The sequence below is a fragment of the Diabrotica virgifera genome, chromosome 6 (genome assembly GCF_917563875.1).
Source record: "Diabrotica virgifera virgifera chromosome 6, PGI_DIABVI_V3a".
NCBI classification, from domain to species: Eukaryota; Metazoa; Arthropoda; class Insecta; order Coleoptera; family Chrysomelidae; genus Diabrotica; species Diabrotica virgifera.
Window position 1 is genome coordinate 14588595 of NC_065448.1, and position 144179 is coordinate 14732773.

The 144179-nt window shown below is 33.0% G+C and overlaps 5 protein-coding genes across 9 annotated transcripts in view; 1 reads left to right on the forward strand and 4 right to left on the reverse strand.

The window, feature by feature from the left end:
* Nucleotides 1-2589, reverse strand: part of LOC114325398 (uncharacterized) — a 19151-nt gene extending 16562 nt beyond the window's left edge. Inside the window, exon 1 of the mRNA XM_028273464.2 lies at nt 2186-2589. Coding sequence (XP_028129265.1) covers nt 2186-2353 — 168 coding nt within the window. The 5' untranslated portion in view covers nt 2354-2589. The remainder of the gene's footprint in view (nt 1-2185) is intronic.
* Nucleotides 2590-10424: 7835 nt separating this feature from the next.
* On the reverse strand, nt 10425-31569 carry LOC114325396 (cysteine protease ATG4A). Of its 2 annotated transcripts, XM_028273462.2 has the most exons (8): nt 31300-31551; nt 30853-30927; nt 27880-28225; nt 26053-26132; nt 25352-25485; nt 24296-24529; nt 17321-17489; nt 10425-10696 (listed from the first exon to the last, which is right to left on the reverse strand). In XM_028273462.2, the coding sequence occupies exons 1-8, from the start codon at nt 31430-31432 to the stop codon at nt 10638-10640; spliced, it is 1230 nt and encodes a 409-aa protein (XP_028129263.1). In that variant the 5' UTR covers nt 31433-31551; the 3' UTR covers nt 10425-10637. The 2 variants fall into 2 exon arrangements, with proteins under 2 accessions (XP_028129263.1, XP_028129264.1); XM_028273463.2 differs by lacking the exon at nt 30853-30927 and having other exon boundaries at nt 31300-31569.
* A 3240-nt stretch (nt 31570-34809) lies between these two features.
* LOC114325395 (protein phosphatase 1L) lies at nt 34810-47711 on the reverse strand. 4 transcript variants are annotated; one of them, XM_028273461.2, is made up of 2 exons: nt 47576-47711; nt 34810-38734 (listed from the first exon to the last, which is right to left on the reverse strand). In XM_028273461.2, the coding sequence occupies exon 2, from the start codon at nt 38664-38666 to the stop codon at nt 37227-37229; it is 1440 nt and encodes a 479-aa protein (XP_028129262.1). In that variant the 5' UTR covers nt 38667-38734; nt 47576-47711; the 3' UTR covers nt 34810-37226. The 4 variants fall into 4 exon arrangements, with proteins under 4 accessions (XP_028129262.1, XP_028129261.1, XP_028129259.1 ...); XM_028273460.2 differs by lacking the exon at nt 47576-47711 and adding an exon at nt 45109-45291; XM_028273458.2 differs by lacking the exon at nt 47576-47711 and adding an exon at nt 44507-44670.
* LOC114325394 (dedicator of cytokinesis protein 9) lies at nt 44693-102596 on the forward strand. Its single transcript, XM_028273457.2, has 21 exons — nt 44693-45058; nt 49187-49303; nt 50495-50965; nt 53745-53916; nt 53976-54243; nt 63198-63653; nt 66755-66945; nt 67008-67261; nt 72222-72551; nt 76996-77355; nt 81035-81241; nt 82308-82454; nt 83030-83675; nt 85721-86221; nt 88886-89149; nt 89417-89698; nt 90013-90221; nt 90354-90905; nt 92290-92500; nt 96914-97205; nt 102155-102596. The coding sequence occupies exons 1-21, from the start codon at nt 44960-44962 to the stop codon at nt 102387-102389; spliced, it is 6264 nt and encodes a 2087-aa protein (XP_028129258.2). The 5' UTR covers nt 44693-44959; the 3' UTR covers nt 102390-102596.
* Nucleotides 102597-141967: 39371 nt separating this feature from the next.
* Nucleotides 141968-144179, reverse strand: part of LOC114325393 (H/ACA ribonucleoprotein complex subunit 4) — a 15184-nt gene continuing 12972 nt past the window's right edge. The window contains exon 3 of the mRNA XM_028273456.2: nt 141968-143004. Within this exon, the coding sequence (XP_028129257.1) occupies nt 142240-143004 (765 nt within the window). The 3' untranslated portion in view covers nt 141968-142239. The remainder of the gene's footprint in view (nt 143005-144179) is intronic.

A 144179-nucleotide genomic window follows, 5' to 3' on the forward strand; every position in this document is an offset into this window, starting at 1 on the left:
CTTCTATGTATATACTTAGAATGTACTATCGCACATATTTTTAGTATATGGGAAGAATATTCCAAGGATGTGCTGTATTTCTCAGAAGTATGTTTTCAACATCACCCAATCTCATCCTATAGGTTCTACCAAAGAATACTAACACACCCACAGGGTGTGTTAGTATTCTTTGGTTCTACTAATATATTATATTTACATATTCTAATTGCATATGAGAATGTAGATATTACATTCTACAATATTACGTAAAAAGTAAGTATAAAATATATAAACTTTAGTTAGTTATATAGGTACCTATGTATAATAAATATTATATGGGTAAGTAGCCTATATATAAAATATAAGTAATATATTTAGTTATTATGTGCACATCAAAATAAAAATGCTGCTGATATAAATATAATAGCCAAATATATTATAACATGTATGTAAATTACTAAAATTTATAGGTATCTATATACATTATACATACTTTTACTTACTAGGTATTTAGGAAATATTGAAGTACAGTGGAACCCCGATAAGTCGGCCCCCGATAACCCGGAAGTCCGGCTAACCCGGACCGATTTTCATCAGATAAACATTTTGATTTTCAATATTTTGTATTTTTCAATTTAATTGTGGCTTATTTCCAATCAAAATAGTTAATTATCAGACAAACCTTTCAACAATAAAAATGTATGTAATATAATATTTGAGAGATAATGTGTACCTATGTGTGTAATTTGAACTACAATATGTATACGATATTAAAAATGACTCAAAGCACACGCCGCAGAAACAACAGCCACCTGTCTGTAGTATCTATTCCTTTTTATTTCAAACTGTCAGCATTGTTTAGGAAAGACTATTTAAAAAATTCTTTTATAAACAATGGTCTTTAGTATTGTGTGTCTTGTATTGTTCGCTTCCATTTGCTTACGTTTGGGTTTGGTGTTTTTTTAGCAATTTTAATGAGTAGGTACTGTGCATATTTATAAATATATTTCATGTTATTTCAATTCCAACGGAGTTTATCTGTAAGTATACCGTATTTTATTAATTTTTACCATATTCTCCGGCTATCTCGGATTTTCGATAACCCGGATCGGTCGCGGTCCCGATTAATCCGAGTTATCGAGGTTCCACTGTACCAATATGAATTTATTATTTTCAAACTGCTTTTTATGTTCTTAAAAATGTTTTAGTCCTTGTAGCTAGAAATACTTGGTCCTACCTAACAGCCTAGACATAAATGCATAACTGCACTGGAAACTATTTTCATATTTTGCTCTTTTGTTACCTACCCCCTTCCCTTGTGCAGGTATAAAATGCAATGCAAGGGTCAGAATGACAATGAATGGCCGTTTCCGGATTCCCGAAAATTATTTTACTTATGGTATAAACTACTTAAATCAAAATGGTATATTCATTTCAACTGAAAACGAAACGAGAATTTCTCATTTTTCTTCACAATAGAATTAAGTTTTAAACTTTTTACCATACAATTAAAACGGTTTAAAAAAAATGAATTAGATAGTTCAGTAGTACCTACTAAAATACATAAATTTTATTAATTATTCGAAGTTGATAATCTATAGGCTCACATTATTCTTCTTCCTATAGGTAGGTACATACAGTATATTATTTTTTAGATATTTTAAAAGTATATACAAGTAGGTATGTGTTAAGTATATACTTTTGCATATACTTACGCATATACTAAGAATATTCGATTAAGGTATATTCTAAGAATAAACTTTTACGAACATTCCGAGATACTACGTACCCGAATGTGCTCAGTATATTCGGTGCAAGAATATTCTTTGAGGCACATGCAAAGAACATGAAATTTAGAATGTTTTTTATGGTACATGCTATGCTTGTACTACGCATATACTAAAAAGGATATACTTCGACGAATGTTGGTAGGATATGCTTAGAACATGATGCGAACATCATTGTTATGTGGGTAGCGCAAGACCCCTATTCTCATTTAAAAAAATAATCGATTACGTCATCACGCACAGATAGACGACATCACTAGTATGATATATATGTGAAACAATCCTAATTTAAAAATCGAATAACTTTTGTATTTTACATTTTTTTCTAATTGTATAAATAATGCAGTTTACAGGGAGGTCAAAATATAGTGAATAACCCTGTACATTTGTGCATAAGTAAGCGAGAAGATCGCACTTACCATCAATTTATTCTGCATTTGAACTGTGTTCAATTTATCCGTTTTGTCCAGAAGCTCATCTTCGGCGTTTCGAAACTTCTTACTAATAACGTTGAGATTAAAGCTTTTTTCGTCCAAAGTTTTGGATGCATTATCAAAACTTTTTTTCAGCTCTGCAATTTCCGCCATTGCAAGATCCAAATCGCTTCTTAATTGTTTCACTTGATCCTAAAAACAATGTGTACGTGTACTTCCCATAGTATGCACAAACCATACATACTCATAGACGATTCACGTAAATTGTCAAGGTCAAGACAGCAAATTAGTTACCATTCCAATCCAGAGATGTCGCTGTCAGTCAATTCTCTTGTCATATTTAACAACTGACAGTTGACAATTAAATTAATTTGTTATTTACTTTTTATTTTACAGTTTGTGGCTTAATTATTTTATGGTGTTACGTTTTTAATTAGATTTAATCACAATTTTAATCAATTGTATTAACCTTCTCTCCGTTTTTATGAGTAGAATTTTTAGTTTACATTGATCATCCCGTGTTGTGTTTCTCCACATTAAAAAACAATATAATAGATCCTGAAACAGTTTATTCCAATATACAAGTGGGTCATCAACATTTCGGACCTAATTATTTTTGGAAGTTTGTAAAAGTTTATAAGGTAATATTTATCTAAACAATCATCCTACAAGATTCTTTCAAAAATTTTCATTCAACTCAATATTTACACAGCAGTGATTTCACGTGACACATGGCAGTAGTGTTTAGCATTTTGAAAACAAATTGGAATATTTGAAGTGTTCAGTAAAATATGGAATAAAACATTGAATTGTCTTTCTGTTGTTTTAATTTCCTGCGAAATTTTCATCAAAAATCCTGCAAAATTTATAATTTGAAATTCTCACGTAACTAAAATTTGTCAATTTAGTTCCCATTCCAATCAAGAGATGGCGTTAATTCGATCCGAAAGATTAACATGGTCGTGAAACGTCTATAAGTATGTATGGTTTGTGATAGTATGTATTTTTACTACAAAAGCGATATTACGTAGGTCAAAATTTTTGACGTAAGAGAACTGTCAAAACATTAGAATGTGACTTTTCATTATTGCCATGTTTATAATAAACCATAGAGGTATATATTAACATAGAGTGAGCCTACTTTCCGCGCTTCCTGACGACAAGATCTCATGGACTGGTTTGCGGCATCTCTTTTTAACACATTGTATCGGGAATCTGTGATGACATTGAGTGTGAGTATTGGCTCCGTGCGTCTCCCCTCTACGTACAGTCACGTGATACGCTGTCAGATTTTGTAAGGACGTTTTAACATTGAGTCTTATGGGATTATTTTGTTAAACTGGAATATTTTATTTTGTAGTGATAATAACCGAATACAATTGATAGAATTCATTAGTTATTAATTTATACTGTAATTTATAGTGCAACAAAATATTTTCTTTTTCGTTAATAAATATTTATTGACATAAACTGCGATAGTGAGGTTATGCATACAAAATCAAACTGATAATCAATATTGGAAAGTGAAGAATTTATAGTGCGTTTTTATTTTCTGTTTATATTAATACATAATATCACTAACGTGACACGACATTTTTTTAAATGTCTCATTTAAACATACACAAAGCGTCCTTATAAAATTTCAAAAAACCGCCACCATGAGCAGGTCGGTCGATTTTGCTTTGACACTTTGTTAACGCTCAGAGCGAATTGGCTCCGAGCGTTAACAAAGTGTCAAGGCAAAATCGACCGACCTGCTCATGGTGGCGGTTTTTTGAAATTTTGTAAGGACGCTTTCTGTATGATTAAATGGAACATTTAAAAAAATACCGTGTCACGCCAGTGATATGATGTATTAATATAAACAGAAAATAAAAACGCTCTTAATCTGATATAAATTCTTCACTTTCCAACAGTTTGATTATGTATACATAACCTCACTATCGCAGTTTATGTCAATAAATCTTTATTAACGAAAAAGAAAATATTTTGTTGCACTATAAATTACACTATAAATTAATAACTAATGAATTCTAACAATTTTATTCGGTTATGATCACTACAAAATAAAATATTCAAGTTTAACAACATAATCCCATAAGACTCAATGTTAAAACGTCCTTACAAAATCTGACAGCGTGTCACGTGACTTTAGATAGAGGGGAGACGCACAGGGCGAATAGGCACAGAAGGGGAGAACAACTGTAGCAGCTTTACTATGCGTAAGAGTGAAACAGCACTAATCCAAATAAAAAAGATGGTGTCGTCACTTCGCTCTGAATGACACTCTCTCTATGCTAATATATAACTCTATGTAATAAACATGGCAATAATGAAAAGTCACATTCTAATGTTTGACAGTTCTCTTACGTCAAAAATTTTGACCTACGTAATATCTCTTTTGTAGTAAAAATACTATAGCATTGACAATAGTTATGTTTATATTATTGATACTTACCCTTTTAACAAACAGCTCAGTTTTAAATTCCCGTAAACATTTTTCCATATCTACTGAATCAAACGCTGAGTCTTCGTTTCTGAATTTTTCCTTCAGTTTTTTTAAATCATCTTCCAAGTTCATCTCCATTTTTATATTAATATAGTTGAGAAGTGTGCTAATGAAGACAAGATAATAATGTAATCGAATGTAATAACAATTCAAAAATGTCTCATTTATTTTTCATAGCTTCCTTGATACCGCTTTAAAACGTTTGTATGGTGTGTTGCATATCTATTAGACCTCAATATTTTTAAATAATTATTTTAGTCCATGTGGTGAGACCGCTCCCGTACGAAAAAAATTCTGATTCGGTTTCTTTGTGGATTCCTATTCAAAAATGTCCCCTTTAAACAAATCTGAAGGGTGCCGGGCGGAATTTTTGGGCAGAAATTGTTTAAACAAATACAAAAGATTACGTTTTTTGCGCTGGAACATATATTTTTAGGTTTTCTGGGTCTTCTAAACAAGAAAGGTATCGTGCAATATTTCTTAAAAATTGATAGTTTTCGAGTTATAGGCGATTTAAAATCTGAAAAATGCGAAAATAGGTATTTTCGAGCCTTAAAAACTCATATTTAAATTAGTATTTTTGAGGTTGCCAGATACTTAAATTGAAGACTAAACATTCATCTTCAAGATTCTGAAGAGTGATCGCGTCTAACCTTAATTTATACCGTTGTTTTTTAATTGTTAAATCATAGAGGTATATATTGCTAATATACAGGGTGTCCCGAAAAGAATGGTCATAAATTATACCACAGATTCTGGGGTCAAAAATATGTTGATTGAACCTCACTTACCTATATACAATAGTGCACACAAAAAAAGTTACAGCCCTTTGAAGTTACAAAATGAAAATCGATTTTTTTTCATATATCGAAAACCCTTCGAGATTTTTCATTGAAAATGGACGTGTGGCATTCTTATGGCAGCAACATATTAAAAAAAAATTAAAGTGAAATTTGTGCACCCCTTAAAAATTTTAAGGGGGTTTTGTTCCTTTAAACCCCCCCAAACTTTTGTGTACCTTCCAATTATATTATTATTGTGACACCATTAGTTAAACAAAATGTTTTTGAAACTTTTTTGCCTCTTAGTACTTTTTTGATAAGCCAGTGTTTATCGAGCTATTTTGAATATTTGTCGAATCCACCACATATTTGTATATGGATGGTTAAGTACGATTATAGAGACCTGTTAATCTGAAAATGTATTTATAATTTACATATTTAGGTATATTTTGAAAAAGAAGTCATATCTCGATAAAAGGTGATTTGTCAAAAAAAGAGTAAGAGGCAAAAAAGTTTTAAAAACACTGTTTTTAACTAATGGTATCACAATAATAGTGTAATTGGAACGTACACAAATATTTGGGGGGTTTAAAGGGACAAAACCCCCATAAAATTTTTATGTAAATATATTAAAAAAGAAGCCGAATCTCGATAAAAACTTGCTTATTGAAAAAATACTAAGAGGCAAAAAAGTTTTAAAAACGTTGTGTTTAACTAATGATACCACAATAATGAATTAATTGGAACGTATACAAAAGTATGGGGGGGTTTAAGGGAACAAAACCCCCATAAAATTTTTATGGGGTGGACAAACTTCACTATAATTTTGTTTTAAGATGTTACTGCCATAAGAATGATACATGTCAATTTTCAATAAAAAATCTCTAATAGTTTTCGATATATTGAAAAAATTCGATTTTCATTTTGTAACTTCAAAGGGCTGTAACTTTTTTTATGAGCACATTTGTACTAAGGTAAGTTAGGTTCAATCGAACTATTTTTGACCGTAGAATGTGTGGTATAATTTATGACCATTCTTTTCGGGACACCCTGTATAACTCTATGTTAAATATGCGTGTTTATCCGATTTTTTTGCCTTTGCGGCGAGCTCTATTTCAAAAATCTCCTATTTTCCTCCGAAAAATATTTTTTTTGTATTATTTAAGATATTCTAAATAAAATAAGTTTCTTGACATTTTTCTCAAAAGTTAATAGTTTTAAAGTTATAAGCGATTTAAAATCCGAAAAATGCCAAAATAACGCATTTTTGGATTTTAAATCGCTTATAACTTTAAAACCGTTAACTTTTGAGAAAAATGTCAAGAAACTTATTTTATTTAGAATGTCAAAAAGAATCTAGAAAAAATATTTTTTGGAGAAAAATTGGAGATTTTTGAAATAGAGCGCACCGCACCGGCAAAAAAATCGGATGGACATGCATATTTAACAATTAAAAAACAAAGGTTTAAATTAGGGTTAGACGCAATCACTCTTCAGAATCTTGAAGCTGAATATTTAAACTTCAATTTAAGTATCTAGCAACCTCAAAAATACTAATGTAAATATGAGTTTTTAAGCCTCGAAAATGCGTATTTTCGCATTTTTCAGATTTTAAATCGCCTATAACTCGAAAACTATCAATTTTTGAGAAAATTTTCAAGATACCTTTCTTGTTTAGAATCACCCACAAACCTAAAAATATATGCTCCGGAGCAAAAAAGCGTGATCTTTTGTATTTGTTTAAACAATTTCTGCCCAAAAATTCCGCCCGGCACCCTTCAGATTTGTTTAAAGGAGACATTTTTTAATAGGAATCCACAAAGAAACCGAATCAGAAATTTTTCCAGGCGGGAGTAGCCTCACCAGATGGACTATTTATGAATTGAATACTTTTACATTATATTCATTATTTTGATTACGTTTACATTAAGTCTCCCATTATTATTAAGATATCATTCCTGAGGATATTTTCGTAGGTTTCTTCAAGAATATCATTAAATGCTACTTTATCTTCTTGTCTCGTTTCTTCTGAAGGGGCGTAGCAGTCGAGATGAGAATCGAGGTTTGTTTGTTTGTCCTGTATTCTGATATCCTTCCATTAACTGCTTTAGATTATATTACTTTTTCTCTCATTCTTCCATTCGCCATAAAGGCTGTCCCAATTTCCCGTTTGTTTTCTCCCGAATAAAGTTTTTTTCCTCAATGTATACTTGATTCTGCCATCGTATTTTCTGCAGAGCTAAAATTTCTATTTCATATTTTTCCATTTCTAGGGCTATTTCTTGCATCTCACCTATTGCTCTTCTTCTAAGCCTTCTATCGTCCACGTTAATTGGACCAGGGGCGTCATTTGATATTTTGATTGGGGAGGGGGGCAAGCATTATATTATCTCAACGACTACTATCAAGTAGTGTTTGCAGATCTTCTTGACTAGAAGCCATGATACAATAAATTTAGGAGATATGACACCAAAGTGTTTCAAATTCGTTCGGTTCTGAGCATGACGTCAATACGTGACTAGTTAGCGGCGCCAATTTGAAATAACCTATGGATAATATGAAGAGTGAAAGCATTCTGGTAACAAAATTACGGATTATTTCTGTTAAATTTCTTTTTACGAAACGTAGTGATAAAGTAATGGATATAAACTTTTGTGAATTATGGATTTATTGAAGATAAAATAGGCAAATGTGCACTTAAAATAGTGATGTTTTCATTAAAATTATTATCACACTAACGTAATTACGACATTCACTGAATACATTGAGAAAAACCTTATTAATACCTACTAAATTTCAATCATTTCCGTTATTAAAAAGGTTTTTCGCATCTACATCAGTCCCGTCTTTGAGAGGATGTGGAATCTTGCTTTTCGTTAGAGGTTTGGTCATCACATCTGTAACTTGTTCTGCAGTATGTGGAAATTTGTGTGAAGGCTTTTTAGTTTGATCACAATTTCTTAGGTTATATCTTCCTGTTTCCATATCTACCGATTCTTTTATGGTCATCTTCACCATTCTGTGAGATTATTTCAGTATCGATCTCATTTTGTTCTAATTGAGAAATAGTTATATAACCATGGTCATTTTTAGAATTATTTTCTATAAGGAGGTAGTTAAAGGCAATTAAACTCGTTTCTGACAACCAGCTTTTCCAAATGTTTATCCCTTGTTTAACCTGTATATAAATAGCAGAAACAAACAATGACAAAAATGTCGGGATCGTCACGTATTGACGTCACTTGACATGAGCTGCGTGGTGTCATATCTTCGGTTTCATTATATCATGGGTTATATCTTCCTGTTTCCATATCTACCGATTCTTTTATGGTCATCTTCACCATTCTGTGAGATTATTTCAGTATCGATCTATTTTGTTCTAATTGAGAAATAGTTATATAACCATGGTCATTTTTAGAATTATTTTCTATAAGGAGGTAGTTAAAGGCAATTAAACTCGTTTCTGACAACCAGCTTTTCCAAATGTTTATCCCTTGTTTAACCTGTATATAAATAGCAGAAACAAACAATGACAAAAATGTCGGGATCGTCACGTATTGACGTCACTTGACATGAGCTGCGTGGTGTCATATCTTCGGTTTCATTATATCATGGGTTATATCTTCCTGTTTCCATATCTACCGATTCTTTTATGGTCATCTTCACCATTCTGTGAGATTATTTCAGTATCGATCTATTTTGTTCTAATTGAGAAATAGTTATATAACCATGGTCATTTTTAGAATTATTTTCTATACGGAGGTAGTTAAAGGCAATTAAACTCGTTTCTGACAACCAGCTTTTCCAAATGTTTATCCCTTGTTTAACCTGTATATAAATAGCAGAAACAAACAATGACAAAAATGTCGGGATCGTCACGTATTGACGTCACTTGACATGAGCTGCGTGGTGTCATATCTTCGGTTTCATTATATCATGGGTTATATCTTCCTGTTTCCATATCTACCGATTCTTTTATGGTCATCTTCACCATTCTGTGAGATTATTTCAGTATCGATCTATTTTGTTCTAATTGAGAAATAGTTATATAACCATGGTCATTTTTAGAATTATTTTCTATACGGAGGTAGTTAAAGGCAATTAAACTCGTTTCTGACAACCAGCTTTTCCAAATGTTTATCCCTTGTTTAACCTGTATATAAATAGCAGAAACAAACAATGACAAAAATGTCGGGATCGTCACGTATTCACGTCACTTGACATTTGACAGGAGCTGCGTGGTGTCATATCTTCGGTTTCATTATATCATGCTAGAAGCTAGGAGTACTGTATCGTCCGCATATCACAAATTATTGATGACTTCACCGTTCACAAGTATTCCTTCTTGTTTTTCAGAAAGTGCTTTTCTGAAAATTCTTTCGGAGTAAACGTTGAGAAGCAGGGGTGACAAGAGGCATACCTGCCGTACTCCTCTTTTAATATTAAGAGCCTGTGATTCCACACCATCTACTAAAACTTATGTTTGATTCTAATATAAATTTGCAATTATTCGAACATCTCTGCCGTCAATGTCTTTTAGAGCTTCGATCAATATAGAGTGCTTAACACGATCAAATGCCTTTTGGAAGTCAATAAAACAACAGTATATATCTACAGATATATCTCGACATCGTTGAGCAAGTACGTTCATTCCAAACAGTGCCTCTCTCGTTCCAAACCCCTTACGGAAACCAAACTGTGTGTCATACAGTGTCACAACTCAAAAAATAAATAAATATTTTTAGTAGATTTAATACCCTATTTTGTAGAGCTTCAAGAAAATACTTATTGTTCTATAGTTTTTGAATTAAACCCGGAAAAGTTCTAGCACTAATGTTAAACATGGATTTCTCGATACTTTATTTTTTGACTTATGACACTGTTTGAGAGGAGGTGCGATTTCATTCATCACGTACCAAATCAAACCCGTGTGTAATATAAATAAAAAACTCATGAACATGTTTAATATACATACAAAAATTATTAACAAGTGATCTTCATGTATGTACAATAAAGTAAATGCATAGCAATATCTCTTAATAAGCACTTTTTGTTTTCAAGTTCGTCAAAGTCGTTATGAATTACAATATAATAGTTCACATTGGCCATCGGACACAAAATACAACATTTGCGACGATTCAAAACATTAGAGAATCTCGAATTCGTGGTCTGAGTCAAAGTATTTACTACTAGATTCTTGGTAATCTAAAACAAAAACAAACATTTTGTTGGCATAGTTCACTAAAAGGACAATTCAAACAATTAAAGGTGCACATCATAGATTTAATAACATTATAAGTAACCCACTGGTAAAACATGACGGTAAACAAATTCAACAATTTTTTCCTCATATATAAGTTTTCTTGGCTACTGTCTTTACCACAGCAGCTACCGGCTAAACTGTTTCTCTTTGTCTTTAGGAGTGTGAAACAAAGATCTACTATCTGTACTATAAGTATCAAATCCATGTTTTCCTATAGGGCTTTTCATTCACAGTCATTTGTTTCGAGCTTCTGTCATGTGTCACTAAATATTACTATATCTACGTCATACGTTATTGGTATATCCAATGATACAAACGATACAAACCAAAGACGTATGGCGTAGATATATTAATATTATGTGACACATGACAGAAGCTCAAAACAAATGACAATCGATGAAAAGCTCTATTCGCGGTGTGCAAGTACTTGGAGGCGATACGAGAAACGATCGTGCGAGAATAGCGGAGAAATATTGTAACTTTGTGAAATAATTCATTGTCAATTGAAAGTGTCAAATTGACGTATATTTCATATCTACTGTCAATGAAGAAGAAAAATTATATATTGCTCCACAATATTGATAAGATATGCAATTATTGTATAAAGGTAAATGTAATTAATTGTATTTTGCTTGCATTACTGCATTTTAATAACTAATTTTATTTACTACATACAATTGTTTACGTTTTAATAACATAACCTGAATCTTATTTTTTCTTCTTATTATTTTTTTGGACTATGGGCTTGACAATTATCCAGCAACCAGGACCATATGATTGGCCAATATAATTAAAAGTGCGAATAAAAGTGCAGAGCGAAGAAACCAGGTGTCGCTTTTCCGAACTTGCACGGTCCCAATAGCAGGTTATGTAAGATTTGTGTTTATTTTGGTGAAGTTGGTTAAAATATAAACTGTCTACACACTAAATAGGGAAGTTGCATAAAATTTTAAATTCGAACAAAATGTTATAAATCACAACAGAACATAATTTAAAACATGTATCAAAGATAAAAAAGTTTTGTTTGTCTTTCGTTTGGCCTCTAAAGACAATTAAAAATTCAAATTATACCAGCCAGCCCAAAAACGTCGTGACGTCATCGGGTTATATGTTTACATTTTGCCTCAACAAAGTAAACAAAATTGTATATAATTTTAAATTAGACATTATAAACGTCAGTAGAAAATACAGTTATGTAACGTTACAAGTGTTTTTGATCGTTTGAACTATTCATAGAAAATTTGTAATTTTACAAAATTGTTTTATTTTCCATAGTAAACCTTCTTTCCTTTCCTTCAATAACTATATCAAACTCCAACCTCAACAAACTGGTATATATTATTACAATGCAGTGGCGTGCGGTGACTTTTTCTAAAGGGGAAGCGATTCAATAAGGATATAAAAATATTTTCTTAAGGGTCGAGGGTCGAGCCACTTCCCACCTGATAACACTCTGATGCGCTATAGGGGCTCTCTATCAAAAAAGTGCTTATGTGAGACGTCCTGGGTACAAGGAGTCACACACTAAATCCTACCCCGATCAATGCGTGAGGCACTCTATTGCCGCTATTTCTAGTGACTATAGTGACCTATCATTGATCTGTATTGCTTGCTCGGGCCTTAAGTCCTCGCTCCGGGCTTCGTTTCCTAAAGAAGAGATCTATTTAAATGTTTTTTTTTAATTCCGAGGCATTTTCCACAACACACAACTTTCAACAATATGACACTTATTTATACTTGAGCTCTATTCTCCTATCAACTTCTGATAATTGTTGAATTCGGTATTTTTCAATGGACTTGTAAAGTCTGTCTTCGCTTGTTGAATTTCTTGTAAAACTTTTAATGCATTTTAATACTGAAAAACTTTCAACTGATGCACTTGTGACTGGGATAGTTTGTAGTAATTCACACAACTTGGACACTTCACACAGGGACTTTTTTAAACCAGTAGTTATAAGAAATACCCAGATTTCTGAGTATATCTTTCTAATGTGAGTTGTTTCATAAACAACACTTAACTTATAATGCAAAGCTGGCATATCAAAATATTTTCATTATTTAATCGTAGTGAAATAAATTCCTCTGTGGGAAATTTTGATGAATTATAATAAGAAATATTAAATAAGAATATATTATATAATTCTACAAATTTTAATTCGTTAAAATTTTGAAAATTCATTTTTTGTAGAATGTTATCAAAAGGTCTCTCTGTTGTCGACATTATCAATCTTCATCTTTTTCTTTCATGTTCAAACCCCATATTTTCAGTTTTATCCCAAATATTTTTAAACTGCTCTCGTTTTTTAATTATCGTATTAATAAAGTCATCAATTTGTCTTATACAAAATGCAATGTCAATTGACTTCATCTGTAAAATGTCAAATAAAAGATCAGTAAAAGGAAAAATCTCTGCAAAAAATTTAAATCGAAATATTCTTTAAGCGAATGTATGTACCTAAGCAGACTAAGCACCCCTTAGAAGCAGTAACAGTCAGAGCATCCCACTCTTGGAAGGCGATCGAACGATCGCTTCTGCAGGGTACCAAAATTCGCGCGACTAGTGGGTGCGGTCATTGAACTCTGACCAATTTTTATACGGGACAACTGCATGACAAGCGGCGATTTTGAGATACGCTTCTGTCAGGGGTGGACCGAATATGTAGTTGAATTGTGTGCATAGTGCATATTGAGTTCCTTCCTATGCGATTCATTTTTAATATTTTTCAATGCCTATTGCCTAGGTAATAATATGTAGATTACTGGGATTGGGGAAAACTTTTGATAATTAAATATTAGTTAATAATACATTTTGTTATATCGAAGTATATAATAGGGAAGCGGTGCTTCCCCCGCTTCCATGGACCGCACGCCTCTGTTACAATGATATACGATAAATATCATTAGAATATAAATATTTTTCCTTTATTCCGCGACGACGAGCTGGCCAAATACCCAAGTAGGTGGAGGCCAATAAACTAAAGAAGAAGAAGAAGAATATACCTAAATATAACCATAAACGGAACCATATAGTTAAACTATGTAACGTCACGGGTCGTTTGAACTATTTTAAAATACAGAACTTTAAATTTGTACTTCAAAGTTATTACGAGTTTTTGAAGCGTGCAATTTTGGAAATCTCATTTTTGTACAAGACTGAACATTATTATGTAATAAAAAAAATGTGCAAGTTCCCTATTCTGTTAATTTAGTTTCTCGATTTGATTTTGATTCAAATTGTTGGATATTTAAATTGAATTATATTAAAAAAATAATAACATCAGCTGTATTTCGTCTTTCCAGATTATAATTTAAAAATAATATTTTTACATTATATTTAAGCTCGATGATACAAAGATTAGATCCATAGAAATATAAGTGTATTATGTTTAACCTAGGAAGTTTATAGAGAAGTTAGGCAAGATACAAAGGCTTGCCTGTCTCAGCACAAGAGGTTTAATGAGAGGCACACAACTGTAGGAATGGAAGCCTTACTAGACCTTCCTGCCTTACACATCATAGTGAAGAGTGAGGCAAAGATGGGGTTACATAGACTGCAGAGAAATCAAACTAAAATTGCAGTGGGCAAAGGACACTGCAGTCTCAAGGATGCTGTTGTCATCTCCCGATATGGGAGATGACAACAGGACAACAGACCAATCAGTCCCCAAATATAAAATGGAAATACCTTTCCAGGTGGAAATACACACCAGGGACGTATGGGGAGATCCTGACAGACATCCGTAGTATGAGGGCCACACCAGGTCTACACATGGGTCCAAGACAAAAGATGGATCGAGATCAGGAGTACATAGTCAAGATAGGGACTATAACGGTTCCATCGCACTAGGAGAATGTATCTCTGTATTTTAGGCAGAAGTCTGTGCAATCCTGCACTGTGCAAGAATAAACAGATTGAGGACTTATACTAATAAGAGAAACAATATCTGTTTAGACAGCCAAACGGCCTTGAGGGCTTTAAAGAACCCAAGGATAACCTCCAGGTTTGTATGGGAATGCAGCGAAGAACCCTGGCGGAACATAACGAGGTAAAACTCATATGGGTGACTAGACATCAAGGAATCGCTGGCAATGAAAAAGCTGACGAACTTGCTAGACGAGGATCCGCAACAAGATACTTCGGTCCAGAACAGGGACTGGGAGTGCCCTAAAGCACAATTAGAGATTAAGAGGCTGGATACGAAGACAACACAAAGAAAACTGGGAAAAAATTCTCACACAAAAGCATGAGAAGAGATTTATACCCGAGACATGCGCGAAAAGAGCTGAAGAACTGCGCAAAATGAACAGGAATCAGCTCAAAATCACTACAAGTTCCCTAACTGGACATTTTCCAGTAAAAGGACACCTACACACGATAGGACTATACAATGGAGACCCAGTTGCAGACTATGCAATGGAGAGACCGAGACAGTCAGACATATATTGTGCGACTGCTAGTCACTGGATCGTAAGAGACAAGCAATATAATAATAATAATAATAAATAATAAAATTTATTACACTTAAATACATAAAGTTTTAACAAAAAAGAAATGTATAAAGCCAGTCAAAGATACAAGTTTAAAATTATGACATTTACATAAAAGTAAAAAAAAACAATAATTAGCAAGTGCACTACTTACATAAGTTTATATAGGTACATTTAGATATGTTAGTTCCATGTACTATTCATAAAATCGTTTGTTATATACGGTTCTAATTTACACAAAAAGCTTACAATCTCCCTTTTTATCATGGGGATATCATCAGATATCTTCAAGTGTAGAGGATGGTGGTTGTAGAATTGTATACCTGCATATAAAGCTCCCTTTTCCATTAATGTGAGCCTATGATAAGGGATATTGTAGTTGAACTTGTTTCTGGTGTCAAAGTTGTGGGATATGTTAAATGGTTGAAAGTTGAAAGTACTGCTTGTTGGTAAATACGAGTTTGAGACATTCATATATGTATAGGACTGGTATAGTGAGTAACTTTAGCGATTTAAAATGACTCCTGCATGATTCAGAGTATTTTAATTGCTTCATGACACGTACTGATTTTTTTTTGTATTTTAAAAACTTCGTTAAAAGAACTACTACCTCCCCATACTATGATGTTATATCGAGCTCTCGAATAAAAATTAGAAAAATAAAAAGACTTTACGACATTGATGTTAACATTTTTTACAAGAATTCTCAAACCATAGCAAGCTCTGCATAGTTCTTTGCAAAGATTCTCGATATGATATGTGAAATCTAAGTTTTGGTCAATCCAAACCCCTAAGCATTTGACATACTCAGAAAAGGGTATCAGATGTTCATTTCGGTTAATATTGTCAGGTGTGTCTGGACCTCGGTTTGTTTTAAAAAATACAGCTTTAGTTTTTTCAGGATTTAAAACTAGTCTTGAATTCAAGAACCAGTTTTCTACTTCTGACATTAAAGAGTTACCTGCCAGAATTAGTTCAGGTAAATTTCGGGCAGAAGCCAACAGTGTACTGTCATCTGCATAATTAATTCCTTAGTTTTAGCAACTGATGCCAAATCATTTAAGTAGATAATAAATATTAGCGGTCCCAGAACACTTCCCTGTGGAACACCCCTGGACAGTGCAAGAGGTTCTGACCGCACATATTGCATTGTTTTGTCCTTAATTTTTAGTGCATGAACACGTCCAGTAATGTAGCTCTTTAACCAATTTAATTCCACACCTCTAACCCCGTAGTGTTCGAGCTTCACAAATAAAACATCAAAATCAACGCAGTCAAAGGCCCTGCTTAAATCCAGAAAAATCCCACAGGAGACATTCCCAGCATCCAAAAAATTATATATCTCATTAGTTAATTCAAATAGAGCAGTCTCGGTGCACCTACCTTTAAAAAAACCGTGCTGGCTATGGCTGAATAATTCTTCATTAAGGAAAAATTGAAACAGCTGATCATGAACAACCAACTCATAAAATTTTGAAAATGAGCTAAGTAGACTAATTGGTCTATAATTATCAAAAGAATCGATATCACCCTTTTTTAGGCAGGGTTTAATAATCGCAAATTTCAGATTAGTGGGAAAGCTCCCAGTTTGAAGCGAAAAATTTATTATATGTCTAAGAGGTTTACAAATATGAGGAAAACATTTTTTTAGCAAGTACATGGATACTATATGGAGACTGCAGACCAAGTCCGAAAGAATATGGCACTAACCAAATAGACCTTTAAAGGCTAGTGAAGGGCACTACTATATTGGATTGGGTGTCATGAGAACAAATAGAAGAAAGCGCAATAAGCCTAAAGGCTGCAGTGCGACCTGGGTGCAAGCACGGACGGCTTCCAGAAGAGAAAAAAGACCTAGGAAGTGATTCCAATATTATGACAGACGTCATTATGACAATAATGACGTCATATAAACTCGTCACTAGTTCTAGCCAATGAAATGCCCGCTGTAATAGGAATGTCCTATTATTCCCTAAATTCCCTAAATATTTTTTCAAATTTAAAATATGGCAACAAGGGGAAAATAAGTGCAACCTTTATTGTTTGAATTTTCCTATAACAATTTTTCCTAGCCTTACCTGTGAATGATGCAGCTCCAGCTTCTACAGCGTTTTCTAAAATTGGTGACCACTCTTTTGGTTTGTTAAAACTAATTTCGAACATTGGCTCTTTTTCTGGATCGATCAGATCAGTTTTTACTCTCTGACAAAAATCGTCAAAATCTTGTTCCGTTTTACAAAAGAAACACTACAAATAAAGCACTATTACTATCATATACAAATGTAGGATTCGTTAAAGACAATTGTAATAAAAGTCCGTGTGATGTTTAACAGTTTTAATTAATAAAATAGACAACTAAATTATAGATACTATTAAATTGACGAAATGTAAAATGATTGTGTAATTGCGACTAAAATTTTACGAGTTCTCACAAAAGAAAATGTCTTTGAAATAATCGCGTAATAATAATATTTGACCGGCTTGTCAATATAATATAAGTACGTCTTAAACTTCGCCCTTCGATTATTGCCAAATACAATGTCTTTCCTCAGAATCTCAAAATCGACTGATTCTCGCACCCCTAGGCTAAATAAAAATATCTTGCATCTAATCCCCCTTTTCCGTTTCCCCTGAGAACCAAACTATTAAAATTGGTTCAAAGTGCGAATGTTATTCTTACTTAATTAGGTCTTAAAGATTCAAAGTTTTCGCACCGGCTACCGTAGTAATCCCAATTCGTTCCACCCATCTGGGCCGACGCAACGCAGGTCCATATGTGTGAGACTCTTATTCCGTGCTCGTAATAATAATTAAGAAAAAAATATATACAGGGGAATTTAAAAATATAAGGTAAAATATTTACAATTCTACACAAATATATTTTTGGATTTTTTGTTGTTGTGATAATGAGTTTTGACTTTTTCTCTTATAGGAAAAATATAGGTTGGTCAGGGGCGACTGACCAGGTGTACTCAGTTTTGCTGTATGCCTTTTAAGTTGCCTGAATGCTTTTTTGGAGATCTCATCTGTTACCGATGAATTTTGAATTTGGGAGATAATGGTGGTTCTTCTGATGAATATTTTGATGGTTTGAACAGTTTGTTGTAGAGTATTGAGAATGTCTCATATGGTGTGGGTGATATGTGACTTTGTACTATGACATTATGTATGTTATTACCACAACAATTACTCGTAAAGATTTTTGCCATAACAAAGCAAAAAAGAATAATTTGGTAGTGTAGTGCTTCCTCTATCTTTGCAAATGCATGAAGTTATTCACGAATTACTTTTTATACTAGGTCTCTTTTTTGCTCACAGAAACTAAAACTTGTTTTTAAACCAGGAGGAGTAAACTAAAAAGACAGATTCACACCCAAGAAAGTCACTAGAAAAATCACCAAATACTTTTTTGGTTGATCATATCGTCCTTCGACGGCAATCCATCAACATTATATTATACTAATATGTCGCTAAAGAGTTCTATAAACAACTAACAACGTGGAATGAAGTAGACACTTCTGTTGTATGTAGGCATATGAATTTATTGAAATTCTTAAAATTTATCCACAAGGGAGTGGAAGTACAAAACGGTTTCGGTCAAACTGAATATCATCAGTGTAAACCTGGAAATAAGTGAACCACTAAGATTAAAAAGCAAAAGAGTGAAATTTTGACGGTTGAAAAAATAAGAAAGTGTGGTTACTTACGTCCAGTGTACACGTAATTGTAACTAGCCACTTCAATAGGTGTAAAAACCTCTAAATTACATTATTGTTACATTCTATATTAAAAAGTAGTCGACATAAAGTCGATGTCTTAAGATTTTAAAGATCACATGTGAATGTATTTCATCCTTGCTCGAAAATTGCACAAGGTACTTGTGTTCTAGTGAGAGGTTACCGACCAACTGAATATTAGACAGTTTGGTGCCAGAAATGTATGACAAGATGTCAAAGGAAGTTAGGTGGATTTTTCATCTGTCATCCGAAAAATTTTTAACAAAGAGAATTAGAATTTAATTTTAAATTGGTATATTGAAATAGGCAGGTATTAAAAAAGTTTATTGTGAGTTCTAATTTGTAAATAAAGGTTAATGAGTTGTAAAGTTATAAACAACTGTCTTATATATAAAAACAGACTAAAAATCTAAAAATTAAAGGAATAACGCAGAAAACACAAAAAAATCGATGATATAACTTAAATAACCTATGAAATGTCAATAGTGTAAACATTGTATAAATGTCATTAGTGTCAAAATTTCATAACAGTGGAGTAAACTTGTCTGAGGTTGACTCAATTGCAAACAAGCATTATGGCGAGGTAAATTTGAATTACTCCTCTTGGTTTAAAAACAGAGTATTGTATTGCAAAATTAAACTGCTTGTCCATAGAAACCACAATAAGTTAAACAAGGGTAAACAAGTTCTTGATACCTTGTTTACTATGAATTTTGACGTTTATAATTTACAGTGACAGTGACTTCAGCACATTTGTTGGGTTTATTGAAATTTATAGTTTTTATAAAGTTATATTATGTTAAATATATTACAACATAGTTAAATATAAATATACAATATAACTTTATAAAATACGTCCACTTATAACAGCCATTTCCGAATTATTACATTGACAGTACTGTAACAAAAGATTACTTTTGACCGACCCTCGTATAACAGGTCCCATCTCCACACACGCAGATCCACATCGATCTTTCTAGATAAAACGCGATGCAGAGGAAAATTGCTCATCTGAGCAATGTTCCGAATGTCGCGACAATAACTAGAGATGGGCAGAATCTTCAAGAAATAACGGCTGGTGTTTATATAGTAGCAAATTTTGTAAATAGAGTTTAGTTTTAAGCCAGAGTTTGTAAAGAAAACTTGTATAAATAAATTAATAAAGTCGTATATAAATACGAATCGCTCGTTTGATTGTTACAATACGTTTCACCTAATGTTTTGATTTAAGGGCACACTAGATGTATTGATTAGTCCCCAGTGGCGGCTCGTGACCTCAGTATGCGGGTAGGCTACACATATACTTCGGGTAGGCGACAAAAAATATCCTACAGTTTGTAATACATTTTGAGCCGTCTTGCAATACTAAATGTAATCTATGAGCGCAACAATGTGTAAAAATTGCTTTTGGAGCATCTACTTTAATTTTTGATTGTAATCCGTTTAAAGAGCCAGCCATTACACTTGCACCATCGTAAAATTGAGCAATTAATTTATTTTTGTAATCATATGGCTCAAGCACGTTTGAAAATAAACTATATAGAGCGTCTGCAGATCTATTATCGCTAACATCAAAAAACCCTAAAAATCTTTCTGTTACCTGACCAACTTTGTTAACAAAACGGATTGTTAAAGTACACTGTGATTTTTCGGTTATATCAGTAGAATCGTCAGCTAGTATAGAAAAAAATTGACTCATTAATTTCTGTTGAAATTTCATTTTTTTCGTAATCGGCAAGACAATCTATTAAATCATTTTGTATTGTTTTTGACAAACCCGTGAACACCCCTTCTATTTTTTAACATGATCCTGGATTTCCTGATCGCGTTTAACTACTAAATTAAACATTTCTTTAAAATTACCCATGTTTGAAGAATTATGGCTCTCATCACGACCGCCAAATGTAAGTTCTTGTTTTGCTAAAAGAATTGTAACATCAATTTCTTCAACTTCTTCAATCTTTTTCAACTTCTTCATTATATATCTTATTAGATAGAGAAATATGTCCAGCGAAAGCACTGTCAGTAGTTTGTTTATTTTTTTCTAACCGTTTTAAATCTAAGCAATTGTTTAAATGTTCTTTCGAAGATTCATGTTTTTTTACACTAGCTGATAAATTTTTCAAATCTGAATATCCCTGACTCACCCAAACATTTTGCTTCAAATTTGAGAGCAACAGACAAGGCCAACAGAAAAGTGAATTTTTAAAATAACTTCCGCTTAGCCATTTATGATTTTCATACCATATTGTTTTAAACCATCTCGAAAATGGTTGATTGTCTTTTGTCTTATCTGTGGATAAAATTGTTAAATTTTGTAAAGGCCGGCCCATTGAAATAATTACTAATCTTTCTTGATTTTGGCGCCTTGAAAAATGCGTCTCGATCAAACTGCATATTACATCGTTTAAAATATTCATATTCGATGACTAAAGTTCTTCCACCAATAAAACTAACACACTTACGTTTCAACAAGGTCAAATATTACTTATTTTATTTATGTATCAAATAATAATTTACTATTCGAATAAATTGATAAGTTAACAATTAACCTCGCTTTAAATTTTTAATTATCTATATAATCTAATAACACATTATTCAGTTTTCATAAACAAATTTAAATTGTCCTACCTAGTTTTATTCAATACTTAACCTACTAATAACAGCCAAAATCAAAAAACAATTATTTTAAAACAGTTTCACAAGACACAAGAGAAGCAACTGATAAAATTTTGTAGGTCCGGCTATAAGACTCTGTGCCTATCCGCCCGTTCAAAATCGTAGAATACGGTCGCTACGAGCAGACCTGCAGCCTGCAGCAGGCCTGCTCGCGTAAACAGAGAGAGATCTCACGTCAATTCGGTGTTGGCGTCGTTCTATTTCAGGCTACGTTCCCGAGTGCCTGACCAAGGAGAATATAGAATCTATACAGTACTACTGATACTACAAGGAGCGTATTGTCGAAGCGAAGATCGGTGGAATATGCGCATTTTATCAATGAAATTCGATATTTTTAAGATATTCCAGAAGCCGCTATAGATAAAATGTTTTAACGACCTAATAATCATTCATAATTACTCAACGGATATTAGTACAGTTAAAATAATTAAGACGATAACCGGACAACATTGATTTAATGAGTAAAATTTAGTTTTTTTTTATTTTAATGACAAAAAAAGCAAGCCCATTAGCAGAACCCAATTAAAAATTATTTTGCACATCATATTTGAAACATTATTTGGTTGAAAAATCTCATTTTTGTTGGCAAAAAAAATATATTAATTTGTTTGGACTAAATTAACGTTGTGCTTATCTTAAAAAGGATATGTTAGTAATTATCAACATTCGCACAGTGTTGCCAAACTGAATTTTGTTATTTTGGGTGTAAATTTTTTCCACGGATCTCCGAGGGTACTTTACAATAATTAACGGAGAAAACGGCGTAACTACGGAGAAAATTTTTTGGATATTTTTAAAAATAATTTGGATAATTTTTGCTATTTTATTGTAGATATTGTGTCAAAATTTATAAATTACAATTTTGAAATAAGTAATTTATATTAATAATTTATATTATTGTACTACATTTGAAGAGGGTAGGCGGCGCCTACCTTGCCTACCCCGACGGGCCGCCCCTGGGCATAGATTTCTGTAAAGTTAGAGTGAAAGAACCATTTATTTTAAATTTTTTAAAATACGCTTACAAAAAACCCAAAAATGTTTAGATTTTATTTTTTATTTTACTTGTTTTTGTACATTTTTCAATAAAACTTTACGCGGGACTTGATATTATCTATACTGTATAAATTTGGACCTTCTATCATCTAAGGATCCAGAGATATTTGACATCAAAAGTTAAAATCCTAGTATTCGGGAAATCGCAAAAACATAAAACACTCTAGTAGGCTATAAAGCTACCGATGCACGGTAAGTTGAGAGCAGACGTTCAAAAAACAAATAATTTTGTAACAATGGATATTTTCTACTATAATATGTTATACAGTATGTCCCTGTAAGTTGTATCCATATGGAAAACTTTTTTATTACTAATTTTACGAAAAAAAGTTATTCTTTATAAAAAGTTCTGTATGGTCCAAAACCCAAGATTCAACCATCAGATATCAAATTTTATGAATTTTATACGAGGTATGTCAAAAAGTTTGAATTTCACTCAACAGTAAAGTAGCTTTATTTTTCACAATATTGAAAATTGCTATTATGAAAAGTTGTTTGGAATTAAAAACTATATTCTAATATGCAATTACATCCTTCTAATTGAAAAAAAAAAAATGTTTTTGAAAAATTATGGATAATTAACATTATTTTCAGTTATTTCAATTCTGATAACTCTTTTATTATTAATTTTACGAAAAAAAGTGATTCTTAATAAAAAGTTCTGGATGGTCTAAAACCTAAAATACAACCATCTTATATCAAATTTCATCAATTTTATATGAGGTATGTCAAAAAAGATAAATTTAGATCAAAAGTAAAGTACCTTTATAGTTCATATTTCAATTAGAAGGATGTAATTACATACTGAAACATCGTTTTTAATTCTAAATAACTTTTCATAATAACAATTTTCGATATTGTGAAAAATAAACGTATTTTACTCTTGAGCGAAATTCATATTTTTTGACATACCTCGTATAAAATTGATAAAATTTGACATAAGATGGTTGTATTTTAGGTTTTAGATTATGCAGAACTTTTTATTAAGAATCACTTTTTTTCGTAAAATTAATAATAAAAGAGTTATCAGAATTGAAATAACTGAAAATAATGTTAGTTATCCATAATTTTTCAAAAAAAAATTTTCAATTAGAAGGATGTAATTGCATATTAGAATATAGTTTTAAATTCCAAACAACTTTTCTTCATAGCAATTTTCAATATTGTGAAAAATAAAGCTACTTTACTCTTGAGTGAAATTCAAACTTTTTGACATACCTCATACAATATTCCAAAAATTTGATATTTGATTGTTAAATCTTAGGTTTTGGACCATGCAGAGCTTTTTATGAAGAATAACTTTTTTTCGTAAGATTAATAATAAAAAAGTTTTCCATATGGATACAACTTAGAGGGACATACTGTATATCGTTGAAAAGAGATTTCAGAGAATAATTTTTAATCATAACCCAAAAAAACTTAAAAAATTCAATTTTCGGACTTTAGCTGCCCTTAACTTGTTTGCAAATGAATCATGAAGTCTGTGCAAAGATATAATGGAACAACTAAAATGACAAATATGTTTTTTTTTTCTAATAAAACCCACAGAATGACTTGAATAATGAAAAATCAAGGACCTACCATAGCTATCGATGGATCCATTTTGAGTATGTTGATTCTAGATGCGTATTTACAATGATAAGTTAAGTCTGCTTCTATTTGTTCGATCGTTTCTTTGTTTTCGACACAACAGGTTTTTTGGGTGTGATGAGGATCGAGATATATCACTTCTTTGCCCACACAACCAATAAAATAAAGGGCGACATTCGGTTTTCCACCAATTAGTCCTAGACTTTGCCTAAACTGGAAGCATTTCTACAAAAAAAAAACAAAAATGATTACCAACAGATAAGATATATTCTGAAATAAATATATCACTACCTTGAAAGAAGACTGTCATAACTCAAAAAAGTAAAAAATAGACTATGTTGCTGAACAGATTTCAAATAATCTATATATTGTGATAACGTCATAAAGTTAGTTTATGCCTATGGCCGTTAGATGGCAGAAGTGTCATTTTGTTATTCAAAAAGTTGCTTCAATATTTTGCATGATATTGTCATATTTTGGTTGCTTCCCAGGTATTATGCTAAGTGGATATACTTATTTTGTGGAAGGCTGCATCTTTTTGAGTTACGTCTGTAAAAAAAACAAGTATTATCATTTCCCAAGTAAAATAGTACACTGCATAAGATGCCATAAAGAAATAGCTTCAGAACAATATGAAGTATTATCATATTATTATATTTAAAGAACAATCTACTATTTTGAGATATGCCATCCTTTGTCAAATACACAATAAAATAATACAGTGCGTTCTGTGAAGATTAATGCATTATTTTGAGTTGTGTCAGTATTGTAACGAAGTTGAAGTTATATTTAAAATGAGTTGTAGTATTCTTTTACGTTATGTCAGTATTTTAGAAAATTATTAGAACTTTTTGAATTTTTGAATCCAACTATCTACAAATTATTTTGACTTATGACAGTTTTATTATTTTTTAAAATCTATCGATTTTTTAAACGGCTATTTCTGAAAATTGTCAGATTTTGATATATGACAGTCTTCTTTCAATGTAACGATGCCAACTGATAACAGTCTGATAATTGTAAAAAATTTAAGTGTTTGGTACCTACTTGCAAGCCACTAACATATATAGGATTGATTTCGGTGAGTCCTAACCTCAAGGGAACAATAAGTAGTAATGGTTTCCATTCGTAAGTTGTTAAATTTGTACCATCGAGTTTTCTTTTTAAAAAACATAATTCCTCTAAAATATACAATAAGAATAAATTAAAGAGTTCTTTATTATAAAAAAGTATGTTTTATGATTCATTCTTTGCATTGATTACATATTTTAACAAGAGATTTAACCCATTATAGGCCAGCGTCCTATTTATAGATTACTGAATATTTAATTTTTTTTTCAACTCCTTAAAGAACACTGCACACATCTTATGAAAAATATAATATCACTCAAATGAAATAAAATTTACATGAATAGATTGGTTTCGAAAATTACGATCATTTCATATCATTGCCTCAACTCAATTCAACTGAATTTTGAATAATAACGAAGTAAATTGATATAAATAAATCTAAAATCAAATGGGATTGTATGTATGTCAAAGAGAGAAAAAATAAATTCTACAAAATTTTATGAGTTTAGTATTACTATTTCCAATAATTCTTCTTTTTTTAATGAAAGGGTAAGTTTATTTGAACAGTTAATATCGTGAGGTAGGAATGTTTGTGTTTTATTGTGAGGTAGGAATGTTTATAGTTTGAGCGAATTTAGTATATATGCAAAAATGTGCTACTACAAAAATGTACTTACTTATATCAGAAATTACAACTGTGTTATCTAAAGCTACATGAATTGCTAATCTACTCCATTCATCATATTTTACCAGTTTCCTGAAAAAATAATATTAACTTCATTAAAACCAATCAGATCTACGTGCATAGAAATCGGCCCACTTAAAAATTTGGTCATTTTTGATGTCTCATATTTCCTAAACCTGTTGGCCGATTTAAGTGATTTTTTGAACATGTTATAGCCTGATCCTTTAACGATACCACTGTAATAATATTGTTGCTAAACAGGTAAATTTTCATTGTACACCGGGTGTACCAATTAAACTCTGTTTTTTCTCAAAGTTCGCATTACTCTGTGGAATATTCTAGCATTTATAAAGTACTGAAATTAAAACCCAATTATAGCCTCAGGTTTTCTTAATATTCTGTTTTTTTATTCATTCGTTTATGTTGAATAATAAAAAAGTTAGGTACTTTAACAACTAGACCTGTTTTTGATCAATACACAGTGTTTCTAAATAAGTGCGACAAACTTTAAAGGGTGATTCTGCATGAAAATATAATGACAGTTAGCTTTATAAACGTATGTCCGCAAATGTTTCGTTTCCGAGATATGGGATGTTGAATTTTTTCTTACAAACTGACGATTTATTTTATTGCTTTAAAACCGGTTGAGATATGCCAATGAAATTTGATGGGTTTTAAGACGTAGTTATTGCACATTTTTTGACACACAACTAGGAATTTAATGTTCACAATTAGCGCGCATACGTGTAATATGACCGATCATGTTACCCGTATGCACGCTAATAGTGAATATAAAATTCTTAATTTTATGTCAAAAAATCCGCAATAACTATCTCTTAAAACCTACCAAATTTCATTTGCATATCTCAACTGGTTTTAAAGCAATAAATAAATCGTCACTTTGTAAGAAAAAATTCAACATCCCGTATCTAGGAAATGAAACATTTGCGGACATACGTTTATAAAGCCAACTGTCATTATTTTTTCATGCAGAATTACCCCTTAAAGCTTGTCGCACTTATTTAGAAACACGTCGTATTGATGAAGAACATGGCTAGTCGTTAAAGTACTCAACTTTTTTATTAACAACATAAACGAATGAATCAAAAAACAGAATGTTAAGAAAATCTGAGGCTATAGCTGGGTTTTAATTTCAGTATTTTATAAATGCTAGAATATTTCACAGGGTGATGCGAACTTTGAGAAAAAACGCAGTTTGATTGGTACACCCGGTATACAATGAAATTTTTACCTGTTTAGCAACAATATTATTACAGTGGTATCGTTAAAGAATCAGGCTATAACATGTTCAAAAAATGACTTAAATCGGCCAACAGGTTTAGGAAATATGAGACATCAAAAATGACCAAATTTTTAAGTGGGCCGATTTCTATGCACGTAAGTTTAGTTTAGGTAGTGATTCTAAGAATTTTAGAAGTGTCCAATCACTTACAAGTAAAGGTAAACGAATTTTTTTGGTTTAGATTAATGCTCATTATGGAATTAACAGAAATGAAACAGTAAATAGACTTGCAAAGGATGCTACTACAACAAGGGAAAATATAGAAGAACCACTAATGCCAGTCACTGACCTATGACAATGGTTTTAGAAAAAACAAAACTTCATTAAAATGTATAAGACATCATGATATCCAACCAAACATTCATAGAAAACCGTGGTTTAACGATATTACAAATTGGCACTTCTTTACGACCTTAAACGGCTAAGCAGTCACATAGCTATGAAAACAAAAGATATCTTATAGACTGTACACATTTTTATCGATACCACCATATTAACTAATACATAAACACTTACTTGAGAACTTGTGCAATAGTATTGGGTCCAAACCACTCCCCCACTTGTTTGCCTAGAGATGCCCCCATCAGTGCTATTTGGTGTATGGAATAAGGAGCTTGCCGACGATCTTCAAACTTCTTGAGAATCTTTAAATATGTTAAATCCTTGGATTGAGGATCCCATAGCCAATCTCTTCCTAAGTGAAGAGACACTAGAGCTTGTGCCAGGACCATTTGTCCACATCTTAACATACAACCCCATCCTTTGTCTGATGTAAGCCCTTCATTGCCTCCTATCGGAATGAAGTTTTTTCTGTAGGTGACCCATAGTCTTGAAACTATGTCTTGTCTTATTTTGTTGATATCTGTAATGGAAGTCAGTTAGTAACAGGCCAATCAAGTTAGTTTTTTAATCCACACAATCATATAGATGAGTTTGACAGTTGAAATGTGTAGTATGAGATATTACAACAAGACTCTCATCTAGGGATTCATTAATTTTTCAGTGGAAACTATTTGTAAATAGTTCATAACTTAAAACTTGTCTATTTAGAGAATTGATGTCAACAAACAGAATAACATAAAATCCTTTATAAAAGGTATATTTGTTAAAATCCCTATACAGGGCTACATCAAAGACAGAACTAGTTTTCGATCGGTTAACCGATCATCATCAGTGCAATCTTAGAATCTACATGCAAGCCACGAAAGTAAAAATAACAGGGTAAAAACCCTTTACAATTGATCCGTCATCGGAACATATGACAAAGATGTGAATTATAACATGGATGATTACTTGCTTCCGTACAGTCATGATGTGAACTTGTCAGATAGAGCTCATTGGTACCTCGGGCGAAAAACATTGGATATCTTAATCATCCATGTTATAATTCACATCTTTGTCATATGTTCCGATGGCGGATCAATTGTAAAGGGTTTTTACCCTGTTATTTTTACTTTGGTGGTTTGCATGTAGATTCTAAGATTGCACTGATGATGTTTCTGTCTTTGATGTAGCCCTGTATAGGGATTTTAACAAATATACCTTTTATAAAGGATTTTATGTTTTTGTAATGGTATACAGCCAACTACAGGAAATTTTTCCTCGTAAACAGAATAAGGTATGCTTAAATTAAAATCGGTTAATAAACAAAAAAGTTATTACAAAGAGAACAAAAAATCACAAAATGGTAAATACACAAAAGACTCATGTCAGCAACTAGCTAAATTACTAGCTAAAAATCTAGTACACTTTAGAAAACCAAAAATAAGCATTTTTTCAAGAATTTTTTTCTCAGAACCTTTATTAAAAATGAATATAAAACTTTTTACATATTAATATCTAACTTTTAAAGAGTACAAAAAATATATCTATTTTCATTTATGCACATACACTAATATTGTAGAGGCAAAGTCACACTCGCCAAAGTCGAGGCCTCGAAAAATAGTAATTCCGATGGCAGTTACTTAATCTCAGGATTGGGATCTCTCAAAAAAAAATCGTATGGCATTTGAAAAGGGAAGGTTTCTGACTTGACAATTTACAACCGTTAGTGGAAAATTCCGCAAAAAAAATTTTTACAGAAATTTGAAAAATTTTTGTGAAAAAATCACCCTTTTTTCTTCAGTTTTTTATGGTTAAAAAATATTTACTTTTTATTTTTTGGTCAAATTGTGGTAAATTGTCACGTAAAAAACCTTCCTTTTTCAAATGCCGTACGATTTTTTTGTTTCAGAGATCCGAATCCTGAGATTAACTGTCCGCCATCAGAACTACTTTTTTCGAGGCCTCGACTTTGGCGCCCTCTACAATATTAGTGTACCTACATGCATAAATGAAAAAAGATATATTTTTCTGTACTTTCTAAGAGTTAGATATTAATATGTAAGAAGTTTTATGTTAATTTTTAATAAAGGTACTGAAAAATAAATTCTTGAAAAGTGCTTATTTTTGGACCGTAAGAAGATATAAAACTATAATCAGACAAATATGGTTCGTACAGTATAAATACTGTTGCATGTCATCAGTGTCATAGCAAGTGACATCATATGATACCAACACAAAATATTTAAGTCGTAGGTCTGTTCGTTCTTAGAATCTTTTTAGCCCAGGACACTGCAATTACAACCATTAGACATTTTTTATTATATACACGTAGAAATATTATTTGAAGATTTCTATTTGCGTAAACTTAAAGAAATATACCATAACATGTTTCATTTAATTTGTATAATTGGATTATAAAGTGTTTTTATGAAGTACATTTTTCCGGATCACATTTAACTGTAATCAAATAAAGGTGACATTTGGGCATAAATTTATAACACTTATTTGACAGTTGCAGTGTTGACACTTCATATTTGTTTTTATTATTTATTTTAATGCAAGATTCTTACTTAATTCCTTTTTTATTTATTTACATTTAATATTAATTTGTTGTATAATCCACTTCCGTAATTATATTTGATTTAAAATGAATTCAGGAATTTTTTTATAATGTGGAAACAATGTCAACTTAGATCTCTGACGTGCAACAGTATTTATACTGTACCAACTATAGTTCCGTATGCCCCAGAAACAAGAACTATGCCAAACACTGAGTGATCAATATTAAGGAAAAGAAAAATAATTCAAGGGATCTTTGGGGGGAAAATGATAAATAATCAGTGGATACGAAGAACAAAGAGTTAGAAGAATTATATAAGGAGCCTAATATAATTATTGCAGTAGTAAGAGCACAAAGACTTAGAATGACGTAAGTTAGAATGCCAAAAATCTTGTTAACCCTTTCAGTGAGGCATTAAATAGTAAGGAGTTGCCCTGGGCATCCATACTTTATTTAAATTAAAAATGAATGTGACTAGAGCGCACTGGTGTACCTTTTATCAAAAATGAACAAAGTTCATGACATTAACTACAATCTGAGGTATCTCAACATAAGCAAATGGAGAGAAAAAGCGAAGAACAAACAAACCACGAGCCTTTCGTTACCTCCTATTGGAATGAAGTTTTTTCTGTAGGTGATCCATAGTTTTGAAAATATATCTTGTCTTATTTTGTTGATATCTATAATGGAAGTCAATTAGTAAAGAGTACAATTTAAGGTGATGATTATTTTAGTGTAATTGATTATTAAGAAGATAAAACACAATAAAAACTAGAAAAAATCAATTAAAAACATATCTTATGAGTTGATATAATTAAAAATAAATGACCATGGCTTCTACCAGATAGTTATATACCTCTTCTTCAGATCCAAGTGATCTGTAACAGATTTAAATTGAATCATTCATCCATACCAATAAATGCTTATCTTGAATATTTATCTATAGATAGATGACCCATATTAATAGATACCTTTTTATGTCACTTATTTAAGATATGTCTTTGGGAGCGTTCTGTTTAAATAACCTATTACATAAATTACGATGTACTCACCTTGAACAGCATTGTATCTTTTTCCAAGTATCCATACTGGCTCAGTTGTTTTTGGGATATCATCTGGCTCCAGTGTTGCTTCTAAACAAGCTTCGAACATACAATCCATTATATCTCTTGTAGCCACACACATTTATTATTCTAGTTCGATTTCTCTTATATGTAAAGAATTTATTTCTTATGCATTTGGAAGTTATTGTTAAATCTCATTGTTTTTATTTTAACAAATCATACGTCATTTTTAATTTATTAGACAATTTTGACACTGACACTGACAGCCAATTCGATAGTTGGAACTATCGAATGATGAGCGAGTTATCGATGGTCTTTAGTATCGGATATTTGGTTGGTTGCGCACCAACGGTAGTATTCAGTGGATGGCCGTCTTTATTTGAACAGTATGTCGTATTAGACGTGGCAACACTGTCGAAATGTCAAATAGAGGGCCTAATTATAAATATTAAAATAGCGTATATTAGAATACAATTATTTTAATGGGTTTTATGTGATTAAATTAACAGAAAATATTATTTATTTTACATAGATGATAGACACAGTTATTATTAAACAAGATACACTTATTATAAATGTGATAACAATAAACATATTTTAAAAGAAAAGGTAGATGGTCAAAATTAAACTCATATAAAGAAATATCTTGGCCACTTTGAAGTTTTGATATTATTCTTTGTTTGTGCACTTTTATCTGATTGTATTATTTTATCTTGCATTAATTTAATATATTTATTAATAAAAATATTAGCTAAAATATAGGTAACATTGAAAAAATAAAATAACTTCAGTTTGATGTTGATTACATGAACATGTATCTCTAAAATACACTGTTCTGTAATATACAATCGAAGCTGCTTTAATTAATAAATTAGCTTCAAGTTTATAAACATAAAGTACATGTTCATAATGTTTCTGAACTAATACTAGTGTTTTCAGCTTTATAATATAGCAAGATAAAATATTTTCAATTTGAGACCAAAAGACTTGAAGTTGTTGGTAATATCCAACCTAATTCATCTTTTAATAAAAATTTATGGTTAATACCTACTAAATTTTCATTGTTTCTTTAATTTCAATAATATATCTGAATTTGACTCACCTCTTAAATTTCACGAGATAACAATAAATGTGATTTTCTTTTTTACGCCAGTCAATGGGAGCAAAAATAGGATATTACCTCCGAATTCTATCCTACTGCATGAATTTTTATGAAATTTTGGGAATAGCCTCTACTTATCTCCTAATTCAAACCCTATGCCGATGTGTGCTTTTATCTTGGGGGTGGTTCCCACCCCTTCTCGGGGGTAGAAATTTTATTGATTAAAATAACTACGGAAGTGGCTAGAGAACTTAATTATAAGCAAAAACTGTTCTATAATTTTTTTTTGAAAACTCAATATTTTTTGAGTTATTCGTAGTTGAAAATTGGCCATTTTCATTGAAACGTAACACCTTTTCGAACGGTTTTTTACAAATATCTTAAAAACTATGCATCTAACTAAAAAAACTATGTAAAACATTTTTGTAGCTTATAAAAAACCAAAGAGACTAGTTCCTTCATAAATCTTCTAGTTATAATATAAAAAGAGATGTAGGTGAAAATAGTTTGTTTTTTGGTGCATGCTCAAATCGTTGTATTTAACTTGAAATAACAGACAAACAGTCGATTTTAGGTGTATAATGTTACCAACACCTTTTGTGGTGCTTAAAAGATCTCTAAAATTAGCAATATTAAAGGTATATTGCATTCAAACTAAGCGAGATATGCTGCAAAAAAATTGATGATTAATGTATTTTAAGAAAAAATGAGAAGTATATTTAACCACGCATCATTTTACTTCTACAATACCTTTTATTATAGTATTATGGACGGGTTCAAAAAGTTGAACGGGTTTAAAATGAATGGTTTTTGAAAAAAAAAAATAAGGTCAATTTATAGAGCGCATTTTTAGATTTTCTTAAAAATCTTCTTTTTCTACATGTAACTTGAAAACGATAAGAGATACAATAATGAAACACAAAACAAAATTTTTATTCAACAAAATCCTACATTTTTGTCTGGTACCTATTTTTCGTATCTCTTATCATTTTCGAGTTACATGGAGAAAAAGGAAGATTCTTAAGAAAATTTAAAAATGCGCTCTATAATTTAATCTTATCTTTTTCAAAAACTATTCATTTTAAACTCGTCCAACTTTTTGAACATAGAAATAACACTATAATAAAAAGTATTGTAGAAGGAAAACGATGCATTTAAATTCTGATGGAGGGGTTAAATGTACAAAAAATGTTAAGTACTTCACATTTTTTTTAAATTCCATTAGTCGATCAATTTTTTTTGCAGTATATCTCGCTTACTTTGAATGCAATCGGCATTTAATGTTGCTCATTCTAAAGGTCTTTTCAATCGCTACAAAAGGTATTGGTAGCATTATACAACTAAAATCGACCGTTTCTCTTTTATTTCAAGTTGAATACACCGATTTCAACATACACCAAAAAAACAAACTCTTCTCGCCTACCATATCTCTTTTTGTATAATAACTAGAAGATACATGAAGGAACGAATCTCTTTGTATTTTAATAAGCTACAAAAATATTTTGTATAGTTTTTTTCGTTAGATGCATATATTTGAAGGTATTCGCAAAAAACCGCCCGAAAAGATGTCATTTTTCATTTCAGTGAAAACGACCAATTTTCAACAACGAATAACTCAAAAATTATTGAGTTTTAAAAAAAATATTGAACAGTTTATGCTTAGAATTAGGTTCTATAGCCACTTCCATGGTTATGTTAACCAAAAAATTTTCCACCCCTCAGAAGGGGTGGGAACCACCCCCAAGATAAAAGCGCACATCGACATCGGGTATATAGACTTTGCTTCTTGAGCTATTCTCTACTAATTGTGAAAATATCAAGTAAATCGATGCAGTAGGATGGAATTCGGAGCCAAATAACCTCATTGACTGCCCTATTTGATGCCACTTCAATTTCACCAGTTAATGTTTAAACTTATACTTAAAAATTTTGACTCAAACTACAAAAGTCCACTATTATATCACATAACTTGAACCCATTGGTATTTTATTGTTGTTTGCTATTTTTAAAACTCTCCTTTTCATAGCACCATATTTAAGTCCTAGAAATATTTTTGAACAGCACTTTCTCTATAAGAACGTCTTTTTCTTGGAAAAGTAGGTATTAAAAACCAACAAAATGGATAATGTAAACCCAGATATTTTTATAGGACCTCTAGCCACGTTGCCAAATTTCAATGTTCTGGTGCTATGTAATGACGTATGCCATATAATACGTCATTAGGGCTATAAAATATTTTGAAATTTGACAACGATCATATTCTATGACGTCATTTGCAACTGACGTCAAGTTAACAACATTTTCTGACCACGTACCAGTGGCGTAGAAAATCTAAACATTTTATTTATTAATTTAGGGTTTTACCTTGTTTAAAATTCCTCTTAAAAAAAACATACTATAATTATAAAATTTATTTCACAGCTATTACAAAGAAAAATCAACGTTTCAAACAATAATTATTGGCACTAAAGACAATCTTAATTTGTACACATAATAACCATTAACAGAACAAGATTGGCACTATTTAACAATGCAATAAAAACAAACATATTTCGATTACTAACATGTAAAACATTAAGTAATATCACAACCCAGCAAGTGCATATGAGTATTTTTTTCAGTATATGGTTAATAATTTTGCAGTGGTAATCAGGTGTCTTTATAATATTAAAAGTTTTTATTAACCCTTTCCAGTCAGATGATCCCATTTGGGATCATGGCAATGTTGCATTGATTTATTTGTCAGTTCTGTCATTGATTTATTTGACACTGCATTGATTTATATGATGCTGTCACAGTATGATAGTAAAATGGAAATGGGCTGGACACGTTGCCAGAATGAAGGACGGAAGATGGACTCGCAAACTAGTTGAATGGAGACCAAGAGCCGATAAACGTAGCAGAGGAAGACCACCAATACGATGGCAAGACGACTTACGAAAGACAACAAAAAACTGGATACAAAAAGCACAAGATAGAACACTTTGGAGACAAACAGGGGAGGCCTATGTCCAGCAGTGGATTGAGAGAGGCTGATGATGATGATGATGATGATGATGTCACAGTAACAGAGCGCGTTCACATGACTGGCGCTTAACGCGCGATCAAAACTACATACATTTTATTTTAGGCCGTCACCCGCCAACGTGCGTTTTAATGACCTAAAACGCGCGTTAGCATGTGAACGGTCTCAAGTAAAATGTATTTAGTTGTAATCAAGCGTTATCAAAATGCGCGTTAAGTGCTTGTCATGAGAACGGGGTCTTTTGCTAAGGAATACTCTGTATTGATTTATTTGACAGTTCTATCAGTAAATGTCCATCTAATTTACTTACCGTTGCACGTCATTATCTACGCCAGAGATCTAAGTTGACATAGTTGCCAAAATATAAAAAAAATCCTGAATCCATTTTAAATAAAATAGATCACATAATTATTGTAAACGTGGATTATACAACAAAACAAATTAATATTCAATGTAAATCAGTAAAAACTTAAGAAATAGAGAACAAGAATTAAGTTATAATCTTTTAAGATTTGCAGTGCAAGCGTTCTTGTACTGCATTGTTAATAATTAAAAAACGGCTCCGAACTCTTGGCAGAAGCCGGTAGGTTTCTTTGTATATGTCTACAATAACAACTAAAAAAGTTGTCAGATGTCAGATACCTCGATTATTCCAAGTCGTGATAAAATTAGGTGAAATTTATATTTTATAGTAGAGGATCTTTTTAGAGTAAAGTAAATAATAAAAACAGTAGATAGATATAATAAAACAGATACTTATAGTAAAGAATATAAACAAATATGAAGTGTCATCACCGCAACTGTCAAATAAATGTTACCAAATTATTCTAAAATGTCACCTTCGTTCGATTACAGGTACAGTGTGTTCCGAACAAATGTGCTTCATAAAAACGCTTTATAATCCAATTATACAAATTAAATGCAACATATTATTGTGTATTTCTTTAGGTTAACATTAATAGAAATCTTCAAATATTATTTCTACGCGTATATATTAAAATATGTCTAATAGTTGCTGTAATTCCAGTGGACTCGGCAAAGTGATTCTAAAAAAGAACACACCTACCGCCTAAATATTTCGTGTTGGTATCATGCGAGGTCACAGGCTATGACGCGGATGACGTGAAACGGTTAGTAAATTAGACGAAGTATAGTCAGAAATGAATGTGAAACTTCGAAACCCAAAAATAATTTTGGCTGGTAAGGGTTATAAGAATTAAATAATCAGGAAATCTAACATATTTTGTATGACATTATGGAAATCACATTTTTAAATTACTTTTTACTATTTTTGTTGGGAATGAACCACAATTTTACTTTAAAATAAGTTTATTTGACGTTTAAATTTGCACTTCGGAAATCATTCTCAAAATACAAACAAGAACAATTACTTAAAACTTATTCACAACAAAAATAGTAAGTTGTATTAAGATCCCACAAGGAAAATAGCTTCAGAACAATTTTAAATTGCTTTAAAACAAAATACACAGATTGCGCAAATTGTAAAATTTAAGTATACAGCCAAATCTATAAAGGTTTGAGCTAAATATTTTGTCATAGCTTTTATATAATGCAAAAAACATTTAGTCAATTGATGTCTTGCTAGATAAATCAGTGAGCAAAATCAAATAATGTACAAAAATTGGGAAGTGTCCCACACAAATTTAAAACTTACGAATGTAAAAAACATTTTTCTTTAAAAGTACTACAGTAAAGTATTATTTAAATATAATAAAGATGTCCATAAATGAGTCAGACATCCTTACAGCAGCTGCATTACGTTACTATTCATGATGCACTAGCAGTAAACTTACTAAAGGCATGGTTCTTAAAATTGATGATGATGACAGTTATGTTATCAGTAGAACCCCTGTAGTAGGACTGTAAAGCCAGACTTTTAGCACCATAATCTGGTTCATTCAATCTTTCTTTAATAAAATTCACTGCCTCTTCATTCGAGAATGTGTCCCACAAACCATCCGTTGCCAAAATAAGAAACGAAGGTTTGTGATCCAGTAAATCAAATGTCAATATATCAGGTTCAGCAATTACTAGCTTCTTATCTTTAAGTGGGTAATCTCCCAGTGCTCTAGATGTAGCTAGGATGCCAGCCACACGCCAGACCCCATTAAAAGACACAAACCCCCCAGCTGCCTTGATTCTTTTACGCTCCCTCATCTGTTGAGGTTTGTGATCGAAAGATAACGGAATAGCATTTCCTTTTGAATCACACATTACTCCCCTAGAGTCGCCAACATTGGCTACTATCAGTCTATTGCCTTCTAATATGGCTATTAGGGCTGTAGTACCTGCAACATCTAAACTTTTCTTTGCAATCTCTAGTAGTCTCTCATCTGCAGCTAGTACCTCATCTGTTAATAATTTTTCATAATTCACGATCCCAAATTTGTCGAAATAATTATTGACAGGCACCTTTTTAAAGCTTGGGGTTGTTTTCAGTGGCTTTGAAGATTTTGATATGGGTTTTATGCTATCTAATTTTGATAACAGTTGCAAGTCTGTTATTTCTTTAGTTCCTTCAATACATTCGTCTGTGGTTGAATTAGTCCTTCTAAAACTCTTCCTGCGCTGAGAAATAGTAGGAGTAACTGGCTTTTCAGGATCTTTCTTTTCCTCATCCTTTTCTTCTTCAGGTACTACACGTTTGGTTGAATCCCCAGATATTATACCTTTAATTTCTATGACTTTATTAAATAAGTTCTGCATAAGCTTTTCTTTGGCGTATGTAGCAGCAAATTCTCCCCCATGCCCATCAAACACAGCAAATAACGCAACCCCTGTATTACTGATATTATCGTTTATCACAAACCTGTCTTCCATTTTTGGTCGTCTTCCCTGTAGAGCGTAAGCTGCAATGGTACCTACCTTCATCTCCCAACTGGATTTTTCGATGTTGGTATTACTGAAAAAGCTAAGCTTCTCGATTTTGGATTTAGATGTTGCCTTACCGATACTATACTGGAACTTTCCCAATAAACTTCGACTCCATTCATCTACAGCTTGAATGTATATGAATACAAAAAATATCATCATACCAAAAATCAAAAACTCCGGCTTGAAGACGTAGATTTTCAGCTGCCTCCAAATTTGTGAAGAGAATGTTATGTGAGAGAGTTTTAAGGGAACAGTCCATGATACTCGTGACATGATTTTCATATGTGAAACGTATGTTTGGTAGAATATTTTGTCGTCTAGGTCGTCTTCCATCTTACAAATCTTTGAGGATTTTGTAACACAGGTCGCAGATAATTAGGACAGCATTTTCGTCATAGAATCTAAAATCATGTTACAATCAGCTACAATTAAATCAAATCAGACAAGAGCATTTTTAGAGCGACATATCCATACAAATGATAGTAAATTTTTTAAGTCATTAAAACGCGCGTTAGCATGTGAACAGCTTCAAATAAAATGTATGTAGTTGTAATCGCGCGTTAAGCGCCTGTCATGTGAACAGGCTCTAACATAAATAAAAATATACAAAACAAAAGTTAATTAATTTAAAGGTTGAATGGTCCGAGAGCGGGTAGAAATTTTTGGGTAAAAGTAGTGTTTGAGGTATTTAGTGCAGTCACCGAAGGTTTTCACCTACCATTTCGTTGAACCTCCATCGATTTTCATGAAAACTGGTGAGTAGTTAGAAGATAACTCAAGAAACAAAAGTGACATGATGCCAACTTGTGCATTTACCCTGGGAATGCCACTCGTTTCCGTAGATGAAAATAATTTTATTAAAAATAACCCCATAAATCTATTGAGAGAAAAATTATAAGCAACATCTGTTATACAGGGTGTTTCATTAATAATTCTCCATAATATAGTAACAGGGTGTTTTATCTAAAAATTTAAAAACTATTTTGGCTCAGCATGAAAGTGCGACTACTAGACACCCTACTAAATTATGATAAACAAACGTTTCTAGCTACTACCAGAGGCCTACGACAGGGGATGGTGAATGGTTGATCCTTCTCAAATTCTACGCCACTGGAGGAATTACTATTTTAGTGCCATTTTTAGATTAAACAATACTTTCTACGTAAATAATATACTTTTCATTGCTAACGATAAAGTCATTAGTTTTCGAGATATTTGAAGTTAAATATGAAACGGCACAGTTATTTTGATTAATTTATGATATGATTCATATGATGAAAATTTAAAAAAATATTGTACCCAGTACTTTAAAACTATTTGGCGTATCCTTATTATACTTGGCAGAAAGTGTAGATACTGTGCACCCTAGTAAATTAAGATAATAAATAAACGTTTCTATCCACTACCAGAGGCGTACGACAGGGGATAGTGGCTGGTTGACCCTTCCCAAATTCTATGCAACTGACGAAATTGCCATTTTAGTGTAATTTTTTGATTTTGAAATACTTTTTATGTAAATATTATACTCTTTATTCACCACGATAAAATGATTAGTTTTCGAGATATTTGAAATTAAAAATAAAGCGACACAATACACTAATCAAAATAACCGTGTCGTTTCATTTTTAACTTTAATGATCTCGAAAACTAATGCCTTATCGTTACGAATGAAGAGTATATTATTTTCATAAAAAGTATTGGAGAATCCAAAACTTGAACTAAAATAGCAATTTCGCCAGTGGCGTAGAATTTGGAAAGGGTCAACCATTCACTTTCCCCCGTCGGACGCCTCTGGTAATAGCCAGAAACGTTTGTTTAACATAATTTAATAGTCTGTACAGTACCTATACTACCTGCCAAGTATGAAAAGGATACGTCGAATAGTTTGAAAATGCTGAGCAAAAAGATTTTTTAAATTTCTAGATAAAACACCCTGTAACTCAGTAAGGAACCACATTGTATTTTAAGTGTTCTAGGTTAAATCTTCGTATTTTGTGCTAAGGTTTCTCCAGTTACTATATGGACAATTATTAATGAAACACCCTGTATAAATTTTATATTAAAATACATCAATACTTTTTGAGTTATTAAATAATATCAAAGATTTTAATTTTTCTTAAAAAATGCATGATTTCCATAAATAACTCAAAAACTTTAAAAAATTTTATAAAAAAGTTATCATTATCAAAATTAAAGTTAATAATAATCTTGAACACATTTTTTACATGAAAACCTTGTAATATTAATTTAAAGTGAGTTATAGGTAACTGAATGTATATTTTTTTCAGCGAGTAGGGGAGAACGGGGCTAGTTGTCACAGGGGTAAGTTGTCACAATGCCGATTTTACCTTATTTTTGAAATTAACAAGCTGTGTCATCTACACTCAAAAGATCTTATTCATCACCAATTCCACACAAAATATTTCAGAGATCGGCCAGTAATTATTTCTCTTATTTGTATAAATGTGTTTTGGCGCTTCTCATGTAAAATTTTTAATATCCAATCATCTTGTTCTGTGAGTGAATTTGTGAAACCAAGGTAAGAAAAATATATTTTAAAGGGTACTGTCAATCTTGTAGACTACAATGTAGGCATATTTTAATATATTTATTCATTTGAATATTTTTGATTTGACATTCAGTTACAGAAGCTTATGTGGGGCTAGTTGTCACAAATTATACGGGGCAAGATGTCACTGTGACAACTTGCCCCGCAGCATTTAAATCTGTTGAAATGATTTTAGAACGTATTAAAATCAAGTTAGATTGGTGGTGAATACAATGCAAATCATTTGTGGATTTGTCAAAAGTAAACGTATTTGTGAAAAAGCGATTTAATACCTGCAGGATTAAAATGATTGTTATAGTGTTGCCGTTCTGAGACTATAATCCGTGTTACAAATAACATAATTATTATTTCTCAGACTCTGCTTTTGTTAGCGGCTCGGTAAAATTTAGTAATGTACATATAATGTAATAAACAATTTTAATTTCTTTTGATACCTAATTACTTTCAGGTGGTTAGAACATACAAGCGAAAGAGCCATCGAGTTACTCCACCTTTGGATGTTTTCTTGAGTCCACCTTTGGATGTTTTCTTGAGAGCAGCAGAAGCTGTAAGAAATGAGGAATATATAATATCTATTAGGAAAGGTGCACGAGATTTTGGTATATATTATCGGAGTTTAGCAAGATTTATCAAAAGACTTCCAGAGACCAATAGAACTGTCCAATGGGATACAAAAACTCTCGACTCGTGTTCTATGAGAGGGAAGAAATCGAACTAGAAAAATATTTGAAAAAAGCTTCTGATATGTACTTTGATTTAACCCATATTGAAGTAAGACATTCTTACTTCTTAAGTTTATACTGCTTCTATTGAGTTAGATTCAATGTACAGCATGCAAACAATGGACACATACAGACTGCACCAATGGAAACCAATTTTATGTGTGCCACAATTGTAACTCTGAGGAAGATATGCAGTTTTTCCTAAGTTTGTGAGTTCTTCTTCGAATAAAAACGTTTTATTTCTTGTTTACTTTATTTTTGTAATACTGTGACAATTTGCCCCAGGTACTGTGACAACATGCCCCATCTAGGGGCATGTTGTCACACAAATCCTGTCGAAGGTTAAACCATCTTACCATTTTAACTGCTGCTACCTAGAATTTTAAACAAATATGAATGAGTAGCCTACATACCAACTCATTGTTTGGAGAAAGTTTGGTTTAAAAAAAAATAAAATGTATCTGAGTTACAGAGCCAGAACCAAAAACTGTGACAACTAGCCCCGGTCTCCCCTACTCAACTCTAAGTATTCAAGCTCAAATAATAGGAAAACGAAGCATTTTATAAAATATTTATTAAATACTGTCAAAGTACTCAGGAATATGGGCCATTCCACGAACATACGCCTGTTTTGGATTACTTCGACAACGAATATTTTACTGTGCAACATAAGAAGTACGAAAGTAAATGGCGCTAATAATTATTCCAATAAACAACAATGTAATTTGCAATTTACTTTCGTTCTTCTTATTTTGCACAGTAAAATATTCGTTGTCGAAGTGATCCAAAACAGGCGTATGTTCGTGGAATGGCCCATACTAATCAAATGAGCTCCAGAAGAAGTAATAGCATCAAAATTAAGCAAGTTATGATGAAATAGAAACAGAAAACAGAAAAAATAGACCTCATCTAATTTTTTTGGAAAAAGTAAAAAATAAATCATAGGTAGGTACGCCATTTCCACAAAAATTATAATTTATAGTAATCCCTATACAACTTTCTTTATTTAAGCATAAGTAATGAGCACAAAAATTTTGACGGGTTTAGAATGTATATTTAAAAAAACGTAATTTTACAAAATTAGAATTTTTAAAATATTCGTAAACATTTTCTTTTGATTGTAACTCTGATTATAAAATGATACAGAACGTACAGAACCAAAATTTAGTTTATTCTATATCAAATATTTTACTCCTTTTATCATTTTTGTAGCATAAAAACTACCGAAATAGAAACGTTTACAGCGTAAATTTTTCTGCGAGAACCATGAACTAGAGCCCTTTAACATTTGATCTTAAAGAATAAAATAAGATGAATAACCTTGCAAATAAGTTAGCACACGACCCCTATTGTCAGATGGATGACGCCACAAGTATGATATAGGATGTCAAAAAATCGAAATTTAAAAATAAAAATTGATCTGTTTCAGGATTTTTCCTTAAAGTCCTACGAAATGACCAATTTATTTCTTTCATTTGCACCATGCTGTATATTTTTATAGTATTAAATTTAATTTCTTCTATTAATATTTGCAAAATTTATTTTTTAGTATTTTTCATTATCTCCTTTTAAAATAAAAAAAAATCTGAGAAATCTAAAATATACAATCATTACTCAAAATTTTGAAGCACAACAGCATGGGTATAGCCAGGTCACGTGATTTTGCTCGAGCCAATGGAATCGCTGCAATCAAGGACGCAACAAATACTATAGTCTATGTCTATTCGCGGTGTGCAAGTACTTGGAAGGGAAACGAGAAACGACCGTGCGCGAGTCGCGGAGAAATATTGCAACTATCTTAAATAATTCATATTGTCAATTGAAATTGTCAAATTGACGTATATTTCATACCTTCTGTCAATGAAGCAGAAAAATTATATATTGCTCCACAATATTGATATGATATGCAATTATTATATAAAGGTAAATTTAATTAATTGTATTTTGAGTGCAATACTGTATTTTAATAACTAATTTTATTTACTACATACAATTGTTCATGTTTTCATAACATAACCTGAATCTTATTTTTTCTTCTTACTATTTTTTTGGACTATGGCCTTGACAATTATCCAGTAACCAGGACCAATATAATTGGCCAATATAATTAAAAGTGCGAATAAAAGTACAGAGCGAAGAAATAGGGGTCGCTTTGCCGAACTTGCACGGTCCCAATAGTGTTTGGACGCAAATAGCTGTCGACATACGTTCTATCTCACATTGCAGCTTAATAATGCTTTTCACTCGCACCTATGTTTTTTAGAATATTTAGTTTTAATAATAAAAATACCCTGTCAAAATAGCAACTTGCCTCAACCATATTTTTTGTAATTATTTAAAAAATAGTCTTACAAGCATCTTGCAATGTTAAAATTCTTGGTAAATCGCCTGGCTTGTTTCTTTTCTTAATTTTTGAATATTCAAATTAAAAAAAAATACAAGTTGCCTCAAAGATATATTTTGTAATAAAACTTTTTAGGGGATGTTAAATGACCGCTACCCTCCAGCCAGGTCTGCATTTTTGTATTAGAATATTATGGAAGAGGTACCTGAAAACATTTCAAAATGCCTTAATTACCTTCTCAAAAATATCTACCAGCTCTCCTACTATAAGGACATGTCAATAGAAGATGTACAACCTTTAACGTACAAGTCCAAAAAATTAAATGGAGTTATGACAGTTGTCAGATTTTTAATAATTAAATAATTACATATTTAAATTATTATTAAACATTTTGTTTAAAATGTTATGTTTTCATTAATTTACTTTCAACAAAATATTAATTATATAAAACAATAACGCAGACATACTCACTTGTATTAGATAGATTAAGGTTAAGTGTAAACTCTACCATTCAATTAAATTAATGAAATATACTCACTATGGTAAAAATAGATTTACATTATTGGTTTTTTTCTGTTAAAATACGCAAAGTAATGTTATTTAGCACATGATAACCAAAGTAATTAATTCTATTTCTAATAATGACACTTCGACTTAGACACTTGACACTTTTGTCAATTAATGACGTAACAAGTAAACGGTTCGTTAAAAGTTAATTAAGGGCTTTTTGTTTATTTAAACACGCTGAAATAAACTTAGCCACATTTTATTTTTTTAACGTAAACATTGATTAGCATCTTTCGTAAAACATCCATCAAATTTGCGATGCATGTTTCGTAAAGTCGTTCCCAAAATTTTTGTTTTTGCGACTGTATTTTGGTACTGCAATGCCTTGAACATGTTCGGTCAATTTAGTGGAAAATGTAAGAAAAATGGGTGTAAATAATGTGAAATATACGATTGATTATAAAATAGTCTATTAGTGGTAATTATGAGTGAAAGGAAATTTACTCGTGGATTGACCAAGCCTGGAACAGCGGCTCAACTTAGAGAAACTGTCTCACAAGTAGTTAGGGAAAGCGCAGTGCAAGTAAGTGAAAGCCTTCGGAAACATACTCAAAAAACTATTTGTCTACATACATTTAGATCGACGAAAGCCATTATAGGTTAAATTTTGAGTTCAGCGATGATGTTCTATTTTTAAGCTCTTATTTTTATTCCTTTTAGTGTTACACCCACTTCCATTGGTGCACTGATTTTCGAAATATACACTTTGGTGCTTAAGAGAATAGACTGGTAAAGGATAAAAATAAGTGCGACTGTACTGATCTCTAGGAACTAGATTTTAAAATCAAAACAATTTTTTTGGCACAGGTTCCAACCATGTTCCAATTAATTTTATGTATTTAGGAAATTGTTTCATTCAGAGGCACCAGTTTTATCTTTGTATAAACATTATCAAATTATCAGTTTCAAAACAAGAATATCAATTTTGTAAAATATGAGATAATTGTTTATGCCAAAAATTTTTCCAAATAACAAACAAAAAATCCTGTTTTATTGATAAAAAAAATTACTGTGCAGTTCTACACATTTTAGAGACATATTTAAGAAATATACCTACACAATTTGCACAAGAAATGAGGGCAATAATACATCCTAGCAGTTTATCATAGTACATAAGTTATATTTAATTTTTGAAGTAACACAGTATAAATTGACGCTATCAAGCCAAAATGCATAAACAACATTAACTTGATTTTTCAAGAAACCCAAGAAACTGATTATTTGTATTTTTACCAATTCACTTTATCTGCACAGTGGCTCAAAAAATTGGTGATTTTTTTTTTAAATTTCAATATTATTTGAACATTAATGTGGCTTAAACTACTGTCTGATAGAAATTAAAAGCTAAAAAAATAGAGCTTATGTCAAATCAAAATATAACACTGGTAAATATGCCAAGCTTACCGGGTGGCGTTTATGTCGATCACATCACTGTAACGTTAGCTAATATGATGCTTAAAAGGTGTATATCAATGGCTTAGTGTGAAAACCTCGTATCTCATTAAATTACAATTTTACAGGAGAGGCAAAAAAGTGATTTTCTGCATAATATAACCTAAAAACAAAAATTATGTTACGTATTTTTAATTCGAGCACATTGAGACAAATATCTGATATTGACCCAGAGCTAAAAGTGTTAAATGTTGCTATTAAATTGTAAATACAAATATTAACTATGAAAAACACGTAAATATCCTTGCAGTATATAGAGCCTTTGCCCAAGTAACTATGATAACCTCGTCTATCTTGATATACGTGTTTTTCACCTCAAATGAGGTTGTGTTTATTATTATTACGAGGTTTTCATTTTTCATAGCTTATTGCACACCTCCAAATACTAGGTTGATGCAATACAAATCTTTTCATTTAAGGTTCATAAAATGTTTCTATATGCCGGACTACCTTTTGTTGTTCACAAAAAAAATTTCTGTAAGTCGAATCTCTCAAACAAACACTCCAAATTAAGTACCAAATTCTTGGTTATAAATATATGTGGTATTCGCACTAAATCAAGAGAGCAATTGATATATGTGGTTTCTTTTTTCGGCGGTAGAAAATAGTATAGTGTATTTGGATTTTTTCAAACAGTTGTAAATCGTCAGATACAAGGTTTTCAAACTAAAACCACCAAAATGTCATTTTCGAAAAAAAATGAGATACGAGGTTTTCACACTAAGCCATCAATATGCCATAAATGAAAAATAAAAAAAACGAAAATTAAAAATTGGCGTTAATAATAACAAAGAAAATTGTAAAACTATGAAGATTTTTGACAGCCTTAATTTTTAATTACTCAAAAATACGTTCTAAAGTTTCTCATCAGGATTTATCTCCTGTTTATCAGAATCATCAGTTTCTGAATCGACGGATTCTAATTCATAATCACTGTTACATTCAATATTTGGATCAAAATCCTCATTTATTTTCTTGCTTGTATTTTCCTTATCCTGAATAATTATACTTGTATCCAAACAATTCTGCTGATAAGTTAAAACATGTGAAATCATGGCTAAATGATATTTCTTCATCTACTATGGCATTTTTTGTTTCTTCAAAGATAATAATATCATTGCTAAAAGCTTCTGTAATATATACATCATAAAGGTTATAAGCTTCTAAGGGGAATATAGAAGTATTATAGTCAATACAATTACTGTCAGTCTATACAGTTTTATTAAATTCGGCTTATATACTTAACTCACTAGTCTCTGGACTTTTATCACTAAGATTACAATCAGTCTTATTATTTTGTGCTGCTTTGTATTATTTTTCTTTAGTAACAACATTATTTTTTTACTTCTGCTATTCATTTCCAACAAAAAAAAATGGCATAAACGCCAAAAATCGATCACCATGTTTAGCTATCTAAAAACAATTTGAAAAATGGGTGTAACTAATGTGAATTATATGATTATAAAATAGTCTATTAGTGGTAATAATGAGTGAAAGTGGATTGTAAAAATTTACTCGTGGATTGACCAAGCCTGGAACAGCCTCAACTTAGAGAAACTGTCTACTAAAAAACTATTTGTCTACATACATTTAGATCGACGAAAGTCATTATAGGTTCAATTTTGAGTTCAGCTACAATGTTCTATTTTTAAGCAATTATTTTTATTCCTTTTAGTGTTACACCCACTTCCATAGGTGCACTGATTTTCTAAATATACACTTTGGTGCTTAAAAGAATAGACTGCTAAAGGATATAAATAAGTGCAACTGTACTGATCTCTAGGAACTAGATTTTAAAAACAAAACAATTTTTTTGGCACAAGTTCCAATCATGTTCCAATTAATTTTATGTATGTATTTAGGAAATTGTTTCATTCAGATGCACCAGTTTTATCTTTGTATAAACACTATCAGTTTCAAAACAAGAATATCAATTTTGTTAAATATGAGATAATTGTTTATACAAAAATTTTCCAAAGTATTTGTACAAGGTGACACAAAATCTTGTTTTTAGTTAACTAAATATTAATACAACCTATACTAATTTTAAAAATACAAAATACATAGTATGAAATGACAAAATACACAGTTGAATCAACTAAGAAAACGGTCTAAATGCCTCGTAAGTTTTTTAACTGAAGACCCCAATAAATCATGTGAAATGCAAAATTCGTTTCAACTTCTGCGAAGTCTAGCCAAAGGGCTTTTGTACCCATAGTTTATAGCATGAATTCCCATATGAAACAACAATATGTCTCTTGTGTGTAAATTTTCCACCCTCAGACCAAGCAATTCCGGAATATCAGAACAATCCATAAGATCACTCAAAACCTTATATACAAATATGACTGACAGTATAAAATATCATAAAAATATGATATACCATATACCCAATATCAGTCTTGACCCTTAAGAGGCAACATCAGAGCACAGAAAACACGTTCCAAGACTGCAGCTTTAATTTTGAATATTTTGTCGAGATATTTGGCACACATATTCGTAATATAGTAAAGAATGTCAGTACAGAGCCCAATTTGAGAAATATGTTAGTATGTGGAAATTACTCTATAATTAAATAAAATATTACCAAAACGAGCCTGTACCGCCATTAAGAAGAACAAAAAAATACACTTTCTTCAAATAAACTTTTTTATCCCATGCCTAAATTTTGTGTCACATGACTGACTTGGCAACATTTAGCACGCATATGAGTATAATTATTGTTATACAGTACAACCTGCCATATCCGGACCTCCCCATATCCAGATGGTTCTGTGCCGTCCGGATCTACCGAAATCTACCGAGAAAGGCAGTCCTGCTGTTGGACAATGCACTAAAAGAAGAACTAAAAGATGACGAAATAATGTATTATATGTATGAAGGAGAAAACGTTTCAGAGACTATATAAGAAGTTGTGGTCTTGATATCCGGATTTTTTCATATCCGGATCGGTCTGTCGCCACATTGATCCGGATATGGCAGGTTTGACTGTAATATCACAATATTGTGCCGCTTTTGATAGTATAGTGTCACAGTCATACTGCCGATGCACTGTTGCCACACTGTTAAAAGTTCACAGAACTTTCGAAAAAAAAAATATTGATGACACTCTGATGTAGCCTCTTAACTGCATACATATAACAACATATTATGTCATATGTCATATACCATAATATATTAAGTCCAAATGATTTTTCAGAATAAACCTCATAGGATAGAACCTCTAGATTTTGAAAAACTTCTAATTCAAAACAAAACAGTCCTTCAAAATGATCCAGAGAGAGAACTGCTGCTGCATCCTCCAGATGACATTTCTGTAAGTAAAACTGTTATTTGTTAAATAAATAAAAAAATGTTGGTATTCTCTTTAATAATTTTCTCATTTAAAACACAACATGCAACTGGGAATATCAAAATTATTTCTCTTACAATTTACTATATTCCAAAAAATTGTATATTGTAATTCAGTGATTCCTCGGTATTTTCTATAAAAGCTGATTGACACGATCCAATAATGCTTGGATTACAACTTGGACCAAGTGCACTTGAACAAGTGTACTTGACCCAGTCAATGACTGATATATTTTGCAGATGCTGGTGTGGTATCTTGGCAAAACTACATGATACATTAATTATTAGACTTTTCCATAATTTAAAACTTATTGTACAATATGTGACTGTGTATGTGTGTATTTATCAGTTTTTGGTAAAGTGAATAAACATATCAAATACATTGATGCCTTTATTACTTATTAATAATTAACATACTAGAAATATGAAAAACTATTATTACACCTAATCATTTACCAGATTAGATAATATTTTTCTGATCTTCATTATATCACATAGAAATCGATTTGCAATTTCAAACCACGTTATACTTGGCACATAAATGTCTTCAGTTGACGCACCTGTTGTATTTGATGCTTTAATTTTTTCGGCTTCCTGTTTAGAAGTAGTTTGCATGGCATTAATTTTTTAATACCCCATTTTCAGTAAGGAAATTCATTAATATTCATTCGTTGTATCTATTGTATGTATTATATCATCCTTATTTTTATATTCCTTTATCCGTACATTCCAAACTGCTTCTTCAGTTTCTTATAACTCCAAGAATCGAACGCTCTCCTTTTCAGACCATTTTCTTTTTGTGTTTACTTCTTGTTTTTGATTTTCCGACACTGACGCCATTTTAATATTACCATTCGACACTACTTGATTCCAAGTAAGTTGGCCAGTGTCCTACTTAGCTTAGATAGAACCTGTTGATACAGATGTACTTGCAGAAACAGGTGACATGATCAAAGTAGCTTTTTCAAGTGTTACACACACAGAGTCTCCAAGCAGACTTTAATCAAGTAGGTACACTTGGATCGTGTCAACCCGCCTTAAATGATTATGGAAGTGCTATAATTTTTGGAACTTACTCTATCTACTTAGATTTCTTAAAATTGATTTATGTCACTATATTTTAGACCTATTATCCCATTATTGTTGTTTTTTCTAGCAAGTTATTTTACCAAGAAGATTGCGTACCTTATCCGAGGCGTTTCCTTCAGAAAACGAAACAGAAAAATGTAATCTACTTACCAAACAATGCATCAACAACTATTCCTGCAGTTGGAACCTGATTCATTATAAATACAACGCTTACTCTGGCAGTTACGCTGACCTTCCTTTGAAACCCCAAGAGAACAAGCTGCAAGAACAAACCTACGAGATCGACATTGATACAGACGCGGTAGACGATTTAAAGCCGAGATTGGACAATATCACCAAGGAGGGGTTTCTGCTGAAAGGCCCGGAAATAGGATCGGAGAAGTCTTTTGTTAATATTGGTTCCAAAAGTTTCAAACGGAGGTATTGTTATTTGCGACAGGAAGTGGATGGGACGTACATTTTAGAGATGTATAAGGATGAGAAGAAAGGGGAAGCAAAATTGACAATTGTTATGGATTTTTGTACGGATGTTGTTAAGGTAAGTGGACATATATTTTGTAGGTCAGTTTCGAAGGAAAGAAATTATTCCAGATCACCAGAAAATATCTTCTTCTTTGTGTGCCGTGCTTGTTTTTAAGCGTTGGCTATCGTCATATTAACAAGCTGATGAAATTTTTCTCGGTCGGCAGCTATATGAAACAATTCCTCGACTGTTCGACCTATCCATTGTCTAATGTTACGCAGCCACGGCAGTTGTTTTTTTTCCGACTCAGCGTTTTCCTTCAATTTTGCCCTGACTGATCAACTGGAGCATGCGATATTTAGGTCCTCTCATTATACAGTCTAGGACGTTTCATCGCCGCCAGTTCATCGCCGGCCGATTCATCGCCGGTCGATTCATCGCCGGCCGATTCATCGCCAGTTAATTAATCGCTAACTGATTTATTTCCAAATTTCCGACCAATTTTCTACAGTTACATTTATTATCTATTTTTAATATTAATTAGGAATTCTAGGAAATGACCTAACGTAACCTAACCTGACACTACATAAATTTGAACATATATATTTCTACAAGGCCATTTAATACTATTTAGTATCAAATTTAGGGGAAGTAGAAATAGAACAGTAAATTAATATAAAAAAGAATGTGTGTGTACTTTGTACGCACGTAAGAATTTATACTTCTATTTATAATTTCAAAGAAATATACTTAACATGTTATTTGTATTTTAGTTAAATATTAAACTAACTTTCTTACCTACCACTCTTAAAATTTTTTTATGAAAATGATACCAAAAATTAAAAAAAAAAAGAATATGAATCGTCCGGAATTTGAACCCGGGACCTCTCGATCTTCGGTCACACGCTCTACGACTGAGCTATATTCCCTTTGCTTTGACAGGTTATAAGATTTCTCATACATACCGACAAATTTAATAGACCAAGTGAAGTATACAAAAATACTTTAAATATAGTTACTATTATTATAAAGTATCTTATTCCCGAGGAAGACAAATCCAAAGACACAAAAATTATAATAAATAATACATTTACTAAAAACACTAATATATCCTTTTAATGACTTATTTGCGCTGACGGCGCTGATACATACATATCTTGAAAGATCAGTAACGAACTACATACTGTCTGTGTGCGCATGCGCCCGGGATTATAAAATTTCACTCTCGATCGTAAAGAAGTATAACTTCAATAATATTTTTTTCCGCAAATCGCCAGGAAATTTTGACATTCCTGTCAAAATTTCTTGAAGAAAAAGTCAGGACTTCCTTACTGTAAGGAAATGTCATTTCCTTACTGTAAGGAAATGATATTTCCGTACAGTTGTTAGTGTTCTACATAAATGATAGAAAACACATTGCTATTAAAACCTTGTAAATTACCTTAATCATTAAATTTTCTTTATCTGGAGCTTCCTGGATAAATTTTTCAATTTCTTCCTTCGTTAAAATCTTAGATTTCTTTGCCCTATAACCTTGAGCTTGCCGTTTCAATAAAGAACGAAGTTTTGAGTATGTAGATATATATACATTGTGTTTAAGTGCAAGGGTTGACTTCAGCATTGAATAATTGGCCCATAATGTTGAAGATTTCATCTTTAAACAAAGGTCTAGGAAGTATGCCATTACAACATTTTCTGAGAAAGAACTCGTATTTTTACTCATGCGATAATCCATAAAACGTCTGTATGCATTTTCGTACTTTTCTCTTGATTTCTTTGGCAATAATTCTAATGAAGCAGTATTCACTGCCTCAACCAGCTCTGGAGGAGTCCCAGGAATGGAAATTTCATCATCACTTATCATTTTACTTTCGAGAACACCAGCAATTAAATTTATAAGCGTCAAGTTTGACAATTCAACCTCAATACGTTTCCATAGTAACCCAAGTAATTTTATTAGGTTTTCAAAGTACCATTTATTTGGGAATAAAATTATCGCGTTTTTTTTTAATCAATCAATATCTGTCGAATTTTAAACGATTTGCGGAAAAATAGTATGTTTACCTCGTAGGAAAAGCCACATTCCTGGACTCTGTGTTGCTAAGTCTCGGCTTGCGCCTCGACTTAGCAATCTTCACAGTCGTCCAGGAATGTTAAGCTTTTCCTACCCGGTAAACAATGTACTATTATCTTTTTAATTGTCATAAGTTTTTGCCAACTGACTAACTGGCGATGAAACGGACGGCGATGAAACAGACGGCGATGAACCGGCGGCGATGAAACGTCCCATTCCGCTCATTATACGACCGAAGTGTTGAACATTTCTCATTTTTATAATGTTGATCAATTCTTGCTCTTTGTGCATGGTCTCTAGCACAGGTTCGTTAGATATGTGTGCTGTCCACGGGATACTGAGCATTTGGTGGTAACACCACAACTCGAATGCTTCTAATTTGTTAAGATTTTTAATTTTTGTTGTCTAGGTTTCACATCCATAGAACAAAACGGACCAGACATAGCACTTCAATACTCTTAGATGTGTGGTCAATGGCATACTTCTACTGCACAATACAGAACTCCAGCTAATAAAGCTTTTTCGTGCAAGTTTTATTCTGGTCGAAATTTCCTTATCACTTTCAACCCTGCAGTCAATCCAGCTACCCAGATATCTAAATTATTCCAGGATTTTGTTATCTAATTTTAGTACTGAGTCTTCAATATTAATTTTTGTTGTACATTTGCTGTTTACAGCGTTCAACAGGGTCTGAAGGTCTCAGAAAATATGTCATTATACTATAATTTTGTTAATATGTAAGATTTTACCCATTCACAATCAAATATCCATGTGTTTTAGAACTTAAAACGAGGGAGATTCTGTTTTGAATTGAGAATGACTTCTGGACATAAATCGTATGTATTAGCTTCAGAAAATGACACAGATTTTAAAGATTGGCTCAGTAAATTAAGCTCAGTAGTCCAGCAAAACAAAGTTCAAGAAGAAAACCGTGCAGCATCTTTGGAACGAGGTAAGTTTTTATAAAAATAAGTAAGACAAAGAATATATATGTAAGAATATCATTTTCAGAACGAAGCACTCCATCACCATTACCTCAAATCCAACCCTGCGGAACATTAAAAGGGCTCGAACAAAGCATGAATCCACAATTAATGAAGTACGCGCGAGAGACTGATCATAGTATAGCAAGTTTAAGGAAAGAAAATCGCCATAAAATATTCGAGCTTCATCCCAATTACACTTCGAGTGTCAAACCACAGAATTCTAGTCAAGAACAAGTAGCGCCCTACAGCGAAGTCTTTGGTTCCAGGGTATTTGTTAAATGTGAAAACATTAGGTAAGTGATACAGTGCGTTTACTGTTTAATTAGATATACAGTCGAACCCGCTTATTAGAATACCGGTTATAGGAATATCCCGGTTTAAGGAATAGAAATTTGAGGTCCCGAAACGTTTGTACTAACCAAAAATGATCGGTTATTAGAATATCTCGGTTACAGGAATACTTTTGCTTGTCACGAAGGCTATTCCAATAAACGGGTTCGACTGTACCACAGTGAAGGAAGCGCTAAAACCGGCAACATTGCTTTTTATTCAACTATCGTTGCGTACTCCCCTCTCTTTAACTTTGGAACTGAAAAAGTATTCGTTATCAATTGTTACCTACTTTTGTATAAAGTGATCATTTACGTTATTCGTTACTTTGATTACTACGATTACTTTTGTATTTGAGTATCAGTAATCATACTGATACTCATACTGTTACTAATACAATAATACGATAATACAAAAATAAAAACGATCAATACATAAAAACAATACAATACAGGGTGTCCCGGAAAATAGTGCGTTCCTTTAAGGTATGGAGAGTATAGAATAGAATAGAAATATGCTTTATTGTCACTGAAAATTATACAATTTTATGGACAAAGCTTAACATAGATTCACGAAAAAGATATACATAACAATAACAAATACAATTTTATAAAATTAGATAAATCGTCAATAAAAAAATATAAACAAGTTAAAAAAAGTGAAGTAAAAAAACAAAAACCAATATATTGCAAAATTACTATAAATTGCAAAATTGAACATACAACATAATATAATAAAACACAAACAAAGGAACTAATAAGTTTAAGCTGCTGTATGTGACACCCAAATATAGATAAATACACTTTAGTTACTTGTACATTACTGTGATTTCTTAGTCATTAAGAAACTCTTCTACTGAATAATATGGTCTTTTAGATAAATGAGCTTTTGTCATTTTACGGAACTTGAGAAAGGATGTTGCAGATTTGAGTTGTAAAGGGAGATGGTTGTATAGTTTTTTTGCGGAATATAGTATAGATTTCTTTACTAACTCAGAAGACGGGATCGGTAAATAGACATCAAAAGTTGAATTTCTGGTGGAGTAGTCATGATAAGGCCTTGCTGGAAAGACATGCATGTGTTTACGAATTAAGCAAACAGTTTCTAAAATATACAAAGATGGAAGAGTTAAAATTTCGTGATCTTTAAAGTAACTTCTGCAATGGGTTGTTCTTCTGAGGCCAAACAGATATCTTATTGCTCTTTTTTGTAATTTGAAAATAACATCAAATTGGGCAGCTGTACTAGACCCCCAAAAAGGAAGACCATATCGAAGATGAGACTCGAATAAAGAAAAATATGTTATTTTAGAAGATGCTAAATTGAGTTCCTTCGAAACAGATCTTTTGGCATAGCAGGCCGAGGCGAGTTTCTTACTTAACAAATCGATATGAAGGGACCATTTGAGGTTGCTGTCTAAAAGAATACCAAGAAATTTTACAGAATCAACGGTAGAGATCTGGCTGCTATTCACAAGCAGGGGTTGAAGAGCACCTTTATATGATAATGCTACCGTTTTATCCACGTTAAAGGAGAGTAAATTAGAGTCAGACCAGGTTTTTATCGTAAGAAGATCAGAAGTTATAGTTGCATGAAGAGTTGCAATAGTTGAGTTGCTCCAAGTGATACTGGTATCATCAGCAAAAAGAAAAATTTTTCCATCGATTTTTAAATTAGTAATGTCATTTATAAAGATCAGGAAAAGTAGAGGACCCAATACTGAACCTTGTGGTACTCCACATATAATGTTTTTGAGACTAGAGTCAGTATCATTTGCTCTAACCAATTGTTTCCTATTATCTAAGTAAGATTTGAACCAATTCAAAGAAATACCTCGAATTCCATAGTAATTAAGTTTTTTAATCAAAATGTTGTGATTTACACAATCAAAAGCTTTGGAATAGTCACAGAAAACAGTGGCAGTATAAAAATTATTGTTTAGTGCTTGGTAAACCTCGTGAAGTACAGAAAACATGGCATCAGTTGTGCATTTATTAGTTAAGAAGCCGAACTGATTTTGTGATAAAATATTGTTATCAAAGAGAAAGGACATAAGTCGGGTTTTTATGAGCCTCTCAACAATTTTGGAGAGTACCGGTAGTAGGGCAATAGGTCTATAGTTGCAGGCATTATATTTTTCGCCACCTTTATGAAGAGGAATAATAATGGCTGTCTTTAGGCACTCTGGAAATTTACCGTTTTCAAAGGAATCATTAATTAGTGACACGAGGAGTTCTAACACATTATCTGTGAGATTTGAGAACATTTTTATGGATAGTCCATCAGTACTACAAGATGATTTGCTTTTGATACTATTGATCGTTTGGATCAATTCAGATTTATAGATTGGTCTTATAAAGAATGAATTCGAGACAATTTTTGAATTAGGGAGATAGGAAATGGGATCTTGTTGAGACTGAATAGTTGATGTTATATTTTTACTCACGTTAATGAAGAGAATACACAATTTAGAACAAAAAAGTCCTATACCATTTTTTTCTAAAGTTGACCGTTTCCAAAAAAAAGATAACATTGTTTTCCATATACCTGTATTTTAATGTTTAGAAATTTTAATAAACCGGCAACATCGTACGCACTACGGAATAATAACAGATAATAAGAACTCGTTTGTGATTGTGATTTACAGTATTTAAAATAATCCAACCTAATAGTATTTATGTATTTACTATTTGTTTACTAAAATTATTTTTTTGAAATTTATTGAAATACCTATTGCATAATTTTAAACGAATTACACATCTTTAAAGATAAAAACACATAGACCTGGATCCCGCGTAAGAAAAAAAAGTTGATTAATAGCAAGCTGAAAATTTGTTAATAGCTTAACGTTGTCTAGTCGGACAAACATTGATGCACGTGAAAACTGAAACAGGGGAAGTTTTAATGGTGGAGCATGATAAACGTGTCGTCCTGACAAGTTTATGATGGTGAAAAATAGCAAGTTGTTTTTAAGTTTATTCAATAGCCAACGTTATATAATATATGAAAAAATGTTTGTCCGACAAAAATGTTGGGCATTTTAACGAGTCCGACACGTAGAACATGTCACATCACAGGAACTATGTTGGTGATGAATAGCAGTCTGATTTTTGCATGAGAGTTTAATGAAAGGTTAAAAAAGCAATTGGAAGTTCTGTCGGACAAAATGAATGGGAAATTTTCCTAGTCGGACATTCTAAACATGTAAGATATAAACAAAAATGTTGGTGATAAATAGCAAGCTAATTTTGATTTGTTTCTGTACAAATTATATTTTGTAACGCAAAAAGTTACATGTCGGACAAAAAGTTTGGGCAAATCTAAGGAAATAAATAAAAAACATTTTTTCAGAATGACTTAGTCACATATTGATAAAGCTATTTTAGTTGTACATTATTATTTATATTCACATATTTGCATGTGCATATATATACATGCACACTCCAAAAACAGTAAGGTAAGTATCAATGCATGTATATATTGCAAAAGAATTATTTTTTTGGGTGGAGTTTGTTCTAGATATTCTCAAAATGAAAATAAAAAATGTCAAAGAACATGTGAAAGCAATCTCTTAGGGTTTTCTAATTAGGCGCATCAGAAAGTACGGAAAATTTCCTACAAAAAACGTTGTATACATTTTTTTCCATACTCAAATCTTAACCCTGTAAACGACATTGAAAAATGTGAAGAGTCTAAAACTTCGGTGCTTATAAGAATAGACGTAAATATGACACATTATGCTTAGAAGTATGTATTAGAAGGCTGAATTTGTCAGTGTGACACTTTGTGCTAAACAAAGTAGTATTTGAAAGTACATGGTCTCTGAGTTTCTGTTTACCACGTGTGTTGGAAGTTAAAATTTATATTAACTATGGAGTGTTTTTGTGTCTATTTTTGAGTGTCAACAGTTTAAATTTTAAGTCGCCAGATCAAAAGTGAAACCATTCAACGGAACATTTTTGAGTAATTTTCGAAAATTTTATAAAGTCAGTAAAATACTTGGTCATCAATTCAATGAGGTTCAGTTGCCAGATAATTGTGAAAGTTCTATTGAATATCATTCTTCGTGCTATAATGCTTTGCTTGATTGAAAAAGGGTACCTAAATAAATTATTACTAAAATTGTATAACGTAATTTTTCTCAACTCTCTACAAATGAAATAATAATGTAATTAATATGTCACATGGCAAGAAATAATTGCTGCCAAAATAAATCGATTAGTTTAAATTTGAAGTTACGATTGCAATTTATTATGAATTATTGTCAAAAGTGACAGTTTTTCTTAAATGGAAATGTATTCATAGACATAAGGGTAGACAGGGAATACAGTGCAAAAAGTCGATAGGTGGTCTATCTATCTCTTTTAACCAAGCGATCCCGCGCATGTGGCAGACAAAGATAGCTAGACCACTCAATCCATAATATAATTTGCCTGATCTACTATAAATGTATTACAGTGAGATATCTAAATGATGTTGAGATAAATCGAAAGATATCGATTGTAATTGATTGCAGGTACTTTTGAAATAGAATAATCACCCCTTATTGAAATTTCAAAAATTATTTTTTTAAATTGTCCGACTACAAAATCTACCCCTTATTTTTTTCCGACAACAGTCATTCTGGGTAAGGAATAATTTACTTAATTAAATTTCATCTTTGTCGGAAAGCTATTTATCACCAGAATTTTTGTCTATATCTTACCTGTTTAGAATGTCCGACTACGAAAACTTCCCATTAATTTTGTCGGACAGAACTTCCAATTGCTTTTTTAACCTTTCATTAAACTCTCATGCAAAAATCAGGCTGCTATTCATCACCAACATAATTCCTGTGATGTGACATGTTCTACGTGTCAGACTCGTTAAAATGCCCAACATTTTTGTCGGACAAACATTTTCGCATATATTACATAACGTTGACTATCGAATAAACTTAAAAACAACTTGCTATTTTTCACAATCATAAACTTGTCAGGACGACACGTTTATCATGCTCCACAATTAAAACTTCCCCTGTTCCAGTGTTCCCGTGCATCAAAGTTTGTCCGACTAGACACCGTTAAGCTATTAACAAATTTTCAGCTTGTTATTAATCAACTTTTCTTTCTTACGCGGGATCCAGGCCTAACATCTTTTAACTGAACAAGTATTATGTATTTAGTAAGCTTTAAATGTGTTGAATGCTGAGGGCTTTAACTGAATGACATAGTTTACAGTGGAACTTAAATAATTAAGTTGTACTTACTTGAAAATAATTATTATACCGAATAGATGTTCAAAGTATCCCACTTTCACAAACATCATTCATACGACGAGAAATACCGGCAAAACGTTTTTAAAGAAATAATTATAGTATGCCTCTCCATTCAGTGATCTGCCATAAATAATCAACATAATAACATAATAGGTAATACACTCACGATTCGAAAACATTTTCGTCATTGACACTAAACAGGATTCTTTAAAACTATCTGTTTACTATCTGTCTTCTATCTATTTACATGGAACTGTCTATGCTTAAATTTGCGTACTTCACATAGTTGTCAGGTTTAAATTTGCATACCAAAATGTATTTTAATTTTTTGGTCAAACGGTTGCATTTAGAAAAAAATGTTATAAGAGTTTTTTGTTCTACATGGTGCCTTCTACCTATACCTTTAAGGAACGCACTATTTTCCGGGACACCCTGTATAATACAATGAAACAATAAAATACATAAAAACAATGCCATGCATGTAAAATTAAATGTACCCTCGGTGCTACATTTTAAGCATAAAACTGAAATAAGTTATCATCTGAGAGACAAAAACAATGATTAAATGCTATAAAACGTCCTATAAAAATGCTAAATAACTAACTATGTTAGTTACTTACATATGCTTGGAAAATTGTCTCCACTGTAGGTTAACTCAGACTCCTTGAGGGAAAATGGATCTATATTATTTATTTTGCCAATCCTTTGCTTGTACCTACTAGCAACATCTGTATTCTCTACCAACAACTTTCGAAAATCGAATACAAAACCACCGGACAGACTTTTTCAAAATCTCGCAGGGACTGAAACAGGGAGATGGGCTGGCCCCAACATTGTTTAACCTGGCACTGGAGTATGCGGTTAGGCAAATGCAAACTGGACGAGGAAACCTATTGACCAACAGAACGGTTCAACTGGCCGCTTATGCCGATGGTATTAATATTATGAGTAGAACATCAATAGGAGCACAGGAAACATACGCGGAGTTAAAAACGCAAACGAAAAGGCTAGGTCTATAGTCCCACAAAACATTATACATGAAGATAACTTTAAAATGATTAAAAAGTTTACATACCTGGGAGAAGAAATATATGCCGAAATGCATATATGGAGAAGAAGACAAAGAAATCCGGAAGAAAATAACGCAGGCAAACAGAGCTTATTTTGCCCTCTCCCATATATTTCAGTCTAAAAGTGGTCCACCGGAATACAAAGGTGAGAATCTATAAAATCTTAATTCGACCAATAGCATGCTATAGCAGTGAAGCATGGGTCCTGAAAGTGACTTACAAAAACAGCATATCCCAATATAAAACTTATGGAACCTTGCAGCTCAGTGTTGCCGGTTTTAAGCAGACGAACTTAAAGTCCGTCTAAATAGAATATTCCAGAAGTCCAAAACATCTTGATTTGAAAATCTTTTAGTTTTATTATTTTTAAATAATTCATATATAGGTACTATGAAAGATATTTATACGATATTAATACGATATTAAAGATATATCATTTGAATATTAATTATAAGTAGCCTGTGATTAATATTATATTTAATAGTTATTTATGATATACATAAGTGTTAAAAGTACACTTTTAAGGCACGCATGTGAAAGTTTGCAGAATGAGCGAAGCGAATTCTGCAATTCACATGAGTGCCTTAAAAATGTACTTTTTAACACATGTACTTTGTACGCACGTAAGAAGTTATACTTCTGTTATATGATTTCAACGAAATAAATATACTTTCAATAGGTTATTTGTATTTAAAGATTAAACTAATTTTTACTTACTACTTTCCAAAAATTTTTATTAAAACAATACTAAAAATAAAAAAAAGTTAGATAACACACGGATTCGAACCGGCGACCTCTCGATTTCCGGTCGAATGCACTACCACCGAGCTAAACTCCCTTTGCTTTGACAGCTTACAAGATTTCTCATACATACTGACAAATTTAATAGACCAAGTGAGGTATAAAAATACTTTAAAATTTATTTAATATAAATATTAATATCTCTTGGCAACACTGTTCTTCATAAGAGTATGTACTGAAAGGTGACCGTGGAACGCAGTATAGAATCTGTGAGGAAAAACGGAATCTTCATAGTTCGATACAATAATGGGCTTTATCAACTTTATAAGAAAACACTCCTGTTAAACTTAATTAGAATACAAAGATTACAATGGACTGGACATGTGATAAGAATGGGAGAGAATAGGCTGCCAAAGAGAGCACTGAATGCTAGAATGCAGGGAAAGAGACCGGCTGGAAAGTTAAGAAAGCGCTGGGAAATCACGGTAAGCAGCGACGCACAAGCACTTTTAGGAGTCCCTGTATGGAGAAGAGCAGCCACAGACAAACAAGGGTGGAGGCAAAAAATAAAGGAGGCCAAGGCTCAATTTGGGCTGTAGTGCCATAGAAGAAGAAGAACTTTCGAAAATATTCACTCATGTTTATTTATTCACTGAAAACTAAATAAAGTCGTTCAAGTACTTCTACAACTAAAAACTAAACAAAATCAACAACAAAACGTTCGGTAAATACAATAAAAAATTATTAAACGTAAAAGTAAAAACACAATGTGGTACAAATATAAACAAATACAATGACTGCATTCACCAGATGAAAACACGTTCACAACTGTTTGCGCTTTGATTCTTAAACTTGTTGACAGCGAGCTGAACGGTTGGTTGTTTAGGTTAAAATTTGACATTTTGCTTGTTTGGTTTGAACGTAACCTAAAATAAATTTTCTCAATAAATAAGTTTTTAAAATTATTTTTTTATTAAAAGAAAAAAGAAAATGGATTTAATAGATAATAACGTAGCTGAATGTCTTCAGTACCCGTTATTTTATATATAAAAACATTATAAAATATATTCTATAATATATAAGTTCAGAATAAATATTTTATGCTTGCAAAAATGACGATCGCTTTCCAAACGTGTTTGCTGTCAAGCACAAACTGATTGCCAACGTTTGCATCTGGTGAACGCGACCCACAACCATTGACATATAGGGCTTTTCATTCACAGTCATTTGTTTCGAGCTTATGTCGTGTGTCACATAATATTAATATATCTACGTCGTACGTTATTGGTACATACCAATGATACAAACCAAAGACGTATGACGTAGATATATTAATATTATGTGACACATGACAGAAGCTCGAAACAAATGACAATCGATGAAAAGCCCTATTAAGCCTAGACTCGGCATACTCACCAAAAAAGCGTAACGCGGAAACAGTCGATCGGTGGTCTATCTATCTCTTTTAACCAAAAGAGCCCGCGCATGTGACTGACAAAGATGGTTAGACCACTCAATCCTATGTCGACGTTATACCCCGATGCATTGAGTGGCATATCCCTAGCCAAGTCTATCCTCTTTACATGTCTCTGCCCACAACGCGACCAATGTTTGTCTCCCAGCGGTGTCATAAACGTCAAAGTCTTGGAATGTCCTATTGTTGTAAGAGTTAGGCCACACGTAATGCATCATATGTCCAACGGGTGGCTTTCGGTCACAATGAAATTTGAAGAATATTTGAATTGTCTATATTTTTATTTTATGATTTATTGTTTAAAAAGCAATAAAGTTAATGAAATGCAGATATGTGTAATAAATCCTTGACTTATCCATCCGTATGTTTTTTTAGGTTAAAATTGCAAGTAGTTGATGATAAAGATAACCTTTGCCAAGTTGAACCGTACCATACAACCTTGTGCCTATTCGATGCCAAAAACAATAGAAAACTGACTGAAAATTTCCATTTTGATGTAAACAGTAGCAACATTAGAAATACTTTCAATAACGGCATTAACAGCGAGACGAATAGCGTTAAGCTGGGACTTCCCCCAGATTTAAACTCCGAATGGTTGTTCTATCCCCGACAGGCCCTTCTCAGCATCACGAATCCCCACCCGGATATCTTTCTAGTCGTTAGAATAGAGAAAGTTCTACAGGGAGGGATAGGGCCGACATCGGAGCCGTACGTGAAAGCCAATAAGGATCCGAAAGTTAGTCAGAAGTTTTATAGAAATATAGCGATGTGCTGTCAGAGACTTGGGAAGTACAGGATGCCTTTCGCTTGGGCTGCCAGGCCAGTTTTTAGGTAAGTTTAACCCTTATTCTGCTGCAAGGGTGATACGGCTTGAAAATTTTTCATATTTTTTATTATTTTTAATGAAATAAATTCAAGAATACTATCTGAAAATTTAACATTGATCGGAGCAAAATTACCGGAAATACAGCATGTTGAATATCCCTACTCCCTACCTTCGACTCGCTTTGCAGCAGTTTCGCGCCAGCGCGCTTGAGTGTAGTGAGAAACGTTCAACAACTGCCTCCTTCTCTTTTGTAAATTACTCCGCGATTCAAAAACATATTCCGGTTGCATCATTTTACGATTTAACAGACAAAAAAGAAATTGAAAATAAAGTTGTCAACATTTTAAACGCATTTTTCTCAAAACGGCTTTTTTCAAAGCCGGTGGACATTGTAACTTAAGGTGATACAGTAGCGATCAACAGGTAGCAATAAACGCGGTCCAAGATTGCGAAATTTCTGCGAACTTTCAAAAGTGAGGCAACAGTGCATCGGTAATTCGATATTGACAGTGACGTTTATACTATCAAAAACAATAATTTTTATACACATAGGCGCTAAATGTTGCCAAGTCAGTGACGTTCGATTTCTTGTTATAAAAAAATCGATTTTTAGTAGTTCCAATGTGACTTAAAATCTAGGCACGGGATAAAAAAGTTTATTTGAAGTGTATTTTTTTGTCTTTCTTAATGGCGGTACAGGCTCCTTTTTGCAATATTTTATTTAGTTATAGAGTAATTTCCACATACTAACATATTTCTGAAATTGGGCTCTGTGCCGCCATTCTTTATTATATTACGAATAAGTCGTGCCAAATATCTCGACAAAATATTCAAAATTATAGCCGCAATCTTGGAACGCGTTTGTTGCTACCTGTTGATCGCTACTGTTTCCTCTTAAGAGGCAACAGTAGCGATCAACAGGTAGCAACAAACGCGGTCCAAGATTGCGGCTGTAATTTTGTCGAGATATTTGGCACACATATTCGTAATATAATAAAGAATGGAGGTACAGAGCCCAATTTGAGAAATATGTTAGTATGTGGAAATTACTCTATAACTAAATAAAATATTGCAAAAAGGAGCCTGTATCGCCATTAAGAAGAATACAAAAATAAACTTTCTTCAAATAAACTTTTTTATTCCATGCCTAGATTTTGTGTCATATTGGACCTAGTAAAATTTTTATCTCGAACAAGAAATCGGACATATTATAACTAAATAACTGATTACTCAACATAGAGAAAGGGTCACTGTCATTTTGACAAACCTGCGTCAGATTTCTGGTCTGTTATCTGTATACGGATTACGAACACTTTACGGCGCTACGGTAAAACATGGCGGATACGATTCGTATCGAGTGTTCGTAATCCCTATGCAGATAACAGAATAGAAATCTGGCGCAGGTTTGTCAAAATGACAGTGACACTTTCTCTGTGTTGGCTAATCAATTATTTAGTTATAATATGTTCGATTTCTTGTTAGAGATAAAAAATTTTACTAGGTCCAATATGACACAAAATCTAGGCATGGGATAAAAAAGTTTGTTTGACGAAAGTTTCTTTTTTTGTTCTTAATGGCGGTACATGCTCCTTTTTGCAATATTTTATTTAGTTATAGAGTAATTTCTACATACTAAAATATTTCTGAAATTGGGCTCTGTACCGCCATTCTTTATTATATTACGAATATTTGTGCCAAATATCTCGAAAAAATATTGAAAATTACAGCCGCAATCTTGGACCGCGTTTGTTGCTACCTGTTGATCGCTATTGTTGCGTCTTAAAAACTACTTGACTGATCCACCTGAAATTTTGCATAGATTTTCTTTAGACATTTTGTGAGATAACGCTTTCAAGATATTTTGTTTAACAATGATAAATATGTTGATTTTTACGCTCTTTTTACAAAAAATTCCTCATTTTTACCTCTGAGTCCGGCTCGAAGGACCATGTCTAATCTTCGGGCTCAGTGGAAGACGATCGGCTGTTATTGAAACACCAATAGCACTTAGAAAATTTATTGATAGCGACTGACACCAGGGTAGTAGAACCAACCCCGGGAGAACGTAGTTGTACTGATATGTGGCTCGTACGCGAATTAGTTTTAGTCTGTTATGATGCTACATATTGACTCGTTGAAGTTACTCGAATGTTGGTTGAGTTGATTCTAATGAATGATTCTAAAAGTATGTTCTCTCTTGTTGGCAATATGAATTGGGTCATAGCCCACACGACAAAAGAACTAAGGTTTTTTCTTAGTCAGCTAAATTAATGTTCATTGCCGAAAATATTGTTTATGAATTGCAACAATTAAACAAATTAAATAACCCGCACATGTTAAAATATAGTAACAAATTGGTTGATGTGATATACTGTTCAATATCGGATATTAATTCTGAATATTTGATATTTAACAGATACCAAAAACCCAAAATCGATAAATCTAAAAAAAACTCTACGGTGTTACCTCGAGAAACTCATAAGCTAATAAAATATTTTTGAATTTTTTGTTTTATATGATCGAATGATGAGTTCTGATGTCCACCGCAAAATCAATTTTTGTTTGCAGGTGTCTGTAAAAGTTTGCCACCGTTGGCTTATTTTTCAATATTTTGCCTTATTTTTTTTAATATTCTTTGAATTGTACTGAATATTATGTACTGTACACATATTTCATATTTTTTTTCATCCCCAAAAACGACGTTTTTTCGAATTTATTATAAAGTCGCGTGTAAAGGTCATTATAATATAAAATAATAAAATTAACTTAAAAATAAAAGATTTATGTGCTTTCACACTGTCAAAATATTGTCCCTTAATATCCCGATTTTCCTTTAGAAAATAAAAGTCACAGGGGACAAGTCTGGCGAACAAGGTGGGTTGTCTAATAATTATTGCGTCTTTTTGCTCTGGGGTTTGCACCATCTTAGCGCAAATTTTCATCCACAGTCGCTACAGCTTTTAATCAACGCTCAACTGTTTCTTCATTTACTTTTTTTAGTATTTCGTTGGTCAACGTTATCAATAGCGATGAGTTAGGTAAATTGTTGTTTTTGTCAAGTGTGGAAATATTTTTCGAAACTAATAGAACTAATTGAACGTTTTAGGTTATATAGTAACGAATTGGATATCACGTCAGATTTCCACGCGATATACAGACAAGAGCCGAACAAACTTAATGACGAAGAGTTGTTAAAGCTGTTGTCGGATTATAGGAAGCCTGACAAATTTAACAAATTCACTGTGATTCCCGGATCTTTGGAAATTAAACTGTCTCCTGTTAGTGATCTACCACCAAGTGAGTAATAGTGTACTTAGTGTTATATGTACTTAAAAATACTTCAATTTAATTTTGTTTAGATACCTTATCGACCTCTCTATCACCTCTGAAACCATTTCCACTACCTCCAACATCTGAACCAACCATAGAATTGGCTGAACTGGAAGGATTATCCGACAAGGACATCAATCCTTACACCACGTTTCTCAATCATCTCTATGTGTACCCGTTAAATCTTAATTTTGACACTCAGAAGACATTTGCCAGAGCTAGAAACATTGCTTGCGTCATAGAGTTACGTGATTCGGATAATGAAGAAGCCAAAGGATTGCCGGTAAGTCGAATAGTGTTGTAATTGAAGATATGAACCATATACAGGGTGATTCTTTAAGAATGTCCAATCTCTGAGTTGTAGATTCTAGAGCTCAAAATATTAAGATTTAACCCAAATCACTCAAATAAAATGTGTCACCTTATTGAGTTACAGGGTGTTTTATTTAAATATTTAAAAACTATGTACCTAGTACTGACATATCCTTGTCATTCTTGACAGAAAGTGTAGGTACTGTACACCCTATAAAATTATGACAAATAGGCGTTTCTGGCTACTACCAGAAGCATACGACATGGGACACTAAATGGTCGACTGTTCCCAAATTCTACGCCACTGGCGGAATTGCTATTTTAGTGCAATTTTTTGACTCTCCAATACTTTCTATGTAAATAATATACTCTTCATTCGTAACGAAAAAGTTATTAGTTTTCGACATATTTATTTGACAGAATATTTCGAGAAAGTTCTCGTCAGTTAAACTTTTATTCATCATTATTCATTACCCCACTAATAGACGAGGCAACGAAGCATTAAACCTAGGAATTTTGTGCAGTAAGATGAATCGTCATGCAACTTTTTGCATTCGATTCGTAAGAGTGTCAGGCAATTTTGTGAACTAAATTGATCTCCGGCAAAAAATTTTGTGCATAAAAAAATGCATTTTCAAAGTGCATCTCGAAGAGATGGAAAATAAAAAATTTAGGACTCAGGAAATATTGACGAAAATGAGTTCAATTTTTATACTTAAGGGTTTTGGAGGTCACTGAACACGAATTTCATGACGGCGATGGAACTCGTCGCCTGGGACGACCGAATAATTCGCGGGACGATCGAATAATTCGTGAAATGAAGATTGGATCGAAAAATTGAAAAATACATGTTCAATATTTTTCAAAAATCTATCGAATGACACTAAACACGACCACCCCACTCCACCCCCTCGAGGTGGGGTGGGGGTAACTTTAAAATATTAAATAGAAACCCCATTTGTTATTGCAGATTTGGATTGCTTACGTAAAAGTAAGCAACTCTTATTCGAGACATTTTTTTGAATTGTGGATAGATGGCGCTATAATCGGAAAAAACGATTTTTTTCGTGATACCGTAGGTAAATTATAGAAACGGTCTAATATCTCGAGAAATACACTTCCAATTAAAAAACCAAAAAATACGTCTTTTATAAATATTTATTAAGAACCTATCGAATAACATAAAACCACGACCCGAGGTGTAACTTTAAAATCTTAAATAGGAGCCCCCATTTTGCATTGCAGATTTGAATTCCTTACGTAAAAATAAGTAACTTTTATTCGAGACATTTTTTCGAATTGTGGATAGATGACGCTATAATCGGAAAAACACTATTTATTAGCGCCATCTATTAACAATTCTAAAAAATGTTTCGAATAGATATTACTCATTTTTTCATGAGGAATCCAAATCTGCAATAAAACATGGGGATTCCCATTTAAGATTTTAAAGTCAACCCCCACCCCACCTCCAGGGGGTGGAGTGGAGAGTCGTGTTTAATGTTATTCGATAGGTTCTTGAAAAATATTAAATACGTATTTTTTGGTCTTTTATTTGGAAGTGTATTTCTCGAGATATTAGACCGTTTCTATAATTTACCTATGGTATCACGATAAATCGTTTTTTTCGGTTATAGCGCCATCAATCCACAATTCGAAAAAATTTCTCGAATAAAAGTTGCTTATTTTTCGTAAGCAATCCAAATCTGTAATAAAAAATGGGCGTTTCCGTTTAAGATTTTAAAGTTACCCCCACCTCACCTCCAGGGGATGAAGTGGGGGGTCGTCTTTAGTGTCATTCGATAGATTTCTGAAAAATATTAAACGCCTATTTTTCAGTTTTCCAATCCAATCTTCATTTTGCGAATTATTCGATCGTCCCGCGAATTATTCGATCCTCCCAGGCGACGAGCTCCACCATGAGCACCAGGTACCTCGGAGACCATCGCCGTCATGGAATTTGTGTTCACTGACCTCCAAAACCCCCAAATATAAAAGTTGAACTCATTTCCTTCAATATTTCCTGAGTTCTAAATTTTTCATTTTCCATCTCTTCGAGATGCACCTTCAAAATGCATTTTCTCATGCACAAAATTTTTTGCCGGAGATCAATTTAGTTCATAAAATTGCCTGACACTCTCTCGAATTGAATGCAAAAAGTTCCATGACGATTCATCTTGCTGCACAAAATTCCTAGGTTTTGGGCTTTTTAGTGCTTCGTTGCTTCGTCTATAAACTGTAATCTGCGGTCTTTTAATTCTTCATTCTAAATCGTTAATTCTTGTAAAAACTGGATTTTGTAGGACTTAATTCTTATGTAGTACACGCAAGACTGCAGACTGACCTACATCATGTATTTGTTCAGCTCTGCGTAAGGATGTATATGGATCTTTGAAACTCTGCATTAAATCTAAAATTGTATTGTGATTTATAACAGTTTTTGATCTACCTGTTAAATGCCATATTTTACTCGTCCAGTTTCCTCAAAGCGCTTTACAATGTTTTGTAAATAGGAGAATGGTTTTTGAGAAAGAATCACAAGTTGACTACTTCACTATAAGATTTTTTTCTATCGTCGTAGTCACTCATCATTAAAACAGTAATTCGCACTTTTTCATTAAAATCGATCTTTATTGTAGAGATTTTAAAACCACATAAAACAATGTCAGCTTTAATTATTTTACAAAACTTTTAAAGAAACGTCAAACTATTGTCCCGGATTCTAATAATAATACCTACAATATACCGAGTGTTGTATTTAAAAAAGCAAAGTGACTAATGATATCAGAAAAATGCTAAATCTGGTAACATTGAAAGCATTATCCCGATTTTTATACAATTAGGACTATCCATTTAAGAGATAATTAGGCATTTTTAGAGTTTTGGTCCACTATGTTTTTGTTTTGTATTTATAAAACTATTTCCTTCGTATTTACAGGGTGATTGATTAGTAGGGTAAAGCTCAATAGCTCCGTTATAGTAATAGATAGCAATAAAAGTTAATAACAAAAATTTTAGCCACCTTTGAGCTTCACATTACAAAATTAGTTAGAATGTTACAGGGTGTTCGATAACACAGTGGCAGACCAAACTTATGTTTTTTTAAATGTAACACCCTATATTTTATTTTATATTCGAAATCCTGTTAACTTCTCCATCACAAAAATATAAAGGTTTGTTATGTTATACAGGGTATTTACAAAGTTATAACCAATTTTATATGAAAATCGTAACAAGTTCAACTCCCTGTATAAATAAAAATAAGCAAAACAACAATGGTTTATTAATGCCATATTTTTTAACGTATTGTCAAAATTTTCAAGAATGGTCGATATTGCTAATTTTCTTTATATCAAATACAGGGTGAGTCAAAACGCAAGTACATTATTTTCTCAGTAATTTTAAATGGAACACCCTGTATTTTATATCACTATTGAAAAGTACCATTACCGTACTTTAATTTTTAGATAACATTCCCTATGTCTAAATTGATTAGTTTTCGAGATATTTTCATTTTTCAATGGACCAGTAGCGTGGCCACCCAAATCACCAGAATTTAATAAACTGGACTGATTTTTTGGGGTTACGTTAATAATGAAGTTTATAAAATACCTCCAACAACAAGGGATGAGATGAAAAATAGAATACAAAGTGTATTTCGATGTGTTAATTTACAAATGCTCCGTAGAGTAAGTATTCAATGATCGTTTGTAGGCGTACATAAATGTGTTAGGAGATAATTTTGAACACCTTATGTAATTAAATATTAAAAATATTTTATTAAAAGTAGCTTCTAATTTTTTCAAACATGTTTTTTTGCAATATGTATTACTGATAAATTATGTTTCGTTCTTTATTTGTTACATTGTTACATTTACATACAAAAGTAGTGTTTAATTGTCTTCACAAAATATTGTATTTTGTGTTTGTGTGTTTTTTGTAAAATTTATTACTAATTTTCTTTGTTTATTTGTTGCATTTACATAAAAAGATAGTTTTAACTGTTTCAAAAATGTTGCATGTAGTGGTTGTGTTTTTGTTTGTAAAATGTATTACTAATAAATTATTTTTATTTCTTTATTTGCTACAGTGTTACATTGATTACCGGATTGATAATCGGTAATCTTCAATTGTCAATTCAGTCATGGCTTACTTAAAATTTAGATAAATTTAAACACCTAAAATAATTTGCTCTGAAAAATGAAAATATCTCGAAAACTAATAAATTTGGGCATAGGGAATGTTATATAAAAATTAAAGTACGTTAATGTTACTTTTCAATATTGATATAAAATACAGGGTGTTCCATTTAACATTACTGATAAAATAATGTACTTGCGTTTTGACTCACCCTGTATTTGATATAAAGAAAATTAGCAATATCAATAATTCTTAAAAATTTTGACAATAAATAAAAAAATATGGCATTAACCATTGCTGTTGTGCTTATTTTTATTTATACAGGGAGTTGAACTTGTTACGATTTTCATACAAAATTGGTTATAACTTTGTAAATACCCTGTATAACATTACAAACCTTTATATTTTTGTGATGGAGAAGTTAACAGGATTTCGAATATAAAATAAAATATAGGGTGTTCCATTTAAAAAAACATAAGTTAGGTCTGCCACTGTGTTATCGAACACCCTGTAACATTCTAACTAATTTTGTAATGTGAAGCTCAAAGGTGGCTAAAATTTTTGTTATTAACTTTTATTGCTATCTATTACTATAGCGGAGCTATTGAGCTTTACCCTACTAATCAATCACCCTGTATATTTATCCATCTCTATTTGACCTTGTTTATCTCTTTCTTTCCTTTATTTAATTATCTGTGAATACAGTTTCTGAAGTTTTGATGAGAAATCATTAATATAATGATTTTATAATTGATCTCCGTACATTCTCTTAAACAAAATATTTTTTTCAGTGTATATACGGCAGGCCTGGCCAACCTCTGCTCGTGTCGCAGACGTCTTGCGCCGTTCTACATCACAACACGTTCCCTACTTGGTACGAAGAGGTCAAGATAAGGCTTCCGACGAATATTCTCTTTTCTCATCATTTATTGTTTACCTTTTACCACATTTCCTGTGATATTACCAAAAAGCGAGAGAACGGCATAGAGAATTGCGTGGGCTATGCCTGGTTACCATTGCTGCAAAAAGGACGGTTGAATGTCGAGACGCAGGTGATTCCTGTGGCTTCGCATCTGCTGCCGGGATATTTGTCGATACATCCCTTCGGACTAGGGAAAGGGGTAAGTATTTTTATCATTTTAATTATCCAGTCTGTCCAGAACCAATATACTCTGGACCTTATCTGATAATTCAAGTACATACATTAGTGTAGGAAACAGAGGTTGAACCTCGCAAAATGAACACAAGTCCGGTTTTATTTTTGAAGTTATACTTCTTTAGGCGCGATTGAGAGTAAAATTTCATAATACTGCGCGCATGCGCACACAGACAGTATGGCGTTTAGTTGCTAAATCTTTCTAGTTATGTATAAATATGTCAGTCCAAGAAAAGGTGTGAAAAGAATATATTAGTGTTTTTAGTAAATATATTTATTATAATTTTTGTGTCTTTGGTTTTGCCTTCCTCAGGAGTAAGATGAGTATTATTAAAACATTTTATTGTATATTTATCATACTTCACACCTTGTCTGTTTGTTACCGTGAATTGTCATTAGGTACGTCCGAACCGATACAGACACAGTCGTCGTAGCGTGTTTGGTATTGCATTCGGCCAGAGATCGAGAGGTCTTGAGTTCGAATCCAGTGCAATCCTATACTTTTTTTTTATTTTTTTGAAAGCGGCAAGCACAAAATTAGTTTGATGTTTAAAAAAAATTAAAACAAACTGTTTAAATTATATTTATTTTTAAGAAATAATATAATAGAAGTATAACTTTTTACGTGCGTACAAAGTACACACACATTCTTTTTTTTCTGGTATATGAAGGGGTGCTTATTATGAAACTAACATTTTCTTAAAAAAATTCGCCCCAGAAGCCCCCTTTTCATCCCTTTAAAGGGGGTAATTTGTGGTTTTTGCGAAACGTAGCCCTTCCTGTACGTTTTGCAAAAAATTTGCTTAATAATAAAATGAAGAGGACTATATTTCCTACTATTTATTTCTCGACAGCATATGTCTATCACACACCGTTTAGCGGGGGTGGCTCCCCAAAGTTGACAAATTTTAAAAAAATATGTTTTTAAAAAATATATTTTTTCCTAACTGTACTGAAAATTAAGAATAAACCGTACGGCAATTAATCACAAGTAAGTGGCTGATTTTTTGGTATAGGTTTCATTTAAGGGCAATTGCAAATTTTTTAAGTTACATTTAAAAAAACCCCTTTTTATACCATCTGAACCGCCTATGCTAGAGTAAAAGAACTTTCAGCGATTATCCATGTACTGCTGTTATTTACAAATTTCTATAATTCACCCCCATTTTTTTTCCGGAATCACCCCAAAAAGTAGGAGAATTAATAAAGAAAGTGATTTTCTTGGAATCCTTCACACACCATGCCCTTTATTAAAATGCTCCATATATCATTTTGTGCACGTTCTTATTACCCATGCATGGACACCAAAAGCGATTTCCTAATGCAACCCCTGTAGCCAAAAAGAAAATAAATAAAGGGTGGGTTGAAAAAAAATTTTTTTTGCTTTTTGGCCCATATGAACATATGCTCCATCAATAGGGTTTTTTTATAAATATATATGATTATTGCAACATTCCTGCGGAAACTACCCCTATCCTTGAAAATAAACTGCAGAAACTACCCCTATCCCTTGTAGAGCATGTTTTTACGATTTTCTCATTACCTATTCATTTTTTTAAAACAAAACATATACAGAATTAAAGACCACTATTTTCTCTGCAAATAAGGTCCTATGCATTTTTTTCGTATAAGCAACCGTTACGGCACAATGGCGCCGTAAACCTCAGAAATGCTTTGGAGGGCTCCAGTTTTCGTTTTTTTTTTTTTCGTCACTTATTCAATTTATGGATAACGTACTTATGGAAAATAAAAGAACACACTGTCTGCTACACATTATGACCTATGCATATTTTATTTTCTTTGCACCCTAAAGTCACAGTGGTGGCCCAAGTCAATTTTTGATTATTATTCTCCTTTTTTTTTGGTGGTTCCAGGGAAAATATGGGGGTGTATTATACAAATTTGTAAATAACACCAGTACATGGATAATCGCTGAAAGTTTTTTTACTCAAGCATAGGCGGTTCAGATGGTTAAAAAGGGGTTTTTTAATTTAACACCTTGTTATTAAAAAATTTGCACTTGCCCAGTTATTTGTGATTAATTTCCGCAGGGTTTCTTCTTAATTTTCGTTACAGTTAGGGAATAATAATTTTCTTTTAAAAACATCTTTTTTAAAAATTTGTCAACTTTGGGGCGCCACCCCCGCTGAACGGTGGATGATAGACATATGCTGTCGGGAAATAAATAGTAGAAAATATAGTCCCCTTCATTTTACTATCATGTACATTTTTTGCAAAACGTACAGGAATGGCTACGTTTCGCAAAAGCCACAAATTACCCCCTTTAAAGAAATTACCAGAAAAAAAATAAAACCGGACTTGTGTCCATTTTGCGAGGTTCAACCTGTTTCCTATACTACATACGGTTCCATGACATCTCGTAACGCGGCAGTTCGTAACCGGACAGTTGGTAACGGACAATTCGTAACAGCGACAGTTCGTAACGGCGACAGTTCGTAACGGCGACACTTCGTAACGGCGACACTTCGTAAAGGCGACAGTTCGTAACTATACAAATTCGTAACGGACAATTCGTAACGTCCAAATTGAATTATTCTGTTGTTAACGTGGAAGCTCTGTTATTACAGTTGTAAATTTAATGAAACTATGTTTATCAATTTAACGAATCAGTATCAGGATAAACATTTTTAAGGCATTTCATATTTCGTTTTTCAGAATATAATAAAAGTATTTAAACCAAGTATTAAAGTAATAAAAGCCATCCCTCTTATCAACTACAGTAAAACCTGCTTTACCGGCCACCTGCCAAAAACGGCCACCTGTACTAACGGTCAGTTTAAAAATTCTCAAAACCAATTATATGTAGACTACAAAAACTGGCAATACCGGCCACCTTTCCATATCGGCCAATAGTTCTTTCATTTTTAGTGGCCGTTACTGACAGGTTTTAATGTATAACCGTTGATTGAATGTCCCAAAGCTATTACCAATCACAAGGTTTATTATAATAACAGGTAATTATAATCTTTCCTTTACAAAATGTTTATTTAAAAAGTTGGGACTGTCTAAATACGATTGTCAGATTAAAGATTTCAGGAATTAAGTACTTCATTATTCCTTTGTCTAGGTACAGTAAAACCTGTCAGTAACGGCCACTAAAATTGAAAGAACTATTTGCCGATATAGAAAGGGGGCCGGTATTGTCAGTTTTTGTAGTCTACATATACAGTAAAACCTGTCAGTAACGGCCACTAAAAATGGAAGAACTATTGGCCGGTATTGCTAGTTTTTGTAGTCTACACATAATTGGTTTGGAGAATTTTTAAACTGGCCGTTAGTACAGGTGGCCATTTTTGGCAAGTGGCCGGTAACACAGGTTTTACTGTACAGTGGTACCTCGACATACGAGGGTAATTCGTTCCGTAACCTTGCTCGTATGTCAAATTGCTTGTATGTCAAAGCAATTTTCCTCATTGAAATTAACGGAAATGTTATTAATCCGTTCCAGTCCTAAAAAACCACCTTAGTTGTTTTTGTTAAGTGTTTTTAAATAAGAAAAATGTTTTTACAAGAAGAAACATTTAATTATAAATAACAAAAAATACATACATATTCTGTAAAAACATAAGAAAAAGTGAGGTGCTTACGGAAGCGCTAAGTTTCGTCAGTTGTCTTCATTATTTTCGTCACACTGCTCATTTTCATCTGCAGCTCGTTTAAAAAACTGTCAAAAGAGGTTTGTTTCTTCCTCCCTTTTATAAATCGCTCGTGCCTTCTCACATATGATGCTTTGTGTTGAGGTTCCCACTTGAAGCTGCTTCTCTGTCACCCACACCATCAGTAGTTTCTCCATCTTTTCATGGAGAGAGGTCCGGAGCTTGGAAATTATTGTAACGCCCTTAGATGGCATTATACCATTTATCACCTCCTTCAAGTTAGAAATAGGTAGTCAAAAAGAGGCATGAATTTTAATAAAAGCTGTTCCTCGTATGTCAAATTTTGCTCTCATCTCAAAGCAAAACATCGCTCGCTCGGCGGCTCGTATCTCAAAACACTCGTATATTAGGGCACTCGTATATCGAGGTACCACTGTATATGCAAATTTAAGGAACAATAAGAGGAATACACTCTTAGAATATTGTTAAAAGTTTGTATGTATTTAAGTATTTGTTTCTGTTTAAAGACTTTTAATATAGGTACTATAAGATAATTTCAGTTATAACTGTGATAACAGTTAACAGTTTCCACATTAACAAAAATAAACAGAATAATTCAATTTGGACGTTACGAATTGTCCGTTACGAATTTGTCTAGTTACGAACTGTCGCTGTTACGAATTGTCCGTTACCAACTGTCCGGTTACGAACTGTCGCATTACGAGGTGTCTGGTCACGACTACATACATAAAAGAATAACAATTATTTAAATCCACAACAATATTTTTTCAGAATGCTGGCCCTGAAATCAATTGGATAGACAGCCAGAAGCCCATATTTTCGATTGGATTTAACTTAGTATCAACGATCAACACCAAAGATCAACATTTATACAACCTATTCAACCACGCCGAACGACTATTAGATCCCAAACCGACATCAGTACCCTCAGAAGTCGAAACTTGCAAGATTCTGAAGGCCCTCCACGCCATTCACCTAACAACATTAATAACTTTCTTGCCGACTCTTTTCAACCAACTGTTTACGTTACTGGTAATGACCAACAGCGAAGAAATAGGAATCAACATTATACGAGTCTTGATCAATCTAGTAACGATGATATACGACGTGAGACGAAAGGAAATACTGCAGGTATCGTATATCTTTTATATTAATTTAATTTTTAGCTGGGTCTGTTTTGACTATCAGGTTTCCAGGAATAAGTTTAAAATAGATTGACTCACATATCTTCGAATAAATACTATAATATTATTATTTCTACAAAAAAAAAAAACAATAAAATCCTTTAATCCTTTATAAAAGGTATATATTTAAAATCCATAAAAAGGGCTACACCACAGAACTAGTTTTCGATTGGTTGACCAATCATCATCAGTGCTTACGTGATCTAACATGCTAACCACCAAAATATAATATTACAAAAATATGTGGGTAAAAAGTAATCCGTCAAGGAAACATCGATGAAAATTCCTTGACGGATTACTTTTAAAGGGTTTTTACCCACATATTTTTGTAATATTATATTTTGGTGGTTAGCATGTTAGATCACGTAAGCACTGATGATGATTGGTCAACCAATCGAAAACTAGTTCTGTGATGTAGCCCTTTTTAGGGATTTTAAATATATGAAGGGCTTAATGTGAATCAATAACAAGCCTCAAAAAGGTGAAAGTGAGATATTTGACCTTGAATGTTAAAAATAATATTAAAAAATCCAGTAACAACTTTTATTGTTTTAGTTTAGATATTTCGATGCATCATGCCCTATGGGACTATAGTTGACAACAATATTAACCAAATTACTTGAAACTCGAGAAAAACAGCCTTTATTTAAAAAAAATGTGTCTTGTTACATTATTCCATTAATAATAAATATAGTATGATAGAATTGATCCAAAAGATGGCATAACCCAGACATCCAAAGTGAAAGTTATCCTTCAACACCAAATTGTTCTATATAGTCCACATAATGTTCAGAAAAAAGTCACACCATTTTGAGCGTCGGGTTTGGGGGGGAGAGGGGAGAGAAATCGGTAAATTCGTAGTTTTTTACGTTTTTCGTCAATATTTCTAAAACTATGCGGTTTAGCATGCACAACCCTTTATACAAAAATGTTCTACATTAAATTTGAAATAAAAAAGCTCCCATGCATAATCCTTCTAAAATGAACGGTTCCAAAGTTACGGAGGTAGTATAGTATAATTGGTCCAAAAAAAAGCCTAAACCAGACATCCAAAATAAAAGTTTTCCTCCTACACCAAATTATTCTATATGGTCCCCATATGGTTCAGTAAAAAGTTACACCATTTTGAGCGTCCGGTTTGGGGGGGGAGATGGGGGAGAAGTCAGTAAATTAGTAGTTTTTTTACGTTTTTCGTCAATATTTCTAAAACTATACTTTAGCGTAAACAATGTTCTATACAAAAATGTTCTACATAGAATTTAAAACAAAAAAGGTCCTAATAATTGTTCAACGGTTCCAGAGTTACGGAGGGTGAAAAGTGGAGGTTTTCGATACTCTTTATATTTTTTGGGCAATTGATGATGATTTTGGGTTGTGAGGTTGACGTTTTTTAAGGGCTTATTACTAACATACCATCGGCGAGTGAAATAGCAAATTTTATTTATAGAACACAATCCTGTTAAAGAAAAATATAAAAAGTATCGAAAACCTCCACTTTTCGCCCTCCGTAACTCTGGAAATGTCGATTTTATAACAATTATGTGTAGGACCTTTTTTGTTTGAAATTTTATGTAGAACATTTTTGTATAAAACATTGTTTACGCTAAAGCATAGTTTTAGAAATATTGACGAAAAACGTAAAAAAACTACTAATTTACCGACTTCTCCCCATCTCCTCCCAAACCGGACGCTCAAAATGGTGTAACTTTTTACTGAACAATATGTGGACCATATATAACAATTTGGTGTTGGAGGAAAACTTTTACTTTGGATGTTTAGGTTAGGCCTTTTTTTGGACCAATTATACTATACTACCTCAGTAACTTTGAAACCATTCATTTTAGAAGGATTATGCATAGAACCTTTTTTATTTAAAATTTAATGTAGAACATTTTTGTATAAAAGGTTGTTTATGCTAAATCGTATAGTTTTAGAAATATTTACGAAAAACGTAAAAAACTACGAATTTATCGATTTCTCCCCCTCTCGCCCCCCCCCCCCAAACCCGATGCTCAAAATGGTGTGACTTTTTTCTGAACATTATGTGGACCATATAGAACAATTTGGTGTTGGAGGATAACTTTCACTTTGGATGTCTGGGTTTGGATTTAGTTATACCATACTAATACCCAAATTTTAGATATATTATGTAGATTCAGAATTTTCTTTTATTGACTCAGTTCGGGGTGGTTTCAACCCTATAGGTGTTAAACAGTGTTTATTTCTTTGTCTCCATAAACTTATTGGAATTTTTGAAGGGTGTGTTTGGTTTTTATTGACGGACTTTGTTCATTATCCTACAACCAAATTCAATAATATAACAAGCCACGTCGTAAGCCACTACATTAATCTTGAATGGTAATAATGGGACAAACCACATTTAGGAAAAAATTACATATCGCTGGACTACATAGTCAGGGTCACGGTCACTGTCATCGAATGTCAAGTCAACTTTGCTATTTTTCTTTCTAGAATCGTCAGAACTCAATAATAGGTCTGGATCCAGCGTATGAAAAAAAGTTGATTAATAGCAAGCTGAAAATTTGTTAATAGCTTAAGGGTGTCTAGTCGGACAAACTTTGATATATAGGAACACTGGAACAGGGGAAGTTTTTATTGTGGAACAGGTTAAAAATTTGGAACGGTTAGACCACGAAAACGTCACACGTATTTTGTCCGACAGAACTTCCAATTGATTTGTTACCCTTTCATTAAACTCTCATGCAAAAATCAGGCTGCTATTTATCACCAAATGGGAATTATAATGAGTGGAACACGTAGAATATGTCAAATGACAGGAATTATGACAGGTGATAAATAGCAGTCTGATTTTTGCATGAGAGTTTAATGAAAGGGTAACAAATCAATTGGAAGTTCTGTCGGACAAAATACATGTGACGTTTTCGTGGTCTGACCGTTCCAAATTTTTAACCTGTTCCACAATTAATACTTCCCCTGTTCCAGTGTTCCCATACATCAAAGTTTGTCCGACTAGACACCCTTAAGCTATTAACAAATTTTCAGCTTGCTATTAATCAACTTTTTTTTCATACGCGGGATCCAGACCTATAATTATCCGAAACGCTTCCGCCCATGTTCGCCATTTTGATGTGGCTTGTCATTATGTCGAGTAGATACTAGAACAAACTAGGCCTATGCAATAGTGTGACCATAGATTTATCGGGCCATCTATTAACGAAGGGCTGAGATAATTTGTTAGTGGCTTGTTATACTATTACTTTAACCAAGAATAACACTAACTCTTTTTGAACTCGTGTGGGCTTGTCATTGTTTCACATTAAGCCCTTCATATACCTTTTATAAAGAATTTTATTGTTTTTTGTATTATATGGTATACAGCCAACTACAGGAAACCTTTTCCTTGTGGATTTTTATTATTATTTCTATTTTGTCCTCGCCAGCTTAAATATTTTTAATTCAATGCCAGGTCGTGACACTTCATTTGCTGAATGTACAAGATTACTATCGTTGCAAGGAACACATTGAAGTTACCAGAAGTAAATACAATACTTTATAATTCTTTTACCAAGAATTATATTGAAATTAATATATCTAAGTTATAATTTAATTTCCTATAATAATACTAATATAATAATATCACACAGGCTTACGTGAAGTACGTGTTCGTATCTCCAGAGAGCACGAAACAAACCACAGTCCACGAGGAGATGTGCCGACACCTTCCGGTGATCCTGCATCCCAATAATACAGACTTTTTGGTGGTAAACAGGTTTATGCATCATTCGGACTTCTTTTTCGAAATCATCAACAAGAGCATAGCCCAACATCTGTTAACTTCTGGAAGGATAAAGGTAAATAATTATGTTAATTGTTATAGAACTGTATATTTGAACTTGACATAGTTTTCTTAGTTTTTCAATAAAACTTGATATTTCGGAACTATCGTGTAATATCTTGAAAATTATTGGTAATGTCTTGAAAAAGTCGTTTATAATATTGGTAAGGTCATGTAATATTTTGAAAAATATCTAGTTTTTTTGTAAAAGTCGTTTATTATCTTGGTAATATCGTGTCATGTCATGAAAGCCATTAGTATCTGGGCAGTATCGTGTAATGTCTTAAAATATCGTGAAATATTTTGAAAAAAGATGTAATGTCTTGAGTAAGTCGTGTATTATCTTGGTAATATCGTGTAATGTCTTGAAAGCCATAGTATCTGGACAATATCATGTAATGTTCTGAAATATCGTCTAATATTTTGAAAAAATATGTAATGTCTTGAAAAAGTCGTTTATTATCTTCTTAATATCGTGTAATATTAAAAAAAAATGTATTATTTTGAAAAAGTCGTTTATTATCTTGGTAATATCGTGTAATATTTTGAAAAAAAATGTAGTCTCTTGAAAGAGTCGTTTATTTTCTTAGTAATATCGTGTAATATCTTGAAACATTGTGTAATGTTTTGGAAAAGATGTAATGTCTTGAAAAACCTCTTATCTTAGTACCTTGGTAATAGTGTGTAATGTATTAAAAAATCGTGTAATATCTTAAATAACTCATGTAATATTTCGGAATTGGGTCATATCTTAAAAAATTTTTTTGAATTTTTGAATAGTTGTTTATTATCTTGAAAATATGGAGTTATACTTTAAACACATCAAAATATGTGTAATTATAGTTTAATATTTTGAAAATTAATCAAATACCTTGAAAAGGTACTTTGTTATCTTGATTAGGTCGGAATTTGTGTTAAAAAATCGTGTAAAATTGTATTTTCAAGTGTTTTTTGTGTTAATATATTTTTCAAGTATTTCCAATAATGTGCAAGATCTTGCATTAGCTCCGAATAATCCTGTTTTTTTTGTATTTATATCCAATTTATAAGGAATATTTATTCATATTCTGCGTCTATTTTAGATGCATCGATACGAAAGATTTTCAACGGAGTTTACAGAAAGAGTGGAACATTTAATGCAAGTCTTAATTCCTTACGTGCTTAATAAATACAAAGAAATGCCACTGGAAACAAAAGAATTGAACAAAAATATGGCGTTTTTCTTAAAGGTAAGTAGAAATATTATTAAATATAAAATAGTGAGTTTTACAACTGCTGGATTCTCTGCGCTCCGCTGACTATACACATGCGTCAAGATTTTGACAGTGAGCTGTAAGACTCACCTAGAAGTCGAATCTTTTGAATCTTATGAATCTTTTGAATCCGGTTAGAGCGCGCTATTTTCGGGAGGGGGGGCGCTGGGAAGTATAAGGGGGCAAGAATTTGAAACTGACTGAATATGAGAAAATATTGAAAGATCTCACTTCTGTTAGCTTTATTTATGATTTTTATCGTAAAATAACGAAGTTTGTGACTTACTTTATCAAATTGAACTTGTAAGCAAGCAAAATGATTGTCGTATGCCAAAAAATGATACCTATCCCGTGGTTTTAATATTACACTTAGGTTTAGATGAGTCGAATGCCTTTTAGGGACTTTTCTTCTCTATTTTCTCCCACGGCTGAAAGTTTTTACATAGACGTAGAAAAGGAATATCGAAAAATAATATGATATAATACAAAATAATGTACAGTTTGTGCAGTAAATGCAGTTTATTTAATTTAATAATCGTATTACCTTTCAGAAATGTCTTTCGATGGTGGACCGAGGATTTATCTTCAAAATAATTAAATCTTATATGGACAGATTTAATCCGGGAGATTCCAGAATCCTTCAGGAGTATAAATTTAATTTCCTGGAAATAATATGCAACCACGAACACTATATATCGTTGAACTTGCCAATACAGTACAACAGACTGAGCGTGCGGAATAGATCGCCAGATAACACCCAGGAATTCATCTTATCCGAAGAATTCTGCAAACACCACTTCATCGTTGGGTTGTTGTTACAAGAAGTGAAGACGTCATTGAATGAGGTGACACACGTTAGAAAGATTGCTCTCAATACGCTCAAGAATCTTATAGCTAAACATGAACTTGACGACCGGTATAAAAACAAACGACAGATGAGTCGAATAGCTCTACTTTACCTTCCTTGGTTGACAATAGTGTTGGAGAACTTGAGCAGACTAGACGTGAAAGACGAAACTAACGACGAAGAAAGCGGTAGTATCATCAACAGAATGTCCTCGAGTAGTTCGTTTCTGTTCGGCAAAAGCTCTGCCAGCGAGTACACTCCGAGGAGCCACAGGTTTACTCTTCATGTCGACAAAGACAGTCCGATGCACATCAGAAATTCGGCTTTTTTCGAAGCCATAGCTGGCCAATGTAAGTTTTTATTTATTTTCTAATTGGTTTGTTTATTTTTGTAATCAAAATAATTACATACTTTTACATAATAATATCTTAAATCAATTGTGTAATGTAAAAGTAATGTAATGTATTGAAAATCAACTATTTTCAATGGGTAATAAGCCACAATTTTACCAAAAAAAAAATGATTTTATTAACGTTTCGACGCCCAGACGTTTAGTATTATTCAGTATTATTTTGTATTTTGACAACGACACCCGACTTGGGCGTCGAAACGTTAATAAAATCCTTTTTTTTTTGTAAAATTGTGGCTTATTTCCCATTGAAAATAGTTGATTATAAAAATGCCACAAGGAAATAGCTTCAGAACAACATGTTTTGAAAAGTCATTTCTTATCTTTGAAAAGTTCTGTAATATATTAAAAAATCCCTTATTGTCTGGAAAATATCGTTTAACATCTAGGTCTGGATCCCGCGTATGAAAAAAAAGTTGATTAATAGCAAGCTGAAAATTTGTTAATAGCTTAAGGGTGTCTAGTCGGATAAACTTTGATATATGGGAACACTGGAACAGGGGCAGTTTTAATTGTGGAAGAGGTTAAAAATTTGGAACGGTCAGACCACGAAAACGGCACATTTATTTTGTCCGACAGAACAGACTTAAACTCTCCGAACAGAGATTAAACTCTCATGCAAAAATCAGACTGCTATTTATCACCTGTTATAATTCCTGTCATTTGACATATTCTATATGTTCCACTCATTAAAACGCCCATTTGGTGATAAATAGTAGTCTGATTTTTGCATGAGAATTTAATCTCTTTTCGGAGAGTTTAAGTCTGTTCTGTCGGACAAAATACATGTGCCGTTTTCGTGGTCTGACCGTTCCAAATTTTTAACCTGTTCCACAATTAAAACTTCCCCTGTTCCAGTGTCCCCATATATCAAAGTTTGTCCGACTAGACACCCTTAAGCTATTAACAAATTTTCAGTTTGCTATTAATCAACTTTTTTTCATCCGCGGGATCCAGACCTAATCTTCAATAAATCGTATTATATCTTGAAAAGATCTTGTAATATCATTGTATGTTACAATAACGAGTAATAGCTAGTGTAATAATGACTGTATGGTGTTTTGCCATATATAATCAAGTGATTTCTTCAAACTATCGTGTAATGTTCTGAAAAAGCATGTAACGTTTGAAAAAGTGGTTTGTTTTCTTGATAATATCGTGTTGTGCTATAATATAATCGCGTAGTATCTTGAAACTATCGTGTAATTTTGTAAAGAAGGGTGTAACTTTTGAAAAAGTAGTTTATTTCCTTGATAAGATCGTGCAATGTATTAAAATTAGCTAATATTTCGTATAAATCGTATATCTTAAAAAGATCGTGTAATATCGTGTAATAACTTTTGAAAAAGTGGTTCGTTTTCTGGATAAGATCGTGAAATGTATTAAAATTTGCTAATATTTTGTATAAATCGTGTAATATCGTAAAAAGATCGTGTAATATCGTGTTTTGAAAAACGGATATAACGTTTGAAAAAGTGGTTTGTTTTCTAAATAAGATCGTATAATGTATTAAAATTGGCTAATATTATGTATAAATCGTGTAATATCTTAAAAAGAACGTGTAATATCGTGTTTTGCCGTATGCAACCGCTTGCTATCTTGAAATTATCTTGTAATGTTTTGAAAAACGCATATAACGTTTGAAAAAGTGGTTTATTTTCTGGATCAGATCGTGTAATGTATTAAAATCGTGCAATGTTTTGTAGAAATCAATCGTGTAATATGAAAAATATGTAAAAGATCGTGTAATATCGTGCTTTGCCGCATATAATCGCATAAGATATCGAAACTATCGTGTAATATTTTGAAAACGGATGTAACGTTGGAAAAAGTGGTTTATGTTTTTGATAATATTGTATAATATATCAACATCATGTAACGTTTTATATTAATCGTGTAATATCGTAAAAATATCGTGTACTATCGTGTTTTACTGTATATAATTTAATTATTACCATTTTTTTATTCAACTAATTTGTGTTTCAGCTTTAGTAAACGGCAATTCAATGAGCATAGACTCAGACATATCAGCGGCTTCAGAAGACGCCCAGTCGTTCATTTCCCAAGATACAACCATCACCAAAAACGAAAATCTCAGGAACGGAGACACGAAAAGCAGCCACACCAGAACTACCTCGCACATTTTAAGATACGACAAACTACAACCTCAAGAAGTCAAAGACGTACTTCTGATATTCGTTTTTGTCGTCAAGTACATCAACGAAGACCAGCTGCTTTTATGGTGGGGCAACTATACCGATGCGGACGTGGTGAACTTTTTCACCGTTATGGAGTTGTGTTTGTATTGTTTCCGGTACCAGGGCAAGAGAAATATCAACGTTGTCAAACTTAATACCTCCGAAGTTGTTAAGCCCAAGACGAAAAAGGCTCATACGCTACCGGCGAGGATGAATCCTTCGGAAATCAATCACGAAACTACCGGAACGTTGCTTATACATGCCCCTAGAGAAAATTTGTTGGAATCTGGTGAGTAAATTTAACGTATTTTACTTTTGGTGGAATATATTTTACTAAAATTCGTTCCTTACCTTTTCAAATACAGTTAAATTAGAAAATACTGAATTGTTTGGAAATTTATTTTAGTTCCGAAGCTCCCTTAACCGTCTTTAGTGAGTAAATGTACTCCTTTAGGCTCCTTTAATGAGTAAAGTTAGACATGTTTTAGTTTTGGTGGAATAATTTTTACCAAAATTCAGCCAAAAATATTACATATTTTACTTTTGGTGGAATATTTTTAACCACAATTCGGTCCTTATATTTACAAATGCACTTAATCACAAAATATTCAATTTTATTTTCGTCTCAGAGCTCACCGAGTCCTCTCTAGTGAGTTTATATATTCGGACAGCTTGGATATTAGTGCACCCTATGTAACCCACAGCTGAATCTTATGTTTGTGCGTCACAGTGTTGCCATACTGTTTCCTTTATTTCTTTCATGTTTTCAATCAATGCTAAATGTACCTACAAGAATAATATAATAATTTTATAAGAACGTTTACTTCTCCGTCATTATACCAGGTAGAATGACAAATGAGGTGTCAAATGAAAGCTTATAATCCATGGATGGTTCTAAAGGTGAGAAATTAGACCAAGGTTGTCTGTCCGTCTGATCGCGAATATAACTCCTCCGTCACTATACCAGGTAGAATGACAAATGAGGTGTCAAATGAAAGCTTATAATCCAAGGATGATACTAAAGGTGAGAAATTAGACCTAGGTTGTCTGTCCGTCTGTTCGTCTGATCGCGAATATAACTCCTCCGTCATTATACCAGGTAGAATCACAAATGAGGTGTCAAATGAAAGCTTATAATGCAAGGGTGGTATTAAAGGTGGAAATTTGACCTAGGCTGTCTGTCTGTCCGACCGCGAATATAACTCCTCCGTCACTATACCAGGTAAAATGACAAATAAGGTGTCAAATGAAAGCTTATAATCCAAGGATGGTACTAAAGGTTATAAATTTGACGGTCTGTCCGTCCGACCGCGAATATAACTCCTCCGTCATTATACCAGGTAGAATCACAAATGAAGTGTCAAACTTCTCATCTTTAGTACTATCCTTGGATTATAAGCTTTCATTTGACACCTAAATTGTTGTTCTACCTGATATAGTGACGAAGAATTTAAATTCGCGGTCGGACGGACAGACAGCCTAGGTTAAATTTCTCACCTTTAGTACCATCCTTGGATTATAAGCTTTCATTTGACACCTCATTTGTCATTCTACCTGGTATAATTACGGAGGAGTTGAGTTTACAAACAGACAGACAAGACGGACGGACGTGGATAATTCAACGTTTTCACATTTTTTCAAAATTGGTGAAAACAACAACATAATAAACTTTACTTAATTGGTGTTTCAAAACTATAGTTGGTTCGCTAAACTCAGACACAGCTGGCTAGTGATTTTAGTAAGTAATTTTTCCAATTTGCTAAAATTGGCAAAAAAAATAATTACTAAATAGTTAATAATTACTAAATAGTTAGTAATTGTGCCAATTTTGGCAAAATTGGCAAAAAACAAAAAAATTACCTTCTAAAATCACTAGCCAGTTGTGTCTGAGTTTAGCGAACCGACTATACTTATTTTTTACACATTACACAATATTACAAGGTTTCTAGCAAGTTAAACTTTACAATGATTTAAAATAATCAAGTGAAAACCTATCTATGCATAACATAATATGTTATGTATAATAATATTATTAGAACATACCTAAAATGCACAAATGATACATTTCACACACAAATAATATCACAAAAATTTGTAATGTGATAGTATGAAAAAATAGAGGATACGGCAACGGTGTTACATGTCATGCTCGGATCCAATGCCAAAATCTACACAGACATTAGGGTGCACTAATATCCAAGCTGTCCATTCTGTCCTTACATTTACAAATACAGTTAATAACAAACAATTTTATTTTTCGGGAATTTATTTGAGTCTCAGAACTCTTGTAGCCTTCTATAGTGAGTAAATGTATTCCGTTGGCTCCTTTAGTGAGTAAATGTAACATATTTTATTTTTGGTGGAATGTTTTTTACCAAAATGCAGTCGTTATAGTACAAATGCAATTATTCATAAATATTCGGATATTTCTTGTAATCCAGGGCTCTCTTCAGTTGTTTTTTATATTACAGAAAATAATACATACTGCTTAGATTTAGATTAGATATATGTACATCTTTTAAATGGCAACACTGCACGGTTCCCACCATAAGAGACGTAAACATTAGCAAGTGTATTAGTTGCCGACGGCGTGGAGTCTCAATTTCACCAGCGAAATAGAGATTGCTAATTCTTTTAGTTTTTGAATATTCTTGGACAAGTGTTATTTGCATAATCGCTGAAATTATTCATTAATTTAATTAATAAGAATATTTTTCATTATGTATTCAGTGATTACAATAATTTACAATACTATGCAATAAAGACTAATAATCAAGAAAAGAGAAAAATTGATAAAGTGATAGAGTTGATAAATTTTGAACATCTTGTAACAATTAAAATACAATAATTATAGTATACAGCAATGTTACCAATTTTAGCGGTTCCTTCAGTGTCTTATATCTAATCACAAACTAAACAGTCTGTATAATCAAATAATTAAATTATTTTGTAGAAGATGAAGTACAGCGACAACAACAAGCAATTTTGGAACAGCACCTGTCTGGAGAAATTGGTATGATTACTTTAGACTGCATGGGACTGTACTGTATGCATTTTCGGAAAAAGTTGTTAGCAGATTGCGAGAACGAGGTGTTGAAGAAAATTTTTAATATATATCTAACCTTTATTCAAATCGGACAGAGCGAAAGTTTGTTGAAACATGTTTTCGCTGCTCTACGGGCGTTTATCAACAACTTTTCTTTTGTGTTATTTCAAGGTACGTATTTATTTATCTTAAAAAAAACACTGATATTTTTAACGTTGTTTTTATAAATTTTTCTATCCCTGTTCACTATTTGCCATGTTTCTTAATTCTTGTGGTCTTGCATAACTAAATTTTTCTTACTTTTTTATATTTATTCATTCAATGTACTATCAAATGCATTTTCAAACTTCTCAACAGATCTACATTTAACATAATTCAAACTTTTCTTGCTCGCATTCATAGAGCACATGTTTCTATTTCATAAAATTTATATTTTAGGAAATGCAGTCCTCTGCGGTAGACTCTGTTACGAACTACTTAAATGTTGCAATAGTCGATTGGCTTCCATACGACAGGAATCTTGTGCCATACTATATTTACTAATGAGAAGCAATTTCGAATTCACCGGTCGCAAAAGTATCACCCGAGTACATCTTCAAGTCATTATCTCAGTTTCTCAGATGTTGGGTAATATCGTGGGATTGAACAATGCCAGGTTTCAAGAAAGTCTGTCTTTGATCAATAGCTACGCCTCGAGTGATAAAGCCATGAAAGGAACAGGTAAGGTTATATGTCATTCCAATACTCCTTTTATGTTTGATAAATTTGCAAAAATTACTATCTGAATATAAAGATAAACACATGAAATAAATTTGAATTCACTGTATTTAAAAAATTCTAGATTCTTGTGAAATATGCAAAATCTGACAACGCTGCGCAGTAAAATTGAACAGGTGATTGATGACGTAACAATACGTTTGTAGCAAAAATACTATAGGTTTCACATTTAACTTATAATTAACAATTTTATTAAATATTTTTTTACAGTTATGTTGTAATAAACGCTAGTAAATTAAGTCGATATAATTTTCTAGGATTTCCCGTTGAAGTAAAGGATTTAACAAAACGCGTAAGGACTGTTTTGATGGCGACAGTTCAAATGAGAGAACACCATCAAGATCCCGAAATGCTTGTCGATTTGCAGTACAGTTTAGCCAGTTCTTACGCCTCAACGCCCGAACTGAGGCACACTTGGTTAGAAACCATGACCAGACATCACATTAGAGATGGGAATTACTCAGAGGTATGTGTGCAAACAGTTTTTTAGGATTTTTAATAAGATTTTTTAATTAATCCGGCTCGAAGGACCAAACGTTCGTTCTAAAATATTTTTATGCGTGTATCTTTTGTATATTTACGATTTTATTGTTTTTAGGCCGCCTGTTGTCAATTACACATAGCTGCCTTAATGGCGGAGTACCTAAAGCTGAAGAAGATACAGAATTGGGGCGCGGAAAAGTTCGAACTCATATCTTCAAATATCCCGAAGGATGAAAAAGGTTTAAAGCTCGATTCGGGTGTACAGGACGTGCAATATACGGAGTTTATTCTTCAGGAACAGCTCGAACGGTGTGCGGAATACTTGGACAAAGCTGAGAGATACGAAGTTTTGGGGGAATTGTACAGGCTTATAATTCCGATTCACGAGAAAAAACGGGATTATGATATGCTCAGGAAATGTTACAGCTCTCTGGCAGATAACTACGAAAAGGTTATAGAAACGAATAAAAGCGGTAGAAGACTTTTGGGCCGGTATTACCGGGTAGGTTTTTACGGACAAGCATATTTCGAAGATGAAAATTGCACTGAGTATATCTACAAAGAACCGAAAGTTACAGCGCTTAGTGAGATTTCCGAGAGATTGTATAAGAAATATTGTGATAAATTTGGATCAGATGCTGTGAAAATGATTCAAGATTCAACCCCGGTATGTATAATTATTTTTCAAATATATATGTGCGAGAAATATATTTTACTTTTGGTGGAATATTTTTTAACAAAATTCAATCCGTACATTTACAAAGACAGTTAATCACAAAATATTTAATTGTTTGGAAATTAATTTTAGTCCCAGAGCTCCCTTAGCCCTATTTAGTGAGTACCATTAGTAGTGTACTCCATTAGCCTCATTTAGTGAGTAAATGTAACATATTTTACTTTTGGTGGAATATTTATTGCCAAAATTCAGTTCTTGAAATACACTTAATCACAAAATATTCAATTTTTCGGGAATTTATTTTGTTTCAGAACTCGTTTAGCCCTCTTTAGTGAGTAAATGCATTAGCCTCCCTTAGTGAGTAAATGTAACTCTTGGTGGAATATTTATTGCCAAAATTTGGTACTTATATTTACAAACACACACTTAATCACAAAATATTCAATTGTTCAGGAATTTATTTTAACCCAGAGCTCCCTTAGTCTTCTTTAGTGAGCAAATGTAACATATTTTACTTTTGGTGGAATATTTATTGCCAAAATTCAGATCTTATATTTAGAAATACACTTAATCACAAAATATCCAATTGTTCGGGAATTTATTTTGTCCCAGAGCTCCCTTAGCCGTCTTTAGTGAGTAAATGTACTGCATTAGCCTCCCTTAGTGAATAACATATTTTGGTGGAATATTTATTGCCAAAACTCAGTTCTTATACATATTTAGAAATACACTTAATCACAAAATATTCAATTGTTCAGGAATTTATTTTAACCCAGAGCTCCCTTAGTCTTCTTTAGTGAGCACATGTAACATATTTTATTTTTGGTGGAATATTTATTGCCAAAATGCAGATCTTATATTAACACGTTGACGGACAGTGCGTCCAATGTATAAGCAAGTGTTGTGACACTTAAATTTCTTTTAGCGCTTATAGTTTATGGAAAAAATGAGTTTTTTAACATTTGTTGTAAACATGTGGACGATGACCATGGACATTGTGTCATATTTAATATGCACCTGTAGATGTAATGTCACATTTTTGACACCGATTTTTTGTCACAACTCATTATTTTAAAAATGTCGTCTATAGACGTTGTGTCACATTACATCAATAGAAATTGGACGTCTTATAGACTTTCTGTCCGTCAACGTGTTAAATTTAGAAATATGTACAGTTAATCACAAAATATTCAATTGTTCGGGAATTTATTTTGTCTGGGAGCTCCCTTAGCCCTCTTTAGTAAGTAAAAGTATTATTACATTAGCCTCCCTTAGTGAGTAAATGTAACATATTTTACTTTTGGTGGAATATTTACTACTAAAATTCGGAAAAATAATACATTGTCATAATTTTTATTCTTTTATTCATTATTAGGTTTGTAAAGCTGAGCTGGATCCAAAAATAGCGTATGTACAGGTAACGCACGTCATTCCGTACTTCGAAAAACACGAGCTCGAAGAAAGGCAGACGGAATTCGAGCATAACCATGACATTAACTGTTTTATGTTCGAAACGCCTTTTACGAAAGAAGGAAAAGCGAGAGGAAATCCAGAAGAGCAATGGAAAAGAAGAACTATATTAACAAGTAAGTGTAATTCTCTTTTTTTCCATCCTTTATATTCTTCTTCTTCTTGACTGTTTTTACGACTCGGGGTGAGTCTTTGCCGCATCCATCGTAGTCCTCCATCTTCTACGATCTTGCGCTTCCATTTCCCATACCACCAGTCCTAGATAAATCGGCTTCAACATCATCCTTCCATCTTTTTCTGGGACGGCCTACTGATCTTCTACTGTCTGATCTCTCAAAAAACACTGTCTTTAACATTCTGTCTTGCTCTAATCTTCCCATATGACCTGCCCATTTTATCCGGTTAGGTTTTATATGTCTGACGATATTTTCAGTACCATACAGAATCACCAATTCAGCATTACGGCGCCTTCTCCACTCTTCTGTCAGTTCATTTCTTTGAGGGCTAAATATCATTCTGAGAACCTTCCTTTCAAACACCAGCAGCTTATTTATTTCCCGCTGATGTAGTGCCCATGTTTCACTTCCGTATGTAACAACTGGGCGAATAATTGACATGTACACTCTTAATTTAGATTGTCTTTTTAGCAGCTTAGATCCAGCCATCTTTGATGAGACCTCTTTGTCTATGTGGTTGTCATCTGTAATTACCGCCTCCATAAATTTAAACTCTTTTACTACTTCGAAGTTGTGGTCATTAATAGTTATATTCTGCCTAACTCGTGATCTTAGATTTTTGGTTACTAGCATGTATTTCGTCTTCTCGTCATTTATTCGAAGACCCAGACTACATGTTTCCTCCTTAAGTTATGAAATCACCTCTCCCGCGTCTCTTATACAATGAGCGACTGCATCTATATCATCAGCAAAGCAGTGGCGGCTCGTCAGGGTCGGCATTTATGGACACGTTATAGATTTTTGAAATATTTAATTTAATCGGAGTTGATGATATTCGTTTTTGTGAAATAAAAAATATATCTGTGAGATAATACAGACTAAATTTTATCCATTGTTTTTAAAAGAATTCGATCCCGATACGTTAGTTAAGTGATCCCTGTGCGCTGTGCGTAAGAGACTTCAAATTAATGATCCTATAGCCATGCACCCCGCACCCGTTTGCGATTGTGTGAATTCTTATTATAAAGCCCGGCACGGCATGCCGTCCCCAGATCAACGATTTGCTTATAATAAGAAGCTATGGAATATTAGCCGATAGGCAACAAATTATACATTCCCCGTATTTATTTGAATGGTAAGTACGGCAGCGGGTACCTCTGCCGAGCGGTAATCTGCAAACGGCAGAAAGGCACGTACGTAGCCACGTATTGCCTGGCTAGCGCGCTCGGGATAAAATTATGAAATAGGTAAGTAGTTTTACGTCGTTTAATTATTATTGATATTGTAATTCTTTAAGTTGTTAGGAATTACCATTTAGGGGACAGGATGTATCGGAGCATTCGTTAAATCAAGTTAATTATAGAGAACAAATAAAATTGTTTAACAAATACGATCTGGAATTTTCTAATTTATTTTCTGACTCGAAGAATATAGCGGCGTACCTAAAACAGCACAGAATGAAAGAATCAATTGGTAGTTACATTTTGATCCTTTTCGGTAGAAGTAGACGAAACTTCTGATAGAGGTAACATGTCATTCACAAGTATCAATAATTGTTCTTCGATACGCGTTACGTCTAATATTTATGAGAGGTTGTTAGGTTTTCAGACGTGAGTAGAAGCCATAAGACAGAATATATTTTTGGTGTTTTAATTTAAAGGACAGATTAAAATTTTTTGATATCAAAAATAAATTGGTAAGGCAAATTTATGACGGGGCTGTCTTGATGTCCAGTGAATTGTATGGTCTCCGGACAAAAGTTAAAACAATTGCACCAAGCAAAACTATTATTTACTCACTGTTATAAGTCATTGACCTCTTTGATTATTCAAAATTTAAAAGTTACGCCAAAGAATTTTCAAAATATCTATTAGACAAGTTCATTAAAAATTATCCATCATTTTTTAATCAAATAAAATAAGAAAATGGATTAACAGTTTTATATTCTGATCCAAATATTTTCGGAAGGTGGGATAAGTTACAGACTATGTATAATTTTATATACTGCAATTCATTAGGTACAACAAACTGTTCCCGAAATTAATAAATTATTGTGCTCAAATGTGGGCAAATTCTGTCTCAAATGAACGGGATTTCTCTTGTCTCAAAAGAGTCAAAACGTATTGTCGAAACATCATGAAACAGGAGAGAATGTCAAACTTGTCTCAAATGTCGATAGAAAAGAACTTTTAAAATCTCTCCAAAACAATAATAAATTTTACAATTACGTTATAACCCATTTTGCTACTTCGAAACAACATAGACTAGAGTTAATTTATAAACAGGTATAGTTTCTAAATTTATAGGAAAAAAAACAAAAAAAAAACAAAAAAAAATTAAAAAAAAACAAAAATCAAAGATCTCGTATGAAATTGAAGCCTTTGGAGACAAAACCTTGCCGACCCTGTCCATAAAGCCACGAGCCGCCACTGCAGCAAAGGCCAATAGTTTTGATCCTCGGTTCGCAAATCCCCCTGTCACCCCAGATAATATTTTACTTATTGCATATTCTTCTTCTTCTTCTTTTTGTATAGACATGACTGTCTGTTTTCAATGTGCCTCTAGTAAGTTGTCGTTCCATCGTTTTCGTGGTCTTCCCACTGATCGTCTTCCTATTGGGGAACCGTCTCTCGCTGTTCTGACTACCCTATTTGTTGTCATTCGTATGTGGTCATTCCATTCTATTCTTCTATTTCTTACCCAGTTATTAATGTTATCCACCTTGCACCTCCGTCGTATATCTGTACTTCTAGCTCTGTCCCATAGAGTCTTACCATCGATTTTTCGAAGGGTTTTCGTCTCCGCTGTTTCGAGCAATCTTTTTGTCCTCTCTGTGTCGGGCCGTGTTTCTGCCGCGTATGTCATTATTGGTCTGATGACTGTTTTGTAAATTCTGCCTTTCATTTCTTTTCCGATATTTTTATTTCTCCATATTGTGTCATTCAGGCAACCTGCGGCTCTGTTTGCTCTATTCACTTGATCTTCCACTTCTGTTTCGAGCCTTCCGTAGCTAGATAGTGTGATGCCTAGGTAGTTAAACTCCATCACTTGTTCAATTATCTGACAAGTTGTTTTTCTCCCATTTGATATCATTTTTTAGTTCTTTATTTTTTTTATTATTTCGTCCATGATCAGGTTGAACAATAAAGGACTCAAGGAATCCCCCTGTCTTATCCCATTGCCGGCTTCAATTGGGTCAATTAGTTCATCGTCCACTTTTACTTTGATTGTGTTGTTCTGGTAGATGTTTTCTATCGTTTTAATTATTCCCAGAGGTACCATTCTCGAGTATAACAAGTGGATAACGTCCTTTAATGTGACCCTGTCAAATGCTTTCTTAAGGTCCACGAAACATAAATGCCGGTTTGTTGTATTCCAACGATTTCTCTTGAACTTGTCTCATAAATATAGCGTCAGTGCATGACCTTCCCGACCTAAAACCTTGTTGTTCTTCTGCTAATGTTATAATTTCATTCAATTTGTTTGTTGTCACTTTTGTTGTTAATTTTAATGTTGTGTTTAATAAGTTAATCCCTCTGTAATTCTCCGGGTCTGATTTGTCTTCTTTTTTTAAGAGAGGTTTTAGAATGCTTGATCTCCATTCTTGTGGTATTCTGTTTTGTTCTATTATTTTTTGTATTAGTTTTAATAGTTGTTTAGTTAGATCTTGTCCTCCGTACTTTAGGAGTTCGTTCGATATTCTGTCCTCTCCTGGAGATTTTCTATTTCTTAATTTTCTTAATGCTTCCTTTACCTCTCCCTCCTCGATGTTTATTTCTTCGTTTGTCGGTAACTTCAGGTGTTGGTGGTTCATTATCGTCGCCTTTAGCAAATAGAGATCGGAAGTAGTCTGCCCATGTTTTCTTCTGAATGTGTTTCGCTTTTATTAATTCGTTCATCTCCTTTCTTTGCCCTCTGATCATTCTCCATACTTCTTTTTGTGTTCCGTAGAAGTCGTGTTCCATCTGTGTTGAGAAACTTTGCCAGTGCTCCCTTTTTATTTGCCTCACTAAAGTATTCGTTTCGTTTCTGATTCGTGTGTAGTGGTTGTATGCCTGTTGTGTTTGTTTTGTTCTGTATTGTAAAAAGGCTTTCTTCTTTTCTTCGCATTTTATCTTAACTTCCTCTCTAAACCACGGGGTTACTTATTGCTTATTCTAAGGTCAAATTGAATATCAACAGTGATAAAGGGTCTCCTTGTCTAAGTTCTGATATTATACTAAATGGCATCAATGTTCTGTTTCTTATCTTTACCTGTGCATATGAGTCTGTCACGCACATTTGAGTTAGCTCCACTAATTCTTCTAGTTCTTTTAGTTGATATCTTGCAATATATGATACAATTGTTTGTAGCATCCTACTCATTTCCTTACGTGAAGAAGAGAATCGTAGTCAAAGGCGTTCGGCAAACAGAACTGACTCCGATCGAAGTTGCCATAGATGAGATGCAGAGCCGCGTGGCAGAATTAGAAGACGTGGTTTTCACTCAACCGACAGATCCCAAGAAGCTACAGTTACGATTGCAAGGCAGTGTTTGTGTCCAAGTAAACGCTGGCCCCTTGGCGTATGCTAGCGTTTTCCTGGATCCTGCTTTGTCGAATATGTATCCCGAAGAGAAAGTCGAGGAATTAAAAGATATATTTAGGTAAGAAATTGTTAAAATACTATAAAAAACGGGATATGGCAGGGAAATCACAGCTTTCTTTAATCCATTTTCTTTTATTTTAATTTATTTTATTTTAATTTGATTATTTTATTTCAATTTATTTACTTAATTTCATTTTAATTTATTTAATTTATTTTATTTCAATTTATTGTATTTTAATTATTTTATTTTATGAAGAAACACGCATTGAACTGCGTTAACTACTCTACGTAGTGTGTGGTCACGTGATCTACAGTTTCAGTGGTTATACTTGTTACATGGCGTTTCTTTTGTTTTTATTTTTTCACTCCTCTGCGCCGATCAATGTATTTCGTCCGTAGACCGCGATAAGAAAGCTATGCTTCCAAAAAGTAATTAGTTAGTATCTATTGTGTGATTTTTCAAGCTTAACATTTTTTCAGAGAAGGTTCAGGTCTCTGAAGGGTTGACCTGTACGTGACTCTTACCGCTGGGTATATAAATATAAGGCACAGTTTAAAAAGAACTGTTAATTTGTTAAACAGTTAATTTCTTAACTCTTCTATCTGGAAGAGTACTTGAGAAGAATTTTTGGAAATATTAAAGTGGTGAAGGTAGAACAAAGAATAGAATAAAACCCAATGTCGAGATGATGAGTCGTTTTAAAGAGCCTGCGATATCAGAAGTTGTAAAAGCATCAATATTGAGATGATTGAGATATTTAGAAAGAATGAAAGAAGAAAGAATAATAAAGAAGAAAAAATATTAATAAATACATAGATGGGCGACAAAAGAAGAGTAGGTCGACCAAAAAAGAGATAGTTAGATGAAGCGGAAAAGGGCCTTAAAGAGAAAAATGTTAGAAATTGGAGAGGAAAAACTAAGGACCGTAAAGAATGGAGAGTAATTTTTAAGTAATGGGTCTAAAAGGCCTACGTTAGCACATTTTTTACACACATATAACATTTTTCAGCGAAAACTTTTCGTTTATAAATTCGCAAAGTCTGTGTGTTATTGCGCTGCCGTTCCTGCAATACTCAGATCAGATTTATCGATGGATTCTTATGTAGTTTTTTCTTCTGAATCCAAATCTGAAAACGGCATTTCGATATCTCTAACCGTCTTCGGGATAATCGACCTCAAAGTCTAAAATGTGACGTCACAATCCTTTTATTTTCTGCCGACACACTAATAGTATAAGAGCTGTGAGACATTTTTGAGTAGGTATTTTAGGCAACCTGAAAATTTTTCAGGTGACTTTTCTATGATAGCCTAATACAAAAATGCCGGTCTGGCTGGAGGGTAGCGGTTATTTTCCCCAAAAATCCCCCCCAAAGTTAAAAAAAGGGCAAAAATTGATATTACAAAAAATACCATTGACGTGACTTTAAAGTAAATTTAAATATTCAAATATAAAGAAAATAAACAGACCAGGCGATTTGAGGGCGATTTTAACTCTGCAAGATACTTGCATGGGCGTCCCAGGATTATTTTCAGGGGATGCATCTGAACTTCACAAGATTTCATCTGAATCTGTACATACTATTAACGAGTATAAAATATACAACTATACATGCATAGCTATGTACACTCCTTCCGGGCAGGGAGGTGCAATTGTTATTTTGACAGGGTATTTTTTAATATTAAAAATAAATATTCTAAAAAAGACAGGTTTTTTTTTGGTGAAATTTTCCAACTGCCATGTGATCAAACAAATTACGGGTGCATATAAATGAAAAGCGCTATAGGTAAGCACCAGTGTGAGAAAGAGCGTATACCGATAGCTGTTTGCGTCCTCTGTTCTAACTGAGCGAGTCCGTTCGCTCGGGAAAAATCACGTGACCTAGCGATAACCATGTTGTTGTAACTTTTTCTTAATTAAAGGAAAATAATACGTACTGTACAATACAGTGATGAGCAAGCTAATAACCGGCAAAATAGCTCAAAAGGTTGAAAACATAACACATTGCGAAACAAAAAGAGTTTCATCTCTTTTTGTTTCGAGATGTATTATGTTTTCCATCTTTTGAGCTGTTTTGCCGGTTATTAGCGCGCTCATCACTGTAGATTTTGCAAATATGATAGAAAAAAAAACAAATGTATTATTATAAATATATAGGTAGAAAAGTATTAAACTATAGACTAAATTAATTCTGTGTCTTGTACTTCTTCTTCAAACTCCTCATCTGAGCTTAAATATTCATTCTCTTTTTCTTTGTTAGACTCCCCTCAAGACTCAGATTCGTCTTCTACCTAATCTGTAAATAGTTATAATATGTATTTAGAGTTAATTAAAAGATTATTAGTGATTAATTAATTGAGTTGCTACGTATTCTTTCTTTTAAAACCAATACTTAATACTTTTCCTTATATAACCAATCACATCAGGTTTTTTATTTCTTAGTATATGACCAAAGTAGCTCATTTTTTTCCTTCATAGTGTTGAGTATTTCTTGTCTAATTTTCATCTTTCTTAATGTTTCCGCGTTTGTTACGTGTTGTGTACATTATTTTTTTACATTATTCGATAACACCACATCTCAACAATGGCAAGTCTTTCTTCAGATGCGCCCGTGGTTGTGCAGGCTTCGACTCCGTACAAAATGACAGAGAATACGTAGCAAATCAATTAATTAATCAGTAATTAATTTTTAATAAATTCTAAATGCATATTACAACTATCTACAGTTCATGTAGAAGAAGAATCTGAGTCTCGAGGGGAGTCTGACGAAGAAGAAAAGAATGAATATTTAAGCTCAGATGAGGAGTTTGAAGAAGAAGTACAAGATTCGGACACAGAATTTATTTAGTTTATAGTTTTATAATTTTCTACCTATATATTTATAATAATAAATTTGTCATTTCCTATCATATTTGCAAAATCTATTGTATAGTACGTATTATTTTCCTTTAATTAAGGAAAAGTTACTTAAAAAACTATAATATATAACAATTACTCTAACGTTTCGAGGCACAACAACATGGGTATCACCAGGTCACGTGATTTTTCTCGAGCGAACGGACTCACTTCGCTAGAACAGAGGACGCAAACAGCTATCGGTATACGCTCTTTCTCACACTGCTGCTTACCTATAGCGCTTTTCATTTATATGAACCCGTAATTTGTTTGATCACATGGCAGTTGGAAAATTTCACCAAAAAGCTGCCTTTTTTAGAATATTTATTTTTAATATTAAAAAATACCCTGTCAAAATAACAATTGTACCTCCCTGTCCAGAAGGAATATACATAGCTATGCATGTATAGTTGTATATTTTATACTTGTTAATAGTATGTACAGATTCAGATAAAATCTTCTGAAGTTAATATGCATCCCCTGAAAATAATCCTGGGACGCCCATGCAAGTATCTTGCAGAGCTAAAATCGCCCTCAAATCGCCTGGCTTGTTTATTTTCCTAATATTTGAATATTTAAATTTACTTTAAAGTCACGTCAATGATATTTTTTGTAATAACAATTTTTACCCTTTTTTTAACTTTGGGGGGGATTTTTGGGGAAAATAACCGCTACCCTCCAGCCAGACCGGCATTTTTGTATTAGGCTATTATGGAAGAGTCACCTGAAAAATTTTCAGCTTGCCTAAAATACCTACTCAAAAATGTCTCACAGCTCTTGGACCATAAACGTCAGCTGAAATCGTTGCTAGTAAGTAGGCTAGTTTTTTAATCTGAATTTGTTAAGCAAATCATAGGTTATTTACATTATTTGAGTTTGACACTTCGTGAATGTCAAACTAAATTTTAAATAAAGTATTAATAAAATATCAATGACATTTGATGGTGAATTTAATTATTATATAAAATAAATACGATGTTTAAAAATACAATTTGAGTATATTTTGAAAGCAATACTTTTTTAACAATTTTAAAAAGGTTTATACGAGTATACGGTTTCCCCTTTAATGGGAGTACCTAATGATAAATGGACTGTTCCATTTGTTATAAAATGAAAATTGTTATTATAGTCGGTTCGCTAAACTCAGACACAACTGGCTAGTGATTTTAGTAGGTAATTTTTTTGTTTTTTGCCAATTTTGTCAAAATTGGCAAGATTACTAATTATTTAGTAATTATTAACTATTTTTTTTTGCCAAATTAAAATTACTCACTAAAATCACTAGCCAGTTGTGTCTGAGTTTAGCGAACCGACTATATGAAATGTTTGGAATAAAAAATTATGGTCTGATATGTGCATCCTTCTAATGGAAAAAATATTTTTCTACAACCGTGTTAAAAATGCAATTTTTAGCACTCCATACGAGCTTTAAAAATGCTACTTCAAGGCACTAGTGCTTTAAAATTTTTAAGGCACTGCAGTTCGTATTGACCGTATAGGCAATTTTGATGTATTGTCAAAAAAATATAAAAATGGAATGTCAGTCTCAAGTTCAAGTAAAAGTTTTTGTAGATATTGTCCTGTAATTACGTTTGTAGAAAAAATATTGTATGATATGCGTGTTAAAAAGTACATTTTTAAGGCATGTGAATTGCAGAATTCGCTTCGCTCATTCTGCAAACTTTCACATGCGTGCCTTAAACGTGTACTTTTAACACATATCATAAATAACTATTAAAGATTTTTCTCAAATTATGGATACCAACAACATTTTCATTTATAACTCTTTCATTTTTAATTTGACGAAGAAAAGTTATTCTTCATAAAAAGCTCTTCATGGTCTAAGATTTATGATGCAAACATCATATATCAAATTTTATTAATTTTATACGAGGTATATAAAAAATATGAATTTCGTTCAAAAGTAAAGTACCTTTATAGTTCACAACATTTAAATTAGAATGATATAATTGCACATTAAAACATAATTTTTAATTCTAAACAACTTTTCATAATAGCAATTTTCCATATTATGAATTAAAATACGTAAATAAACACAAAGTTTTCGTTAGGATAATTCTCGCATTTTTAGCTTGTTTATTATTGTTTTCAGGGAATTCCTAAAGATATGCTATTCGGCACTTCAAATAAACAGCAAACTGATAAAATCGGAACAGATCGAGTACCAAGAAGTGCTGCGCCAAAACTACAAAAAACTATGCTCCTCCTTGTCGACTTTGTTCGGGGAAACACTATGGCCGCACGACGACATGGGGAGCTTCAAGAGGAACAGCATGGCACTGTTCAGTGCCATAACGGGTACATCACACAATTCGAGTACAGCTTGAAAGTATTAAAACATAAGTGATCATATATGCCTTCGAAATATCGGATAGGTCCTTTATGGTATAGCTTAAAAATGGTTTTCCTAGTTTTTTTACTTATTTATAAGTGTTCGTGAACAGCTTGGACAGTATCAAACTAATTTTGTGCTTTAAAACAAATATTTTCTGTAAAATTATTCCCAAAACGGAAATTATAAAAAGTTTGCTCTTTCTAATATTGTTTCCTCACCACAAATGGTAAAATAAAAAAGAAAAATGCTCCCTGGATTTTCTAGACAGGTGATATACACTGCTCGCCAAAATTAACCCATAATTTTAAAATTATAATTTCAGTCGTAATGAAAAAAAATATATTTGAGCTTTTGTTCTTTAAGGTTGCTATTAGAAAATCTGAAAAAATTGTAGGGGAGGAAAGTGTGCTAAATTTGCGTTATGGAGACCTATTGGGGTGTGAAGATTAGGTCCTAAAACGAAAAAAAAAATTAAGTAAAGTTTTCCATTTAAGTGGGGACTTTCCATTTCCAACAATCGTTTTTTCCGATTATAGCGCCATCTATCCATAATTCGAAAAAATGTCTCGAATAAAAGTTATTTATTTTTACGTAAGGAATCCAAATCTGCAATAAAAAATGGGGGCTCCTATTTAATATTTTAAGGTAACCCCCACCTCTCCTCCGTGGGGGGTCGTGTTTGGTGTTATTCGATAGATTTTTCAAAAATATTGAATAAGTGTATTTTTCAGTACGTGTATTTTGCAGTTTTTCGATCTGATGTTTATTTCGCGAAATATCGCGGGGTTCCTATTTAAAATTTACCCTCCACCACTCGCCGTGGGGGGTCGTGTTTGGTATCATTCAATAGATGTTGAAAACATATTGCACACGTATTTTTTTAGTTTTTCGATCTGACGTTTATTTCTCGAAATATTCGCTTTTTCTTGTGATACTTTGTGACTCACATATTTCCTTACGCCCCGCTCAAACTGTCAGATTTTTGAAATATACACTGCTCTGCATGTACTTAACTTACCTTATAGTATGGTATAGTTAGACCCAAACCCAGACATCCAAAGTGAAAGTTATCCTCCAACACCAAATTGTTCTATATGGTCCATATAATGTTCAGGAAAAAGTCACACCATTTGGAGCGTCGGGTTAGGGGGGAGAGGGGGAGAAATCTGTAAATTCGTAGTTTTTTACGTTTTTCGTCAATATTTCTAAAACTATGCGGTTTAGCATGAACAACCTTCTATACAAAATTGTTCTACATTAAATTTGAAATAAAAAAGGCCCGATGCATAACCCTTCTAAAATGCACGGTTAAAAAGTTACGGAGGTAGTATAGTATAATTGGTCCAAAAAAGGGCCTAACCCAGACATCCAAAGTAAAAGTTTTCCTTCAACACTAAATTGTTCTATATGGTCCACATATTGTTTAGTAAAAAGTTACACCATTTTGAGCGTCCGGTTTGGGGGGGAGATGGGGGAGAAGTCGGTAAATTAGTAGTTTCTTTACATTTCCTAGTCAATATTTCTAAAACTATGCTTTAGCGTAAAGAGTGTTCTTATAGAAAAATGTTCCACATACAATTTAACATAAAAAAGGTTCTATACATAATTGTCATAAAATTAACGGTTCCAGAGTTACGGAGGGTGAAAAGTGGAGGTTTTCGATACTTTTTATATTTACCGATTTCTCCCCCCTCTCCCCTCCAAACCCGACGCTCAAAATGGTGTGACTTTTTTCTGAAGATTATGTGGACCATATAGAACAATTTGGTGTTGGAGGATAACTTTCACTTTTGATGTCTGGGTTTTTGGTATAGTTATACCATACATTGCCAAAAAATATAAAAAGTATCGAAAACCTCGACTTTTCACCCTCCGTAACTCTGGAACCGTTGATGTTATAACAATTTTGTATACAAGATTTTTTGTTTTAAAGTTCATGTAGAACATTTTTGTATATAGCATTGTTTACGCTAAAGCATAGTTTTAGATATATTGACGAAAAACGTAAAAAAACTACTAATTTACCGACTTCTCCCCCATCTGCCTCCCAAACCGGACGCTCAAAATGGTGTAACTTTCTACTGAACAATATGTGGACCCTACAGAACAATTTGGTGTTGGTAGAAAACTTTTACTTTGGATGTTTGGGTTAGGCCTCTGTTTGGACCAGTTATACTATACTACTCCGTAACTTTGGAACCATGCATTTTAGAAAGATTATGCATAGGGCCTTTTTTATTTCAAATTTAATGTAGAACAATTTTGTATAGAGGCTTGTTCATGCTAAACCGCATAGATTTAGAAATATTGACGAAAAACGTAAAAAACTACGAATTTACCGATTTCTCCCCCCTCTCCCCTCCAAACCCGACGCTCAAAATGGTGTGACTTTTTTCTGGACATTGTGTGGACCATATAGAACAATTTGGTGTTGAAGGATAACTTTCACTTTGGATGCCTGGGTTATGCCATCTTTTGGATCAACTATACTATACTATTATATTAATCTGACGATTTCGAATTTTTCTAAGGATATATTTATTTTTCGAGCCCCCCTTAACGAACTCCCCTGTATTAAGATCCAATATTGGGATCGTACAAGTTCGGCAAAGCGACACCTGGTTTCTACGCTTAGCAACATTTTTCGCACTTTTAATTATATTGGCCAATTATATTAGTCCTGGTTACTGGATAATTGTCAAGGCCATAGTCCAAAAAAATAATAAGAAGAAAAAATAGGATTCAGGTTATGTTATTAAAACGTAAACAATTGTATGTAGTAAATAAAATTAGTTATTAAAATGCAATAGTGCAAGCAAAATACAATTAATTAAATTTACCTTTATATAATAATTGCATATCATATCAATATTGTGGAGCAATATATAATGTTTCTTCTTTAATGACACTAGGTATGAAATATACGTCAATTTGAAAATTTCAATTGACAATATTAATTATTTAAGAAAGTTGCAATATTTCTCTGCTATTCGCGCAAGATCGTTTCTCGTATCCCCTCCAAGTACTTGCACACCGCGAATATGGTAGGGATACATTTACAGGGTACAAGGTTTCTCCCCATGTCATAATCTGACATGCAATTTCTATTCCTTAAAGCGGGATATTCCTATAACCGGTATTCTGATAAGCGGGTTCGACTGTATTTGCCTTCTATGGTCTCTGATCAATAATGGACCAGTAAGTGCCCTTCCAGGACGCAGGTCGTTTGCGGCAAGTCTTCTCCTTATCGTATTTTGGCTGATTCTAAAGTTATAACGATCCAAAAATTCATTTTATAGAGAAGTACTGGTAACAAACCTTTGTCTCAGTGTACGAAGTGTCAAAAACCAGTCTTGATTAGGAGTTGCAACCTTTCTACGATTTTGACCAGGTCTTCTCGAGTTACCTCCAGTAACAGTAAAACGTGTTTGAAATGGTTGACTAAGTGACATTAAACCCTTCAGCGAGTTTAACTTGACGGTATTATATACAGGGTGTTTGGTAAAGAATGGGCCATGGGACTTCCTAGGTCTTTTTTGCCTTCTGGAAGCCGTTCGTGCATGCATCCTGATCTCACTGCAGCCTTTTGGCTTATTGTGCTTTTTTTTCTTTTATTCTCATGACACCCAATCCAATATAGTAGTGCCCTTCACTAGCCTTTAAAGGTCTATTGGGTTAGTGCCATATTCTTTCGGACGTGGTCTGCAGTCTCCATATACAGGGTGTTTGGTAAAGAATGGGCCATAGCTAAACCTTAGATTCCTGAGGTTAAAATAGGTCGATTTAAGCTAACTTACCTTACTACAAAAGTTGATAATTACCGAAATACAGGGTCAAAGTTAAACTTTTATTTTATTTATTATTGAATATTTCCTGACAGGCATAGGACAACAACACGAAATTTGGTGGAACACAACACAACACGAAAAGTGGTGCTGGTACTGTACACGTACACCCTACTAAATTATGTTAAACAACCGTTTTTGGCAACTACCAGAGGCGTACGACGGGGGAACGTGAATGGTTGACCCTTCCCAAATTCTACGCCACTGGCGGAATTTCTATTTTAGTGCAATTTTTTTATTCTCCAGTACTTTCTATGTAAACAACATACTCTTCATTCGTAACGATAAAGCCATTAGTTTTCGAGATATTTGAAGCTAAAAACGAATGACCATAATACATTAATCAAAATAAGTGTGCCTTTTCATTTTTAACTTCAAATATCTCGAAAACTAATGACTTTATCGTTACGAATGAAGAGTATATTATTTGCATAGAAAGTATTGGAGAATCTAAAAATTATGCTAAAATAGCAGTTTCATCAGTGGCATAGAATTTGGAAAGGGTCAACCATTCACTTTCCCCTGTCGTACGCCTCTGGTATTAACCAGAAACGATTATTTAACAGAATTTAGTAGGGTGTACAGTACCTAAACTTTCTACCAAGTGTCATAAGGATATGTCAAATAGTTTTATGGTACCTGGCACACCTAGTTCTTAAAGTTTTAAGTAAAGAATAGATTATTAAAAAAAAAAGAATACTTTAAAATAATTTGACATATCCGTGCCATACTTGGCAGAAAGTGTAGGCACTGTACATCCTACTAAATTATGGTAAATAATCGTTTCTGGCTACTACCAGAGGCGTACGACAGGGGATAGTGAATGGTTGACTCTTCCCAAATTCTACGCCACTGATGAAACTGCTATTTGAGCATAATTTTTAGATTCTCCAATACTTTCTATGCAAATAATATACTCTTCATTCGTAACGATAAAGTCATTAGTTTTCGAGATATTTGAAGCTAAAAATGAAAAGGCACACTTATTTTGATTAATGTATTATGCTCATTCGTTTTTAGCTTCAAATATCTCGAAAACTAATGGCTTTATCGTTACGAATGAAGAGTATGTTATTTAAATAGAAAGTACTGGAGAATAAAAAAATTGCACTAACACAGAAATTCCGCCAGTGGCGTAGAATTTGGGAAGGGTCATCCATTCACGTTCCCCCGTCGTACGCCTCTGGTAGTTGCCAAAAACGTTTGTTTAACATAATTTAGTAGGGTCTACAGTACCAGCACCACTTACCAAATTTCGACTTGTTGTCCCATGCCTGTCAGGAAATATTCAAAAATAAATTTTTTTTTTATTTATTTATTTATTGCTTATTTACAATCTACTTCAATACAGTAATAAGTAAATATGATGTATGTTCTTGGCTTGTGGCAGGTGTCGTCCATTGACGACTCTCTGGAATTTACCTAGCAGCTAGGTCTTCTGGCCAAAGTCTTTTCAGACGTCTGTCAACCAGTGGGGGGTTGAATAATTCATCTATGAGATGGTTTGGATGGTCTGCGCTGCGATTCATGTACCTTCTGGAGTGGTCAGCAATCACATCATTGATGAAGGGGATGTTGAGGTCTGCATGAAGGGTTTGGTTTGACACATACCATGGGGCTTTAGCTAACATACGAATAGTTTTTGACTGGAATGTCTGTAGTATTTTGGTGTTGGATGGTTTGCTACAGCCCCACAGCTCGATTCCGTATGTCCACACTGGTTTGAGTATTGTTTTATAGATGGTCAGTTTGTTTTCTAATGAAAGTTGCGATCTTCTGTTGATTAGCCAGCTCATATTTTTAACTTTTAGGTCGAGGTGTCGTCGTTTGGCTGCAATATGTGATTTCCAAGTAAGTTTTTCGTCTAGATGAAGGCCCAGGTACTTTACTTCTGTTTTTATTGGTATAGGTGAATTATTTAGGTGTAGTTGTGGACATCTAATTCTTCGATTTCTGAAATTTACTTGACAAGACTTGTTTGTGTTGACGTTTATTTTCCAGTATTTAAGCCAGTCTTCTAGTTCATTGAGATGATTTTGCAATTTGTTAAATGCTAATATTTCGTTGATGTCTGATGCTAGTATACCAGTGTCATCCGCAAATGTTGCCATTAGTGTATTTTCGCTAATAGGAATATCAGCAGTGAAGATTTGGTAAAGGAATGGGCCAAGTACACTGCCTTGAGGTACTCCGGATTTTATTTGGTGGTAGTTGGATAGAGTACCTTCGTATTTAACTTGGAAGTATCTGTCGGACAAGTATGATTTAAGGAGGAGGTAGATTTGGTCAGTTAGCTGAGTTTTTATTTTAAAGAGAAGTCCCTCGTGCCACACTCTATCAAATGCTTGCTGTATATCGAGGAATGCTGATAGACATATTTGTTTCCCTTCTAGGCTCTCTTTTATTTTGTTGACTAATCTATGGCACTGTTGTATGGTTGAGTGATTTGAGCGAAAACCAAACTGATGATCTGGGATAAGGTTTTCTATAGGTATTATTGTTTCTATTCTGTTAAGGATTAACCTTTCGAATACTTTTGATAAAGTCGGAAGGAGACTTATTGGTCTGTACGAACTGGCTTCAGTTAGAGGTTTACCAGGTTTAGGTATCATTATAATTTGTGCATACTTCCATTGCACTGGAAAATAACATAGTCTCAGGAGGCTATTAAAAATAATGGTTATTAAGACGACACCTTTTCTTGGGAGTTTTTTTTAAGATTTCGCCAGTTATGAGGTCAAATCCTGGAGCTTTATGAGGGTTAAGCAGGTTGATTTCGTTACGGACTTCATTTGGTGAGAAGTATTTTAGTGGTAATGATAGCTGACAGGGTGCATTGAGGAAGTCTCTAATTTTCTCGTCGTTAATATCGTTGGCCTCTGGGGTGGAGAAGACGGTTGATAGATGTTCTGCAAATCTGTTGGATTTTTCTATATCTGATCGAGCCCAGGCTCCATCATTTTTTCTAATTGGTGATTTCATTACTACCGGCTTTTTGAATTTCTTTGTGGCTTTCCAAAGAGAGTTGTCGTCAAGAGAAAGGTTTGTGACATATCTTTCAAAGGATTCGTTTTTGGCTGTTTGGATAGCGGAATGAAGTCTGTGTGTGAGTCTGTTAAGATTTGTTTTATCTATCGCGTTTCTTGTTCTTTGCCATTTGTGACGGGCTCTTCTTCTCTCTTCTACTAGTGTTCTAATATGGAGGGGTATACTATACCTTTCATCGATGGTTTTTTCCTTTACAGGAGTAGCTTTCCAAGCGGCCTGTTGTATTTGTTCCGTTAAATATTTTACAGCTTCTTCAATATCGTTTTTGTGCTTGAGTCGAATGTCAAGAGATATTTTATCATTTATTTCTTCTTTGAATTGAACCCAATTCGTGTTACTGGAACATAGCCTTGGTGCAGGAGTTTTCCAAATTATATTGGTACTTAAGGTAATCAAGATGGGACTGTGGTCCGAATGGAGATCAAAACTGGGGGTGATGTCGCTGTGTATTTCAGGTATTCCCTTAGTTATAGCAAAGTCTAACAGATCAGGAATTTTGTTGTTATCAGTGGGCCAGTATGTGGGGGTACCAGTTGTTAGGTATTTCAGGTTATTATCTTGTATGATCTTTAATAGATTTCTGCCTTTTGGAGATATCAGTCTTGCTCCCCAGGTTGTATGTTTTGCATTCCAGTCCCCTGCCACTAGGAAATGTGAGCCAAGTTGTTCAAAAAACTCTCTGTATTCCTCCAGATTGATGGTGTGGCGTGGTGGGCTGTAGATAGAAGCTATTGTTAGTGGAAAGGTGAGCGCATGTACTTTTATGATAGTACTCTGAATTTTGTTGGTGATATATGGAGCAAGTTCGTAGTGTTTTATAGCTGTACGAATTATTACAACTGAACCAGCATGGGCTGTTCCATCTGGATGGTTTGCGTAATAGAAAGAGTAGTGTGGAATTTTTATAAAAGACCTCTCAGTTGTGTGACTCTCGGATATAAGTAGGATGTCTATTTTGTTTAATTTTAGAAATAGTATAATTTCTTGCACATGGTTTGTTAGACCATTTGCGTTCCACTCTGCTATTCTAAGTGAGTTAGCCATTACGACGTTCTATTTATCACTGTTGTAAGCATGCTTAGTATCATGCTGTTTTGGTTTATCAATTGTGCAAACATATTTTTAAATTCGTTGAGGAACTCCTCTGTAAGTTTATTTGAAAGGTCTGAATTATTGTTGTTGTCTTGTGAAGAAGTATTAGTTGCTGCAACTTGAGCATATGTTACATGTGATTGGTGTATGTGGTGAGCATTAGTGTTATTATTATTTAGGCTTGCAACTCTAGGTATAGGAATGCTGCTTGTTATATTTTTGTTTTTCGAATTGACTAGGTCTTTATATATAGCACATCCTTTATAGTTTGCTGGATGATTGCCATTACATAAGGCACATGTTGCTGGTGTGTCGCGTGCTTTTTTGCAGGTTTTTGTGTCATGTGATCCTCCGCATTTAACACAGGCGAATGGCCTTAGGCAGTAACTTTTTGAATGCCCGTATTTTTGACACCTTGTGCATTGAACTATTGTATTTTTTATTCTAGGTGGTTCTACTGTTATTATGCAGTTTCGTAGGACTTGTAGGTTAAATATGTTTTTGTTGTTTTCGTTTGGCTCTATATCGACAAAGAATAAGGGCAATGGTTCTTTGGTAACTCTATGTCTAACATTAATTATGTTGCGAACTTTAAAACCCTTATTATTTAATTCATGCGAGATATCTGCTGTGTGTATTGAATGGTGTAATCCTCTTATGACAACTCTATAGGCCCTCTCTTGTTTCGGTTGGTAAGTGTGATGTACAATGTTTTCTTTTCTAAGGTGCTGTATGAGTGTCCTGTAGGTGTCTGAGTTTGTAGGGTTAATTTTTACTGTATTATTTGAAATGGTTTTGGTGTAATAGGTTTCTGCCGCAGTTGCAGTTGAAAGGTTTGCTATCATAGCACTATAGTCAGTAACTCCATAAATATAGATTGGTGGCGGTGAGGGATCTTTTTTGGTGATATTTGTGTTTTGTGTATTTGATAAATTGTCTGTTTGTTCATCTAGATTTTCTTTTGAGAGGGAATCAAATCTGTTTTGTGTTTGGATTTGGTTGGGCTTTTCTGAAGTTGTTTGTCTTTTCATCCTTTTTCTCTTATTGGCAACTTCTTGCCAAGGATGTTTATTTTGGTTTTCTGTTTCGTTAAGATCTATGTCGCTATCGCTATCTGTGTAGTTATTGGTGTTTTGTGTTGATGAGAGTGAGCATTGAGGGTTTGTGGATAATGTTGTGTATTGTGACTGAATAGGGTTTTGAGTGTTTTGAATATTTTGTGCAGTTGATTGACTAGGAAATTGTACTTGGTTTGGTATAGCTATTTGGGTTGGAATAGGTATTTGGTTTGAGCATGACATTTGATTTGTTATCTGGTTAGATGGTGTTTGATTAAAATACAAAAATGGTACTTGCGGTTTTACTGCTGTTTGGTTTGACTGGTTCTGGTTATTTATTGTTGGGACATCCTGTATAGTATTCATTTGTTGATAAATTGGTTGGCCATTATTATCAAATCCAAATAAGTTCCCCGAAGGGAACATATTTCTTTTGTTTGTTTCACTAATCACTTGGTTTTTGTTACTTTTCACTTTAACAATTTTTTGATGCTGATAAGATAATTACTAGTTAATTAGGTAGTTTTACGATAAGGAAGTTCTCTAGCGCTTTTAATGACGGTACATGTTCACGCTTCGAGAATCAGATTGCTACTCAAAAATAAATAAAATAAAAGTTTAATTTTGACACCCTGTATTTTGGTTATTATCAACTTTTGTACTAAGGTAAGCTTAAATCGACCTGTTTTAACCTCAGGAATCGAAGGTTAAGCCATGGCCCATTCTTTACCAAATACCCTGCCACTTTCTGACAAATTTCGATTTTCTTGCTTTGTGTTGGTGGTTCATTTCAAAGGAAAAATACTTAGTAAACTTGAAAAACGCCTTTGAACATTCAGCGTAACATACTCCAACTCAACTAAATTCGAATTAAAATGAAGCAGCATAACTAGCATGTTTTTAATTTGTTTGCAAAAAATGATACATTAGAATTATTTGATTTTCCAGGATTTTTAAAATTATGCGTTAATTTTGCGCGCAATATATAAAAACAAAGTTTTATACTCTAAATTCAATAAAAAATATTCTAAGCCGCCCCTATTCACGCTACATCGCCATTTTGAAACACTACAACCATTTTTACGTTGCACCTTAAAGGTGACCTATCCATTAAATAATTTTTACTCGAATTATACAAATACTCTCTTTTGATAATTTATGACAGTCTATAAGATGGTATTATTTATTTATGCTTTATATATTTTATAATTTTTAAATAGGTACAAAAGTACAAAACATTTTGAGATACTTGGAAGTGTCATGTTTCTTTATTTCTTGCCTCAAAGAGTTTTATAAACATATTTTGACCTATTCCTTGGTAAAAGTGTTGTTCTTTTTCTGTATTTTTGCTAAACACCTTGCTTTCCCGCGCACAGTTAAGTTCTAGACGGAAATATTGTTATCCCGAAGTATAAAGCTAGTTTTCGTTGACTACAAATAGGCACATGGCAGAATTAATGTAATAATTTTTAACTGAGTTGTGTCTAACTATTTTTGCAATGTTTCCCTGGACTTTTCAATCCCTTTGTATATTCAGAAACACTATACAGTGTAGCGAGAAAGTATGGAAACACGGTAATTTATCGGAAACCGCTAGCACGATTTTTATGGATTATGTTAGGTAAGGGTCTTTTAATGCGGCCGATATTATAGTGGTAATTACATTGTTGTCAAATCTTCCGTTTTTCTGGAAATCTAATGAACTTCCTTATTTTAAATGGAACACCCTGTATATTTTTTAAGTTTTGAAGTCCTTAAGAAATACTAATTATTTTTTGTGTTATATTCCCTATACTTAAATGCCGTAATTTCGAGTTATTGCTACATTTATTAAAAAAAAAGTTTTAAACAAATTTTTAAAATTAATTTTTTCGACCCGGGTAGAAGTTGTTGTTTCCGAGTTATAAACAATTTAAAACTTAAAAAAGTCGAAAAAATGACGATTTTCAAGGTTCAAAATACAAGAAAAAAATAATTTTTGAAATTACGAAATACCTAAATTCAAGTTCAAACTTTCTTCTATCAGCTCCCTATAAGAATTTTTGCCATGTTTTATTCTAAAACATTGATTTTTTAATTGTTAATGAAGCGCATATGGGAGGACGGGCGATCGGGCTGAACAACTAAAAAACAATGTTTTAAAATGAAATAAGACCAAATCACTTATCGGTATCTGATACAATAGGGTTTGTACTTGAATTTAGGCACTTCGTAGTTTCAAAAATAATATTTTTACTTGTGTTTTTGAACCTAGAAAATCGTCATTTTCGATTTTTTCAGTTTTAAATTGTTTATAACTCGGAAACGATTAACTTTACAAGAAAATTACGAAAGACCTTTTTTGTTCCCAATGATCCAAAAAACCTAAAATAATGTCTACTCGGTGCGAAAAAATTAATTTTTATATATATATATATATATATATATATATATATATATATATATATATATATATATATATATATATATATATATATATATATATATATATTCGGTTTTATAATCTCTTACGACGTTGTCCGACTCCCAAACGCCACTGTATTCTGTCCTGAGTTAGGTCTTCATTTAGATTCCGAGCGTTAATCGCTTTCCTAACTCCCAGATTCCAGCTCTGTGGTGGTCGTTCTCGTTTTTTCTTCTCTGGGGGTTGCCACATCATAGTTTTTTTTTTGGCAATCTTTCGTCCCCCATTCGGCTCACATGCATATACCATATGAGCTGTTTTCTTTCAATATCCTCAACTATAGTGCCCTCTACACCCATTTGTTGTTTTATTACTTCATTCCTTATTCTTTCGGCTCTTGATATTCTCATCGATCTTCTGATGGCATCCATTTCCGTGGCTTCGACCTTTTTCTTATATTTCTCGGTTATTCTCCATGTCTCGGCTCCATAAAGTAGGCTAGTTTTAACCATTGTCTCATATATGTTCCATTTTCTTTTCTTTGATATTTCTTTACTCCATAGAAGGTTTAGACATGCTATAGTTCTTCGGGCTTGTATGATTCGATGTTCAATTTCTCGTTCGTGTTTTCCACTACGGTCGAAGATGACGCCCAGGTATTTATATTCGTCACATGGATTTATTTTTTGATTGTCTTCGATATCGAGTTGTTCTGCTTCAGCGCCAATTGAGAGGTATTTTGTCTTTTCTAAATTGATATTTAATCCCCATTTCTGGTATTCTTCAATTAGTTTTCTAAGCATATATTCCATGTCATCTTTGTCATTTGAGATCACCACCTGATCATCTGCAAACTGTAAAGTATATATACAGTCCTGATCGTTCAATTGTATACCCATTCCTTTGACTTTCCTTTTCCATTGTTTCAGAGCTGCAGAGATATAAATCTTAAACAAAGTCGGAGAGATACAACATCCCTGTCTGAGACCCTTAGTAACTGCAAATTTTTCAGCTTTTTAATTTTTATAATTTGTTTAAAATTTTTTAATGTAGCAATAACTCCTAAACAACGGCATTTAGGTATAGGGAATATAACTTGAAGAATAATCAGTATATCCTAAGGACTTCAAAACGTAAAAAATATACAGGGTGTTCCATTTCAAATAAGAAAGATCATTAGATTTCCTGAAAATCGGAAGATTTGACAACAATGTGATTACCACTATAATATCGGCCGCATTAAAAGACCCTTACCCACCAAAATCCATAAAAATCGTTCTAGCGGTTTCCGAGAAATTTCCGTGTTTCCATACTTTCTCGCTACCCTGTATGGGTATTAGGTTCTGAACTGTGGAAAAATTTCTTCTCGTAAGCATTACTAGCTGTACCTACCGAAATAATAATATATTATCAAGAATAATGATAATTATTATCAAGAATACAAGGGCAGTTCTAAAATTAAAAATAACAGCTTTGGGATTGTTCTATTGGTCGTTCATTCTGCAATCTGTTGCACGTCATTCAATGTAGACCTTGTCATTTCCACGCAGCGTTGCCATATTTTCCGGATAGAAGGGAATGTAAGCAATTAAAAAATAATAAAAATTCTTATTGAGATTAATAATTTATCTCTTCTGAGGTACATGAAGAAAAATTGCAACGTAAAAAATGGATTTAATTGTGCCAATGGCAGTTAGAAACTTTCACTCCTCTTTACAGAGTTGTCAGGTATTATTATTAATATCATAAGTAAGAGATATAAAAAGGGATTATTAGGAATATTTCGCTAAATAGTGGTAGTTAATTTTGTTTGTTTGCAATTCTCCATCATGCTCCTCTGAGCAGACGAATTAATAATAGTCCGGACGGGATCTGTTGTAAATTTGATAATTTCGATAGGAGTTTTTTTTCTACAAAATCAGTAGACTATACAGGGTGATTGATTAGTGGGGTAAAGCTCAATAGATGCGCTGTAGTAATAGATAGCAATAAAAGTTAATAACAAAAATTGTAGACAACTTTCGAGTTTCACATAACAAAATTAGTTAGAATGTTACAGGGTGTTTAATAACCTAGTGACAGACCAAACTTATCTTTTTTAATGGAACACCCTGTACCTATTTTATTTTATATCCGTAATATCCGTCACAACCTCCTGTTCCATCACAAAAATATAAATGTTTGTTATGTTATACAGGGTATGTACAAAGTTGTAACCAGTTTTCTATGAAACTCCCTATGAAACTATGAAGAAGTTCAACGCCCTGTATAAATAAAAATAAGCACAACGGCAATGGTTTATTGATGTCAAATTTTTTTATTGTCAAGATTTTTAAAAATGCTTGATATTGCTAATTTTCTTATACCGAATACAGGGTGAGTCAAAACGCAAGTACATTATTTTCTCAGTAATTTTAAATGGAACACCCTCTATTTTATATCACTATTGAAAAGTACCATTAACGTACTTTAATTTGTATACAACATTCCCTATATCTAAATTTATTAGTTTTCGAGATATTTTCATTTTTCAAAGGACCAGTAGCGTGGCCACCCAGATCACCAGAATTTAACAAACTGAACTGATTTTTTTGGGGTTACGTTAAGAATGAAGTTTATAAAATGCCTCCAACAACAAGCGATGAGATGAAACATAGTGTATTTCGAAGTATTAATGTACAAAATGCTTCGTAGTGTAAGTAACTCATTCAATGACCGTTTTTAGGCATGCATAAATGTGTTAGGAGGTCATTTTGAACACCTTATGTAATTAAATATTTAAAATATTTTATTAAAAGTAGCTTTTAATTTTTTCAAAAATGTTGTATTTTGTGTTTGTTTCTTTTTTGTAAAAATTTTTACTGATAAATTATTATTCGTTGTTTATTTGTTACATTGTTACGTTTAGGTACATACAAAAGTAGTTTTTAATTGTTTTCACAAAATGTTGTATTTTGTGTTTGTTTTTTTTTTGTAAAATTTATAACTAATAAATTATTTTTCTTTCTTTATTTGTTATATTTACATACAAAAGTAGTTTTAATTGTTTCAAAAATGTTGTATGTTGTGGTTGTGTTTTTTTTTTGTAAAATTTATTACTAATAAATTATTTTTATTTATTTATTTGCTACATTGTTACATTGATTACCGGATTGATAATAAGTAATCGTCAATTGTCAGTTTTAGACAATTCAGTCATGGCTTACTTAAAATTTGGAAAAAATATTTAGACCCCTAATTAATCATTTGCTCTGAAAAATGAAAATAAATCGAAAACTAATAAATTTAGACATAGGAAATGTTATATAAAATTTCAAGTAAGGTACTTTTCGATAGTGATATAAAATATAGGATAGTGTTCCATTTAAAATTACTGAGAAAATAATGTACTTGCGTTTTGACTCACCCTGTATTCAATATAAAGAAAATTAACAATATCAATCATTTTTGAAAATTTTGACAATAAATAAAAAATATGGCATCAATAATCCATTGATGTTGTGTTTATTTGTATTTATACAGTGAGTTGAACTTGTTACGATTTTCATATAAAATTGGATATAACTTTGTAAATACCCTGTATAACATAACAAACCTTTATATTTTTGTAAAGGAGAAGTTAAGACGATTTCGAATATAAAATAAAATACAGTGTGTTCCATTTAAAAAAAACATAAGTTTGGCCTGTCACTATGTTATCGAACACCCTGTAACATTCTAATTAATTTTAAAATGTGAAGCACAAAGTTGGCTACAATTTTTGTTATTAACTTTTATTGCTTTTTATTACTACAGCGGATCTATTGAGCTTTTCCCCACTAATCAATCACCCTGTATTAAAGATTTTTCCCACAGTTTAGCCAACCAATACCCTAACCTACCATAACCAGTACCGCTCCATGACGTTAGAATATTTAAAGCAAAATGTATGATTGTAAATCAATTACTTAGTTCAATTTGTATATTCTTATGCACAGTTATGTATATACATATAATTCTTTTGTACTTTTTCTTTTCTATACAAATAATTATTTATTTTTATTTTTTTAAACCGACAGTACTTTTATTTGGTCGAAAAATTTGGAAATATGTAACTCTTGAGCGAAGGGAGAATTTCTTTTATCAAAAATAAATCAAAAACGTAAAAAGCCGTAAAAATACTTAATAACAGTCTAATACTGTATGACTTAATATTCATTGTAAGGCGCTTGAGGGAGGGAATAATTAGAACGGTCTAAGTGCACCACACTGCAGCAAAATCTAGTGTAACTATAATCAAATAGGAAACTTGCATAAAATTTTAAATTCGAAAAAAATGGTATAAATCACAACAGAACATAATTTAGAACCTGTATCAAAGATAAAAAAAGTTTTGTTTGTCTTTCGTTTGGCCCCTAAAGACGACTAAAAATTCAACTTATACCAGCCACCCCAAAACGCGTCGTGACGTCACGAGGTTGTATGTTTACATTCTACACCAATTGTATATATAATTTTAAATTAGACATTGTAAACGTCAGTAGAAAATACAGTTATGTGACGTTAAAAGTGTTTTTGATCGTTTGATCTATTCACAGAAAATTTGTACTTTTAGAAAATGGCTTTATTTTCAATAGTAAACCTTCTTTCCTTTCGTTCAAAAACTGTATCAAACTCCAATCTCAACAAACTGGTATATATTATTACAACGACATACGATAAATGTCATTAGAATATAAATATTTTTCCTTTATTCCCCGACGAGGAGCTGGCCAAATACCCAAGTAGTTGGAGGCCAATAAACTCAAGAAGAAGAAGAAGAATATACGTAAATATAACCATAAACGGAACCACATAGTTAAACTCTGTGACGTCACGGGTCGTTTGAACTATTTTAAGATAAAGAAGACTTTAAATTTGTACTTCTAAGTTATTATGAGTTTTTGAAGCGTGACATTTTGGAAATTCATTTTTATACAAAACTGAACATTATGTAATAAAAAAAATGTGCAAGTTCCCTATTGTATAAATACAAATGTGAGTTTAAAGTCTTTTTCATTTCTCAAGAAATATTTTATCTTCAATCTTCGAATTTTGATAAGAGTAAATAATTTTCATGTTAAATCATATTCCCAAGATTCTTTTTATAATTATATATTGAAATTCTTTATTCTGAATTAATATTTTGAATAATACTACACTGTAGCAAAAAGTTAAATTACAGAGTATATTTACCTGGTTAAATTGTGATAATTAGTAAACATTTTGATTAAAAACGAGAAAACTAGATGAAATAATTTAATTAACACTATACAACAAAAACTGAAAATGTCAATGTTATCTGCGAATCGTATTTGATTCCTTTCAGTTTAAATCCAAAATATTTAGCAGTAAAATAAATTAGCACTGCAATAAAGAACTGTGCGTAGTCTATATTTGACGCGCAGTAACGAATTTGTGGAATTTCTAACAAGCACAATAAAATAACTTAATCATCTAAAGTATTCTAAAGTACTACTTCAGCATTTCGGATATGTAATTAGTGACCTTTTATGCCTTGTTTTTAAACCAAGAAAAGTAAACTAAAAGACAGATTCACACTCAAGAAAGTGGCTAGAAAAATCACCAAATACATCTTCTTTTTTTGGTTGATCATGTCGGTCATCGACGGTAATCCATAAAATATTATATTATACTAATATGTCGCTAAACAGTTCTAAAGACAACTGATTTTTACATAAAAGGAGAAAAACTGTAAAAATTAAATGTATAACCCAGAAAACAAAAAATCGCCGATATAACTTAATTAACCTACGAAATGCCAATAGCCTCAAAATTTCACAGACGTCAATACCGCCAAAATTTCATAACAGTTGAGTAAAGTTGCCTGAGGTTGGACCAATTACAAACAAGCATTACAGCGCGGTAAATTTGAATTACTCCTCCTGGTTTACAAACAGAGCATAATATATTTTTTAATTAAATATCCTTAGTTTGTTTTTGGATCTAACATATTTCGCACAAAAATTTGCTTTAATCCAAATCTAAACTGATATTTCAGAATTTTTTAAATCCAAAGAAATAAGGTATTAAGTGATGTATTCGACTTGATAAAGGTTAAGTTTATCTTAGATTCGTAGATTCTAACACAGATAGCTTAAGGCCTTTATTTTGAAAATGGTGAATTTGAAATTGGTCATTAAAAGAATGATTATGATCTATCTAGAAGGTAAATTGTTTTTTTTTATTATTGAAAGTCCTTTTGTGTTCTCCTAAACGTTAAAGGTTCTACCAGTTTGACCGATGTAAGTTTTTGGACAGTCGTCACATGTAAGTTGTAAGTGGTGTATACAAAAGAGAATATTCAAAGTTTACTGCTATATTCAATTATACAATATGTTGTCTCACATAGTCTTTTCTCCCAAATTCGCTCAAGGGTTACTTATTGTAAGGTCTGAAAATTATCTTCTCGAATAATATAACCCAACAGACTGTTGTACAGTTGTAAGTTGTTTTTCTATCCAGCACAAGATAATTAATGAATAATTTTAGTACAAGAATTACTCTATACACTTAGGATAGGAAATAATTAAATGTTTTATACGGTATAATGTAGGTGTGTAGCCTTTGTACTTTTTCAAATTTAGTAAAGTCTTCCCCTGTATTCGTTTCAGCTTATTCACACCGTATACAGTGTGGGGCGAAGGGGGAGGGTGCTGAAAATTACAACAAGGTTTTAGATTTCAGATTTTGCAGTTAGTATTACTGAATGTACATATATTTCATATTATTTTACGAAATGAATCCAATAACTGTGCTAAAAAGGCAACTATTTACATATTTTACAAAATTTGTTATTATTACTCACTTTGCAGTATTCTTAAACTTTTAAACAAGCGCACCGTATTACAACGCATTATCATCATCATTATAATTGGCTCGACAATCATATCTGATATCCTAACAATGTGTCCAGTACATCTTAGTCTCTGAATCGTCATAAATTTCATATGTATCTGGATCTGTGTACTGTGTATAGCTGGTATAATTCAAAGTTATATCTGTTCAATTTTTCACATATGTGAAAAATAATATTATATTTTTCACTATATCAAATCCTAAATTATCACTTAATCCATCCCTTATCATCATTCTCTTTGCCTTATCCCTATGCGGGGTCGGCTTCCCTAATTGCATTTCTCCACACAATTCTATCCTGGGTCATATCAATATTAATCCCCTTTACCAACATGTCCTGCCTAATCGTCTTCCCCCACGTCTTCTTTGGTCTTCCTCTCCTACTCCTTCCAGGAATCTGCATTTCAGCTATTCTTCGTATTGGGTGATTAACGTCTCGACGTTGAACATGACCAAACCATCTCAACCTATGCTCTCTCATTTTGGCATCAATTGGTGCCACACCTAGACTTCCCCTAATATACTCATTTTTAATTTGATCCTTTCTTGTCACTTTACTCATCCATCTAAGCATTCTCATCTCCGCCACATGCATTCGTTGTTCCTCTTCCTTTTTCACTGCCCAACATTCAGTTCCGTATATCATAGCCGGTCTTATGGCTGTTTTATAGAATTTTCCTTTCAGCTTAATTGGGACTTTTCTGTCACACAACACACCACTCGCTTCCTTCCACTTCATCCATCCAGCCCTAATTCTACTGCATGCATCACCATCTATTTCTCCATTACTCTGTAATACCGATCCCAGGTACTTAAAACTATTGCTTTTTACAATCAGTTCACCATCCAAAGATACAATTTTATTTGTAGTAACTCCATCTTTAAATGAACATTCCAAATACTCTGTCTTTGTCCTACTAAGTTTTAAACCTTTTTCCTCCAGAGCTCGTGTCCACTGTTCCAGTTTTTGTTCTAAGTATATTTCACTGTTTCCTACTAACACGACATCATCAGCATACATTAAGCACCACGGAATGTTACCATGTAGTTTCGCTGTTATCTGGTCCAAAACTTAATCCATCCCTTATAATATTAATAATTCCTATTACTGACTCTACCCCACTCCTTTAGAAAACAAGACGTTTTTGAACAATGCAAATAAAAAACTCTCCCTGATTTTGCCTTTTAAAGAGAACACACGGTTCTCTACTCTCTTAGTAATAACACTAGTTTACTCGCGAAAATACCACGAATCTCTCTCTGCTGCCTTCTCTCGAAGTGAACAGACGCGAATCTTGCTCTCTGATGTTGATTCTCAAAAAGAACCCACGTTCTGTTCTCCTCTTTCAGTTATAAATACTAATTCAACAAAAACAATACCGCGAAGCTCTATGATTCCACCTCTCGTAATAAACAATCGCTTTTTCTCCTTGTGAAATAATTTAAAACGGAAACAGTGAGGTGTAAACATGTATCCGCGAAATAAAGACAGACAATACATCTCTGTTTTTTTCCGTGATAAACCATCGGGTGTGAAACCTGCATATTGTGACGATTATTGATGCACGAGTGAGATAAAAGTCATATTGGTAGATTCAGATGACTGTCGATTTGATTCCGGAATGAAGTTATGGATCTATGTTTCATCCATCGTAATATACCGAGGCAAAAACTCCGACTTATTCCGATTAAACATGTCCAAACAGCGCCGAATCATCAATTCGTTGTTGTTTTTGTTCTGGTGTGAGAAAACGCGGCACCTATTTGGAAAACAACTTCTTTATACACAAATGTCGGTGTATAATATTGAAAACGCTACCTTTTGATAACTTGAGAGTGTCAGCTATTTCTTCCAACTACATTTTGCGGTATTGCAATAATAATTTTCAATAGTACTCAACAAAAGAGTAAATCAATTAAAATGTATAGACATTTTCAATTTCTTTGCATTGTCAAAAACTTCCGAAACCGGTACAGACTCTTCCTGCACTCTCCGATTTAACCAGAGTGTTATGCAGCTGCTGCATTTTCGTGTTGCAAAGAAATTGAAAATGTTTATACATTTTAATTCATTTACTCTTTTTTGAGTACTAAGGAATCTTTTTTGTCGGAACTTTTACCACGGTGAGCAGATGGGTTGTGAATTATTTAAAATTCTCTCATCTTAATTTCCTCGGCATACTGTATGATTTATAATTTTTGAAAATCTCGGGAGGTTTTAACCCAAGAAAGTATTCCACCTGTAGTCAATCTGGTGGTATAGTGCAGTCACTGAAGGTGGATATGAGCTATTACCTCCGATTTCGTTGAACTTTCATCGATTTGCATGAAAATAGGTGAGTGGTTAGAGGATATCTCAAGGAACAAAGGTGACATGGTGCCAACTTGCGCTTTTACTCTGGGGGTGGATGCCACCCCTCCTCGGGGGTGAAAATTATTTTATTAAAAATAACCCCACAATTCGATAGAGGGACAAATTATAAGCAAAATTTGTTATATAAAATTAATAAAATAAATCAAAACTTTTTTAGTTATTAAAGATCAAAGATTTTAATTTTTCGTGAGAAAAATGCATGTTTTTAACCGATTTTTCATAAATAACTCAAAAACTGTAAGTTTTTACAAAAAAGTTATTATCAAAATTGAGGCTAATAAAAAATCAAATAAACTCCTTACTAGAAAAACCTTTCTATGTTAAGTAAAAGTAAGTTATAGGTAATTGAATGTATATTTCTTTCGTCGAGTACCCAAATCTAAGTATTCAAGCTTAAATACTGTCAAAATGATGCATTTTATTACATAAACTTATTAAACATTTGTCAAAGTTCATAGAAATATCTATCAAATAAGCCCTCAAACAAGTTAATAGCATTAAAATTTATGCACCAAGAATGTTTCAAAATGTATCTTTTAAAAATTTTTCCAAAAAATGTTATTGTTTTTTTGTAAATAATTTTGTTAATTTTCAAGATATTAGTTTCACCTAAAAACTAGTTAAAATTTTATTTGAAGAGCTATTAAAAAATGTCAAAACTAGTCTATTAAACCTCTCACTTCTTTAACAATAAAAGGTTAAATGGCCCCGGTTACATGGTTCTCGCAGCATAATTGAAATATTAAACGTTTCTATCTCGGTTATTTTTTACTCTACGGAAATAGTAGAATAGGTAAAGTATTTGGAACAGAAAAAACTAAAATTTAGTTATATATAATTTTTTACGTATATTGAGAATTTTTGAAGTTATTATCAAAAGAAAATGAAAAGTACGATAATTTTAAAAATTCTGATTTTTTTAAATTGTATCATTTTTTCTAAAATATGCATTCTACACCGGTGATAATTGTTTAAATCATTAACTATGTTAACCTAAAGAAATTGTTGTGAGGATTACTACAAATTTTAATTTTTGTGGAAGTCGCGTATGTTTTATTGTTCACTTTTTCCTAAAAAAATCAAAAAGGTTCTCTTATTTTCATCATAACTTGCTTATTTTTGATGCTATTAACTTCTACTGGAGCTCCTTTGATAGGTACTCCGAAGTACTTTGACAAGTGCTTAACAAGTATATTCTGTAAAATGCTCGTTTTCCCGTTATGTAAGTTTAAATACTTAGATTTGAGTACTCGTCGAAAAAAATATACATTCAATTACCCATAACCCACTTTGAAATAACATTAGTTTAGTTCTTTAAGTGGGGAGTGTATTAAATTTTTATTATCTTTAATTTTGTTAATAATAGTCTTTTTACAAAAGCTTATAATTTTTGAGTAATACGTGAAAAACAACTTTAAAACATGCATTTTTTTAAGAAAAAATAAAATTTTTGATATTTAATAACTCAAAAAGTATTGATTTACGTTAATAACTTTATATAACAAATTTTGCTTAGAAGTTGCCGCTCTATCGATTTCTAGCAATTTTTTCATTAAAAGAAATTTCACCCCCGAGAAGGGGTGGCATCCACCCCCAGGGTAAAAGCGCAAGTTGGCATCATGTCACCTTTGTTCCTTGAAGTATCTTCTAACTGCTCACCGATTTCCATGAAAATCGATGAAGGTTCAACGAAATCGGGGGTGAAAACCTTCATTGACTCCACTAGTATGGGAATAATATTTGTTGTCGTTTTCTGTGCTACTTCGATTGATAACTTATTTTGTTAACAATCCAAATGACATGAAATGACAGTATGGTTTTTAAGCTTAGTAGGGGAAGGACGGGGAAGATGACGCAGCGTCTAAGATGACGCACCTCTGTATTTTATCAAGTACTTCACTAAATTCAGTTTTTATACCCGTGGCGCCCTCCTTTAGAAACTACTATTACTTTAAAACTTCATCGGTCAGCTTTCGTACTGTTTAGTATCTGTGAGGCAGAGTAACGCGATACACGTTGATTTCTTGTTATTTTTGACACTGCGAATATTAATGGTAAGTTGTTTAAAAATGGTTCCATTGGATTTTCTTCATATTCATGGGAGTAGGTGATATTTATTTTCAGTTAGCGAGGATTTATCTGTTAAATATTTGATGATGGATAATTTTGATAACCATTTTTTGTAGGTTATGCTGAACAGGCTAAGTTGACGCAGACTGCGTCATCTTTGCTGTTATAGTGCGTCATCTTTGCCTTTTCAGTTCATTACCTTAAATAACAATGGAGTATAGAATATTTATTATTTAGTGTCTATTTTGCATTTTGAGGCATCTTTTTCTTTTTTAGAAATGGGAAAATATATACGAAAAACACAGAGAGGATCATTTTCTGCAGCAGCTCTTAATGCAGCATTGAATGCAATTTGTAGAGATGGTCGTAAAATTCGGGAAGTGGCAAGGGCATTTTCAATACCAGAAGCTACATTGAGGAGAAAACTTAAGGTTAAAAATTTATTAAAGGAAGTCAAATCAGAGTCTCTTGGTAGAGCCCCATTGTTTTCGGCACATCATGAAAAGGAGATACTAGATCATGTTCTCAAGCTGGCCAATTTATTTTTTGGTATCACTTGCATAGAGGTGAGAACCATGGCATTTGCTTATGCAGAACGCAATGAAATTAAACACAATTTTAATAAGAATAAACAAATGGCTGGAAAAGACTGGTATCTAGGATTTATAAAACGAAATCCTCAAATTTCCTTGAGAAAGCCAGAAGCTACAAGCATTAATAGAATAACAGCCTTCAATAAAATAGAAGTAGACCGCTTTTTTTTAAATTTGGAAACAGTGCAAGAAAAATATAAATTTCTGCCAGATCGCATTTACAATGTTGATGAAACCGGTATATCTACGGTTCCTAAAGAATCATGTAAAAGACTTGGACCCAAAGGAGTAAAGCAGTTTGGAATCATTTCTTCGTGGGAACGAGGGAAGAATATCACGGTAATAATGGCGTTCAGTGCCTCCGGTAACTACATACCTCCATTATTTATATTTCCCAGGAAGAGGATGAGCCCACAGCTTCAGAAAAATGGACCAAGCGGTGCGATTTACAACTGCACGGATAATGGATGGAGTAATACGTCTATGTTTTTATTATGGCTGAAGCATTTCCAAAAAAAGTCCTGTCTAGTCCAGATAATCCCGTGCTGTTAGTATTAGATAATCACATATATAATCACATAGATAATCGAGCCATATTTCACTGGATATTTATAATTACTGCAAAGAGAATGGGATTATAATGGTTAGTATTCCACCCCACACATCCCACAAATTACAACCTCTTGATGTGTCATTTTTTTCTGCATTAAAATATGCGTATGGTCGCCATTGCAATTCCTTTCTAAAATCTAAGATCAGCAACTCAGAGTTTGAAGATAAAATTACTCCATATGATGTCGCCAAGATTTTTAAGTTAGCATATGATCAGGTGGCAAATATTGATAAGGCCGTTTCTGGTTTCGGAACGTGCGGAATTTTTCCGTTAAACTCTGATAAGTTCACAGAAGATGACTTTTTTCCTGCTGATAATTTAAACAATGATAGCTTGGATAGAGATGTTTCTCCTGAACCTGCACCTCAGGGAACACCTCCACTAATAACAACACCATCTATAACAGAACCAGAATTACCACGTCCATCAACCAGCCGACAGTCTCCTGAAAGTCGTCACACAACCCCCACAAAACAAAATGAAATAACCAAACGTCCACATATTTCTCTTTCACTTATTTCTCCAGTTCCTTTGCCCAATAAAAAAATTAAAAGAAAATATGGACGACAAAAGCAACATTCTGAAATTCTAACAAGCACCCCTTTAAAAGAATTCTTAGAAGAAAAAGAGAATAAAAAAAAAGAAAAACTGGCGAAGTCGGAAGAAGGAAAGAAAAAAGTAACCAGACAAGTATTGGTTAATGATGCAGGATTAAAACTAAATAAAAATAAAGGGAAAGCCAAAGTACAAAAAATAATCAAACAAAAAATAAACAAAAAAATCTTGGAGGATAGCGATACTGAAGAAAGCGATTTTGATGAAGAAGGTCTTTGCAATGACGATGAGTTGGATGACATAATCAACGAGGGAGGTGAAACTGATATCTGCATATTATGTGGAGACTTCGGCAAAAAGACGGAAACATGGTTCAGATGCACAAGTTGTGGACAATGGGTGCATAAAGAATGCAGTGGAGCCAAAAGTCCCGAAAACTACATTTGTGACTTTTGTTAATATGTTAAAAAAGCTTTGTTTACATTTTCTTACTTTCAGTATTAAAAAATAAATTTTCTTTTCATATCACTTGCGCTTTTAATATAGATACCTACATGCGCCATCTTCACCATCACTGTGCGTCATCTTTCCCTCGGTGGAAGGTAAGATGGCGCAAAAGCGTTTTTTTTTAAAGCCGCATAAAAAATACTTCCTTTTATTGAATTTAAAAATAATCCTAGAAATTGGTTATAGAAATGTCCAAATTACAGGCTCGTAGCATTCAAAGTTAGCTTAAATATTTTTTACCCTTAAATAAAATGTATTTTGCTTAGGTGCGTCATCTTCGACGTCCTTCCCCTACTATGGAAATGTCATGTGGATAATTCCTTAGTGTCGCCATCTCATGGTTAGGCCCAGGACTTGTTGACCGACGTATTATTTTAAATTTACCTTTAATCTGTAGATGTCTGAAATCTATACTTTTTATAATTTTCTCACAAACAACTGTTTGCACCGCACTGTATATTTATTTGTTTAATTAATGTTGTTTTAAGTGGATATTATGTAAGTATTGTTTATCGATTTTACCAAAAAACTGTATTAATGTTATCTTATTGTTTATTTTATGACAAAAACAATCTTTTATAAAAGAAAAAAATATTTTTTAAGTTTAATTTTGTAATTATTGTATATTTTGATAGTTAAGTTGTTTTCGTTTTCCTAGTTCAATGAACACATTGATGTATGATCCACCAATATAAAAAATAAAGTAACAAGAACATTTGTTAGATACTTCCAGTGCGATCATTTAAATATTTTTTCTTGCTTTTTTATGTTTTAGTTGTGTGATCGAGTTTTGTCAGTTAGCTGTTTTGCATATTTTTACAATTGGTTTAATGTATTTCTTCCATCTGTATCTTTCAGTTTATTTATTTACATAGATTCTAATAAATATAGCTTAGGGCCTGTATTTTGATTATGAAGAATTTGAAATTTGTCATTAAAGAATGATTATGATCTAGAAGGTGAAATGCGTATATATAATCTGGTTTTCTCTTATTGAAAGCCATTTTTTGGCCTGCTGTACGTTTGTTAAAGGTTCTACCAGTTTGACCTATGTAAGTTTTTGGGAAGTCACCACGTGTAAGTTTGTATATGTTACAGTTCAAGTTGATTATCCAGTTGGAGTTGACTATTCCTAGGTTGAGTCAACTCAAACGGCTGATTTCAGTAAAAGTTGATTATAAACACTGGCGCCCCACGTTGGGCGCCAGTGTAACGAAATAGCGATGGACTACCCCAGCTAATTGAAATAATATTCGAAAATATTACCTCAACTAACCAAGATAGCCATCGTTACACCCTTAGCTTAGCTCAGTCACTCAGGTGTGTGTTCGTCTTGTCCTAACCTCAGATATGAACTATGAAAATTGGAATGGAAGCAAACAAAACATAGTTTTTAACTAATCATGTTTATTGTTCATAAAGATATAATAAATAAAATGACTTAGTAAATTGCATTAACAAATGTATTCAAATTCTTGCCAAAAACTAACAATTCTGGATTATACTTATGGCTTTTGGTAGCTGATGGTATCTTCTTGATGTCGTATGGTACTGCTGTGGTATTCTCTTGACCTGGGCAGATGTTGAGGCCCTAGGTCAGTGCAGCAAAAGATGTTCAGTGTTGCAGCCTAGATTTCATGGTCCATTGTTGTGGTATAGCCCTAGTTCCATCACCGGTGTGGATGGCTTGAAGCTCCCGGAGGGAGGACTGTGATCTTTATTCCCAAAAACTATAAAACAGAGACACATATCAATCATCAAGAAGAAAAACCAAAATATACCTTTGCCAAATAGTATTCAGAAATAGTAATTGGCAAGGGTAAATTACATAGAATTTAGATGAGAATAGTTAAAATTCTGATTACCAAACGTGCATATTAATAGATGAAAAGAAATATAGAAATCAAACACATGTAAATTAAAAAGATTTGAAACAAATATTAGAACACATGGTCTGACATTGGAAGTTAGGTTAGATATTTATAAAAAATGTTATAAGAAGGAATGGAATGGATGGAATATAATGACTGTAAGAAATTATTAAAAAAACTATTTGTAGCTCACCCCAAGAGGAAGATGATTTGTTGAAATAAAATGATTTATTTTTGAAGCTGCTTTGCTTTTTAAAACATTTCCACCTCCATTTTGAGAATGAGATATGGGGGTTGTCATTGTCATTAAAATGACATGACAACGAACCTTGGACCGAAATTTGAAATAACGAACATGAAACACGAGAGAAGATACAATGTAAATAGGGTTGCCTATTATAGAACGAGCGCCAACCAATTTTTAAAGGGGAAATGGGTAAACCAAATAGAAGAAGATAATGATTAATGAAATATTAAAGGAAATAAGGTAAAATAATTATTTAAAAATAAAATATCAAAGATGTGACGTTTGTAACGTTACAACATAAAATGAAGATTTTTATTCAACATTTATTAGTAAAAGTAGACTCCAACTAGAAAAAGTATACTGTTCCCAATGCCATTTAGTAAGAGTTGATTCACACAAACAACCGATTGGAATAGAAATTATGGCACGTTTGCACGTATCCAGTAACTGGCGCCAGTCGCACTGACACGATATGGTACTGGCATCATGTAAACACTTTTTTGCGCCAGTCCAGCACTGTCTGCCAGCGCTGTCTCGAATAGAAGGTTGGTCTATTTTTCATGCCAGTGAGACTGGCGCCAGTTACTTAATACGTGTAAACGTGCCATTAAATGTCAATAATCGTGAACAATTTTTTTTAGATCGTGTGGTTCATTTTGAGCAAAAAGGTCTGTTGTGATTTTCTCTAAAATTGATTGTTGTCGAGTTATACAAATAGCCATTCAAGGCTTAAAAACTCGGTTAAAAATAATTATTATGAAAGTCAGAAAGTGACCAAAAAGTTTATAGCCCCCTACATGATCGTAAAGAAATTTTTGTCAATATTTTTAATTATTAACAATGGGCGGTAAACGCGTATTAGGCGGCCGTCAATGGTGAGTGCGAAAGAGATGCACCATTCCGGCCGTCCAATGGTGCATCTCACTCACACTCACATTGACGGCCGCCTCAATACACCCTTAGCGCTCATTGCGCAAAGAATCTAAAAAAAATTGTCCAAAGTGAAAAAATTATTTTTGCAAATTTGTTTAAAAAACATTGTTTAAACAATTTTTCAGCCACTCTTTTTGAGTAAGTTTGTGCAAAACAATCGAATCGGAATAATTTACCTAACGGGGGCGACGATACAGGCTGGACTAAATCATGATAAGTAGTTAAAACGGTCAAAACAAAGAGACGCACACTCATCAAAAAAGCACTTGAGATTATACTCATATAAATCGTATAATCGACATTTACTGAATCGATCCAGGAATAGTCAACTTCAACTAGTAAAAGTTGAATTAAATTTTTCAAATCAACTTGTACTGCTCGTTTTAGTTGGAGTTGACACGAACTAGTAAAAGTCAACTCTAACTGAGAATCAACTTGAACTGTAACATATACACCACTGTGTACATGCTTTTTCTTTTGACTCTTGTTGATCTTCAGTTATTGTTTGTTCCGAAAGCTAGTGTTATTCCTTTCTTTTTATGTGTTATTTTTGTCGATTTCTTTCTTACCTCTATATGTAATCGAGAAAAAGGTAATGTGTGGTAAAGCAAACAAAATTTTTAAAATAGGGCACCCTGTATATTTGCTCATATTTATATTCCTCTCATAATTATTGTTCTTAAATATAAAGTTACACATTACTTTATATACAGGGTGTGTAACATATGTATCCATATCATGTGGAGACTGAAACATGTCATCGTTCTTATCAAAACAAAATTGCAACTTCTAATTTTTTACTTTTTTTTCATTTGCCTCTTTTACCTTAACCAATGAGATGTCCATGGTGAGATATGATAGAAAATTTATTGAAAAATCTCTGAGATAGGACAAATTTAAGTGTTATATGTTTTTTTACATGAGATCGTACTAGGATCGTGTCTACATTTGTTCGAGAAACATAACAGATTAATTCATAAAGAATGGGTTTTATTTTTAGTGGCAGGTTTTGTCTAATTTTTAATAAAGTACCTTTAATTAAAATTATCTTTTATTCCCATTAAGTACAGTAGTTATCAGATTTTCTATCTACACAGTGTAATAGTGGTATTTTTTATTAATCAAAAAAAAAAATTGTTATTCGAATCACCGATAACAGGAGATTGATATTGAAACGGTCGGTGACATAATATGTTTGACTGTCAGTTATTCCCCATTCTTTATTAATTAATTAGCCTTTATTAAAATACACGTAAACGTTGTATGTATGTACACATTAAAAATATTTATTTCAAAGTGGATGGTTTATTATTAGCTGGACCATTTTACGTTAGGTAATTGTATATTTTACAAAATTTATTTTTTATATTATTAACTTGTGTACTAAAACTACCTACATTTGTGTATTACAATCGTGAATTTGTTATATTTGCCAATAATTTTAATGAGTTGTTTAAGAAATAAATATTGTTTAAGACTAGCTGATATTTATTTCTCTCTGTCCTATGGCGCTATAGCCCGTCAGGCCCTGGCCTCCCTTAGCATCCGCCTCGAAGTATCTCTGTCCCTGGCTGCTCTCTTCCAACTATCACCCTCAATATCTCTTTATAAATATCGTGCATAAATTGACAGTTTATTAAATGAAGAATTTGACAGACAGCCTGTAGAGTCAACGGAGACAGTAGCAGCAATGGTCACCAAAATAACAAACGAGGAAGGGGCTCAAGCGCTTCAAAAAATAAAGAAAGGAAAAGCGGTAGGACCAGATGATATTCCTGGGGAAGTATGGAGAGCATTGGGAGAGACAGGAACAAGGTGGCTAGCAGGTTTATTTAATAGAATTATGGAAGTTGGACAAATGCCAGACGAATGGAGAAGCAGTATACTAGTACCTGTCTACAAAAACAAGGGAGATATACAACAATGTACAAACTACAGGGCTATAAAACTGCTTAGCCGCACCATGAATATATGGGAAAGAGTAATTGATAGACGGATACGTGAAGAGACCGAAATATCCGAGAATCAGTTTGGCTTTATGCAGGGCAGATCAACAACAGATGCAATTTTCATTATAAGGCAGTTGATGGAAAAATACAGGAGTAAAGAAACAAACGCTCATATGGTATTCATGATCTTGAGAAAGCATATGATAGAGTTCCTCGAGAGATTCTGTGGAGGGCACTCAATAAGAAAGGAGTCCCTGCTGAATATGTAAATATTGTGAGGGATATGTATGAGGGAGTAACGACTAGTGTTTGAACAGGTGTGGGAGAGACTGATAAATTTCATGTGAAAGTAGGATTGCACCAGGGCTCGCTGCTTAGTCCTTAATTATTCTCATTAGTTTTGGACCAGATAACTACGAAACTACAGGGTAACATTCCATGGTGCCTAATGTATTCTGATGATGTAGTGTTAGTAGGAAATAGTGAAAGAGACTTAGAACAAAAACTGGAACAGTGGAGACAAGCTCTGGAGCAAAAAGGTTTAAAACTTAGTAGGACAAACACGGAGTATTTGCAATGTTCATTTAAAGATAGAGTTACTACAAATAACATGGTATCTTTGGATGGTGAGCTGATTGTAAAAAGCAATAGTTTTAAGTACCTGGGATAAACCACTACAGATCAATCAGAAACTATATAACGGATAAACCTTGGTTTTCTAAAATGGAGTCGACAAAAGATATGATAAGAACCATATGCAGAATGAGATTTGACCACTGTCTTACTCCATCATATTTATTTAAAATTAATATAGCTGATAGTCCACAATGTATTTGTGGACAGTTGGGCAATCTACAACACAAAATTTTGACCTGTTCTCTTATCTCTAATAAAGTTAATATGTTTTTAAATTCACTGTATTCTTTGACTGATGTCCACCATCCCATTAATTTAAATTATTTATTAACATTAGAAAATAATGAGTTGGTATACCGACTATTGTATAAACATATTTTAGATATTAAGCTTAAATTGTAATTGTAAAATATAGAGTAAGTATTTCTTGTAAATTGTTATATGTTAAAAGAAAAAGAAAAGAAAAGAAAAAAAAAGAAAAGAAATATAAAAAAAAATAATAAAATAAAAAAAAAAAAAAAAAAAAAAAATTTAAAAAAAAAAATAGAAAAAAAAAATATAATAATTAAAAAAATATAAAAAAATATGTAGATAAAAATGAATGACGAACTTGGACAGTCCATAGTAAAATAGCTTTCGAATGAAGTAGAGGGCTAAAGAAGAATGTTGCAGTTTTTGCTGTGGAACTCTGAGAACATCATTTGGAAAAAAATTAATAAAAATATATATATATATATAAAATTATTAAAAAAAAATACAAAAATAATTATTTATTAGTAGAATTGTTTATTATATTAGTATTAGTTTTAGGATAAGATACGAAAAAATGACTAATAAAATAAAAAATAGTAAAATTGGCGAATGGATTTAGTGTCCGCAGTCATATAAACCCAAACAAACAACAACAAAGTACCTGGGATCGCTATTACAGAGTAATGGAGAAATAGATGGAGATGCATGCAGTAGAATTAGGGCTGGATGGATGAAGTGGAAGGAAGCGAGTGGTGTGCTGTGTGACAGGAAAATTCCAATGAAGTTGAAGGGAAAATTCTATAAAACAGCCATAAGACCGGCTATGATGTACGGAACTGAATGTTGGGCAGTGAAAAAGAAAGAGGAACAACGAATGCATGTGGTGGAGATGAGAATGCTTAGATGGATGAGTGGAGTGACAAAAAAGGATAAAATTAAAAATGAGTATATTAGGGGAAGTCTAGGTGTGGCACCAATTGATGCCAAAATGAGAGAGCATAGGTTGAGATGGTTTGGTCATGTTCAACGTCGAGACGCTAATCACCCAATACGAAGAATTGCTGAAGTGCAGATTCCTGGAAGGAGTAGGAGAGGAAGATCAAAGAAGACGTGGGGGAGACGATTAGGCAGGACATGTTGGTAAAGGGGATTAATATGACTCAAGATAGAATTGTATGGAGAAATGCAATTAGGGAAGCCGACCCCGCATAGGAATAAGGCAAAGAGAATGATGATGATGAAATATCGTGCATAAATATATCGGATGAACAACAAGGATTTAAAAGTGGAAGATCATGTAACGATGCAGTTTTTGTGATAAGGCAAATAGCGGAGAAGTCATTGGAATATAACAAGCCAGCCTTTTTCTGTTTCATAGATCTAGAGAAAGCGTTTGATAGAATACAATTAAAAGATGTGGTACACCTACTATATGGCAAAAATTTACCACTGGATATCATAAAACTGATAAAAAACATATATGTAAGAAATAAAATAGAAATGAAAGTCAATGGAATAATAACAGAACCAATAGAAGCAAACACAGGAATCAGGCAAGGAGATTCACTAAGCTCTCTACTGTTTAACATAATGTTGGATGCAATAATAAAACAAGCGAAGAAAAAAAGAGGGTACAAAATGGGCGATAGAGAGATAAAAATACTCTGTTAGGCTGATGACACCGTGTTAGTAGCAGAGTGCGAAGAGGACCTACAAAGATTACTACACGAATTTAACATTAACGCAAAAGAAATGAATATGGAAATATCAGCCCAAAAAACAAAAGGCTTAGTAATAGTCAAAGAACCAATAAAGTGCAAATTTAAGTTAGACAATCAAATTATACAACAAGTAATGACTTTCAAATGAATGGGAGTTAATCTATCAGCCGACAACAATATCGAAGAAGAGGTAAAAGACCAAATAATTAAAGCCAGTACGGTCGGATGCCTAAACGACACAATTTGGAAAAACAAACACCTAAGAGTGGAAACAAAGGCCCGAATATATGTCAGGTGTTAGGCCAGTTATGACTTACACGGCCGAAACAAGACCAGATACAAGCAAAACACGAAGACCTCTGGAAACCAACGAAATGAAGATCTTAAAAAGGATTGCTGGAAAAGGACTACAGTACAGGGTAAGAAGTGAGGAAATCGGACTCATATGTGGGGTCTTCTTCTTCTTGTAGTTCCTTCTCCTATCGGAGGTTGGCTATCATCACAGCTATCCGTACCTTATTGGCGGCTGTTCTGAAAAGATCATGTGGGTTATGTGGGTAGATAATATAAATACCTGGGTAAACAAGAGTGGAATCAACACATAAGCAGGATGTCTAAATTAAGGATAGTAAGAATAGCAAAGTACACGTCACCGTTAGGCAGAAGAAGTATAGGACGCCCAAGTAAAAGCTGGAATGGCAATTTAGGGACAGAATGAAAGGCACCGTTGAAGAAAAACAGGCAGTACTGCCTATATAAAAGAAAAAGAAGAATATCTCTTTAGCATCGGTTCTCACTTCGTCTATCCACCTCATCCTTGGTCTTCCTACTGGCCAACATCACACCATAGTTCTGCTAAGTGTTCTTATAAGGTGACCTGCCCAGCGCAATCTTTGTATTTTTGATATAGATAGAGGGTTCTTTGTAATAGGGGTGTAACTCGTGGTTGAATCTTATTCTCCAAATACTATTGTCGCAAATGGGTCCCAATATCCTCCTTAATATTTTTCTTTCAAAAGTATGTAGATAACGTTTATTGTCTTTTGGCTGTGAAATCGATTTGATGTAATTTAAGTTGTATACATTTGGGGCAACTCTGTTAATTGAATTATAAAAATAAAAAAGAATGTGTGTGTACTTCAACGGCGGATCCAGCAACGTTGCAAGGAGGGGGCAATGAAATAAAAATTTTCTCGTCACTCGCGTACGCAGGATTCTTTTTCGGTATGGGCTGTTACTTTATTTTTCTTCATGTGCCATGTTCTTTCAGAACGTTGGTTACTATCATAGCTATCTTAATTTTATCCACTGCCACCCTAAATCAACCACGAAGTGCTTTTTCGTCCTGGACTGCGTTTGCCTTCTATTTTCACTTGCATAATATTTTGTAGCAACCTATATTTGAAACTTCTCATTACATGTCCAAAATACTCCACTTTTCTCTTATTGATGCCTTCTATAATCTCTGTAGTCTTGCTGAGACGTTCTAGTATTGTGGAGTTTCGAATCTTCTTCACCCAAGATACTTTTAAAATTCTTCTATAGAACCACATTTCGAAAGCCTCAAGGCGATTTAGGTAAGTAGATCGATTTTATTCACAGTCCAAGACTCGACACCATACAGTAAGACCGAGAACAAGTACTTTGGAGAAGGAATTTTGTTTTATGTTCCATTCCGTTATTCAGTTGTCAACAGGGCACAAAACTCACTATTTATTTTCAATCGTAATTATCTCTTTCTTAAAAAAAATGCGACACCAGGCGAAGTCTCAAGGAGGAGGCAATTGACCCCCCCCCTTGGATCCGCGCCTGGTGTACTTTGTACGCAAGTAAGAAGTGTATACTTCTATTATAATTTCAACGAAATAAATATATTTAACAGTTTATTTGTATTTTATTTAAATATTAAACTAACTTTCTTACCTACCACTTTCAAAAAATCTGTATTAAAACAATACCAAAAATTAAAAAAAAATATGAATCGTCCGGGATTTGAACCTGGGACCTCTCGATCTCTGGTCCAATGCTCTACCAACCAAGCTATCAAGCCCCGTCTACGTGACGTCTCGGATATAATTACACATCACGGTGACAAATAGATCAAGTGAAGTCGTATAAAAATGGTATAATAGATATTTTATTATCTTACTGCCGAGGAAGACAAATCCAAAGACACAAAAATTATAATAAATAATACATTTACTAAAAACACTAATATATTCTTTTAACGACTTATTTGCGCTGATACATACATAACTTGAAAGATTAGCAACGAACTACATCGTGTTTGTGTGCGCATGCGCCCAGAATTATAAAATTTCACTCTCGATCGTAAAGTATAACTTCAAAAAACTATTTTGATCTTATTTCATCATTACTATGGATGCATCATGTCTGATTGGGTAATAAAGAACTCTTAGGGGTTTAGAGCAATATATCTGTCTCGTATTCTTATGCCTTTTGATTTTCTTGAAGAAAAAATCCCAATCTTGAAACATATATACATAGGTTCCTCTTGATATAACGAAAATGCCTTTGGAAAAAAGACAGCCGAACCATATTCCAGTCCAACCCGAGAGTGCAGCAAGAACCTCTACCGGTTTCGCAACTTATTAGTCTCTCACCAGGAGGCACATATGAGGCGGTGAAAGGCAAAGTGGTGTAAGTCACATGAGCATGATTTTGAGTTATAAAAGGTTTTACTAGAAACATTGTAATTAAATCTACGTAACATTTATAAACATGCTTGTGATATTTTTTTATTTATTAAGAACATCAGTAACTCTACTAACATTTTTGTACAAATAAAACTATGTTCAGGGTAGTTTTTAAGGGATGAAATGACTTACACCTTACATATTATGCTGCTCTCCCTGATCCAACCAAAACAAACCCCAGCGTGTAGTCACGGATTGCAACCAACGAAATGACATAGATGCCCTAGCGGCAACTGCTAGCAAAAGACTAAATTTTCAATCTAATGGCATATAAAACAACATAATGTTACTCTACACCCCACCAGACTGAAAACAATGGGAACATTCTCTGGTTACACCTCCGAGGCTTATACAATTTGCAAGCCATAACGGATGCTGAAACTAAGGAAGATGAGGGAATCTTACAATTTATAATTCACGTCCCATCTACTCAGGGCGGTAAAGTTTCAACGGGAATGGTTCCCTTCATACTCCAATCAGAGTAAACATGTAAATCAAAAATGAATAACCATTTTCAATTTCGTTGCAAAATGAAAATACAGCCGCATCATATTCTAGTCCAATCAGAGAGTGCAGCAAGCACTTCTACTGGTTTCGAAACTTATTAGTCTCTCATCAGGAGGCACATATGCTGCTCTCTCTGATCCAACCAAAACAAACCCCGGCGTGCAGTCATGGATTGAAACGAACGAAATGGCATAGATGCTTTAGAGGCAACTGCTAGCAAAAGACTAAGTTTTCAATCTAATGGCATATAAAACAACATAATGTTACTCTACATCCCACCAGACTGAAAACAATGGAAACCTTCTCTGGTTACACCTCCGAGGCTTCTACAATTTGCAAGCCATAACAGATGCTGAGACTAAGGAATATGAGGGAATTTTACAATTTATAATTCACGTCCCATCTGCTCAGCGCGGCATTAGATTGAAAACTTAGTCTTTTGCTAGCAGTTGCCGCTGGGGCATCTATGCCATTTGGTTCGTTGCAATCCGTGACTGCAAGCCGGGGCTTGTTTTGGTTGGATCAGAGAGAGCAGCATATGTGCCTCCTGATGAGACTAATAAGTTTCGAAACCGGTAGAGGTGCTTGCTGCACTCTCTGATTGGACTAGATTATGCGGCTGTATTTTCCTTTTGCAACGAAATTGAAAATGGTTAACTATTCATTTTTTAAAATGCCTTTCTGTATTGTTGACTTACATTTTAGCTTCGTCTGGTTAATCCTCCTTTTAAAACTTCTCTGGATTTACAGCTATTTTCCATTGTATATGTTACAGTTCAAGTTGATTCTCAGTTAGAGTTGGAGTCAACTCCAACTGAAACGAGCAGTAAAAGTTGATTTTAAAAATTTAAATCAACTTTTACTAGTTGGAGTTGACTCTTCCTGGATCGATTCCGTAAATGTTGATTATACGAGAATCTCAAGTGCATTTTTGATGAGTATGCGTTTCTTTGTTTTGACCGTTTTAACTACTTATTAGTATAGTCTGTAACGTCGTCCCCGTTAGGTAAATTATTCTGATTCGATTTTTTGCACAAACTTACTCAAAGAAATACATCCGTATAACAATCCTTATAACAAATACAGAGGGTGTCACGCGGTCGAAAAATTGTTTAACCAATTTTTGTTAACCAAATTCACAAAAATAATTTTTATCTACTCTATCGCATATTATGTAAAGTGTAAAGGTTTTATTGTGTGAAAATTGTAAATATAGATAGCAGTACATGAAGGGTTTAAAGTGTGTCTAAAGTAACAATGCATTTTAAATGGGTTTTACTTTTTCGCACTGTTTTTTAGCACACTTTCATATAATTAAACATCATTAACTTTCGCCTTCGGGAGGAAATCAGACACGCCCTGGCAACGGCAACTGAAATGCTCTCACAAAACAGCGACCACGGAAGCAAAGATGGATGACAGAGGAAATATTGGATTTAATGGATGAAAGAAGAAAATGCAAACAGCACAAAGCAATGTACAAAGCATTAAATGAAACCATTAAACAAAAAATAAAAATTGCAAAAGAAAAATGGATAACAGAACAATGTGAAGAAATCGAAAACTTATATAAAAAACATGATGACTTCCATCTATATAAGAAACTCTAACTATAGGTTACCTTTAAGTTTCTGTGATAACTGCCACACTTCTGAGCCATAGACGATTACTGGTTTTAATATGGTATTACGCGTTTCCGGTCTTATATTTTTTTTGTTCTAAGAATATCAAGGAACAAAAATTTACCTCTTCCAATAAATATGTGAAACACCAACAGCTTGAATACGTAAGCCAGTACAAATATCTTGGTTGCTGGTTCAACAATCAACATGATTATAAACAAGAAGTCAAGAGCGAGAATAGAGGTAGCCCGACAGGGTTGTATCAAAATGAAAAGCTTATTTTGTAACAGTAGCATTAATATCAGCCTTAGATGTCGTTTTCTGTTGCTATGTGTGGTCAATACTTTTATGGAACGGAGGCCTGGACACAACACAACACTGATGAACAAGTTGGACGCCTTTGATCTCTGGCTTTATAGAAGAGACTTGAAAATACCTTGGACAACCCACACCACCAACGAATATGTTCTGAGGAGAATAGGTACAGAGAGGGAACTGCTAAAAATCATTAAAGTCAGAAAAGTTAGCTACCTGGGACACATAATGAGAAACGAAAAGTACCGCCTCACGCAAATGGTCATCCAGGGTAAGATTGAAGGAAAACGGGGTCCCGGTAGGCGCCAGATTTCATGGCTTAGAAATATCAGAGACTGGACCGGCCTTGATTCAACATCTTTGTTTAGAGCCGCATTGGACAGAGACAGATTTGCCAGTGTAGTCGCTACCCTTCACTAAAGGAGAAAGCACCACAAGAAGAACTTTCGCCTTGTCATGGTGATGACATGTGAGCAATAAATTACAAAAAAAGTTTTGACAGTTTTGTGGTTTGACAGAAGTTTGAATTTTTAAATGTCAAAATGGTGCAATGGTGCATCTCACTCGCACTCACATTGATAGCTGCGTCAATACGCTCCGAGCGCCCATTGTTAATAATTAAAAATAACCGCTTAGTAATGAAATAATAACAAAAATTTCTTCAGTATCTTGTAGGGGGGGTCGTTAAAATTTTATTTGGTGACTTTCGGACTTTCATAATAATAATTTTTAACTAAGTTATTAAGCCTTGAAAATGGATATTTTCGAATTTTTCAAATTTTAAATCGCGTATAACTCGACAACAATAAATTTTAGAGAAAAATCACAAAATACCTTTTTTTGCTCAGAATAACCCAAATGACCTAAAAAAATATTCGAAGTGAAAAAATTATTTTTCTGAATTTGCCTAAAAAAAATTGTTTAAACAATTTATCGACCAAGGTACTGCCTGGCACCCAGTAGATTTGTTATAAGGACCTCTTTTTGAGTAAGTTTGTGCAAAAAATTCGAATCGGAGTAATTTACCTAACGGGGGCGACGATACAGCCTAGACTAATTTGAACATATTCAGGAACATTTAATTTCTAGAACCAACTGTTTGTGTGAATCAGAATCAACTTTTACTAAATGGCATTGGGAAGAGTATACTTTTCCTAGTTGGAGTCTACTTTTACTAGTAAATGTTATAAAATGAAGATTTATATTTATAATCAACTTTTACTGAAACCAGCCGTTAGAGTTGACTCGAACTAGTAAAAGTCAACTCCAACTGGATAATCAACTTGAACTGTAACATATACACTAATCCTCTGTGTCTAGTGCATCTAGAACAGTCTGTGGATTCCTTGCTGCTACGTCTAGGTTTCACTGTAATAGTATCATCTGCATAAACATAAGTAGATTTCTGGGTGTTCTTAGAATATCTGTTGTGTATTATAGAGCATGAGTGACAAAACTGCTCCGTGTAGTACTCCAGCCTATGGGGTTCCCAGCTTGAATAGGACATGTTCTTTCAGGTCTTAAACCTTCAGTCTACTAGGTACAAGAAAATGAGTTTCGTAATTACCAAACTGTAGCAATAATTCTTCATTTTGGATGTCGGTCCATTGTGTCATACTCTGTCAAAGACTTTTGTTGCTTATAGACCATGGTTTGGAGTCTGGAATTATTTATTCATGAAAATGGACTGAGATGTCTTCACTGAGTACTGTTAATATTTTGAATATGTTAAAGAAACAAACAATTAGGTATACTGTTTTTTAATAAAAATCTAAATATACCAAAAAAGTAACATACACAATTAAAAATATTTACAAAAATCGCCAGTAACAAACATTTGTTGAGGTATCTGGTAAAAAACAGAAAAATAAAGAATGAACTTGCAAAGAATGCAAAAATACTGTTTTCTATAACAGTACAATGACCTTTTCATACTTCTTATATAAAAAAAATCAAAATATATCCGAAATGTATATAGTAACGTTTATTTTTAATAAAAAACTAGCTATAAAAAATTTAGCTATCTGAAGATTTTTCAGCATCTTTATCCTTCTTCTTCTTCTTTTTCTTTTTTTCTGTTACTACACCTTCTTCAGCTTCAGGTGCTGGTTCAGGAACTGATTCAGCTTCTTCCTCAGCATCTACTTTCCTTTTCTTTTTCTTCTTCTTTTCTGTTCTTACTTCAGAATCTTCAGTTGTTGTATCTAAAACAGAATTGCTGAGTTTACGTTTCTTTTCTTCTGAGCTCTCTTGGGTGTCTGTATCTTGTTTATCTTTAGATGCAGAATAATCAACATAACTGTTGAGCCACTCCTTGGGTGTGTTCTCGTTTGGTTTTCCATGCTGGTCCAATTGACCTTGAGCAATAAGGATTTTCTTTTGGCTAGCCCTCGGCCCCAAACCCCATTTTCTGGGATACAAGTCTCTTTCCATAATCACCCTTTTTATTTTTGCAGCTATACCATGACTACAACTAGCAATAGTTGATGTTGTCATTAAAGCTATACCTAATGCAATGGCTTCACCCTTTGTGGTTACAATTACTATTTCTTCGTTTAGCTCAATTCCGTCTTCATACCTCAATATACCAGGGATTAGAATTTTAGCTCCGTAGCATACAGCATTTATGGAGCTATCTTTCATGATTATTCTCTTGTGCTGTATCAGTAAACCTTCTAGTGGTTTGATTACTCTTCTGAGGTAGGTTTCATCTTTATGATTGTCAAAAATCCACTGGGCATCTAAAACATCATGTAATGTAGCTGTCTGGTCCATTTCTCCCTGTAAAAACAAAATAATGTAAGTTAATGTATCTCTCTGATAAATAAATACATAAATGATACTCAATACATATGAATGGACATATACCCATAAAGATGGCGCCGAACGATGCGCACGTGAAATTACTCCTCTCTGTAAATGATGAGAATTTTAAGGAAAAAGCATTCAAATGTTGCCAGAAAACTACTAACGTTATAGTGTGCATAAAATGTGGAAGTATTTTTCATTTATCTTGTTCATCAAGAAAAAAGCAGAAATGTATAAAGTTATGTGATACTAGAATTGTATGTGAGACATGTGAACAATCTGAAAATCCCAAAGGAAACTCAGTAAGTCATACTCAAGAGGTAAATGCACATATCCTACAGTTGGAAATTGATTTTCTAAAAACAATTTTAAGTGAAAAAGAGGAAAAATATAAAATTTTATTTGATAATAATCAATTGTTAAAAAGAACTAACGAGCTCCTTGAAGAAAAAGTAAAACAAAAAACTAAAGAACCTGAATTCAAGGTAATTAACGTTGACAAAAGAAAAAACTGGACTTCCCCTGGTAAAGATGATAAACAACTACAAAATGTTAATGACCTTACTAATAGTAAACAAACTGAATTAGTAGTGACTAAAATTCCTGCAGACGGAACGCTAGCGCGATCCTCAACATCGACAAACTTTGGAAATGAAGTGCCAAATGAAAAAAAATACATTACATCAAGACAAATGAGTGCCGCAATGCAAGAAGCCAAAACTCAAACTGTTTTACATAATCTGTTGAACACTGAAAATAATGCTCCGGTTCTTTCAGAGTCTTCAAGCAACGGTGCGTGGACACAGGTAGCTCATAGAAAAAAGAGGAAGTTCTTAGTTGGAAGTACCGAGTCACCTTGCAACATTGAGGCTGTTCCACAAATGATCAACCTACATGTGACTCGCCTAAAGCCTGACACAAAACCGGAGCAATTAGAAAAGTTCCTGGAAAATCATTTAGATGGCGTAAAATGCGAAATCCATCAGTCCAAAAAACCTGACATATATGCATCCATGAAAGTGACCATTAGACGAGACTTAATTAAGAATGCATGGAAGCGAGAAATCTGGCCCAGCGGAGCATTAGTCTCGTTTTTCAAGATGAGGAGGACGCTGTCGCATTAGGTGGGTCCTCAAGCAATACAACTA

Bases quoted from the DNA above. Each gene is read 5' to 3' on its own strand.
- LOC114325394 (XM_028273457.2), top strand. From the start codon at position 44,960: ATGAGTGAAAGGAAATTTACTCGTGGATTGACCAAGCCTGGAACAGCG. The intron at 67,262-72,221 runs GTAAGTCGAATA...TATTTTTTTCAG, and splicing joins AAGAAGCCAAAGGATTGCCG to TGTATATACGGCAGGCCTGG. The intron at 72,552-76,995 runs GTAAGTATTTTT...ATATTTTTTCAG, and splicing joins CCTTCGGACTAGGGAAAGGG to AATGCTGGCCCTGAAATCAA.
- LOC114325396 (XM_028273462.2), bottom strand. From the start codon at position 31,432: ATGTGTGTGGCTACAAGAGATATAATGGATTGTATGTTCGAAGCTTGT. The intron at 24,530-25,351 runs GTAGGTACCAAA...TTTTTTTTGTAG, and splicing joins TATATGTTAGTGGCTTGCAA to AAATGCTTCCAGTTTAGGCA. The intron at 17,490-24,295 runs GTAGGTCCTTGA...CTTTATTTGTAG, and splicing joins TGGATCCATCGATAGCTATG to TGTTTCTTTTGTAAAACGGA.
- LOC114325395 (XM_028273461.2), bottom strand. From the start codon at position 38,666: ATGGAAGACGACCTAGACGACAAAATATTCTACCAAACATACGTTTCA.